A 144179-nucleotide genomic window follows, 5' to 3' on the forward strand; every position below is an offset into this window, starting at 1 on the left:
AGGGGTCAAGATTTAATTTTAATGTGTATGCTACCTGAGTATGCTTCTATATAGATATGACAAATAATGGTTTTGTTGTAACTAAGAAGATTTCTTAGATATCGCCCCGTGGGGATCCGGGTTAGAATAGATCCTCAGTACCCCCTTGCTTGTCGTAAAAGGCGACTAAATGGGGCGGTCCTTCAGATGAGACCGTATAAACTGAGGCCCCATGTCACAGCAGGTGTGGCACGATAAAGATTCCTCCCTGCTCAAAGGCTCTGAGTGCCGAGCATAGGCCTAAATTTGCAGCCCTTCACCGGCAATGGTGACGTCTCCATATCAGTGAAATATTCTGGAGAGGGATGTTAAACAGTATACAATCAATCAATCAATCCTATACATGTGTTTCTTGGCAAAACTTGGCTTGTCCATTGAGGCCCTAACCTACCCCTGGGACTGTGATTTGAACAAACATGAATAACACTAATAAACAATCAAGGCTTTGTTGGTCTTGAGAAGAAAATATTTTCTATATACTCTTAAGTAAAATTTTAATAATCCATTGTGGCCCTACTCTACCCAGGGGGCCATGATTTGAACAAACAGGAATCTACACTACTTGAGGATGCTTCCATATGAACAAGACAGACAGACGCCAGACAAAATGTGATCAGAAAAACTCAACTTCGTCTTTGACTCAGGTTAGCTAATAGTATCAGAAAAATAATTCTAAGGGGGAGCATGTTTTAAATTGTGGAAATGAAATTGAACAATTATATTTTCACATTCATACTGACACACACAAAAAAACAAACAATCAAACAAATTTTTTTCTAAACCTCCATTTTATAACCAGATAAAAGCACATTGGATGTACAATTTGTAGAAAATTGATGATTTTTCACCATGAAAATAAATATATTATTACAGAGAATGTCAGTATCTTGTATATACATATTAAAATACATTCTCAAAATAATGAAATAAAGCTGAATCATACAGAGACCCAAAGGGTTGAACATTTCTACTCTGCAACTGCTGAAATCCTAACATTTAAACTGTAATCTATAAATTTATATAATGATTTGTCAATTCATGTTAAGTAAATAGAACTACATTATGCCAATGTGCATTGCACAGGAAACAACAAATAAGATGAATTACCATTTACAGCAAAACTCGTTTAGTACGAACACGGATATAGTGAATTTACGGTTATAGCGAAGTTATTTTGGATCCCCAGCTATATAAATTTAACGTATTCCTTATAGGATATAACAAATTATGGATATTGCGAAGTAAATTCATAGGTCCCCGTGACTTCGTTATAAATGAGTTTTACTGTACAACCTATTAGAAGCTTTAGATTTGAACTTTTAAGGAATAACAGTTGAAATTTGAACCCTTTGGATTTCCATACATCAGAACTTGCATGAAATACATGTACAGCTTCATCAGTTGTTTCTAGTCCATTCTACTCTATTTACATGTAGCTTATACAATCCATTGTATCATTTCATTCAATTTTGACATTTCATTAAACAAATAATAATTTACATCTAATCATTTTTAACTTTTGATCTGTGAATCATGGCAGAGAAAAATCCATACAGTAACACTAATCCCATCACACAGAAACAGAATCCCACTGGGCCGACCCCCCACCATAGAGTGAGTATCATGTAGAAAAGTCCGAGGTACACTAGAGTCCGGTAGCTGGCCAGCAGTCGGAGGCTGAGTCGGGGTCTCTGTAAAGCTTGTCTCTGTCTGCTGGATATCGGAGAGTTTAATTTACTGTCGAATGGAAGAAGTGGAGCAAAATACACTTGTGCCATCTGTCCTATAAGGTCATTCCTGTCACACAGGTTCTGAATATCCTGGCCGTACTGTAAAATACCACAGAATTAGCAAAATGCTAGATTATAAATTACACAACCCCTTGCATACTCAATAACTAAATAGATTGATACTTTGACACCCCATCCCCAACAAAGTGCAAGGAATGATGTTAAATTCTTTCTTATGAATACATGTATTCCCCCCAAAAAAACAGAAATTGAAAAAGTGGATTTTTTTTCAGGAATTCTGTATAAATACTGTTTTTCTGATATTTTCTGCAATTGTCCAAAGAACTACTGTAAACCAACATTTTTTCGCGACGACTTTATTTCGCGATTTAGCGGGGGTAAATTAGTTCGCGACGATTAATTTTCGCGATAAAGCCTATTAAGGTTTCTTTTTTATAGACACATAGACTTTAAGAACCAGTTCGCGGCAAGAAATATTTGCGATGACGAGGCTCTCGCGAACTTCGCGAAAATTTCTCGCACGCGAATAAAAGTTGGTTTACAGTATATGCGGTATTAACCAACATTTGCCCCCCCAAAATCAAACTTTGATGGAGTAATATTTAATTAAGTCCTTAAACAGGGGAGTATATGCTGACTTCAAAGCACTGAATAATTTCATAAGTAATGACATCATATGTACGTAATGACGTCACAAATATGACGTAAATTTCAGTTTTTTATGAATTTTGCAGAAAAATGTACATATTTCGTCGATATTTTGAATAAAAGTCACCGAGCGCATGTGTGTTCAGGATAAATATTTTGGTATAATGTGTAGAATGATAATATCAATGAAATATGTCAATATTGTTCCTGAACACACATGCGCTCTATAAATTTTAAAGCTTAAATTGTTGAAATTTTGTCCATTTTGTCCTCTTTCTGAAAAAGGATATAAAATCGGACTAGTTTGTGACGTCATAAAAACAGAAATTGTGAATACACTGCTCTGGAACTATAATATTTTCTGTTAACTTATATTTCTCGTACAATTTATTGAATTCAGCACATTTCAGGAAGTTTTCAAAATTTGACTTTTGTGGGGGCAAACATATGCAATATACCGCATATAGTTCTTTTTCAGAATTTTGTGGATAGGACAAAAACAAAACATAGGTAATCAAAGATTACGAAGCTCACCTCGACGAATGTTATCAGTGTAAGTAATGCAAATCTCACATCATATTTTCTTAATGTCTAGTATTTATCCCAACAACAATATTCTTGCAAGTTGTGTTTAACCCCTTACATGGCATATACACATTTCTATGCACGTAGCATGAAAAACATATATAGTGTAAACAAATATTCATAAATTTGTTAATACTGCAGATATCAAGGACTTCAAGTTCATTGGGATTAATCTGTTCCCAAAACTTTAACCTGGTCTCTTGTATGGAAAATATAGGTAAGATTCAGCATCCAAAGCAAGTCTGATAGTGTCCATCCCTAGATGCATCATCCATGCAAGTTTGGTTCAGGTAGGTCTTATAGTTACTTGGGAATGAATATGTAGGTCAGATCCAGCATCCGAAGCAAGTCTTGTAGTGTCCATCCCTAGATGCATCATTCATGCAAGTTTGGTTCGGGTAGGTCTTATAGTTACTTGGGAATGAAAATGTAGGTCACATCCAGCATCCGAAGCAAGTCTTGTAGTGTCCATCCCTAGATGCATCATCCATGCAAGTTTGGTTCGGGTAGGTCTTATAGTTACTTGGGAATGAAAATGTAGGTCACATCTAGCATCCGAAGCAAGTCTGGTAGTGTCCATACCTAGATGCATCATCCATGCAAGTTTGGTTCAGGTAGGGCTTATAGTTACTTGGGAATGAAAATGTAGGTCACATCCAGCATCCGAAGCAAGTCTTGTAGTGTCCATCCCTAGATGCATCATCCATGCAAGTTTGGTCTGAGTAGGGCTTATAGTTCCTTGGGAATGGACGTGCTCCAAAAACTTTAACCTGGTCACTCAAATGGAAAATGTAGGTCACATCAAGCATCCGAAGCAAGTCTAGTAGTGTCCATCCCCAGATGCATCATCATGCAAGTTTGGTCAGGGTAGGGCTTATAGTTCCGTGGGAATGGACCTGCTCCAAAAACTTTAACCTGGTCACTCATCTGGAAAATGTAAGTCCAATCCAGCATCTGAAGCAAGTATGGTAGTGTCCATCCCTAGATGCATCATCCATGCAAGTTTGGTCTGGGTAGAGCTTATAGTTACTTGGGAATGGACGTGCTCCAAAAACTTTAACCTGGTCACTCATCTAGAAAATGTAGGTCAGATCCAGCATCCGAAGCAAGTCTGGTAGTGTACATCCCTAGATGCATCATCCATGCAAGTTTGGTTCAGGTAGGGCTTATAGTTACTTAGGAATGGACTTGCTCCTAAAACTTTAACCTGGGACGCCGACGCCAACGCCGGGGGTATAGCATAAGCTCATCTCGACTTCGTCGAGGTGAGCTAAAAATGCCACAGAAAAGTATTCTTGAGATATTCAGATATTTTGTAAATGCAACACTGCATTTATGTCTGAGACATTTCAAAGGTAAAGAGGATTTGAACATAAAAAGAGAATGTTGAAGAGCATGCTAATTTTGGATATACTGGCCCCTGTTTTCAGTTCCCATAAACTAGTGACTATAAAAATACCTTATAGCCCTATAGCCAGACACAATAAAGCCAACGCCAATACCAAGAGTGGCAAAGACTGATCAGTAGTGACAGAAAAGAAGCTTGGAATTACGTAATCAAGGTTTACATCATGTACAGTCTATCGAATTGGATGACAGAAAATAAATTATCCTGCCTCTGATAAAAATTTTGAATTTTCATTTGTTGAGAAGAATACTACATACTAAACCATATTATGCTGCCTACCGACGTTATATTGTTAATATGTCCCCTCATCATGACCTACTCACCACATATATCAATATCTAATCAATATGACCCTCCATATGCCATACTGTCCAGATCATATTCAATATATTATTTTCATTCAAGTAATCAATGAGCTTAATAACCAATGTCAAATAAACATCAAAGGACCTCACAATTTAAACAATTGTTTCAGAATGATTTTCTGAACTCAGAGAAAATGAATTTTATTTTAAAAATCTTTGAAAATATAAATTCGTTACGTGCACAAGACACTTAGAGAGGTAATTCGGAAATACATGAGATCCTTGAAAAAATGCATATTAGGCTCACCTTACTCCTTGCCCAATACATGTATGCATTTTTTCAAGGACCCCACATATTTCCATATTACCCCTATAAGCGTCTACACTGCTAATAAATATATATTATTATAACAGTAACTTAATCAGAAGAGTCGTATCATGTCTAGTTGACAGGCGCGGATCATCAGACCTAATGAGACACGAAGCATCGAGTTTGATCTGATGATCCGCGCCTGTCAACGAGACGTGATACGGCTCTTCGGATCAAGTTACTGTTATAATGATAAATTTATTATATACCCCCTTATAACTAGCAAAATATATCAAAATAAAACTTTAAAGATCAATTGTATAATATTAATCCATTAAACAAAGCATAATAACAAGGGACTTTTTAACGCGCAAGAAAAATAACGTCATGTTTCTGCGCACTACATCATCAGTTTCAGAGAGTGGTGATATGGATTCGGAAAACCACAGTGTGGTGATCCGGAAAATCGGATCATGACGTCACGTGATAGCGTAAAATTAACAGTAAAACTGAGTGATACACGTTAGGTATATAATAATGCACAATGACAGATGGAAACTCTTATAAAAATAACCACCTGTGTGACTCAGGTGAAACAACCTACCTGAGTATTAATGAAGTTACAGAATTGATGAAACAGACGAACTAATGTGGCATTTTCAAAACTTCTGATTGGCTGTAAATCTGGGTCACCTTGATATACAACATCAAACTTCCTCATCTTGTTCTTCAACTAAACAAAAAGGTTTTGTGAAGTTAAGCAAATTCTTAAATATTCAAAATACTCTTAAATACCATATGTTTTTATTCCTTTAAAAGTTTTAAGACACAATAGTTTTGCTTGAGTCTCATATTTTATTCAAATCTTGACAAGATGAAGGACATTTATAATATTCAATAAAATAACTAAAATCATTTTAAGTTTTAATGATCAATAAAATAGTATTACATTATCATCAATGTATATTACTTAATATCATTTGATGAGGAGTAAATCAGACCTGGTATCTCCCATGTGGTGTCAATGTGAACCCATCCTCTGTTTCTTCACAGTCTGGTATTGTATTCGACAATAAAGAGCTCTCCAAAAAGGAGGACTGCTCAAATTGATTCGGTGAAGACATTTGTTTTGAAGCATAAGGATGAGTTTCAATCTACAAATAACCAAAATGCTTTAATAAAACAAAATTAAATGTAAGTAAGGACTCCTGCATCTAGGGTGAAAAGGATGAGAAAATTTCAGAAATTATTTAGTGCAGTATATAATATATACGAAGAGTAAACTAACAGTATCCAATTTTTTATCATTCTTTGTAAGCAATAATCCATGAGTAAAAAATCCTCCCTACCTCAAATATATAGCATATGTTAGAGGCTGCTGTGTCCAGGTACGACTGCACTTTTTTAACCTCTGACGGGGACATATCCCCCATGCTCTGGTCATCCTGGAACCAAGATGAAACATCCAATATGGCTGCCAGTCCCGATTTTCTGGTTTTCTTGACAGACTCTTCATAAGCTATGAGGGTTTGCTTGGCAACTTCTATGTGTCCTAGAATAGCTTTCATCTGAAAGGAATTTTATAATGTCAACTTCACTCAATTTACCTTTCAGGCCATCTAATGATCAACACAATTTTATATTGAACAACCTTTGATCAGCATGTAAAGAATTCATATTTGTATAATAATGGTACAGAACATTTAAAAGAAAACATATAGAGACTTTGGAGGCACAAAGTCAAAGGACAAGTTAATTCATATGATAATTCATGTGATATGATATCCTAGCATTTGTCTCGTATAGCCAAATTGAGACTTCACTTTATTATATAGATTTGTGGTTGGAGAAAGGCTGAAGGAAGACACACAGATTTATTAGATCCCTTAGAACTACTTAAAACAAATCCAGATTTACATGTATTTTAACATAATGTTTCCTAAAAGAAAGATTTGATATATTTTTAAGATAACACAGAGCTTAGATAGCCAACCTTGGACTACATTCTTTGTATCTTTCCACATCCTTTTTTTTCTGTACAAGTAAAATCTACCACTGACCATATGTATCATTTCTTCGCTGTACATTCTGCAGTACTGGAAGCCAGGTTTCTCCAGCTCTGTGATCTGTGAGTGGAGGGACACGCTGGTCTCCGGGGAGATATAGCTCCCTCCCAGGTCGTGACTCCCAGGACGACCCAGCCTTATAGCACTACACATCTCCCTCTCAGCTAAACATCAAAATAAAGGGTCATTATGAACTGTAGCTGCTTTAAATTTGAATTCACCTGAGACATCAGATTATATGTTCCTACTACTATCAGAGTGTTATAATTACAAATTTTTACAATAACAAGCTCCTTCTAAACAGAACCATACACAATTCAACTTTTAATTGCAAGATTTGAAGAAACTTTATGACAATATTTCAATGTACCTTTTAAAATAAAAATTTAACACAATATTTTCATATTTTTTTCCCTTTTCCTTAAAGTCTGAAATCAGAAACATCCAATGTAAAATTGAATCTAAAAGTTTATACCTCTAAATACCATGTTTGATAAGTTTGGCAGACTATATACCTGTAAAATAACAATTTCTTGTAAATACATGTACATGTAAATTTCAATGTAAGTTACAAAATAGGATGTGAATATAAGGGATCAATCATTTTAATGTTATAGATAAAGTTAACATATCTGGAAATTTTTATCAACATGATAAAACTGTAAATAAATTTCATTTCTTCTATATCTGATTCACTGTATGTGCATTTAAACATGTAATATTTTATATCAAAAGAAAATTTCAGAAATCCAAAAACTGTAGTATGAACAAATTTTCCACTTATATCAGAACATTCTTCAAGGTATTAACGAATTTCAAACATATCGTAAATGTTTATCTCATAAACTGTCTGACAGGTTAACACAAAGTGGTCAAAATGAGGTTAAAACTAATAAAAATATCTCCATCATTTCAATGTATGACACTGAACTTTGAATTAGCTGCATACATGTACATTTAGATTAATGCAAATAAAACTGAATGCAAGTAACTGATTACCCAAGTAAAACGACTACCTCTTTAATGCACTGCAAGAGTTGAAGAGTGATTTAAGTGTAATAAAAGTTATTATTTTGAATTAAGCCCTCCAAATGACAAGAAAAATAATGATATTAAATCAAATTTCTTCAATGCATTTTAAATACCTGCCTTATATGTAAAATTCTTTAATTTATATACAAGTACCTTGTTTGCCCTGTAGAGCATGCAGGCATTGAACTGTGTAGTAAGATCCATCCTGAACACCCTCTGTGTAAACTCCTGATATAGAACTGTATAAAACAACAGATTATCCTCCACAAAGGGAAACCTACAATCATGTACAGAGTAGATAAGTATTTTAAGGATTACTATAATATTGTACATGTACTATTACTTCAGTCACTTACCGGTAAGCATACATGTACTTCTCTGATTCTTAAAAATGTTTTTTTTTCAAAAATTTTCAATATTTCCCTTTAAGGAAAATCTGAATGATTTTCTTCCTTTCCTGGCATTTCAATAGAGTGTTTTGATAAACTGACCACTTTTCCTGCACTGTTTTATTGATTTCTACTGATTGAGTGTTTTGTTATACTGACCATTTTTCCTCCACTGTTTTATGGTCTCCAACATCACTGTCCCTCCGTCCTGTCTGGGACTTACTGTAAATGTACCGCCAGGGCTGAATGTAGGTCAACCATGTCTCTAAAAGCTACAAGAAACAAATTTTAAATGTAAAGTCGAGACATCAATAATAGGAACACTTCCCATCCAGTATAAAATTTTTGAGGCACAGAATTTACATTTCAATCTAACAACTACAAAAGGTCTGTTTTAAAAATACAGACTAATCAATTTAAATTACACGAGGCCTCCTATGTCCATTTCAATAGTCCTCACCCACTGATGTCAAACACAAAGACAGCCGCATGAGATTTACATGCATATTAGGCCTCCTTAGCTCCTGACCTACTTCATTGTGAAATTTACAATACATACCAGTAGAATGATCAAGAAAGCAACTCTACTAACTTTAAAAGAGTTATCACAGAGAAAACAAATAGCAATGGAAATATTAATAAATAACTCTCTTCCATGGTAGCAAATGAGAAGAAAAATATTTATAATTCGAATCCTTAATTGATTTAAACAATCTTCAACTTACAAGTCTGAAGGAACAGTCCAGCGGCCATCTATCAAAGCCATGCCGGAGGAATGTATAGAGTTTCTTCTGTATTATGTACGGTATCAGGGACCTGTGTAAAAATCTTGATTAATGAAAACCTGTATGTATCAGATATACTGTAGACGTACTTTTTTCCACGGGGTCATAATTCCGCAGAATCTCAATTCCTGTTTAATCCGTGGGTAGGAAATTACGCAGATTTCTTAGACTGTCAGTAAATGCCTTACATTTATATAAAGTACATGTGTATGCTTGGACAAATTTCCGCAGAAAATTTGTGACCGCGTACATAGCGTAAATTAAAACCACTCAGAAAAAAGTACTTTTGCAGTATATTAGCCTAGAGGAAATGTGCATCTTTTATCTTTGTAACTGTAATGAAGGATATTTTTTTTTCTTAAGATTTAAAGATTAGAAACCAAGAATTACATGCTGCTGAATTCATTGGAATTTTTTTTTGGTCTTTATATAGACTTTTTTTCAAACTTAACTACAGAAAAGAAATTAAGAATACGTATTTTAAAAACAGAAAACAGTAATTATTGTTGTAGGCTGTACTGACTTTTTGAACTCGTCTAGTGTTGAAGTGATGTGACTTTGATAGGGTGAGGAGACCACCTCAGGTTTAGCGGTGTTGACAAAGTTATGGACGTGTTTCACCAGCATTCTCACCAGGCGTACATGGTTCGTGCTGGGCATGAAATTCTCCTGAAAATTATCTTACACATTAATGAGATTCAAAAATAAAATGTATGTAATGCCATGTACTTCATCTATTAAAACTGAACTGTGAAAAAAAAACACTTTCATTCATGTTATGTAATGTAGTAGTTACACTTACTCTCTTTTTCAGGTGATTTATACGTTGAAAGCTATAAACTCCTGTAACAATGTATTCATGCCAATTTCAGACTCAAACACAATAACATTTGGATTGCCATGCTCAAGGTAATCTATGAAGTTCAACACTGCTTGTATGTTTTGACATTTTTAAATTTGGTTTTTAGTATAATAAGCATTACTGTACTTCCTTTCAAGAAAATAGAAAACATGCAAAATTTTCTCAACAACTATTGCATGCATAGCATGTAAATGGTACATTTGTATACAGACAGGTATACATGAATATTGTCCATCCAATATCATACACCATTAGAACAATTCAAGATATTTTTTCCCTAAGCTAAAACCACATATCTTTCTTTCAAAAATTCTGTTTTAATCAAAACTTAAACTGTATAAATGTACAAGCCAAGCTGGTTTACAGGATAACAAGACTACAGCGAAGTGTACCAAAGTACTCACAAACCAGTATTGGTACGGTCCTCTTTGTAATCTCAGGTCATACGGTGGCTTGTCAGATAAAATACTTATATTTAATTACATGTAATACAGACTTAATAATTCAAAATTTAAAAAAGAAATTATTTGATTGTTTTTGCACACAGTACTAGCTTTAAAAAATCCTAAGAAATTTTCATGTGATAACTGCCAAATGCACTGAAAGGAAGAAAATAATGAACTGTAGTCAAAAGCTTACCGAGGCTGTATGAGAGAATGATTGTCGGTCAATGCTGATGGGATTCTGGTTCAACCAAAACTCAGTAAACACCTACAAGTACAAAAACATTTCTTTTAGGTCTGAATACATATCCACTTACACCACAGGTTAGCACAGGTATTCTATGTTCTAAACACAGGCCTTTCAAAAATTGCCAGTGTCTAGTATTTTTACCAAGATGAAATCATGATTGCATAAGCCACAATTTTTGATGGAGAGAAATTCGGTAAGACGTTAATTAAAATTGCAATACCCCTATCTTTGTACTGCCTGTTTCTAATCTTCCTGAAAGCCCTGAAACCTGATTTGTTGATGCAAACTGTGGATTGTCACCACCCCTACTGGACTGTCACCACCCCTACTGGACTGCCATGCCCCCTACTGGAGTGCCATGTCCCCTACTGGACTGTCATGACCCCTACTGGACTGTCACCACCCCTACTGGACTGCCATGCCCCCTACTGGAGTGCCATGTCCCCTACTGGACTGTCATGACCCCTACTGGAGTGTCATGACCCCTACTAGACTGTCATGACCTCTATTGAGCTGTCAGGACCCCTACTGGACTGTCATGACATCTACTGGACTATCACAACCCTACTGGACTGTCATGACACCTACTGGACTGTCATGACCCCTAATGGACTGCCATGACCACTACTGGACTGTCATGACCCCTACTGGACTGTCAAGACCCCTACTCGACTGACACGCCCCTTACTGGACTGTCACGACCCCTACTGGACTGTCATGACCCCTACTGTACTGTCACGCCCCCTACTGGACTCATGGCCCCTACTGGACTGTCACGCCCCCTACTGGACTGTCACGCCCCCTACTGGACAGTCATGTCCCCTAATGGACTGTCACACCCCCTACCTGTATGAGAGTGTCTGATCGGTAGGTCTCAGTTGTCTCCCCTTGAGTTATCACTGCTGCTGTCTGGGCGTGCTGCTTCTGGGCTGACACAAAGCTCGACTTCAGTAGACTGGGTCGCTGTGGGGAAGGCGGAGAGGAGGGCATGTTAAAGGACTTCCTGTAAAAGGGGGAATAATTAATAACTTTTTGTAAAAAGCATTTTGTCAAATTCTCACATTTTTTAAATATCTCTCCATCTTATTTCCATGGCGTTGCTGACTACATGTAATTACCCTGCCATTGGAGAGTGGACAACTGGACTACGAACAACTGCTTGGACTGTGGGCATCTTAGGGAGACTGTCTTTATTCAATGGCAAGAAATAATTCAGGTAATCATCAATCAGTACAGGGTACAGAGAGTCAGTTATGTTACTCCAGTTACAGTTGTGTCGCTGAACACTCGGATTGACGAGATGGTAGGCAAGGTGAAACATATACAGCTCATAGGCATCTAATAAGGAAGTCAAGGCAAATAATAAATTTATCTAAAAAGGAACTTGTAAATGGTATAGCTATTTCACAATCAACTGAATACATTTTAAATATTGTGCTGAGGTCAAGGATACTAAGTACAATGACTGGTCGGCCAAAATTCAGATACTGAAGTTTGTTGGCATAAAAGATTGGCAAACTACCATCCTCAATCAAATGCTGTGTTGGCATCTGTAAAATTAAAGGTAAATTTTGAAATACAAATTATAAAATTTACATTTGCTGTGTTTTTCTACTAAGCCAACTGTGAAATTGATTTGAATACCATTTTTGTGTATACTCACGCGTAGAAATACATGTATTAACGGAGAAAGGTGTGTTAACGTGACGTCACAATAAAGACTACAACGATGTTAGAAAAAGTATAACCATAAAGGGCAGCAAGAAATTCAAATATTGAGTGTATTTTTGGTGCTTTCAAACTTGTAAAATGTAAATACAAGGAATGTTTTTAACTTTAGTATGAATTGTTGGTGTGTGAATCACACAGACTTGCACGTAGGCATATTTTTCATGAAGTTAAAGCACTAACGCGCTTTATGAAGATGCATAGGTGACAAGTCTGTATGATTCACACACCAATAACTCACACAAAACTTAAAAACATTTCTTAAATGAATGTTTAACTACATTACAGATAGAAAATTTAAAATACAAAATATCTTGTATTTCATTATATTTTTAAACTAGATGCTGTCATGAGACAGTAATACCCGCACTAAGGTGTTTGCCTCTAAATACACGCTCCTACATATTGGGTGGCTTTCCAAGGAAAAAGTCAAAATAATTCTATAATTTACATGTATTCATCAAATTGAGTATGAAATTCTCAGACCCTGTGACCTATAACTCAGAACCTCTTATATTTATTTTACATGCTTAATTCATTATATACCAGTTTGAATTCTATTAATGATGTAAATTAGATTTTGATAAATGTTTTGGTCAAAATAGGACCTTTTTAAATTTACTAATCCCCCCCCCCCCCCCCCGACACTACAATCACACAGCACATACTTTTTGGAATAGGCTAGTTTTGTTAAAACATCGTTTGTTATGAATTAATTTAAAATTTGTTCTTGTACTATACATGTTAACATGTAAATTTCTACATCACATCACGTTGCATCACCCATTATCATATTTTTAGATTAAACACCATTTGGCACATCTCGGCCGATTCCCACTTCATCTGATAAGGTGACGGAATCGGCCGAGGTGTGCCAAATGGAATTAGCACATGGCTGCAGTCTGGTGTGCATTGGATTAATTCATTTTGTGTTATAATTGGATTTATATTTCATGAAGTTGACGAGACCTATGGCAGTCGGTAAGTACAAGTTTAAGTATAGTGGGGGGTAAAATAAACCCGAACGATTAGGTTAAAGTTCAAAAAGGGTCAAAGATCATCGCATGCCACACTAGACGAATTTCATATTGTGAAGTTATCTCCCGTTGTCGATGTGACATTCAGTTACTGCCAATACTGGTGCGGATCCAGAATTTTTTTTCAGGAGTAGGGAGGAGGGTTCACATCTCAGTCAAAAAATTCCAGCCCAGAATTTCCTGACAAGCAGGAGAAAAAAAACTGAAAACAAATAAACAAAATAAAAACAATGATAGTGTGGTCAATGTTTTCTAAGTTAGGGGGAGGATGTCCAAAGTCATTTTTTATTTGCTTCAGTATATAGTCTTGTTTAAATAACAAAGCAAATTCCAGGGGGGGGGGGGATGGGGGGATTCCAATCTCCCTACCCACTCCCTGTCCCTGAAATAACAATCTATTTTGTGATTCCAATTAAATAGTATATTTTTTTCCATTTGACTAATTATACATATTTTGTTTCTTGTGTTTATATTATGTCTGTCTAAATTATAACTTTGCCCATAAGTTTTAAGTGGGATGGGCTATACAAATGGCTTCCACATTTTATAGGTTTATTTCTTGTGACAATTAAGACCTTTTATTTGGGTACCATTAATTTTTACCCCTGATCGCTTGACCTAGGATACACATTTTTACAAGAAAAATACCAAACTTTAAACTTGGCCTAAATTTTGATCAGTAGGTGCTAGGGCTTTAATGCTTAACATGTGTATTCATTGTGAACTGTCAACAGGTATAAATATGTTTGACCTTGACCCTAGAGTTTGAACCACTTAAAAAAAAAATTAACCTTGGCAATTAACTTTTGAACAGGAATTACTAGGGATTTCTTTATTTCACATTTGCATTCCTTGTGACAAGACTTTCTTCTGATACTAACAATTTGAACCCTTTGACCTTGACCTTTGAGTTTGACATATATTTGAGAAACTTCAACCTTCGCCATAGGCTTCCATACAGGGACATTAGTGTTTCACAAACACATCTTGTCTTCATTATTATTTGGTGGTGTCACCATATGTGGGAAAAATTCCCAAGAGAGATGTATTCACAACAAACACAAATTACTAAAGAAAATATAAAACATGAATATGTTGGTCATGCATATCTCTGCATGAAAAAAACAGCTTTTCAAATACTGCAACCATTGTAACCCTTTCAAAACACTCATTTGAGCTTTTCTGGTTTCCTTAGCATATAACGTCTGTCGTGACGTATCGTCCATCTGTTTGTCTGAAAACTTTTTACATTTTTAACTTCTCTAGAACCACTGGGCCAATTTTACCCAATTCATATAGAAATATGTACATTTGTATGTCAGACTGTCCATCTGTCTCAATAAATTTAACCTTGGTCATCACGGTCATATCTACTGAATGAGAAGAGACATTCATATTAAACTTATGTATTAGTATTTACCTGTGAGAATGGCATGGTTTTTTTTTTGTTTTTTTTTTACATGTGACCTAGAAGTTTGACCTACTTGCAAAAAAATTAAATTGTTATAAATTCATCATTTTGAAAAAGAAAAGTTAGGGCATTCATATCATAATGCATGTATATTATTACCTGTGATAAGACTTTTCCAAATAAATCATGACTTTTACTCTGTGACCTTGACCTTAAAGCGGTCAAGCCTAACCTACTTTTCAAAAATGTTGCATTTGCTTATAACTTTTGATTGAGATGAGATATCACTCTCACATTTGACATGTACATTAATTACTCATAAGAATTCAAGATGTTTCCCAGCATGCGATGCTTTTTTACCCCTTGACGTTGATGTTTTACATAATTTTCAAAATATCTAACTCTCCTAAAAGATGATTAGGCTTCTGAGGAACATTAAGGAAGACTTCAGGGAAGACAGGGCTTTTTGCACAAAAAACGTCATTTTTCGACCCACATTTGACCCCCCGGGGCAAAATCTGAATTCCAAAACCTTACTGCACATCTACCTGACACCACCAACCCTCTCCCAAAAGATGATTAGGCTACTGTGTAAAATGTAGGAGAAGTTCAGGGAAGACGGGGCTTTTTGCATAAAAAACGTCATTTTTTGACCCCCATTTAAACCCCTGGGGCAAAATCAAAATTCAGAAACATTACTGCACATCTACCTGACACCACCAACCATCTCCCAAAAGATGATTAGGCTACTGTGTAAAATGTAGGAGGAGTTCAGAGAAGACGGGGCTTTTAGCATAAAAAACATCATTTTTTGACCCCCATTTGATCCCCTGGGGCAAAATCAAAATTCAGAAACCTTACTGCACATCTACATGACCCCACCAACCATCTCCCAAAAGATGATTAGGCTGCTGAGTAAAATGTAAGAGGAGTTGAGGGAAAAGGGGGCTTTTTGTATAAAAAACGTTATTTTTCGACCCCCATTTGACCCCCCGGGGCAAAATCAAAATTCCGAAACCTTACTGCACATCTACCTGACACCACCAACCATCTCTTAAAAGATGATTAAGCTACTGTGTAAAATGTAGGAGGAGTTCAGGGAAGAAAAGTGTGACAGACGAACGGACGGACATGAATAACAACAATATACCCGAACTTTCCTTAGAAAGTGCGGGTATAATAAAATACTTAATATTTCTTGAACCTATTTAAATGCACCTGTATAACCATAAAAGAACTAGATGCTGTCATGAGACAGTAATACCCGCACTATGGTGTTTGCCTCTAAATACACACTCCTTCATATTGGACTTTCCAAGGAAGAAGTCAAAATAATTCTATAATTATCACCGTACATGTATTCGTCAAATTGAACATAAAATTTTCAGGTGACCATATGATCTATGAGCCTCACATATGTATTTTGAATACTTAATTCATTACCAGTCTGAAATAACAGAATTTAATTAATGATTGAAGTAAATTACTTAATTAGATTAAGATAAATTTTTTGCCCATAATTTGGAACTTTTTAAATTTACTTTCTCAACGACATATTATTTTAGTACAAAGCATTTTTGATGAATTTATCAAAATGTGCAAACTGATTTTAGTACTTGGTCGGGAAAAAAACCCATTGAAAATACAACCCGATTAATTTGTCAATGCCTATGTCTCTCTCTCCCCCCCCCCCCCCACACACACACACACACTCTCTCACACTCACATTTTTTAAAAAAAGACCTAGATGGCAAAGTTATGTTAAAACATAGTTTATTATGATAGTTTGAAATTTGTACTTGTACTAAACAGTTTTACGTGTGAACATCTTATTTTCTACATTCACATTGGGTTTGCGTCACCCATTATCATATTTATAGATATCACCTCTCGGCACACCTCGGCCGATTCATACTGGCAACGGAATCAGCAAAGGTTTGTCGAATGAGATTATTTAGCACATGTATGCTGACGATGCAGTGTGGTCAGTTAAAATCATTTGTGTTTTAATTGTATTATATGGATTATATTTCATGAATTCGTTGTCACGACCTATGACATTCGGTAAGTACAAGATTTAGTATAGATTGCATAAAAATAAATAAATGCAAATGGTTAGGTTGAAGTTCAAAAAGGGTCAAAGATCATCGCATGCCACAGTCGACAAATTTCACATTGTCAAGTTATCTCCCGTTGCGGACATTCAGTATATACAGGCGCAGATCCAGAATTTTTTTTTCAGAAAGGGGGGGGGGGTGTCACACCTCAGTCAAAAAAATCAGCCCAAGATTTCCTGAGAAGCAAATAAAAAATAATAATAAAAACAATGATGGTGGAGTCCCTGTTTTCTAAGGGGGAGGATGTCCAAGGTCATTTTTATTCTCTACAGTACATAGTCTTATTTAAATAACTGCTAATTCCAGGGGGGGGTGTGTCTGATCTCCCTAGCCACTGACTCCCTGTACCTGAAATGACAATTGATCTTATGACTCCATAATAGTAGAAATTTTTTTCATTTGACTATATATACATATTTTGTTTCCTATGTTTATGTATGTTTGTCTGTCCACAGAAACTTTAACCTTGCCCATAAGTTTTAAGTGGATTGGGCTATACACATGGCTTCAATATTTCATAGGTAAATTTCTTTTGGCAAAACCTTTTAATGGGTACCACCAATTTTGACCTCTTGATCTCTTGACCTTGGAGTTTGACCCATTTTTACAAGAAAAATACCTTAAACTTGGCCTAAGTTTTGAACAGTTGGTGCTAGGACTTTCATGCTCTAACATGTGTAATCATTGTGAACTTTCAACAGGTATAATTATTTTTGACCTAGACCTTAGAGTTGAACCCAATTTAACTTTAACCTTGGCAATAACTTTTGAACAGTTGAGGAAGTTCTAGGGATTTCTCTCTTTTTTCACATGTTTGTGTATTCCTTGTGACAAGACTTTCCCTTTGATACCAACAATTTTGAGCCTTTGACCTTGACCTTGGAGTTTGACTTACATTTGAGAAACTTCAACCTTTGCCAAAAGCTGCCATAACAGTTGCTGTCACAACAAACAAATAAATTACTAAAAAAACACAATATACATGTACATATTTTATATTCAACAAATATACATCTGGTCATATCTCTAGTTCTCCCTTGAATGAGACATGGTGATATAAATTTTAAAAAATAATTATGATAAGAGTTGAAAAGGTTGTGCATATTAAAATATACTAAGCTCTGCGGATGAATTAGATATACCAGTTTAGATATACCAGTTTTTATTTTGCTACCCAAAGCACCTTGATTAACTATTTATAAGCATACTGTTTTCTGAAATGTACTGATTTCTGTTGTCCATCTGTTTGTCTGCAAACTTTTCACATTAACTTCTTAAGAACCACTGGGCCAATTTCAACCAATTTACATTTAAATATGCAGGGGACTTTTTCCAACATAAATCTTCTTCTCAAGAACAGCAAAGACATTTATTGTCCCCCATTTTCGCTAAAGGTAGGGTACATTAAATCTCATTTGTTTATCAATCTGCCCATCTGTCACAATAAATTTAACCTTGCAACTCATCATGGTCATATATTTTGAATGAGAAGAGACAGGACTTTTATATTAAACATGTGTATTAGTATTAAATGGGACAATACCATTCTAAATACACTATGATTTTTAATACCCATGACCTTGAAGTTTGACCTAATTTCATAAACAAATTAATTGCTTTGAATTAATCATTTTGAAAGATAAATGAAAGGGCATTCATATTACCTGTGATAAGACCTTTCCAAATGTATCATGACTTTTTGACTCTGTGACCTTGACCTTGAAGTTTAACTTAGTTTTCATTAATGTTGTATTTCCTTTTCATTGAGAAGAGATTCGACTTTCACATTTCAAGTGAACATTACCCATAACAAGATGTTTCCCAACATGCTATGATTTTTTACCCCTTGACCTTGATGTTTTAACAAAATTTCAAAAGAGTGAACTCTCCCAAAAGAGGATAAGACCACTGTTTAAAACGAAAAAGGAGTTTAGGGAAGACTGGGCTTTTTCCATAAAAAACATCATTTTTCGACTCTTATTTGACCCCCTGGGGCAAAATCAAAACTCCGAAACTTAACTGCACATCTGCATGACTCGACCAACCATCTCTCAAAAGATGATTAGGCTGCTGAATAAAATGTAAGAGGAGTTCAGGGAAGATGGGGCTTTTAGCATAAAAAACATCATTTTTCGACCCCCATTTGACCCCCCAGGGCAAAATCAAAATTCAGAAACCTTACTACACATCTGCATGACCACACCAACCATCTCCCAAAAGATGATTAGGCTGCTGAGTAAAATGTAAGAGGAGTTCAGGGAAGAAGGGTCTTTTTGCATTAAAAAAGTCATTTTTCGACACCCATTTGACCCCCCAGGGCAAAATCAAAATTCCAAAACCTTACTGCACATCTACATGACCCCACCAACCATCTCCCAAAAGATGATTAGGCTCCTGAGTAAAATGTAAGAGGAGTTCAAGGAAGACGGGGCTTTTTGCATAAAAAACATCATTTTTCGACCCCCATTTGACCCCCCGGGGCAAAATCAAAATTCCAAAACCTTACTGCACATCTACATGACCCCACCAACCATCTTCCAAAAGATGATTAGGCTGCTGAATAAAATGTAAGAGGAGTTCACAAGATAGAGCTTTTTGCTTAAAAAACGTCATTTTTAAAACCCCCATTTGACCCCCTGGGGCAAAATCAAAATTCCGAAAGCTTACTGCACATCTACATGACCCCACCAACCATCTCCCAAAAGCTGGTTAGGCTGCTGAGTAAAATGTAGAAGGAGTTCAGGGAAGACGGGGCTTTTTGCATAAAAAACGTCTTTTTGACCCCCATTTGACCCCCCGGGGCAAAATCAAAATTCCAAAACCTTACTGCACATCTACATGACCCCACCAACCATCTCCCAAAAGATGATTAAGCTACTGTGTAAAATGTAGGAGGAGTTCAGGGAAGAAAAGTGTGACAGACGGACGGACGGACGGACAGACGGACGGACGGACATGAGTAACAACAATATACCCGAACTTTCTTTGGAAAGTGCGGGTATAATTATTATTTTAGTGTTTGAAAATCAACAAAAGGAACACATTTTTATGAAATGCTTACAGGTGAGCCAGAGTATTGCAAGCTACTTAACAATACGAAACATATCATGATATGGCCAAACAATACAACAAATATCATGATACAGCTGTCAACAATTAAATTTACTGATATCTTTACATATTCTTGCTTGCTACTGCTAGCCTCCACAGTTATAGAAAATATAAAAAGAATATCTTGAGAACCCTTATGGGGTGGACTTGTATTCTTAGCATTGTATTTTTTGTTGCTACCATCTTTTCAATCATTTTGTAACGTTAAAATTTCTCAGTTTGCATGTAGAATTTTCAAACAAAACAATGAAAATTAACTTCTACTGTATCATGATACATGTATATACATAGCCATATGATATGCATAACGTGAGACCTTGCAATCAATACAATCGATCTATCACAGTATTGTTACACCTCTACTTACAGGTAGACTGTTTATTGGAAATTCGTAGAATGAATCAGTCATCAGATTGTACACTAGAGACAGGAGGGTCCCCTCGGGGGCCAGCAGTCTTCTGAGGTTATCAAAGTCCTGGGAATTGGAGGATCTGTTGATCAAGTCTAACCCCCAGCCAGGATTTTGTCCATACCCAAATATGTTCTCCAGTAAAAAAGGCAGCACATTCTTTAATTCCTAATGAAAAGAATATCATCAGTTCAGATGTTAATATTATTCAAATACCATTAAACACTGTGTGAGCAGTCGATAAGAAGTGGAAGGCAAACTGGAGGCAAATTTTTGAAAATATCTTGTTCACAGTTGAAATTTTTCACATGTAATCTGGGTAATTCATAATCTTGATAATGGGAGATAGTACCGAGTTTTGTTCCCCTTTATTCCACTGGGTGGCGATACTACATGTATTCCCATTTCAGAGCATTTTGTTTAAATTGGATGTGAGATATAATTTCAGAATGAAATGATTAAAATGGTTTAAATGGTTAAACCATATTTGTTCACTTGCTTGGAAGCATTTAAATATGGAAGAGGTACCTTTGTACTTGTATTCTTCAAAACTTTCTCCAGTTCTAAGCATCTCTGGTATAATGGTTTTACAGAGTTCAAATTCTGAACTTGTGACTGAAAAAATAATATAAATAACAATTAACACTATATTAATACAAGTATACTAATAAGTGACATAGATACCTGTTGCATACTGAGCTCTGTGGACCAAATGTATAATGAACAGAGGACATTTTAGTTCAAATCTACTCACTGCACAAGAAAATTTGTTGAATCCACGTCAAAAATTCTTTAGCAATCAATCCTCTTTGGGCATCACAAAATTAAAATTGAAAGAGTATATACTATATTATACAGAACTTATACTGCCTCGCTAGTGAGCTAGCTTTCTGGTGAGTTTCCATTTCAAGCAAGTTAAGCAACGGCAAGCATGTTTAACCCTTGGAAGTTGACGGACTTCATGTTACAAAACTGATGGCAGCATCATGATTCTGGTGTTTGGTGACCTGCTTCAGGAAGTCTTAGAGCTAGGAATTTATGTCCATTTACAAAGTTTGTGTCTGTGGACGGCAGGGGTTGTTGTGACTGAAGAGGTTCTAGGCCTACTTCAGGAAGCTTTATGGGTAGGATTTTGTGTCTACGTACAGACTTCGTGTCCAGGAACGGCAATGGTTGCTGTTACTGAAGAGGGTCAAACACTCAGTCCGAACTCATGCTAAGCTTTGGGTCAAAGCTTCCCTGAGCGGAAGGAAGTGAAGCAAACAGTATATAGGGAACTTGTACTGCCTCGCTAGCAGCTAACTTTCGAGTGATGCTTATTTCAGGTAAGTTTTAACATACATGTTAACCTATTGTGATGAAAAAGAGGGAGATTCAGACCTCAAAAGCGGTAGTATTGCGCACGTGTTGTTTAACGCTTGGATTATCGATATCTTTCATGTAATATACATGTATATTATAAGCCATTTTGAAATCTTACCTACACTAATTTATCTTAAATATCAACAGCAATAAGAAGACAGAAACACCTTAAGTTTGACATAAATTGTACAAATTCAAATATTTTTCATGCTCATCATTTTGCTTGGATTGGCTGCTTTACTTAGCCTTTTGAAGAGTGATCTTTGCTGAAATAGCCTAGAAGCAATAATTCTGAATGTTCATTCAGTTTTTAAACAAAACAAATGATGGCATGGTTTAATCTAGATCTAAAACAGGTTCGTATCTTTCGTTATATAAATCAGATCGAAAACGAAAGTAGAGACACATGGCTTGGTCAATCGAGTGATTTCTATTGACTTTATTGATAAAGTTGTGAGCTTCTGTGCTTTTGAAGACGATGTCAAATGTTTTCATCTAATTCTTAAAAGCTGTATCTCATTTTTCATGGCAGGGATGTTGATTAATTTATCGTAACCAATGTAATCACTGGTAGTCTTATGTTGTTGTCGTTGTCAAATCCGTGCTTGAAATCTATGCACAAAAAAAGCGTTTGTATGATTGCGAGTCAAATCACGCGATATCTAGCGAGATTTTATGAGAGTGGCTTCAAAAATGGATACCCAAGCGAACCAAAAATACTTTAGACGCAGCTTTTGTAGAAAAGCGGTAGATTTCATTGAATTAAATCGGTAGGCGGGAGATGGAGTAAAAAGCGGTAGACTCCCGCCTAAATCGGGAGAGTTAACATGTATGGTTTTAAGCAACAGCAAGCATGTTCAACCTTTGGATGGATGACTGCTCCACATTACAAATGGTTCAATTTCCACATATGAGTAGTCACACACTTGTGACTTTTCTGTCTATTTCGTTAAAAATATTTGAAAAAAAACTATATTGAAATTCTTTTCAAGCTATTTCAAATAGTAAATCTATTGAACAACATGATAATTGAATAACTTAATAAAGCTTTATTGTTGATTCAAACTATGTAATACTAAATCAAAAGACTGTTTGATATGTAATTGAGAGTTTCTCAGAAGACAAATAAGGGGTCAGCCACCTCCTACAATAATTGACTGCATGAAAGTGTATTTGTAAAAATAATTTGCACACATTCCTACATGATTTCTAGAAATTCAAACGAGAACAAACAATCTCAACACCATTTCTATATTTTCCTTGTTTTCTGTTGAAATTCAAAATAGCAAGACTCTTTTAAAACACTAGAAATCTCTTTCTAAAAAGGATATCTACCAAAATTTGATTTCCAATCATGGAAGCCGCCATTTTTAAATAATTTTAAATTAACTCGAACATCGAATGTTTCATACTTTTTAAATCTCATTTAAGGAGACGCAGACATACATTCCAATATTTGGTCACTTTTGATGGCATTTTTTCTAAATAAAAAGAAATGAATAATATTTGTATGTCTGAAGAGGGTTAAATAATTTAACGTTGGAAATTTAAATCGGAACTCTTCTATATAGAAAACAACATTTGGTGTAATGAGGAATTTCAGAGGTTTTTCGGTCTGTTTTGTGTTGTAGGGAAAAAAAAAGATGAGCAGAACGGGTGCAGAAATACGTGCAAGGTAAACGATTGATTAACCTTTATGTTCGCTTATACTCATTACTTTATGACAATTATGAATGATCATTTATTAAGTCGGATAAGCGGAGGGCTTCTGTTTCATGATTTGACTTGTTTGCAAGTTTGTTTACTCAAGGTATGGGTCCCAGGGACCAGGGCAGTAAACTGAGATAAATACAGTATAAATTAATAAGTTATTTGTTCTTACTTTCAAGACAATTATTTGTTTTATTATAAGATTTGTCATTTCTCATTTATTGAGACAAGAATTGATGTTCCTTGGTTCAGAGTTCCTGACCCAGCCAAGGTTAGAACAAGTTGGTCTTAAAATGGAAATGCATCACATCTTTAATCAGAAGTCAGATTATTTAGCATGTTTAACAGGCAAACTCGTGGCATAATTTTAATGACCAAGTTGATGTCGACTAAGATTGTGAAGTTCTTGTTCCCGAGGTCCACTATATATGTGGGGGTAGGGAGTTGGTTAAACTGAAATTCTTTGTCTGTCAGACAAATACTTATAAGATTGTACTGTACAGTTAGTGTCATAGTAATGGACTTAATATCAGGTGTTTAACACACATATAATGGTATGGGTGTACTTAGAATAATCTAACTCAGTGTCTCAGGAAAAATCAGGTCTCTAAGACATTTATCATTTTAATGATGGAACATTTATCTATAGGGTGTACTAAATAAGCACTTAACAGTAATTTTTAAATTAGAATAAATTTAGGGTGTTTGAAGACTGCTTTCAGAGTATATGGTCTTGTAAAAGTTTACAACAGCAAATAAAATCTTAACTTAAGAAATTCTGTGATATATATGTCAATTAGAGTTTTATATGCTTTTAAGCAAACAAAAACCAAACCAAAGAAGCTGGATTAAACGAATGATGGGTAATGATTCTAAAGGGCAGTCCAGGTATATTGTTATGTTACATTCTTTGTTTATTTTGGCTAGCATAGATTATGTTTGTACTCCAGAGAGGCATGTTATTATTTCTCCTGCTTTTATCACTTGTGCATGTGAATTGTATAGTAAGGACAGCATGTTGCATGAGCATGACAGAGACAATACCTGTACATGTGGGGGAAAGGGGGTACCTTCATTTAGAATTTGGTTGTATACAATATCTGATATTGTAACCATGTTTGATATGCATATACCTAGTATTTAATATTGCTTGCTTGTAAAAAAAAAAATGATTTCAGGGATTATATATTTTTTTATTGCGATATTATAATAATACTTAGTTTTGTAAATGCATTATTTACAGTCCTATTATTATAAGGTAATTTATTTGATAATGTTTTATTTTAGGTAGATATACTAATATCATTAATTACTACCTGTACCAAAATGTTATACCTCAAATATGAAAAATATTAATGTTAACCATTTGAATGCTGCTCCATTAAAAATGATAAACCTAATTTTTAATGCTTTTCCTTTTTACTACCATTAAATGGCTAGAATAGACCTACTGCATGTCTTGATTCATGTAATTTCTTGAAATGTAATTAATTTATCATTTGGATTAAATGTGCAGCTGCTAAACTAAAAATCTGTGTTATTATGTTTGGTGTTGGGTCTCAAATGAAACAAATCTGTTGATGTAAAACAAACACATGAAAAAAAAAATGAAAAGCAGAAGTATTAAATGCTCAAAAACCAAAAATGGCTGATGTAATATGCTATGAAAGAATGAATCATTGACAAATGCTGTAACACATTTCATCTTTAGCCCATTAGAATATACATACATCCTTACCATGCTTACCATTTAAATTATAATGCATGTTATTGATACTCATACAATTGTTGACTGTGACAATACAATGATGAATAACTAGTTCTCATTGCAAGTGATTAAGACAAATCAATGTTGTTTATTTATGTACCATTTACACATGTTTGTGTACCCAGGTGCATGTTTATATTTGAAATATTTATGTCTACTTTTGTCCATGGTATTATTACATGTATTTATTTTGGTAAACTGAAATTATTAACAAACCTCGAATTTATTATTGAAATAATGTATAATGGGAAATTTTAGTGACCTTTCAATTTTAGCTTATATTAGCAATATAGCTACAGAAATGCTGTTCCCTGGTTGAGAAAATTTTGTCAGATAATACTAGTTCATCTGTCCAAATTTTCTCAGTTAGAGAGGGAAATTCCTGGAATGCTTGAAAATGAATGTCTCTAAAAAATTATAGCTCAAATATTGTCGTTTGCTGGTCACTAAAATAACCCATTATATAGTATCTATATTGATATGCCTTCAATTGCTCTTATTATTGTTTAATTATTTTATCCTAATGGTCAACAGATATGAAGTAAATTAATGTTATTATTCTTTTTACCCTTTTAAATTTTGTATTCTCAGTATCATTTAACTAAAAACCTTTCAATATGATAAATCTATATTTTAAAAGGACACGTAAATTATTTTTGCAAAACATGTATCATGTGTATATCAGATTTCTGCCTGAACTTTAATATTTTTTCTGCATCTGATCTTGCAGTGAGAACAAAGTCAAGCTGATACAAGAGCGTATAAACCTTGTGGAGCGACACTTTGGTCAGCTGTGTGATGATGTGGCATCTTACACGCGGAAATGTGCCCGCCTCAGGGATAAAGGTAAAATATAGCAGTGTGTGACGATGTGGCATCTTACACACGGAAATGTGCCCGCCTCAGGGATAAAGGTAAAACAGCATCTCAGTATCATCATTAACATCAGTAATGGTACCTTTCAGGATAAAGGTAAAATAGGTAAAATAACAACTGAAACATCAATGAAGGAAGCTTTTATGATAAAGGGAGAAATATCAGCTGTCTTATCAGTAAAGGCCTTTAGAATAAAGTAATTAATGTAGCAGTGCTATTACATCATAAAGGTAGGCTATTAAAGATAAATAGATTCTGTTCTCTCTCTCAAGAAAGCATTAGGGACAATATAAATCATTAATCGTCATTATTATGTAGGTGAAAGAAGTCTAATATTAGTAATTGTAATTGTCAAGGTTAGACACTCTGTATTCTGTGATTATTAAACACAGAGCAACCAATGTCTCTCCTGCATATGCCCTAAACTTTCTGAATGCTGAATACAAAGTTATAAAAGTAATCAATTTTCTGTATGTCAAGGTAAAGGGAGTATCAAGATCACTTACTATGTCTTATCATCTTGCAAAATAAAAATCATTTACATATTTGAATGTTAGAACAATATGGAAGATAAGAATTCTTGTCTGGACAAGGTGGTAATAGAAAAGCATGAGGATCATTCAGTGTATATTCCTTCAATGGAGACATAATACACTGTATAAAGTAGTCGCAATTAAGATTTCCTAAAAGAGGAATGAATCAATCCTAGCTGTGATCTTCCTCTAGGTTGACAATTGCTTGATACTGCCTTACTGGGTGTCACTTTAGAAGCTCTAGTGTATGTTGCCATAAGATATTGTCCTACATCCATAAAAACTACAATGAACATCATGAACATACAAGTATAATTTTGCTTTGCTGTAGGTGATCAGATAGCGAAGGACCTGGTGGATTATACAGATGCTGAGACCTATAACCCCAGTATGGTCAGGTCACTGTCAGAGTTTGCTTCAAATCTGTCTTCAGTTCAGGACTACAGACAAGCTCAGGTACAGACTTATTAGATGACTGTAAACAAGCTCAGGTACAGATTGGTGACAATGTCTTATTACATGACTGTAAACAAGCTCAGGTACAGATTGACGACAGTGTCTTATTACTTGACTGTAAACAAGATCAGGTACAGATTGCTGACAATGTCTTATTACATGACTGTAAACAAGATCAGGTACAGATTGGTGACAGTGTCTTATTACATGACTGTAAACAAGCTCAGGTACAGATTGGTGACAGTGTCTTATTACTTGACTGTAAACAAGATCAGGTACAGATTGATGACAGTGTCTTATTACATGACTGTAAACAAGCTCAGGTACAGATTGGTGACAGTGTCTTATTATATGACTGTAAACAAGCTCAGGTACAAATTGTTGACATTGTCTTATTACATGACTGTAAACAAGATCAGGTACAGATTGCTGACAATGTCTTATTACATGACTGTAAACAAGATCAGGTACAGATTGGTGACAGTGTCTTATTACATGACTGTAAACAAGATCAGGTACAGGTTGCTGACAAGCTCAGGTACAGATTGGTGACAATGTCTTATTACATGACTATAAACAAGATGAGGTACAGGTTGGTGACAGTGTCTTATTACATGACTGTAAACAAGCTCAGGTACAGATTGGTGACAGTGTCTTATTACATGACTGTAAACAAGCTCAGGTACAGATTGGTGACAGTGTCTTATTACATGACTGTAAACAAGCTCAGGTACAGATTGGTGACAGTGTCTTATTACATGACTGTAAACAAGATCAGGTACAGATTGGAGACATTGTTTTGTTCTGTGACAAGCTCGGGTATGGATGGATGACATCGTCTGGTTACATGATTGCAAACAAGAATAGTTACAGTCAACAGACATTGTCAGATTACAGTTTTATTAACAAGTTCAGGTTCAGATAGGAGACATTGCCTAATTTCAATACTTTAATCAAGCTCAGGTATAAAAAGGTGACATCATGTTTTCCATGACTTTAAACAGCTCAGGTATAGAAAGGTAACTGAACAAGCTTAGTTAATTGTAAAATGACATTATCATATTATGAGATTGCATTGTTAAATGACATTGCCTCACTGCAAGACACATATGGTTTATTGAAGAAATTATATCCACTTTTTATTTTTGAACCAGAATTTATGGGGTTCTTCTTTCTTCTCTGTTAGTCAAGATTTGTCTAGAAAACAAATCTTAGTCCTATAAGGATTGCTTTTGTTAATTTTTTAATACATTTAGATATAAATGATTAATTTCATGACATTAAAAAGTATCATTCTTCAATGTAGGTAACAAGGCTGGAAGCCAAGGTTCTAACACCTCTTGCAAATTATGGACTAAAATGTAAACAAGCTAAAAATGATATCAAGGAGGGAATGAAGACACAAGAACTAGAAGTCACCCAGCGTAAGAAGCTGGAAAAACTGCGACAGAAAGCACCTGCTAACAGAGCCCAGCTGACAATGGCCGAGACAGAGCTACAGAAAGCCAGCGTCAAGGCATCAGCCATCACAAAGAATCTAGAACAGCTGATTGATAAATTTGAGGAGGAGAAATTAAAAGATCTAAAGGTATATTGGATAGGAACAGATGGATATCACACATTTACATAAAGTATTTCCTACTGCAAAATAATGTTAATACACATGTACTTATCGATATAGGGAGATCATTGTGGATAATGTTTAATTTGATTTTATTAAACCAGTATTTCATTATCATTCATTCCTTACAGAAACAAAATGAATAAAGTGTTCCATAATGATAAACAATTGTACATCTGAATATACATATATTTATAGTACATGAAATAGTAATCTTGTGATTTTATGCTCAGAGTTATGAAATAATTTATTTTTGTTTCACTTCAACAGAAAATATTGACAGACTTTGTCAACATTGAGATGATCTACCATGCCAAAGCTTTAGAAATGTACACAGAATGTTTCCAGAATATTAAATCATTTGATTTGGATGAAGACGTAGAGGTATAAACAGTGTAAAATTAATCAGATATGTTTTCTAAAGCCAGTTTGAGACTCAGGTGGGATTCACTTCTGGAAGTTGGTCCATCCATTTTAAATATGTTATATGTATCTGCATATTGAATTAATTAGTAAAATTAATTTGGATATAGATTTCTTAAAGGCCAAGAATTTTTTCAATTTCTTGATTCATATAAAGTTATCATATATTCATTACTAGTACATTGTAACTTTTTAATTCATTAGGAATTTAGGTCCAAAATGCAGCCATCAAATTCTGCCACCAGAATGAACATGGTGAGGTCTTCCTCATACACATCGCTGGAGTCAGCGGAGGACCGCCCCCCACCGTCCAATCTCCGACGACAACAGTCGGCCCCCACCAGCCGTAATGTCACCCCCACCAAGTCAGCCAACACTAGTGCCTCATTACCTCTCAAGTCCACTGTGGATTCCAGGGTACAACCATATGTTTTATGCTCATCTAGGCCTTTCTCGTCAAAATGTGTCTTACTTTTTTAAAACAAAAATTCACAATCTTAAAAATTCCTAAAAGTGTAAATGGAGACAATTTTATTATTCTATTCTATACGTTTTCGTCTGTCGTCGTGCGTCGTGTGTCGTGTGTTAACATTTGAACATTTTCAGCTTCTTCTCTGCATTTACTAAAACCAATTTCAACCAAATTTGGTATACAGCATTAATGGGTGAAGGGGAACAAAAATTGTGAATTTCATGGTCCTTGCCCCCGTGGGTACTCGTGGGTGGGGCCAAAACCACTAAAATTAGTGCAATCAAAAAAATAATCTTCAAGTGGTATTTCTAAAATTACTCCTGGACATCAAAAAGTCAAACTGTTGGCATGAATGAAATGAGCATTGAGTCCTCTACCAAAATTTTGAAATTCATGGCCCCAGGGTCAGGGGTTCTAGTGTTAGGGTGGGGCTATATAGATTATATAGTGAAAATACATTAATTCTTAGAAAATCTTCTTCTCTGCTTCTGGGTATTTAATAAACTAACTAAGTACATAGTTATGGTGAGCAAGAGTGCTTCTTTCAAAGTTATGAAATTCATGGCCCCAGGGTCAGGGGTTCTAGTGCTAGGGCGGGGCTCTATAGATTTTATAGTGAAAAGACATTAATTCTTAGAAAATCTTCTTCTCTGCTTCTGGGTATTAAATAAACTAAACTAAGTACATAGTTATCATGAGTCTCAAGACCACCCTATTTTTTGGCTGGTTCATGGCCCCTGGGTCAGGGGTTTTGTCATTTGGTGTGTGTGTGGGGGGGGGGGGGCTCTAATAATTGATTATATAGTGAAAATATATTAATTCTTAGAAAATCTTTTCCTTTGCTCCTAGGTATTATGCCAATGATCTAAGTATATATATTTATGATGAGGAAAGGTGCATCTAGCATCGAGCAAAATGATTACTTTCATGCCCTGTGGGTCAAGTATTTTGGGGAGGGGGGGGTATTACATAGTCTGAAAATAAATCAATGCTTTGAAATCTGCTCTTTGGTATTAATCAACCATTTATGATGAAATAAAATTTGATAAAATTTCCAAAATTTTGAAATATTTGGCCCAGGGTCAGTGGTTCCTGTGGGGTGGGGTGCACAACTGGTTATAAAGTGGAAGTGCATTTTCTCTTTGTTATTCTGATCTACCTCTGGGTATTAAGTAACTAGAGTAAGCATGCTAAGTGTATAATTATGATAAGCAATGGTGCCTCTTTCAAACTTGTGAATTTAAATCATGGCCCCTGGTTTAAAACGCGAACCAAATTCAATTGTTGGAAAGTTGTTACATGATACTCAGGTGACCTATAAGGCCCGTGGGCCTCTTGTTATATCAAGGGATGTAGAGATTCATATTTTAATTACCTGTATTTTCAAGTTACACTGTAGTTTTCTGTGAAAAACTTGAAATGCATGTAAATAGAGCAAATTGAGCACTTGAGCTTGAAGTCCATGAAAATCACTGTATTATATTACTGGTAATGCATTTAGTACACTATAAATACAATCTGATATTTTAGAATGGTTTGGATGATGAAGAATCGGAGGAAGATGAAGATGATGAAGAGGAATCTGATGACGACGACGATGATGATGATGATGATGATGACGATGAATACACAGAGACGGAGACAGCTCGTACAGAGACAGCTAGATCCACCGCACGGACAGACAAACCATCAGGTCAATCAGAAAAGACTGTCATTAGGCCGCCCTCTAGTCTGATAAAGAAGGTCTCCCAGTGAGGCCTCAGTGACGGAGAGTCTGTAAATCAAGTCTGATGACATCATCAGTGATTAGTTTGGCCCTCATCAACACAGCTCTGTTAACCAAACACAAGGCATGGATTCAGGTGGAAAATTAGGCTATGCAATATTTATGTAAGAAATAAGTTTTAATTCTTGTGCCTACTTGTACTTATGAAATTTAAAGGTTTCCTGCCATCTACTATTGAAATTTGAAGAGAAGAGATTAGAGATTTATACACTTGGAATTCTGTAAAGTACAATAATTATCATGTATATTAATGCATGTGTATAAGTAAAGTATGTCTTAGTTAACTTTTGAGAACACATATATCTTTAATATTTTCAACAAATATTAAGTATTGGTGCTCATGTGATGAACAGAACTGTACTGACAAGTGGTTGTTTTTGAGAGTCTGAATATTTTGTATACAGTGAATTTATGCATTTTCTGTGAATGGTTCACACATCCGTCCAGCATTTATCAATAACCAAGTTGTTATTTAGTATTGTGATATTTTAAAGGTTAACAATGTATTTGGTTGTTGATTTTAAGATTACTTTATTAATTGCCAAGAATAACGTGTTATTTATTATATTTCATTTCCCTCTTTCGAAAAGTGCATTGACATTTTACTTTTTTGGTTATTCCAGTAAGAAGCTTAATTTATATATGATACTTTTATGATATAAACCCATGTTTAAAAAATATTTAATGGCAGTTTATATTTTGTGCCATCATCATAATATGTATATTACATAGGATATTTTAATAGGTTGGAAGGAAAAAATACAAGGGTTTTCTATTAAAAAGCATGAATTTAAAAAAATAATCTCAGGAAATCTATAGATCTTGCATAAATCTATATTTACAACATGAGTACATTTACCAGTACATGTACAAAGCATATGATCTGCCATCAATATTTTTTGTTAACTACCACTCATTAATATATCATTTTAGTGCAATTGTTATTTATTTTTAAAAAAATATGCCCTTTTACAAGAAATTGGTTCACAAATGCAAAATAAATTTTTCAAGAAAATATAATCTAGAGAGCCATTTTGACATGACCAGTTTTGTTGTGTATTTTCAAATATCCTCATAAAATTCAAATTTTAAAAAAAATCATGCTATTTCCATCAAAAATTTATACTGGTATTTGTAATATCTGCCTTGAAAGGAAATTTAACATTCGTCAAAAGGGTAGAAAAAAAGAGTTTTTATATGTTATTAGATTATATGGCATAAAAATCAACAGGTTGTGAGACCAAGAAAACCTGCATTTTAGATAACTTTATAACAGTATTTCTGGGCCAATTCTTTTTCACCTTGCCACAGTACACTGAATTTCACATTTTGTATTTATTATAATATCATTATAGCATGAGTAAATTTACTATTTGTTTCGTAGTATTGTTTTTAATATTTCTTGTTTGCATTTGTGAAAGTTTATACTATAAATATGTAATAGTAACATGTTAGGTATTTTGTCACAAAGATTTGAAATCTGGTTTATTATATAGAACCATGAAAGAATAATTTTGGTTTTCTTGTAATCTAAAGAAAGTATCATTTGGGCCCATGTTATTTGTAGCTAATATATAAATTTAATTTCAATATTTACTTGCCAGCAGAATAAAGAAAACCTGTACTGCTTGACAAAAATGAACTGTGTAATTGATATGCCATATGTATTTTGCACGGTATTACGCACTCCTCTGTTGTTGTTTTTTTTTCAGCCACTCTATTAATATAAAATTGGTAACTTTTTAAATGAATCATTATAATAAAAATTATCACTTGAAACTTTATTATAGACAAACGTACAAATTTATACATGTATGTTTTGAGATTGAAGTTACATAGAATCTCATTCTTACAGAATTTTGTTTCATATATTCTAATGCCTATAGACTCTGATTTGTTTTTATATTATTATTTACAGGTACATACACTTGAAATTTTTCTTTGAATATTAAATTATTATTTGTGTCGAATATCGTTTCTGGCAGTGTATTGAGAAATAACTTTTGCACTACGCTGTTAATGCAATGCACAGTCTGTGATGCAAGGACAGATTCTACACACAAATGTTTGATAAAAAGCAGTTCAATAAAATCATAATTATAGAGAAATATTCTTCTAATTTTTGTAGAGATTAAAGTTACCAATACCAGATTCCTGATGTGTGCAAAAACTTTGGATTCTCCATGACTTGTTGAATTGTGCTTTCATTTGAATTTTGACAGTACACATCTTTAACAAAATTGTTTGGTTTTACTTCAGAATTAGAAACAGAGGCCTATGGGCCACATCACTCACCTGAGTTTTTAAGCTTCAGCTGGAAAAATGAGAAAAGTTTAAAAATAAATTGGTTTTGGGGAGAGGAGGTCATGATTTGAAAAACTGGATTCTACATTACTGAGGATGATTCAACATAAATTTCATTTTTTTTTTATACCAGTATATTAATACTTATAACAAAGTACCAGGGACAGACGATCTTGCTTTGTTGATAAACTTAATTTTTTATATCCGTTAACTTTAAAATATGTTTAAAACCCAGGAGGAATGAAAATCTCTTCGCTATAAGCATAAATTCATTTGTATTTCACATACAGTCAACAAGGAAAACCATCGGATAATTGATCAATAATAAAGTCAGTGCTATGTTCTAAAATTTAATAGCTAAAAATAAATGACTGTACAAAACATGCTACAATACATTGGTTTAAATGAATTACCAGCTAGTAGAATGAATAAAATATTCACTAAAACTTAGGACAATTCGAAAATGTTCAAACAAAATTCAAAATACATGTGCATGTATTCAGACAAACTCCCATGTATTGTGAAGTTTTATTTTCATGGTGATGTTAAATTTCGTTGTGTGAAGATCCAACAAATTCATGTTTGTCCATTGTCGCAAATCACTGCCAAATTTGTGATCCTCTCTCGGAGAGATGAGGACTCCGGATAGTGGCTTGAGACATTGATGTCCACCAAGAAATGTAAATTTTATACATATAACTATACTCATAAATTCAAATCCCTAAGAACAATTTTTTTCATTTGAAATATAGCTTCATAAAAATTTGTCATTTTACAGTATACACAAGTAATTAAGGTGAATATTGCTTGTCATTTCTATTTTACAAAAGAATACAAAATACTGGGTGCTATATATACTATTATATATCTATGATTGATAGTGCAACTGGTCCCTTGATACTTGTCAAGTCTTTTTTATGAAGAAAAACTGAAATTATATAACAACACTAAAATAAACTTCTACAGTCAATGTGCACTTCACACAATATAAAATAATACAGCATGTATCAAATCATGCAATCAAAACATATATATTGGACCACAAAACTTGGCGACTATGTTATAATCATCTTTCTCTTAATTATAGAATATATAAAAATTCACACAATACATATACATCTATTTCAATTTTTTTTCATTTTTAAATGAAGTACATAAAGAAAATCAAGTATTGCTGTAATACGTGGATTCCCTGATTTGCTCATGTCATCTACTGCTGTGGCTTTTAGACCTTGTGTCGTTGTGCATTGTCCGTTGTATGTGTGGATGAGCACCTTTTTTGGAACCATTGAATCAATTTCATTTTCAACTTGTGCATAAGTTAATGGGGAACAAAAATTATGAAGTTCAGGGACTCTGACTCCCTAGGTTTTGAGGGGATATAACCAACATCATAAAAAGTTTAAAATAGGCATTATTTGAGTATTGCATTTGCAATGCTAGTCCTCTATCAACAAGAGTAATCATTTTCCCATTAAAAATTGAAAATGTCATAATTCCATAATTGGGTGGGAAAAAACACCTTTGATTAATCTCTTCAACCAAGTGATAATTATTATAGTTACTTGTCAGCAGTTCACATAGAAAAAAAAATAAAAAATGTACCCTTTAACATGTTTAAGGGTTTTCTTAAAGAGTATAATTATCACATTTTAAAGAACTATTTCATAGCTATGCATGTATATCACATTACAATCTGTTTTACCACTCTTTTTGGTCAATAGCAGAATTTTTCTAAATGTTGCTATGTGAAAACATTGTAAATTTTTACCTAATTATCAATTTAATTTAAGAAGTCATCATAAAAGTACAATGCTGTAGTTAGCAAAAATGCACTGTATGTTTGCTTACTCGGCTTAGCAGTATGGCATTAAATCATACCCCAAAAGCATTTCAGCTATTGGCTCACTCAAAGAAAGAAGCTTGAAGGGTGGGTGCTCACATATCATTTTTGCATGAGGCAGTGAATCTGTGATCCAGAAATTTTCAAATTTGACTTCAGAATCTATAAACTTTCTCCAGGACTCGTTAGGAAACACAGCATGGGTGACATAGGCACTGACTTTTACTGCTCCTTTCTCGTACAATGCTTTGGCACACTCTCGCAGTGTTCCTCCAGATTGAACCAGATCGTCAATGATAAGAACATGTTTTCCAGCAGGGTTTCCGTCTTTGACTTTCACAATCCTACGATTGCCATCCCTGATCTTAACACATGTAATAGGATCGTCACCAGGAAAAAAAGTGTGGAACCTTTTGCATGCTCCATCATCAGGAAATGCAACACTCATGCTGTTAAAATCAGGCAGGGTTTTCATTTCCCTCAGCAATAGAGGAACAGCAGATTCAAGCCTTGGGATGACATTGTCTGAGAAGTAAAATCTTTCTTGAAGTGCATGTATGTCAAATATGACAATCTGAGCTGGCCCTTTCGTTGTCAGTGGTATGCCTGATAATAATGTTGCCATAGTTTTTGCTGTAGCTATCTGCCCCTCTGTGTCAACACGTTCCATGGTTCCAGTTGGAAAATAAGGCATTATGAAGTGAAAGGAACGCGCTAAATATCTTGGGAACATGTACAGAACTGACAGCTGCTCAAAAACAATATCGGGAGAGTGGAAACTCCCAATGAAGATGACATCCTTTCCTGCCATGTATTTGACATCCTCAATGAACAAATTTGGAAACCCATCTGGAAAAGATTTCCACTTAATGGTTTTTCTGAACTGGACTTCTCGGGGTCTAGAGACACTTCCCGAAATTGAGAAAGAACGTACACCACGGAATACTTGCTTCTCCTCCTGCTGTTCTTTCGGACGAGTAGAACATATATTGGCAATATTTTCTGCTAATGCTTCCATTGAAGGATGTGCATAGAGCAGAACTGGGCTGTCATCCCCATTCATGCTGCAACTGCAAAATAACAAAATGACAATCTAATCTACGTCGTTGACTCGTTCTTAGTTTCGATTCGATGTTATGTTTGTTTTGTTTTCGAAGAGTAAATTTTATTGTATTCTCGATCCCGGTCTTAATTTATTCGGAGACCTTGCAGGTGTCGGCAACTTTGTATAATTTTACCAATGACTGTAATTGTTTCTGTGCCAATAAAATATCTGAAATAGAGCACTCTATGCATAAATCAGAAAAAAAACTTCCGCGAATAAACGCGAAAATTCGCACAATATAACGCGTAAATTTCACGTAGTACATGTACTTATAACGCTTTTAAATTTGTGAATTTCATGGTAATCTATTGATTACATTATTCCTTAAAAATCTCTGCTCCTGGGTATTAAACAAACTATAAATTGAGTAGATATATAGTTATCATGAGCAAGGATGCCTCATACAAAATTGTAAATTTCTTGGCCCCAGGGTTGGGGATTCTAGTGGAAGGGGGTTCTATTGATTATTGAATAAAAAATGCATAATAGCTTTGAAATATTCTTTTCTGCTTCTGGTTAGTTATGTACAATGCTTGTTTTAGAATTGTGAGTTTCATGGCCCCTGGGTCAGATGTTCTGGTGTAAGGATGAGGCTCTATTGAAAATACATTAATTCTATTGATTAATCCTCTCTGCTCCTTAGTGTTGAGCAGATAAACAAATTGTGTCGTTATGATGGAAAAGTAGCTTCTAAGAGAATTTTTAAACTTGTGGTCCCAGGGTCAGAGGTTCTTGCATAAGGGGGGAGCTTTTGATAATATAGAGGAAATGTGAATTCTTTGAAGTGCATAGTTATGATGATAAGGGTAACTTTCTTGACCCTGGGTCTTGGGTTCTGGTGTTAGGGTAGGGCTTTTCAGAATCTGTAGTGAAAATGCATTGTACCTGTGAAAAATCTTCTCAGTTTCATCTATCAATTTATTTGATAATCTATGGATCCTCGAAATTGTTGTATTATACTCAGGTGATCGTTAAGGCCCCTAATTATTAGGCCTCTTGTTTTTTATCTTTGAAAACTTTTTTTAGATATGGAAATAAAAACAAACAAACACACAAGAGTCACAAGACACACCCTTGTTAAAAATATAGTTAATCTGATAAATACACGTACATTGTATGTGAAAAGTAAAACTATATAATGGTTAAAAGAAATCTTTATAATGTTCACGCAGAATGTGCGTAATGTTTTTCAAGACAAGCGCTTGGAAAACGGCAGAGTTTTAGACAAATAATGATTGTATGCCAAAATCTGGGTTATAATATGTAAGCTTATGTTTGAGGTCCAAGTTCAAGTTCATTTATTCTCTCAAAACCATTTAAAATACATGGTACATGAGGACAATGAAAAATATTTACAGCATAAATATATTCAGGTCAGAGGTATAAGTTAATGATATACATAATCAGAAAATGGCAATGTGGGAAAAAGATAAAAGAGAAAAAAACACGTATGATACGTGTAAAAATGAAATAAATGAGGAGAAAAAATTATGGAGGACAGACTAAATCATATATTTTTATTATAAACATACAAAGTTTTTTAAGTGACATTGCATCTTGTTTTGTCATCAGTTGGGAAAATTTCAAAATATTTGGTCTAGTAAAGTAATATTCATTAATATACTTTTTCCTAACATTTGACAGTGCATTACATTCAAGTTTAAAATGGAATTCATCAGCAACATGTTTAGCATTACAATGTGTATATAATCTTTCATTTAATGGTATACATGCCCATCTTCCCAGCTCAACTGGTAGACGGTGATTAGTAGTTCGGAATTTGACAAGTATTTTTCTAAATTTTGATGATAAAATATTTAAATAATTTTCACACGCAAAATAATTTGTTTTAAAAGTTTTATACAAAGTGCCTTTAGAAGAACTATTAATATCAGAATGCCATTTTTGTATAGATTGATCTTGTAATCTTTGTTTAACAACAGAAGTAACCCAGTCTTGATTAGGATTACAATAAAATTGTTCATTCCAAATATGAGATAGACCACATGAGTCAAAAATACGATGAGGAAAGTCAATCCAAGGATTCTTACCTATATATTTCAGATTGTGAGTTAGCAATTAAATATTGATATAATATACATGAAATTTTCTTATCTGTGCTATTCATTAACTTACACCAGAATGAGACTATTCTTGAATAAATAAGAACAGATAGTGGGAAACGCCCTGTTTCACCATAAACCATATAATTCGGGGTATTACTTTTCAAGTACAGAATATGTTTCAAAAATTTTAAATGAACACGTTCAATAATATCTAGTTTTTCAAAACCCCAGATTTCACAGCCATAAAGTAACACTGGTAAAACCATTTTATCGAACAAATCAAGTTGACATTCTACAGGGAGGTTAAATTCTCTTATTTTTCTGATAAGATCATACATTGCCTTTTGGGCTTGCTCACAGAAATGTTTCTTGGCTTTAAAAGAAGAGCCAGATCATGAGAAAATGATACCAAGATATTTAAATTCTTTGACAGTTTCGAGACTCTTGTTATTATAGTAAAATACCCTTTTGTTTAAGGGACCTTTTGAAAAAATTAATATTTTAGTTTTCTCAATATTTACTTGTAATTTCCACTCTGAGCAGTAGCTTTCAAATTCATTCAAAGCATTTTGTAAATCATCTGGAGTTTCTGCTAAAATGACAGTATCATCGGCATATAAAAGTATAAGAAGTTTCAAATACACACATAAGTCATTTTCTATAGAAGTAGTAAGACTTTGTAAACCAATTATATTTCTATCAACAAGATAATTCTCTAGGTCATTAATACAATGAAAATAAAAAAGGAGATAAGTTTTCACCCTGTCGGACTCCGACATTACAAAAGAAAAAATCGCTTGTTGTACCGTTCATCTTTATAAGTGATTTAATTCCCTGATACATATTTGTAATATACGTAAAGCATTTGCCTTTAATTCCATAATTTAAAAGTTTACTCCAGAGACCGTTTCTCCAAACAGTGTCAAACGCTTGCATGAAATCTATAAAAGCACAATTTTAACTTGAAAACATCTGATAAGTAAACGAAAGGATAAAGATTTTCATTTAATTCTGAAATTCTGTTTCATTTCATTCGTAAAAGCTTAGCAGAAGTTATGGACAGTGCCATGATCAGTTAGTGAAGAAATCTGTTTGATTCAACTTAATAAATAAATAAGTAAATAAAGCGCATCGGACATCTATACAATAACTTCATTTGCGAAAACATATTGATTTAATTTTCGTATAAAATTGTTCATGTATTTCGCGAAAACCGCGAAACCTTTGCATTATTTAACGCATAACTTTCGAGTTATAAAGCGGAACTTTTGCGATTATAATAAACGTGTTCTAAACATTTGCTGTAAAACCGAGACATTTGCACAAGTTTTTAAATTCTCTTTTTACCCGTTACATTGTGTCTTTCTCAACGCTGTTCAGTCTATGCAAGTTTTTCAAAAGTAAAAAGGTATATTAATTATTATAAATTTCGGGGGAAAGATTAAAAAAAAAGTTTTGAAAAACGTGACAAGCGGAGATCTCCCTGAGAAAGAAATCAGTCTAAAGAATCTCTACGATTCTATAAATGAAAAAAAATATTTAAAGAAATATTCATTTTATCTATTAGTAGGGTTTTGAAAAAAAGTGCAAAATTCTTTATACTAATCTGTTCTATATTCTTGCATATAATTTCTCTTTTACATCATCTGAGCAATGTCAATAATAAATCGATAGAAGTTCCCGTCTACGTTCATGTTTCTCATCTGTCAGTCAATTAATACCCTGGAGCAGAGGAGAAGATTTTTAAAACAAAAATGCATTATCATGATATAATCAATTGAGCCCAGCCCTAACACCAGAACCCTTGGGCCATGAAATTTCACATTTTTGTATAAGGCATCCTTGCTTATCATAACTATGTAGTCAGTTTGTTTAACATCTAGGAGTAGAGAGGAAGATTTTCAAAGAATTGGTGCATTTTCACTATATAATCAATAGAGCCCCATCCTAACACCAGAACCCCTGACCTAGGGGCCATGAAATTGACAATTTTAAAAAGAAGCATCCTTGCTCATCATTAGTATGTAATCAATTACTTTTTTAAATACCAAGGAGCAGAGGAAATGATTTTTAAGGAATAATGCATTATTACTATATAGTCAACAGAGCCCCATCCTAGCACCAGAACCCCTGACCTTGGTGCCATGAATGTCACAATTTAGGTAGAAGGCTCCATGCTTATTACAATCAAGCTAACAGTTTGACTGATTAATGTCCAGATGTAAACAAGATTTTTGCATTAATTTTGATAGTTTTGGCACAACCCCTCAGGCCCAAGGAAGGGTATTCACCTCATACTTCCAAGGCATGGCATAGCACAAAATGCAACCAGAAAGGAGAAAAAACAATGGACTAGACCAGGATTTGAACTCCTGAATTTTCAGTTAATAAGTGCTTTACCAACTAAGGTTCATCTGGCCACCCACAAATAAACTGCCACACTGCTCACTGATTATAGGATTGCTGTTATTCTTACATCTATGATTAAATACAACAATACATGTACACTGTATTACCAACAAACATTCATATTTCAAAACATGAGCCATCTCTTAAAAAGGAGCAACTTCTGAGAACATGAGTTAGCAGGAAAACAATTTTGTTGCCTCCCAGAAGAAAATGATAAAAAGAATTAAAATAAGTCTCATAAAAATTCAGCAAATTTCTTTCATTCATCGCGTAGATATTGTACATATCTGTACTATTAGAATAACGCTAAACAGTCTTAAAATAAAGGCATCATTATACATTACTATTTTTTTATTGAGAAATTTTATAAACATTATCTAATAATATCACAGATAAACAAAACAACTACACATACAATACAATAATAAACAAGAGATGTTTGTAAAACACTTATGCCCCCCTCCCCCCAATTGGAATTTTTTTGCAAGTCCAAGGGGGATTAAACAACAGTTTTGAAAAATGACACGATTGTACCCAAAGCAGAACTTGACCTAGATATTCATCTGATTAATCTGTATTTTAAATTTCATCTGGTATGTGAAAAACGGTTGCAAAAGAAAATGAACGGCATAAATTTCTGCAAATAATTGAAATTTAATAAACTCCAAGGGGCATCACTCATGTTTCAAAAATGGTGTCAATTAATACCCAAAACAGAACTTGACAAAAATATTCATGATGATATATCTGTATACCAAATTTGATTTCACAGTTTTTGCAATGGTTGCAAAGAAAATGTAGTCAGTTTGAAACTGCAAATAATTGAAATTTTTTCAAAGAACTCCAAGGGGCATCACTATATAAAAATGGTGCGATCATACCCAAAACAGAACTTGACCTAGATATTCATGTGATATATCTGTATACCAAATTTGATTTCAGTATTTGCAATGGTTGCAAAGAAAATGATTTTTGGAAACTGCAAATAATTGAAATTTTTTCAAACTCCAAGGGGCATAACTGTGTCAAAAATGGTGCAATTATCCCAAAAACAGAACTTTACCTAAATATTCATGTGATATATCTGTATACCAAATTTGATTTCAGTACTTGCAACGGTTGCATAGCACAAAATGCAAGCAGAAACTGCAAATAATTGAAATTTTTCCAAGTCCAAGGGGCATAACTCTTTCAAAAATGGTGCAATCTGGCCACCCACAAACAAACTTGGCCAGATATTCATGTGATATATCTGTATACCAAATTTGAATTCAGTATGTGCAACGGTTGCAAAGAAAACATTCATATTTCAAAACTGCAAATAATTGAAATTTTTCCAAGTCCAAGGGGCATAACTCTGTCAAAAATGGTGCCTCCCATAGAAAACTTGGCCTAGATATTCATGTGATATATCTGTATACCAAATTTCATTTCAGTATGTGCAACGGTTATGAAGAAAATGAACGTCTTAAACTAAAGGCAATATACATTACTATTTTTTTATTGAGAAATTTTATAAACATTATCAATAATATCAGCAGCAAAGCAAAACCCTACACCTTCTTAAATAATAAATAACATGGTTTATTTGACACAATGAATTTTAAATGATTCTGCAGTATTTTTATGTGGAGTCGTAATTAACAGGTGGTTTCTTATTCCTGTTTTCTATGGCTAGTTTCTGTCGGAGTCGCCTGACTTCGTTAAGCAGAGCGAGCTCCTGTTTATCAAATGTCCGGCTACTCCTCTCTAGTGACACAGAAGACTCCGGATCAGAAGATGTCTGGAGGGTGTTCCAGGCCGAGGACTGAGTCGTGTTGTTGAGGTACGACTGACCAAGTCTTTGTTCTACAAACAAAATATTAAAACATTTAAAGCTTTTTGTAAATTTTTAGAAGCAAATGTATAACCCTCTTAACAGAAGAGCATGGGTCTGTTACAAATCAAACATATGTACATGTATTAGGGGTTATATATGTAAATCAGCTGAAAAGAAGCAATGTTAATGGTCCTAAAAATAATTAAAACTGATATAAATACATTTACAGTTCTCTTAAACCTAACTCTATGCTGGCATGATAAGACCCCTGTTTGTGTGACTTACTTTTGGTGGCGTACAGTACGCCCTGATTGTATGACTTACTTCTGGTGGCGTACAGTACGCCCTGTTTGTATGACTTACTTCTGGTGGCGTACAGTATGCCCTGTTTGTATGACTTACTTCTGGTGGCATACAGTATGTCCTGTTTGTATGACTTACTCCTGGTGGCGTACAGTACGCCGTTTGTATAACTTACTCCTGGTGGCGTACAGTACGTCCTGTTCGTATAACTTACTCCTGGTGGCGTACAGTACGCCCTGATTGTATGACTTACCTCTGGTGGCGTACAGTACGCCCTGTTTGTATGACTTACTTCTGGTGGCGTACAGTACGCCCTGTTCGTATGACTTACTTCTGGTGGCATACAGTATGTCCTGTTTGTATGACTTACTCCTGGTGGCGTACAGTACGTCCTGTTCGTATAACTTACTCCTGGTGGCATACAGTACGCCCTGTTTGTATGACTTACTTCTGGTGGCGTACAGTACGCCCTGTTTGTATGACTTACTTCTGGTGGCGTACAGTACATCCTGTTTGTATGACTTACTTCTGGTGGCGTTCAGTACGTCCTCCGTCATGGACTTGCCGTGTTCCTGAGCGTTCCTGGCCTCGTCCTCTACAAACTCCAGCCGTCGTTTATCTGCCTTGGTGGCCGCCTGCTTCTGTTCCTCCAGCTCCTCTTGCTTATCCTCCACATCTCTCTCCTGTCAGGAGGAAAATGTCATTATTTACATTAATTCATAAACTATTAAAGGAAAAGGAGAATTAAACATTGTACATGCATAGTAAGGATACTGACCCTTTTCTCCTGACACTGCAGCATCAGATCATGGACTTCCCTCTCTAGCTGCCTGTTCTGACTGTTTGTCTTTGAGAGCTGAAATAAAAGAGGTAGTTGTTTTTTCAGTTTCAATTTATTGTCATGAGAAATTTTTACCCCACCATTTTGGCCCTGAAATAGACACAATGGACCAAAACATGTGGATTAATCAATTTTGATGTGACTATGAAACTTGCAGATGCTGTTATGAAGAGAAATTTTTCCTTTCAGGATTAATAAAGCAATTAATACATCACTAATTACCAAGTACTTATGTTTACTTTTCTTTTTACCAGGTATATGTACAAATATAACATGTTTGATACATAATCTAGTTCATAAGGAATATCATAAGGCCATAATAAATAAATTGCTAGATTCTCATCCAAATTTTTTTAAAAATCGAGGCAGGTGGGCAGCTTTTATTTTATATTTTTTATTTTTTCAATTTTACAGATTTTTTATTTACCTAGTCAATCGGTGTAATTTTATCTACAATACCCGAATAAAAGTCATAGTAAAGGTTCAATTATCTTAATATATATGCATGTATTACAGCAATCACCATCTTTTCAGCTGTCAAAATCATGTTGACTTTCGCGGGATTTAAAACGAAAGTAGGATGGTAGATGAATATCGATCCCGATCAGAATTAACACGAAGAAAAACAGAAATAAAAAAATCAAGGCGAGGGTATAAAATTGGGGCGGGCGGGGATGAGAATCTACGAATATTTTTATTATGGCCTAATATTCAAATTTTTATTACATGTCCAAATTAGAGAGGGCAACAAAACAGATACTGATTGAGCCCTTGGACAACAAACTGAACTGTTGCAGTGGTCTTCAGCATTGGTCAACAGGTCAGTTCCTGATTTAACAACTCTCTCCAGACTTGTACAATCCCCGATATCATCCGAAGACTCCTCTGACCTGATGTATAACGTACCTGTACACTCTTAGTCTCTCTCTCTAAGTCCTCCACTCTCCGTCGGTACTCAAATTCATTCTGGGCCCAAGCTTCTATATTCTGCTGTGCTGCCTTAGCCAAGTTTTCTTGTAATTGCTAAAAAAAAATGAGATTACAGATAACAATAAAACAATCAAATGACATTACATAGAATTAGATCAGATGATTACTGATTTTACCTTGCGGATTTCCACCTGTCTCTCCCTCTCTGCGTCTCTCAGTCGCTGCTGGATCCGTTCCTCCAGCTCCGCTTGCTTTCTGTGCATGTCTTGTTCTGTTCTCAGCTGCTGTCCAGCCGTGGCAAAATCCCTGAACAGCTCCTAAACAAAGGAAAAGGAGTGATTATCAATCTGCAACTATAACAGCTTAAACAAGACTGCTCAAAAACATTGTTTTACATTTATAATTTTGCAACTTATTTATCAATGCTGAGGATTCTGACCAAATAAATATATTTCATAATTGTTTACCTGCTCAAACATTTTCTTCTGAAGTTGGAGCTCTAGGTTTCTAATTTCTGCCTCCTCTAATGCAGTTTCAGTTTCTTGGTCTCTTAGTAAAGCCTGAAATATACATAGATTTATAACAACTTGTACAGTACTTGCAGAGCAAAAGAGTTGAGCTGTTTTAAAATGATCATTTTTAATACCTTTCTCTGGACTTCATCATCCAGTCGTTTGAGCTCTGACTCTCGCTGTTGTTTCTGGAAATGGAGAAACTTTCTCCTGGCAGCATCCAACAACTGAAGTTCCTTCAGTTTCACTTCCCTGTTCATCGCATACAGCCTAAAAAATACATTTGTCTGATTAATAGTAAATACTCTGAGGAACTCATATATATAATAAAAAAAAAATCATAGATCTAAAAGATTTTGGGAATACTTTGTGAAAAAATGTAACATGGTTTAGTGAACAAATACATGTACATAATACAAAATGACAGAAGACTGGACAGCAGCATGTTTGACTGACCTCTTCCTCTGGTCCACTAGTTTCTGCTCCTCGGTCTGTATCATGTGCCTCCTCTTCTCCTCGGCCTCCAGGAGGAGCTGCTGCTGTCTGTACCAGGCCTCCTCCTCCTGCTGTCTCTTCACCGTCTCCTTCTGCATCTCCAGGGACACTTGTCTATACATACATGTAATATGTTATTATTAAACATTACAAGTAACTTAAAAAAGTGAATGTAGCAACAATATTGATCCTCTTGTACCCTGCATGTATTACAAGTATCATAAGATTTACATTCTTTAGCAAGAAAGATTTTCAGCAGAACAATACTAGTAACACTCTATCATCCAACATTCATGATGCAGCATAAATATCAAAGACCATATAAGACTTTTCCATGCATAATTTCCATAGAAAAGATGCCAGAAATACATATTTTATCTGGTTAACAGTAGTCTGATAAGTGTACACGAAGCAGACATTTAATTCTCACTGCTGTAATATCTGACCTTTGCCTCATGTAATCCAGTTCCTCCTGCCTGATTCTCTCCCTTTCCTGTACCTGGTAGTCCACAATGAACTTGGGGTACTTGTTAAACACCGGGTACTGTCCGACAGTGAGGGGACGGAATTCCTCTAGGGAGTCCCGGGGGTGTATGTCCCCTGGGGTGGCCTCCATCAGTCTGTAGGCTTCCTTTATCACCCTCCTCACATCCACAGCATTACGATGATGGTAGAAATACTGCACAGTGAAGGAAATATAAAATGAACAGATCATGATCACTTGATTATATATTAATTTTCATACATTTGTATTGTACCATGTGATTGCATCATAAATTGTAATTACATATTTAACTGTGTAACAATTTTTAGTTTAAAATTTCAAGAAATGAACATTAACAACTAGGTATTTTTCTTCAACCTTGGGTTTAAATGAACCATTTTATTTTCAGAATTGTAGACTTACTCTGAAGTCGTCCAGTTCTACACACTGCATCAGTGGTCCCCGGGCAGACATGGCGTAAGCAACCACCACCATCAGTAGAAAGGAGGGGTGGTTAGTGAAGACGTTATCAAACAGCATCAGCCACTCGTCCCGAGTCAGGACCTCGGAGAACAGGGTCTCCAGTAACGGCCATGCATAGATCTGCAGCAGGAAAAAATAACACTGATCACAACAGGATAACTTACAAATTAAAAATACATAAAATAACTGCCCAATCTAATTAAAATCAGACTTCTTAGATCTGCGCGGTGTATTCACACTTACGCAGAGTGAATACGGCACGGATCTAAGAAGTCTGATTTTGATTAGATTGAATAACTGCCAAGCCAGCATTTAGTTCTCTTCAAGTGTTGAGTAATTTATCAGCTATGATCACAAAAGCTGATTCATCAAAATGACTTCCAGCAAATGTTCAAAGATTTAACTTTTTTGTAGATGAAGAAATTATATAGATGAATGCCAATATAGATTTCTATAAATGTGTACAGTTGAATTATGTGTGCAGGCTGATGAATAAATTCAGGCACTACAAAATGTGGTAAAACTACACAGGGAAAGCATTTTACATATTGGTGTACTGATCTTTTCCTGGCATTGGTGATTTCATTCATGATGAGATAATTTTGAATGCATATGTAACAAAAAATTGTAAGAATTCTATTACTATTGGTGTAAATGTCAACAATCAAAAAGGTAAGTTTATAACATTTAGCTGTGTATTTTTTTCAAAATTATTTTCAGAGAGCTGCATCAACTGAATCACGAACGTAGCTGAAGGAGAAACTTGTTAAAAAGTAACTCCTTCCATCATCCAGATACTGTACAGTTGATCCAAAATATGCATGTCCAGTATTTTCATTGTCCATATTTTCAGTACAATTGTACATTGAAATACATGTATATTAACATGATTAAATAAATCACTTTTAATCAGGTCCAGCCCAAAGGCTTTTTCTACCTATATACCTTTTAATAGCTACCTATACATGCTATAGGTATTTACAGTATTTAAACCTACTTGAAGTAGCTTCTTCTGTCTATTTGGCCTTAATTCATATCATGTTTATTGTTATAACAGTGACTGTTTAAAAAAATTTAGTACTCATCACATTGTGCTGTTCCCCACCCCTGCCATAAAATAAAAGTTAAGCAAACATAGGTAAAAATAGCTACTGAAGTAGGTTGACATACCTAAGTAGCTAAAACTAGCCACATAGGTAGAAATAGTCTTTGAAATGGACTTAAGTCCTGCTTATATTTGCTTAAATTCATAATTTTTTTTTAATTTTCCAAATTCACTTTTATAAACCATTAAAAAAAAATTATATCTTAAATATTTACAATTTATTGCATACTGTACATAATTATTAAAACATTTAAATACAAATTATGTACTTACAAAGCACTATACAAAAGCAACATGCACTAAAACATCATTTACAAGAGCTCAAACTGGAATGTCTTGCTTTGATTTTTTTGACATAGTCAATTCAAGCAAAGAAAGTCCACTTCAAATCAGATAATTTCTCAGTAAAAGAAACAAAAGACTATGCACTTCCATTACTTTCCTCACTTGACAAAAGAAAGTCAAATTCTGGTTTCTCAAATCCTTGGTTGAAGGCGGTAGTATTGACAATGTCAGAAAGTTGTTGAATGATCTCCCCATACATTCCAGGCTGTTTGGACGAGCTTCCTGTTAACTCTGAACAAATGCTCAACAACTTTTTCTCCACTTGCATTTTCTGCTTCTTTGGTTTGGTGTTGCTGGTCCGATTTCTCTTATTAGCGAACCAGGCCTTGACTTGTGCCACAGTTATCCCCCCTTCTCGAGCCAGCTGTTCCTTCTGTTCATCAGAAGGGTATGGGTGGTTGATGTTTTTCTCGAACCACTGTGACATGATGGACGTGGCCTTGGAGTTGAGTTGACGAGAGCGTGGTCTCGTGGTTGTGGAACTGTCGGGGAGTTTATCCATGCTGATTTTGAGGAGCTGTAGACTACTATACACTCGGTTAGTGAGGTGAGATCGCTGCTTTTCATGGTAGGCATGTATGCTGGTCATCTCTTTCAGATACTGTGATGGTGTATCAATATGATGAGCCTTTAGTTTAGCTACAGCATCCAGTCTCTGTGTTTCTATGGTGGCTAGCTGGGTGTTGTAAAATGTTTTTAGTTCCTGGACTTTGGGGTTGGAGTTCGCAGAAAATTCCAGGAATTGCTGCTGTAATGTTGTTTCTTGCACCACTGCATAAGAATATTCTGGCGTTGACTTGGATTCACAAGAAGGCACAGTATCCTCAGAGCACAGAGCATAGGGAACAGTCACCTGAAGACAGTCTGACACCAGAGTGGCCTGTAAATCCTCAAACATGGGGTGGGATGACAACCTAGCCAGTCCTTCACATCCTGTCACATTCAGCTTAGAATTCTTAATTATTGATGCCATAATCAAAATGTTCAAATGGCAAAAAAAGTTCTGAATATTCTTCAAAGTCCAACACAGTTGAATTGTAACCTGTCACACACTTTCTCTGAGTAATAAGGAACAAGTTTGCAGGGCTGGAAGTCATTAAGTCTGTGAGCCTGTCCATGTGACCTCTGGTAATTAGTGTGGAGTCTCAAAGTCACCCAGATTTATTTTCCCACAGAACAGTGTTCACTGAGACCCTACCTTGACACATGCATTTCACAGATCATGCCTCTCCTGAACACCTACTCAGACTAACTGACCAATGAATAGCTCCCATTGCATGACAATGGACCAATCAGAATGCTTGGTTTGCCTGTCATGATCCTGTGTATCACAGTTATTATTTTTAATGATACACAATAAAACAAATGATAATTGTGTTATTGTTGTTACAAAATGCAACCAATGAAGTTTGGCTTGGAACAAAACAAGGTGATTGAGAGGCAATCACATACAGTCAATATAGGAATGGATACAGGTAATTTTCCCAGGCTCTCAAGCATTATTATCATTCTCAATCAACACTATAATTTTGACATTACCTTAATTTTTTAAGTTTTAATTTTTTATTTCTCAAATGAGATCCTTTTTTCAATGTCTAATAATAATATAAGTGCAATGTTGTTTTTTTGTTTTAAGTCACTTCAGTTAAAAAAAATTGTATCTTTTGGAATCAGAATAATTTGTCTTCAAATAAAATTATCAAATGGTAACATATATTTATTTTTGCACCTTGAGTCTGAGATAAACGTGAGCTCATGAGTTCTATGGCCCTGGAGCCTGATTTTCTAATGGACTTTTGCAAGGAGCACTGACTATTACAGTTGACAGCTTACTTTTACATTAGAACAATGTATGGAAGCTCTTTTACAAATATAAATAGCCCAATATTTAATTCAACAAAAATAACTGCTTATTTCAATGCACATATCAGTCGACCTTGAAGAAAACAACAACAACCCTACCCTCAACTCCCGTCCTTCATATTTTAGTGTTCCTTATACCATACAATTACACTTCTACTAGTATTGAGAAAAAATTATTGTAAGGTAAACATTTCGTTCAACAACAAATACTATGACTGTCTGATGAAAATGCAAATGTGCATGAATATTTTTAATTCAATTGTAATCATGCAATTTCTTAGGTAGATAAAAGGAGTTGTGGAAAGTCGGTCAATTGGATGAAATCAGAACACAAGAGAAGAAGAGCAATGGTCAAGCAGTGGTTCTAAACTATGAAATTCTACCCAATAAACAAAAACATGTTTTGCCTCAGCAAAACAATATTTTCTTTAACAACAAATAAAGCACAAGACATGATAATTGGAATTTGGAAAGGATATTTTTCATCATTGAATATAAAACAAACCTAGATGACTATATCCAAGGGTAAATAATACATAACACATGTAGACCACACAGATTTAATTTACACCCAATACATTTTTTTGCACAAATAATTTTCTCATCTGAAAGCTTCTCTTGAGATTTTGCTCCCATCATTTTCAGGACAATAATTACTTTTTTCTTTTGTATTCTGACAAAATGCATGGTACCCTGGTATTGCTTTTAAATATGAATGTTTATGCCACTTATAGTTTGAACTTAGCACTTTCTAGGAAGTGCATAGTCTGGTTCATAAAATAACTTTTAAAACAGCCAATACATTCCACATCAAGAATTTTGTTTTAAAGCATTTCATTATGAACTGGAATCTAATAGCTACCCTTTTTTTAATCTCAATGATTTTCTCTAACAAATTACACAAGACCTCTTTCCATGAATTAAATGCTTGCTTACTCATACATATATATTTAAGTAAATAAAATGACAAAACAATAAAAAACATTAGTAGAAAATAATTTGCAGCTATATTAAAAGTAAAATAGGTTCTGAATACTTGAAACATGAAATAACGTTATCGGGTACTTGTTGCTAACACCTGATTAATCACCTGAGATATACGAACTTACCTGTGATGTGACCCCGTACTTAACAAAGTGCTGTAGTAAGTATTTATCATGGTGAGCTAGGACATTTTCAATCATGGCTAGAATGTTGATGGGTGGATTAGGAAAATACTCAAACCAATGCTCTCCCCAGTTTACTGCAAAAGAAAATTGAAATATAATAAAAAAAAATTAAAATTATAAAAAATGGTTGGTAATAGGACAGGATTGTGAAATGGAAAAAGTAACAATGATATCCCTACATCATAGATGCTTTACACTGTTATGTTGATAAGTCCCCCTCCTTAAATTTTTCTAATCATATATTAAAAAAATCATCCTCTCCCTAACAACCACAATACAAGAAACAAGGTAGCTATAGATTTACATAAGTCCCCTTGATCCTGCCATCCTTCAGAAAATTGAGTTTAAAAGATTAAATTAATCTTTCATCCCTATTCTTAAATAATTTTTGATCCTGTGACCTTGAAATTTGACCTACTTTTCAATTTTTTTTTAAAAAAGCTACAGCTTGTTTGCATCTCAAGAGATATAGCTCTCAAAATTTTCATTACGTTTTATGTGCAATACTTTTGACAAGACATTTTAGAATGCATTATGAAAAATACCTACCCATAAATGATGCTAAGATTTCAAAACAAACAAGATGGTTATTCTGGAACAGTTTGACAAATGGGAATGCTAAGACAGGAAGGTACTGGGTTTCTCCAAAGATCGGGGACCAGTGAGCAAGGGCAGATAATATCCTGAAAAATACAATAGTAAGGACATATATTGTACAAAATCTATAGTCTACATGTATACATTATATCTTAATGAATATTAGCATTTACTATGTATGTGTACAAGTCTACACTACAAGATATAAAAACATTCGTTTACATGTATATCTTTTCTGAGCATTTGTAGTCAAAGTAAGGGTATCAACTTGTATAAAAATACATTGCAGCTTTTTAAATTCCGAAAACCAACTTTCAGAAAAAGCTGATTGTAGATTGATGCTTTGCTTACATCAGAAGTGTAATCATTGACAAACATTGTGTATTGAGGTTTAAGTTCAATTAAAAAAAAAAGTTTATGCATACCTCTGCAAGATGCGTAACAGTTTCCTGCTTTTGACAGGGTAGTCTTCGTGAATTTTGGAATATGCTGGATGTGTGCCTTTGTCAACAAGGGCAGCATATGCCGTGTGGTTCTCTGGTAATCGCAGAATAGACCTCCAAATAAACATTCTATATTTAGCTGGGTATTCTCCGTATCCCTTTAATATGGCCTTTAATCTGTCAGCATTTAATGTTTCTGGAAGTTCCTTCTACAACAGACATACATCAAATTATTTTTTTTAATCATCTAACACACAATTTAAACTGTTTTTACAATGATCTCAAATGTAACAAAATCCAAAGTGTGCTAAATATCATTTTCAGAAATTCTTTGTTACACTAAAAAAAATCTTCATATGGAGTACGAAACTTAGATTTAACATAACTAATACGATCAGAGAGAACATGCTGGTTCTTTTAACTTTTTAAAATTAATTCTTCTTTTATGTAGAAAGTAGTTAATGACATTGACCTCTATATCTGAGTCCTCTAGGCGGTTTTCTTTACCCCTGGCTGGAGCTGATAATGACCGGTTTTTCTTGAGTATGGATGACCGCTCAGTGGACATTGTCTCCGACATCTTGTTGTTGGTGACCACTTTGACCAGAGGAGCTGGAGGCTGTAAAGAACTTCTTATCATGAAATGATTGCACATTGCATGATGCTTGATCTAATTAAAACTAGATGTATACATATAAGTCTTGTACATTTCTGATTTGTTTATTACTAATTAGTGCTTGTTTCGAATCTGAATCCACCACTGACCCACAACAGTACATGATGCCATACAAAACAAGGGATCAACAAATTACCTTGCTGAGTTCATCAGACATGGTGTGCAGATTGTAGACATGTAAACTCCCGTCCTCCATGACCGCCACTAGATACCGCCCCCCGGGACTGACCGTCACATTGTTAATTCTGTTCTCCACCCCTCCCACATCAAACAAAAGCTTACAAGTGTTGATATTGATAAACCGAATAATTCCATCCTGGCTTAAAACTCCCAATGTCTGAAATAAAAGAACGATCTGATTTTTCATAATCCAAAAAATTGTTTTATCATAAAGACAAATTGGCTATGTATACACAAATATGTATGTTTTTAAAAAATGTTTGTTTTGAAACCTTGAGATAAAATTACAATTATGTTTAATTAAACAGTTTAGTGTCAAACCTGACTAGCTCCTGCATCAAAGTTATCAGGTAGAAACACAAGTTGTTTGACTGTAGTGACTTTAATTGGTAACTCTATAATCCTTAGCAGTCTATGAGTGTCTAAATCCCAGAGATGAATAAACCGGGATCTTCCTCCAGCTGCCAAAAGTCTTCCATCCCTATGATATGGAAGATGAAAGGAAAACATTAAATCAACATTTCCATCATCAGAACGCATACATACATGTGAATCAATCCAATTTCTTCCATAACATAATAAATGAACAAAATACCTTGTGGGAGCATATGCCTTATAGTGGGGGGATTTGCCAGGAGGAACAGGGAGCTGGTATTTACAGTTGAGGGTGTCAGACTCCCATCCAAATATTGTGTCATCCTTAAAACCGGTGATGATGGTGTTACTCAGGGGCAGGAAAAACACCTGGAATACAACAAAAATATGATGTATATTGTTACTGCAGTCTGTTTACATCTTATATAATATACATGTATATGAAAGGAGAATGATTCCATTCCTAAATTGGCCTGTCTTAAGAACTTTTTAAAGATTTTTCAATTATTATAGAACATCAGTGTAAAGACTTTTTATTACAAAAACAAAATAATGAAATTTTATATTCTGAGATACATGTAGAAACACAACCTTTAAAATGCACTTGCTGTAAGTAAATTCCAATTTAAATGTAAAATGTTTAGAGTAACTATAATATAAATACCTGCACAATGCCTACGTCCTCCTTGATATTTAGTTTTCGTTTGCGCTGGAAGGTGTCTAAATCCCAGAGCTGTGCGACGTCAAAGGAAGTTGTGAGGGCGTACCTCCCCGAGGCATGGACTGATATACTGCTGATGGCAGACTCATGGCCCTTCATCCAGGCTACCATCTCCTTTGTATCTAAAAGATTTTATCATCAAGTTCTTACTTAATTTTAACATTTTATATACACATATAAATAATACTTTATTATAGTAATTGGACAATTATTAAATTTAGCCATAAATATGCTAAATATTTTATACAGCTTACAGTTTTATTGTTAACATTACAACATTCAGGATTAATCTTAATTCACGAAAATGTATATTCATGTACCTGTATCAAAACATTTCAATGAATAGTCTGATAAGCCGACAAGGAATTCTGTTTTTCTGCGCAAGTTGTAGGCTAGTGCTGTACATGGATGGCCACATTTCTGTGTGAGAGCAAACCTATTGGAAAAATCAAAATAATAAAAAAAAAAATAGGCACTCAGAATAGCATTTAACTTATATGCAGCTGTATATTTATTAAATCAAGATGTTACAGAATATGAATCTAAACTTTGCTTCAATGTAGGTCTATAGGGAAATATGCAAAATGATTTTTTTTTTAAAACTGTACCTGTTTTTGTTGAGGTCAAATAAAAATATGTTCCCTTGGTGATCTCCCGCTATGAAGCAATCTCCGGTGTTATCAAATGATGTGTGTAAAAACCTTATACTCCTTCCATTCTGTGATAAAGGTCCAGACTGACTGTTGGTTATTGAAACCATTAACCTACAAAGTCAAAAGAACTAATTCACTTTTTGCCATCTCACTCTAGAAAAAGGAAATTCAATATGCAAGTTTCGTGATTATCTCCCTTGGTGTGCGTTTATGAAGAAATACAGTGAATAGCTTATTATCACTATAAAAGTAGACATATATTGAGCTAAAGATTTCATTAACAAAACATTTTAACAATTCCGGTCCTTGCTAATATTGAAAAAAAATTATCAGTCTTCCAGCTGTTTTTTTTTATAATAATTGTTTCATCTTTCTTGGGGTATATATAGGATTTGAATTTGAGCACTCTTCCAGCAGCCGTTATGTTAAATGTAAATTTACCCATTGTCAGTTGATGGAGTTGGTTTTCTGTGCCAAATTTTTCCTGATGTTCTTTTACAAACATCTAAAGACTGCATCTTCTTTGGTACCCTTCTTCTCTATAAAAAGAAGTAAAATAAAAATATAATTCAGCATAATTATAAGTTGCAGCAGCAGCACAATATCATTTGTTTGTCATTCTATCATGTCTATGGTTATCTATGGTACTTGTAAACTAAAGACATTTAGAAGTAAAATCTGCAGTCAAAGTAAGAGATATAGCAATGAAAAGAATATTTTACAATATTGATTTGCAACCATCAGCATAGGGAAAATTAGCTTCTCTTAGAGCAACACTTTTGTAGAGAGGTAACTAATTTTTCAAAATTTAAATAAATGATGTCAGGGGGTTGTTTAAAATCGTCGTTTCAAAATCAATCATGCTATATTTCAAACTTCAATTTCAAACAAATACAACATTATTTAAAAAATAAAGTACTTACATGCTTTACATGAATTTACTGTACATATGTCAACATCATTTTTACCGTTTTCATTCGAGACCAAACATGTTATTGAATTTGACGCGCTATAAATAACATTTGAAATAGCAAAACGAATATTAAAATTTTGTCTTTAAATTAATTTTTATTTATATGAAAATATTTTAAGATAAATATGCATCTGAAATGCACATAAATAAAATTTATATTAAATTCATAGCAATTATTAAATTTGATTTTTTTTTTCGTTTTAGCAAATATAATTACTAAATTTTACATATGGTACTTCCGGTTTTGAAACCAAGTTTGTTTTGGTTTAGGACACGTCAGATAATTATTTTTTTGTAGATTGTGTGATTTGGTACATTTAAAAAGACGTTGTAGCGTCAGAAATTAACTAAGAAGAAAGATGGCATCAAACGATATAGGGGACTGGTATCGAGGAATTCCTCAGATGACAAAATACTGGTTTACCGGTTCAGTGGTGGTTCCACTGGTAGCAAGATTTGGACTAATTAACCCTAGGAATCTTATTCTTATATTCGAAAGTGTGTTTTATAAATTCCAGGTAAATCAAAAAAGTGATGGCTTTATGGTTTAAGCTCACTAGAACGCATAGAAATATTCCGAGGGAAGTAAATTGTCTTGCAGTAAGAAAAGAGATATACATTTTTAGAAAATATATTGCTCGACCGGGAATCGAACCCGGGATCCCTATATTACTAGTCAGGTGCTCTACCACTGAGCTACCCAGGCCAATATTCATGGTCTTTATAGCCCGAACTACTACAGTCGTAATATTCTAGTTAATGGAAACTGCATATGGAACTACTACGGTCGTACTATTCTAGTTCATGGAAACTGCATGGTTTTGTGTTCCATTACATTCTAGTAATTTCTCTTTTGTGTAAGGTTAACTCACCGAGAGACATAAATTTATGTCTCCAATTTAATAAGTTTATTACATTCTTATTGTATCAAGTCAAGTTAGTCAACTCATATTAATCTGATAGATTCGTAGTCAACTTAAACAAAATCCAATGAAATCAAGCAATGAAGTTTTGATAAAAATATCACTTAGACTAACAAAATAAAAATTTCACATTTTTTGTGGCCGAAATCATGTAAAACCAATCATATTTTGTGATATTGAGTAATTGCATATGATAAAGCATCTACAATAATGACGAGATACATTTGTATATTGAAGGCAACTAAGTAAGCAAGGAATGTTAAGCTTAAATGTTCACAAAGACATGGAATTCCTTATTTTGTTCTATTTTGTTCTATTGCAGATCTGGAGACCTGTGACAGCTGTTTTATTTTACCCAATATCTGGACCCAGTGGATTCCACTATCTGATGAACCTTTATTTCTTATATTCATATTCTACAAGACTTGAAACAGGTTAATGAACTTAAATTTGATTTCAAATTAACGGAGCTTTTCCTAGCGTGTATCAATACACTGTAATAGCTATTTCCACCGTTAACAGTCATAAGAAAAAAATATTCTATTTAATATTCAGTATTTTCCTGGAAAATTCCCATCTATTCTTACAGAGTTAATAATAATACAGTAAAACGTTTAATTTGGCCACCACTGGTTTCAAAGAAATTTGCCGTATAAGACGACAACATATAAAATCACTGAAATTGTTGAAAGGGACTTGACGTTAACATCATATTAGACAAGATTTCAGAATACATAACATCCAGAATAGACAAGTTTAAGTGTACTATATTTTAAATGACAGTGTACTGTCTTTTGTTGATATTCCTGGGTTTTTTTTTTCCACTCATTAAATATGTGTGGTTTCTTTTTAAAAGTTCTCATGCATCTTATTTTCCAGGTATATTTGATGGGAAACCTGCAGAGATGGCATTTCTGCTCATTTTCAACTGGTTGTCTCTTGTTGTATCCTTCAAGAATATTCCTGAAATTATAACAAGTACATTGTACATGTAGTATCATTTTTTTGTTACTGTAGAACAATTCGTTCTATATTACTGTACAATAACCATTTTCCTTATTCCATAAATTTGGTTTTTATGAATTTTATCCTTAACCCTATAAACAGATAATTGGATTTGCTGCAGAAATGTGGGTTAGTACTTTTAATTCATAATATATAAATTAGGCTTGAATTAAAAATTTCTTTGTTTCCCCTAACCTGACCCTAAATTCTCAAGTTGGGTCGGTAGGTAGGTAAACAATTTTATTTTCTGACAGCATCTTTGTGAAATACATTCTAAAATTTAATGGAAAATTACATATTTATAAATAAGAAAAGTACAAAAGAAAGTGATTTGTGAACAAAATGCTAAGTATCATACATATGCCGTTTAAAAGCAAAATTCATGATTAATTAATTCAGAACTGTAATTTAGATGAACTTGTGAAATATCTCACGCTATTACATTTATATAAATCGAATGAAAAAAGACAAGATTCTCAAATACGCAAAGACTGGACATCCGAGTATATTTTTTCAAACCTTCAATCACCCTCCAGTGCTTATAGACAGTCATTGTACTTTTTTGAGGGCCATGAGATTTGCAGCGGTTCTAGAGCATTTTGCTTTAGAGTTAAGACATAAGTGGCTAATTTTAAGTCGCAGGTTTAAATACCAATGAGGAACGTTGAAAACGGTCCTTCAAAAGGGACCATAAAAACTTTTGTCCAGTGTCGCAGAAGATGCTGGCCCAAAAAAGATCCCACTGCTTAATGGCAAAAAAGTGCATAGTACATCCAAATTTGGAGCAATGGGGAAATGTTCAAATGTCCCAACAAATCTCGAAGGGATTAAAAGCAAAGAAACAACCAATCTTCAAGGGCCTGATTAAAGAAAATGACACTGGACGTCTCAGGAAGTTGAATTATGATTTCAAAACTATTTGGAAAGAGTATTTAAACAATATTTAAATGAACCAAACCGAATCTACAAATGATAAAAATGCTATATAAAACAATGTCATAGTCACGAAGTTTAACCCGTAAATGAAGGCATGAAAAAGTACAACTGAATTATATTTATCAGGATGAATATGCAGACATATTTACCAACTCCTATGATGCCATAATGGCATAAAGTTAACATAGGAACATAGATGAATTGTTTATCAGATAAAAACTCAAATTAAATAAAATGCAGTGAAATTGAATGATGTGTTCACTAGGTGGGCCTCTCATCTGCTCATGAGGCTGGCCTTTCCATGTATTACGTACCTGAAATTCAACATACAGATTCGTTTGTTCGTTGTTTACCATCCCTTTCGAAAATTTATTCACTCACATGGAGACACCAAGACACCTCCGAAACTCTTAATTAGTCATTGTAAATTTTATTATCAAATTGTTTCAAGAGTGAAGAATTCTAGTTAGCAAAAGGCATAAGATTGAGACATGGCCGTTGTTTTATGAAGAACTTCTCTGTAATCACATCTGGGCGCTATTTTGTTTCCATCAAATGCTTGAAAATCACAGTAGAACAATGTCGGTTGTTCTGATAAAAACTGATTTTGATGAAATTGTATTTTATAAAACTTGGTTGACAATAAAAAAAATTTTGCATCATCTTATTTAAAAAAAATCTTTTCAGTCGGCGCGTTTTAGTCGGGTCGGTCGCGTTAGGGGAAACAAAGGTATTTTTTATTTTGGCCTTAGAGGAAAATGTCATATAGTTGCAAGTAAATTTGGAAAGATAAAATCAAACCTTATCTTCAATATTAATAAATATATATCCAAAGATCTTTAAACTTGGAAACATGATTTACTGTATATATTTTACATACATATATCTATTTAATGTGCTGTCTTTGTTCTGTAGATTTTAATGGATCCCATGGTGTTAAGTGTACTGTATGTCTGGTGTCAACTTAACAAAGATATGATTGTGTCTTTCTGGTTTGGAACACAATTCAAGGTTTGTTTTTGTTTTGTTTTACCAAAATAAGGCTTTAAATATATTATAAGATAGTCCATTATTATGAACCACAGTGTCCATATATCCTTTACTCAGCCTGTTATTGCTGTAAACAGATTGATATAATATTTCAATGAGGGTAAAGTACAACACATATCTAGAAATGTACAGCTAATAGACAGGGAGTGTGTGGGTAAAGCCTTTACTAAAGGGCATATGGATATTTTGGTACACTGATGAAGGTTACAGTCAGGAACTCAAATTTACAGGTCAAGGTCAAAAAGATAGACTGTTGGTATGTAATAAGTAAAATATTTTATGTGGTAACTTACCTCTATTGTCTCTCCTTATACATGTATTTGCCAAACAGGTGGAGGAGATGGCAAATGGGAGGGTTATGAGAACAAAGGTCAAGGTCATATACATGATTAAGTTCAAAACTCATTGATTGGACCATACTGCATATTTCTGTTTGAGTCTGAAGAGGTGAACAATAGAATCTTGCAAAAATTAATCTTTTACTCTTATGTTATTGTTCTCTGTATTCATCATTCTAAAATATGCTTATTATTTTTCAGGCTATGTATCTCCCATGGGTCCTATTAGCCTTTAATATGATTATTGGACAAGGGTAAGTTTTGCGATTATACTATTAGTTCTCTTTTTCTACTGCAAGTGTGGATATAAATTTTTGACTTACATTAACTTAGCTTAGCTTGATACAGTATATTGAATTATAAATCTAAGTAATTTCCATGGTGGAGAATGATTTTCCATAGTAAAGAAATTCAAATTCTTACAATGCATAATATTTCATATAGTACTCATATTTAAAAAAAATAGCAACAGAGAAATAGTAATAAAATTTTGGAGCTGTCAAAGGCATTTTTATGCCCCCCTTGGAAGAAGGGAGGGCATATTGCTTTGCTGCTGACTGTCGGTCGGTATGTCGGTCCTTTTAGTTTCCGTTCATTTTCTTCACAACCGTTGCACATACTGAAATGAAATTTGGTATACAGATTAACCAGGTAAATTTCTAGGTCAAGTGTATATTTTTGGTACAATCGCACTATTTTTGACAGAGTTATGCCCCTTGGACTTAAAAAAATTCCACTTATTTGCAGTTTCCATTCATTTTCTTCGCAGAGGTTGCACATACTGAAAAGAAATTTATAATATAGATTTATCAACTGAATATCCAGGTCAAGTTTTGTTTTGGGTACATTCGCACCATTTTTGTCAGAGTTGCCCCTTGGACCTAGAAAAATTCCACTTATTTGCAGTTTCCATTCATTTTCTTTGCAGAGGTTACACATATTGAAATTAAATTTATTATAAAGATTTATCAGCTGAATATCTAGGTCAAGTTCTGTTTTGGGTACGATCACGCCATTTTTGTCAGAGTTATGCCCCTTGGACCTAGAAAAATTCCACTTATTTGCAGTTTCCATTCATTTTCTTTGCAGAGGTTACACATATTGAAATAAAATTTATAATATAGATTTATCAGCTGAATATCTGGGTCAGCTTCTGACCTTGGACTTGGAAAAATTTCAATTTTGGAGAGGGGGCATAAGTGTTTTACAAACATCTCTTGTTTTTAAAAAATTTTGATTTCAAGGTAAAAAAGAATTTATTTAGCTTGAAAGGCTCTTTTAGCCATATTTGGATAAAGTTTGTGAGAAATATATCTTTTATTTTACAGAGGACTAACAGAACTTGTTGGCATCATTGTGGGACATCTTTATTTCTTCCTCATGTTTAAATATCCACAAGACTTCGGAGGAGCAAGACTTATTTCAGTACCTAACATACTGTAAGTTAATCATGGACATGTAATGACATATTAACAAGGGGGAATTACTGAAAAAAAAATTTTGACCAAAAAAAAGAATAAATATTTTTTGTAAATATCACCTGATTATGGAATTAATACACTAGCAAGAAAGAAGATACTTGAATTTTAAACTTAAAAAGAATTTTTTCTTGACTGAATGTGTAGCATAATTTTGTAAATATCATGAGAGAGGAAAGAATTTTTTACTCTGTGTTGTACTTATGAATCACTCTTTATGTAAATGACCACTAAAGACTTTTGTTTTAATCACACAATATTAAAAATATGCCTTAGGCCCTAACTTTATAAAAGAATTTGGAAAAATATTGATTTTTGAAGAGGAACACTTAACTGCAGACCAAACAATATCGTGTATACTAAGTAAAACATTTTGGTTTGTTAGAATCTACCAATAAACTAATTTACACCTCTTTTCTTTATCAGGTACAAATATTTTCCAAACAGAAGAGGAGGCGTGTCAGGGTTTGGAATTCCCCCCTCAAGTCGGCGGCAGGCCCCTGATAACAATGGAGATAATCACCGGCACCACTGGGGGAGGGGCCAAAATCTGGGAGGAAACTAACGACTCATTATGTGCTGTCATATCATATGTCTTATCAACAAAATCTGTGTCATTTACGGAAAGAATTTTATGGGTTTTGAATGAATATCGTGAGATTTTTTAAGAAAACTCTTTGATGCCTGCCGTTATGTTCTAATGTAGCTTGTTCACACTGAAGTGTCATTCCTTGATCTATACATGTATTGTGATGGACATTGTACATTGTAAGGTTAGCTGACTGAGATATTTTAAATTATTTGATGATTACTGTGTTCGTGGGTTTCATTTGATGCAGTCATATTGATTGTGAGGATATGTTTGGACATTTTGTACATATACCAATTGTACTTCTGTTCCCAAAATTTAAGTGAGCTTTATTATATTGCCTGTCTGGTAACATTTAAATATTTATTATATTTGATCTACAGTATGGAGAATTCATTTCAGAATTCAGAAAGATTAAGATGCAAGCTAGTATACATGTATGTACATGTTTGTGAATTACATGTAATTATGAAATGATTTAATAAAATTAAACATGTCAGAAAAATTTCCAGTGTTTGAAACAGTTGGATGTCTTTTGATGCCAGATAACACATTTAAAATCCATTTTTTCAAAACATTTAAATAGTTTGGCGATTGTAATTAAAAGATTGACTACATATGTCATTTATACTAGGTAAAAAAAATTGTACATGTATACCTTGGGGGTACATTGTTGCTCTTAAAAGTAGTTTAATATTCATATAGTGATATGTAGTCTTTAAAAAGAGTTAGGCTTAAATATGGATAGTCCAGTGAGATTTTTTTTAAAATGCCTCATTTTATTTAAAATTCCTTTGACCAGACGTGCTAATTCAAATAGTACAATAAATTAAGCATCATATTTACTGAAAGAAAGAAGATGAACATCCCAATCACTATATATATATATTATACCCTCCCACTTTTCAAGCAGGTATAAAAATTTCTTACCTAGTCTCACCTACCTATACGGACCAAATATTTCAGGCCAAGTCAGGAGAGGGAAACAAGCAGTTTTCAAAAGTTGGCCTGAGAAGTGAGGTTCTGATATTTGTATAATGTCGATGGAAATAATTAAATAAACCTTTGGATAAATGTATATATATAATTATATAATCATCCAATTTTATACTTGTGACAGCTTGCAGGCATGATAAACTATAAGTCATTTAAATATAACTTAATGCATACAGTGTTGATTCAAGGTGGTAAAATAATGTTTCTTTGATCAATAGATCTATAGAGTGCGACTCTGGCATGCTAGATCAAAGTATATAATATATACTTTTGACTTGGATGCAGCATACTAGGGAGTTGAACTATAAGGTTTTTGTTTTTAGGAGTGGCCAACAATACGGATTTATTTATAATGATATAGAGAAGGAAATTTATTTAAAAAGGAAAGTTTAAAGATCATAACTGAGTTACGAGTGCCTCAGGTAAGCGTTTTGGCCCATGGACCTCTTATAAAAGGAAAACGTTATTTACTCTAAATTAAAAAAAGGAAGGAAAAAGCATTCAAATTTAATTTAATGTAAAATGCAGGAGTACGGGCCTGGCTCTGGAATGAATTTATGTGCAAGTTAATTTATCTGTGGAAGTCTCCAGAATGTCTACTTTCACTTTCACATCATGAAGGAACTTGGAAAGATTGTTGACGTCAAAGATGTGAATTTGAATGGACCAGTCTCAGAGGAAGTTGTTAACCTAATTAAGAAGGAAGTACATGAACATGTTTTATTGATTTTCAAAAATCAGGGGTTAATTAGCGGTGATCGTCAAGTGGAAATAAGCAAATGGTTCGGGGACTTGGAATCCACATTTTACAAACACCCAAGATCGCCTCATCCTGATGTTTTCCGTGTGTCCAATAATGAGGAGGAGGGGTGCACGAACGTGGGGCGGACGGGATGGCACATAGACGGAAGTTTTATGAGAGAGCCATTCAAAATGTCACTCTATCACATGGTTGCAGTCCCCAAAAGGGGTGATACTGGTTTGTCATTTTACCATGTTTACACTCAGTTTATCTTCTTTTATTTACCATGTTTACACTCAGTTTATCTTCTTTTTGTATAGATATTCACCAGCTGGTCACCCTTTGTGCTAAAATTTTCAAGGCCTGCTATGATTTCCAGAACTATTGAATCTACTAACACATATTAAATGCTTAATTAAGTTTTAAGGTATTGATAATTCTACAAAAATGTAAATGTACCCCTGTTGTACTTATAATTTCTACTGTTTACAGCATTTGTACCACTGACAGACTTGATCGAGAGTCTACAGCCAGAAGTAAGAGACCGGTGGGAGAGGCTTTATATGGTTAGTGACCGACGGTCTAAGTCCACTCATCCTCTGATTTACCCTCACCCTGTCACTAAGAAACCAGTAAGTTACAGCATTGCATGGCAAGGTGTCACCTCTGGCCTATTACATTATTATTGAATTAAAATAAATAAATATTGATTAGTTTCAGTTTCTGTTAGGAGAAGGGATAAATTATTTGGTGCATTTACTTTCTTCTACATATCTAAATGATATATATCATTTATGTAATGCACCGAGAGAGGCTTCCGATATTGTATAATTTTTACTGCAGACGCTGTGTTTTCACCTGGGAATGACCGACGCTTTTATGTGGGATGCTGGAACTGACAAAGAGAGGATGACAGACTGGCCCGAAACTAAACACATTCTGATGGAGATCCACCAAGAAATCGAGAAAGGCAACAGGAACCTGGTTTACTCACATAAGGTAAACTTACAAGGGCACCTAAATGATTAGGTTAGAGAGGTTGTGTATTCCCTCATTTGTCTTTTCGCTCTTAAATTTATGCCTTAAGATCAGAGATCACTACATTCATAATCCCATATCTAGTAATGAAGATAAGTTGATAGCTCAAACTTTTTGACAAAAAGATACCTAATGAGCTGAAGCTCACCAGAGCAGAAAACAAAACTTACCGGTAAATTTGAAGTTACTGAAAACCAGTAAGTTAATATCTATGAATGTTCGCGGGTTTGTAAAGGCAGCACATGGATCAGAATTCGGTGAATTAACACTTTTTTATAATTAAGTAACACTAATAAATCGGAAAAGTCAAAAATAAAACTTTTGCTATAATTATGCATTCTATAGACTTCAATGGGACTTATACTACAGGAAGCACTTCACCACGGGACGTCTATTATTAGAAAATATGCCTTAATAAAAAAGTGAAAAGTTCAACACTAGGATAATTAATTTCAATATGTAATAATAGTTATGTAAAAACATCTCTGTACCATGAAAAGTGCTGCTAGAATCCTACTGTCCTATCACAGGAATTAATCAACACTTTCAGACAAAACCTTCCCAAACTTTTTACATTTTGTTCATAACATCGAAAAAAATGCATCAATTCCCGTAAACCATACGATTCTAGCAGCACTATCCAAAAACAATAGAATAAGAACTGTAGATAGAAACAAAAAATAACTTTCAAGGTATGCGGCGTAGTGTTGAACTTTTGCATCTTTTTTGTTACGAACGACAGAGGAAAGGCTGACCGGCAAGTAAACACCCTCCCTGCTTTAATTTTACGAAGAAATTGTAGAATTATATTACCATACCTTATTCATAAGCTTTATTCCCACATGAATCACACATGATATTCATTCTAAATGCTTTTAAATTCCGATTTCTTGTGCTTGTTTACATGAATTCTCGTTACGTTTCACTTTCACTCTGCTACTGCATGATCAACAGTTATGACGTCACGGAATTGGTATTTAACCCCTATGATAACTACAGAGACCCAGAAACGACAAAATTCCGTTTATATTGTGCCTATGCATATTTCGATTGATTTTTACGACCTGAAATCAATTTTAGATATCGATTTTAAGAAATTGTTATCTCTAAACTTCATGTCATAAAGCTTACTATGACGTCATATCATATAAGCAAGTAGAATATTTGGTTGTAACCTTAACATACCTGCGTTTATTACGATGTTTATAATAAGATGTTTCTTACAGTGGGAACAAGGGGATTTTATCATCTCTGACAACCTGGCTGTGGGACATGAAGCTTCACCGGAGACTCAGTTCCCTGTATCAGAAGTGGGCCTGCGTATTCTACATCGAACCACAGTCAAAGGAACTAACATTCCCACCAAATCTTAAATTTAGTTTTACATACAATGTTTCCTAATTAAGAAAAGTAATATATGCATAATTATATATAATAGCTGTGAAATCTCTTACTACCAGTAGTAAATAGTTTGATTAGTGCCCTAGTTTGAGTGCTTCTCCTTGTGGAATATATCAAAACGTGCTTTCTAGTCAAAGTTTAAAGACCTTGGTTAGTAACCTTGACTTTAAAATACTTCTTCATTCCTTTATATAGCCAGTGATATACAATTCCAAAGATAAACTGCCTCTATAAATGCAAATTCATTATGGTACGGGTATTGATCTACCAGAATCAAGTTTAACAAGTTTTTATGCCTTGCTTTTTATCAGTGGGTATAAAATTAACATGAAAAAATATCATATTGGTAGAAATGATTTAAATGTAATGACACAATTTCTAGAAAGGCAAAAAGGAAGAAGTGTATGTGATAGCAACTCGCAGTATTGAAATTTTTAGTAGTTGGCTTCTTTTTATTCATCCCTGCTTCATAGATAGTGAATGTGGATGCTAGATTATTTGTTAATAATGTATATATGAGAGATGCGTGTTGATTTATTTACATTTTTTTATCATGCCCCATCCATTTTCTGTCCTTTTGTCTGTCCACTCATCGTAATATTGATTAATCACTTGATCTTTGCTGTATTTACATGCAAAAGCAAGGCAAAATTTCATTAAATTTGATTATTGATTTATATATCTTTTATATTAATATAATCTACCGGTACATAAGAATTAATTTTTCTGGAGTAGACAGTCTAACATAATTAAATAGAAATAAAGTTTTTGTGAAGGAAAAATACTTTTAAAGATTTGTTCAACTCTGTTTTCATAGAAACGAGATGTTTTCTCTAAATCCACACACTGATACATATTGGTAAGAGTTATTAAACTGTGTCCAAATTTTTTAACCCTGGCCTCACTAATAATTGTTTTACATAATTCTGTATATGAAAAACAAGAGGCCCAAGGGCCTTGAATTGCTCTTCTGATAAATTGTACAATCGATCACTTCTATTAGAAGCCTCCAACTCTATTAGTATCATAAGACCCAAAATGCATCAGCTGACAAAGTTTGATAATATTTTAGCCAGTTAAGACTGAATGTATTATAGAATAATTATTAAATACCATAAATGGTAGCCCTTGGGCCAAGGATACACTGTGACAAATTTGAAACTGATTGGCCAAGGGGTTCTTGAGTTATGTCCCATATTCTAAAAAGTTTATGCACACCGCACTAAAAACATATAAGGAAAAAAAACTATTTTAACTTTATCATGTTATGCCTCTATTATCTCTGGATGATTATGGTGCATTGACTGCATTCTTTTCCATATTGCAATACAATGAACCTAGGGGCTTCTATGCTTTGGACATACATGTTCTAGTTTTACAAATGCATCATTTTATTCCTTTTTTATGGATTACAGAAATGAAATTTTTGAGGAATTTACAATGGTTTTCTTCACTGTTTGTCCAAGAAGTCTGAATTTGAACCATGCTTTAAGTCAAAGTATCTTTTCAGATACATATATGCATTACTTTGAACTCCTGCATCTTACCTTTAAATCTGTGAAAACATTGTTTTACTTCTATTCTTAAAAAAAATGTTTTTAATAAGATTTTGTTATGGCATACAGGTAAATATATATATGTAAGAAATATTTTTTTTAAATCACTGCATTGTATACATGTATCATGAGCTGCCAGTCAAGTTTGAGCATTGTGAAATTTTAACCATATTGGACTTAGGTTTAATAAAAATTGCTTTTTCAAGTTTCAATTATGTAATTTTATACATGTATCTCTCTTCATCCTCAAAGATTGGAGTTTATTAATAAATTATTAAACCACTAATAAGTGACCTGTTAGAATACTTATATATTTTTTTATTTCTACCGATTCAGTCATATGATGGACATCAGATCTCGCTTTCAAACATGCATCACTGTAGGAATGAAGGTCCCCTATTACAGAAGATGCTGGCACTGAAAAGATCTTTTACTGTTGAAGGTAGTAAGTGCAGAGTAAAGTTCTGAATTTGCAGCCCTCCCCTGGACATGGCATGACTTCTTTCAGTAAACTACACAGATGCATTGTTCCCAGAATAAACAAACCCTTGCAGAATGAATACCATTAAGAATGAACTCATCTAAGAATGTAGATCAGACCAAGCATCCAAAAATGTCGAATAGAGTGCATCCTTAGACGTGTCATCCATGCAAGTTTGGTCAACATTGGTACATAGTGAAGTCAACTTAGTCAAGTTGAGTTTATGCAACACCATCGCCATTCGTATTAAAATTTTAGGAGCATGTCCATTTCCATATGATTATTAGCCCTACCTGGACCAAAACTTGGATGGATGAAGGATGGACACTACCAGACTTGATTCGGATGCTGAATCTGACCTGAATTTTCCAGATGAATGAACAGGTTACAGATTTTGAACAAAATTCATCCAAAAAAAAAACATAAGTCCTACTTCAATCAAATCTGCATAAATATTAATCTCAAGATCCACCCATTCTACATTGGTGTAAGATGTTTTACTCATAGATAACATTCGTCAATTATATGAATGGCAATGATTGTATAAGTAATTAAAGCACATATCCCACTTATGTAAATATTTAATCAAACATCAAACATTAATGAATGCAATGATTTCAGCTCCTTATTCCTTATATTTAGGTGCACCAATCATTCATAAAGGATGATAAATTTAAAGTTTTGTACACAAATATATATATAAGAATTCATATTACAGAATGTAAAATATGTACAATCAAAAAAATACACTTATGCTTTATAAGTTATTCAGTTTCCATCTATAACAACACAGTTGTTGCAATGTTAACTATGTCAACTCTCATAGCTATCTATACCCTTATTTCACCTATACATGATTCCTTGCAGATAAAACAAACATTTACATGAATGCCTCCATAATACAAATGTCATGGTTGAAAGACTGGGTACATTCAGCTACCATGAAAATGATCAAGTTCAGTGAAAGGCAAATTTTCAAATACCAAAATAAATTAATCACTCAATATGAATCCAGATAATGATTGGTGCAGTCTTTGTAGACGGTTAAAGCTGTACATAACGACAAGCACGACCTTAGTCCTATCAAGCGATATGTCTGTCCAGTAACTAATGCATTTCATTTGTCTCGGATTCTCGTAAACCTGAGGAAGCTTGCTGATTCTGTTTTGGTTGCATACAAGATCGAGCCACGGATTCAAACAACCTGAAAAAATATTACGACCATAATTAGTACAAAACTTTTTATAATTAAGTTTCATCCAAGGACATCATGCATTCAAATATGTATCATTTTTTTAGTTTGTTTGCTTGAAACAGCATTTGAAAAACCAAAACTGTATATTACAGATGCTACTTTGTCTTCTCTTTATATCCAACACTTGCTTCTTTAAATCTTCCCAGAATCTCACATTTTTACTGATGAGTAATTGTTATGAAGAGGACAACAACAAAACTATGTGGTACATACTTTTCTATTTCAGGTGCACAATGGACAAACTCATGGTTCCAGAACTTAAACTGGGGATTTTTGATCAGCTCAATAAAGGTGATGAGAAGTCCCCAGGGATGTGGCCGGTTTACAATTAGTCTCTCCAAAAGAACTCTACAATAAAAAGTTTTGCATTAACTACCGAAGCAAAAGACGTTAAAAAAATTTGAACTGTAAAGGTATGTTACACCCTGAATCAATACTGTTGGCAAACCAAGACGCTTGAATAAACATCAACTACAATATCAAACTCTTGAATTATCAAGACGTGCCTTTGAATGAAATGGCTTGAAAAATATACCTAGTTATTTGCTCTTGAATGGCCTCGGTGTTTGCTTCAGCAAACAGGTACAGAAGAGTACAGCTGAAGTAATGGGTGTGACTGTTGGGATACCTCAGCTGGTTAGCAATGGCAGTCAAAAACAGGTAACGACCTACAAAAGTCAACAATAAAATTTACTTTCTTCTGTATTGTCAGTACTTTCTTGCTCACTGAACACTAAATGATGGAAAATTCTTTTCTTGTGACAAAAAAAATTCCATAAATTTAATGAGTATCACAATCATTTTCTCCCAATATGAACACAACAGATTTATGCATTAAATACATGTCCATGAAGGACTTCAAATGACAGGCTGGTTTTACCTTCTGTATCTAAGGCCACAGCGAGGTTCTGGAAGATGTCCATGTGTGCAGAATGGGCAATTGTACTCATACTTGGAGTCAGGCCTTTTCCGTGTATGAACTGTATAGCTTGAGTTCCCACATAGAGCACTAAGGCATTCATTAGTTGAATGTTGTACCGCGTACCTGGCTCACTGGACTGTTGTAAAATATTACAGATAAAAACACAATGGAAGTTACAATGTCTCACGAATTGAAATACATAAACATATACAAACATCAAGAATCAGAATGGACTTTAGTACCTGTAGGTAACTTCTAAGGTCTGATACAAATGTCACAGGTGATCTTGACTTTAAATAAGAGTCTAAATCCTGCAAAGAAAAGTAGACATTTCAAATCTAATGCCAGTTCTTCTGTAGTTCCTATTTCAATTAAGCATCTTTCACAAATTAATGTGGAATCATTTTAAGATGGTGAGCCAAATTTTAACTAGGTCATAGGGATACAAGTTCAAGGGTAGCTCTTACATGCATACTTGCTTACACTATTGTTTTGTGCGGATGTGTCTTTATTGGTAAGGGTAATATTAAGCAAGGTTAGCCATATCTGCTTTCTAAGTTTCAGTATAATATTTGACTTTACCAATGATAAATCATTTGTTAAATAACTACCTATATACTTAACACTTAAAACATAAATTCTTTGAACCCTACCTTCTTAAACTGAGCAGGCTGTATCTTGCTTGCAAAGTTGATGAGAATGCGGGGTGGATTTGAGATGTCTGCCAGCATGTCTACCTTTAGGTGAGGTGTAAACGGGTCAGGAAGCCGCATGTTACGAGGGAAAGCACTCAGAATTAAATTACGCATCTGAACACAGTTTGGTGGAATGACATCACAGAATCCATAATGGTAATCACAGAGGAATTCTGGGAAGTCATGAAGCAAGACCAGTAACACCCGAAGTGTGCCCTAAAACATTCAAAACATTGAAATCATAATTCAAAATGACCTGCAAAAAATTAACACAACTTTCATAAAAGGTACCAATCATATTTACACTAACATGTATGGTGACTTTTTATGCAATGATTTATGTTTGACATAAACTTAGAGATACAAGTTCTTCGATGAAAAATCTTTTGAGGCTAATATCTCAATTAAAAGACAGGGTTTATAAAAGACTCTTGCTTAAACAGGTCCCTGTGAAATTGTTTAAAATATATAAGTGCATATAGCAGAAGTATCCATCTAATACAATAAATTACCTTGTACAACATCTGAGTGGGTTTAGTGAGATCAGCATTTCTCAGAAATGGAGCCAAGAACTTGAACAAATCAATCAACAACTGGGCATACATTCCCCATCCCTACAAAAATATATACAACTCATATTTCAGCAGCCTTACCATCTAAGCCATTTTTGTTACAGTAGAATTCATTTACTTGAATGTAAAATGCATAGAAAATCTGTACGCATTTATGTCAAAGTTTCAGATACTCAGTATGCATTTTATGTCAAAGCATCAAAAACTAACTTTCTGTTGAGGTGTCAGAGCAAGCATTCGACCAATGAAGACACGATGAGAAATAAACTCCAACCATGCGTAGGAAAATCCAGGGGATTTGGCAGGTCTTAACACGTGGAAAGTATTGCTACAAAGAAAAGTTCATCTTTATATATCATTTAAGACACATATATATAAACTTACATATAAATTAAATAAACAATGTAATCCAGTAAAATGAACTGGCCAGTGACCACTGTCTTTGACAATCCTTGGATGTTCTTACCAGAATGCGGTGAGGACCTGATAGTTAATGTTTTCTAGGATATGTTCTGGTGCGTTCAGCTCAATGAAGAGCATGATGAAGATCCTGTGATAAGGAAGTTGTTGGAATTCAGACATCCTCACGATGTGATCCTGTAGTAGAACTCCGGCCACAATCCCTAGTACCTACAGTAGCAATGCAATGGTTTAACATTAAATTACATGTAGCTTCTCTATACCAAACATTATCAATATAAATGTACATGTACTTTGGTTCTAGGAGGTCTAAGAGAGTTGTTCTACAATATACATTTTTTAAATCTCTCTTTATTATTTTAAGAAATAAACATGTTAATGAATTTTTAACAATTTCTCTCTATAATTAGCATTACAAACCAAGATTTCAGCCCGTAGCCATACCTTGTTGAGGAGATTTATTTTTGTTACGGTGTTGGCATTGTCTCCTGAGTGTTTAATCAACAAGGCAATGAGGCGGACAAAGGCATCCAGCGTGTAGAAACACTTGGCTCTGATTAAGGCCTGGTTTGTGGAGGGTGTAGCTTCACCCATGGCTCTGTAGCACAGGTCTACACACATCTCAGAGCAGAGACGGAAGAATCGCGTTATCACATCATCATTCTTCAGTATACCCTGCTGGTGCATCTAAAACACAAGAAAAGAAAGCCTTCAGTCAAGTAAAAAATAGCCATTTAAACACCAACCAGATGTCTCCTATGTGACTGTACTTGAAAAAATACTTGCTCCTTGACTTGAAATAGAATTTGTCTAATCTAGACACCACTGGTAAAATAGAAATAAGCCAGATTGGACAAAATTCTGAATTACAAAATTTTAAACCTGGATGTACTGAGAGGGACTTAAGTTTAAATCATATAAGGAAAGGTTTCAGAGAATATCACATAAAGATTTAACAAGTTGTACTAACTTTTCTTTCATAAAACATACCATTTCTTAATACATTATATGAATAATGAATATCCACAAAATGTTCTTTAAAATGCACCTATATATAAAAAAAACTTGATTACCTGTTGTACAAATGCAGTGAATGCTTTAGTACTGTCCCTCCCAGCAGCAGGGGAGTGGTACATATTGACCCACTCCCTGAGGAGGTACTCGGCTTTCTCGTGAAGCCCCGGGGGATCCCCATCTATGTCCCTGGCCTGTATGATCCCCGTGTGCATCATTCCCGAGGCAGCTTTAAAAGCCGCAGTCTGGTCCATTAGGTTGAAGTCCGAGCTAGGAGCGGTCCCACTGCCACTGTTACTGCTTCCTCCCCCACTCGTGGAGCGCAGGTTGTCCAGCAGGGTCTGTAATCTGTTGATGAAAAATATACATGTAGTTATACAATCATTTCATACATGTATAGGTAAACAAACAAACACTTGTTTTTAATCAGTATTTTAACAGAAAACTTCAATATAAATAAATATTTTAATTAATTGAAATAGAATTTCAAAGGTGTCAAGTATAAAATATCAACAATATTTTTTTTAGTATAAATGCATATAAAGATAGATCTCATCTACATATTTCAATCTAAATATATATATTTGTCTTACCCTTCCGGTGGGTTAATGGACCGGGTTGAGAGGGCACTCAAAACCTCTATTGTATTTACAAAGTCAGCCTGCAAATAAAAAAATCATACAATTTACACAAATCAATTTGCTGTTTATATGATAGAAATGACAAATTTACACAAATCAGATTGCTGTTTAGATGATAGAAATGACAAAGTCAAACACAGCGTAATAATAACCCACCTCAGTAAGTCCAGCATTATTTTTATCACCAATGCAGTATCTCTGAATTAACTGCATAGCGAAAGCCACGGCCATGTAATTCATTCCGTTTTCCATCAGTTGTACTATGTACATGTCATACTGGGACAGAACCACCAGCTGGCTACGAATGAGACAATCCAGAGCTTCCAAGTTATACTTGGGTTCATCCGTACGCTCAACGAGAGCTCGAGTCACCTGCTTCTTAAGCCAAGCCTGGCCGTACGCCCGGGATTCTCTTAAGCATTTTAGAACCAGAAGGTGGCAGTCACGGAAGTGACTCATCAGCTCCTGTTCCGTGGTATTGTTGGTGTAGAATTCCAGGAATCCACTCACCGTCTTCTGCACCAGAGTCTCTATGGAAGCCATTTCTCTACTACTTCGTGAAAACATTACTGCATCTAGTAATTTTCGCAACTGGTTTCCTAGAGGATTCGATGGGGGGATCATCATTGTTTGAAGCACTTGTTCAATTTCCATTCCTATCTTCTCCAACATTTGAGAAATTTCATCTGGCTGGACCTAAAACAAACATTCAGACATGCATCTACAAATTCAGAAATACTCTACATGCATTGACATTATTGCAGTGATTTAAAAAATTTAGTATGAAAGTTGACCTGGACTTTCCAGTACACATATTGGTAGACTTCTATGTCAAAGCTTAGCCCACTAGAGACTGTGCAACAATTTGGATCTTGCTTAGGAACACAAACAGAAAATGTATGATAAGGAACTCCTTAGTGTACTTCAAAATCTATTTGACTTACAGGTGTGGGTTTGGCCACAACAGCCTGCGGCGTCTCACTGGTTGGGAGAAATCCAGGAATATTGTGAGCAAACTCCTCATAAACTGATATTTGAGCTTGAGTTACACCTCCAACCTGTTGATCAAGAAAATAAACATATTTTTCATGATTATTAAGCTACACATCTTTATCTATTTTCAAAAATAGAAATATTTTGTCACTGCACCTTTCAGCATCATCAGCTGGATAAGTTCAGCTACCTTTCTGAGATTACCTTTAGTCTGATCTGCTCTGGCATTCTTTCAGCTTGGTACGTCAGAACCCCAGGATCACAGTAACGTCTGCCTTCATTACGGGCATGTTTACGAAGTTCATATTCCTAGAAAGAAGAATAAAACCCATACAGATGTGCACCAGAACTTCTGTATACATGTACATATATAACAATAGAGAATGTTCTCATATACTAATTATTTAATAATCATTGTATTGCAGTTTGGAACCACACACATGTATAAATTCATGTGTACATTTATAATGCAGCTTTAGTAGCTTAGAATGGGAAAAAAAATTGTAACAAAAATGATTGAACTTTGGTTCATTTTCAGTTTTCCTAGCTATTTAGACAGAGGACTCTGTTAATAAGCGCAGTATCCATGATTTTCTTTCAATACAGGAGCTTAAAAATAGAGACGAGTATCTTACTGTAGCAAGCCTCTTGTCCATTTCTGGGATAGCCCTCTCTACAGCTGTTTTCTGTATGAAGACACAGGCTAACTCAGCATTGTCAGTGGCCAGGACAGTAGCTGCTTGTTCTATGGCATCCTTCTCCTGAGTACTTGCTAACTGTATATCAATGATTTAAGATTTAGGATATAATATAATGAAATATGGCTGATATATTGCCAAATCGGCATAAAACATTAGCAATCAGTCAATCAATCCATCATAAAAACAACAATTTTAGTGGGGATTAATTGTCCTTGTTTTCCCGGTTTGCAGACCCTACACCTGTCCTCCATGAAATATTAAATGTCAAACTACACTATCGCATCTCTTATCACAAAACAAAATCTCCATTGTTTAACCACAAAATAAAATCTCCATGAACCAATACTTTTTTCCTCAAATCTTAAGACCCCACAAAAATATGTGTTTTTAAAATATGCAATTAATGAGATTTCCATAATTATAATAATTATGAAGAGTAGTATTTCAGTTGGACTGCATTGCATAAGGAAATAAACACAAGACTGTTAATTTCAGTGGTTACTTTAAATAAATAGCATGTTAAATAAAAAAATCATAAATGTTGTGAAGATACAGGTAAATTTAGGAATGCATTTCATTTATGAATTTTTATAAGGATATGACTAGACACTTTCATCCAAACATTTTTTCCATGAATTACAAATGCACATATGAAATATTTCTGGGTGAATATCTGGTCATACATTTATACAAAATGAACAGATATGTCATCAGACTTCATCTTGATATTACCTCTGCTGTGAGTCTGAGTGCACTCATAAATGCGGTTCTGAGATTTGAGGCAATGCTGTGGTACAGAGGTTCCCTGGAGGTGATGAGAGCGAGGGCAGAGGTCATGTTCCTTATCATGATGTGAGCTGCTGCCCGCATTCTGGTTTCCTCAGGGTCCAATGCAAAATCCTGTAAGGTCACATTTCAAAATTCAATCAAAATAACCTTTTTATTTCAAAAAGAACTTTATTTCTCAGTCAGAGTGATGATGAAAGAAACAAAATTGCACCTTTTTGATGATTTGTTCACATGTGGTGAGTGTGATTTTGTTTGTCCGTTCTACCACTGGTGGCATCAGTTCTTGTACAGACTTCTCAACTGCCATCTTCACCAGCTGCTTCAGTTGTGGATGATTTTGCAACAATCCAAGCTACAAGACAGAAACATCAATATTCAATGTTTCTTATTGATCATTTAGCATATTGTATTGTATAGACATCAATTATATGTTTTCAACAAAGAATACAAGATTTGCTTATCAGGGTATAAACTCTATTACTTACACTTTTCAGCTTATCCTGTAATTGTTAATTACATGTATTTCAAATTCACTATTTTGCTCCTAATCTTTTCTTCCATCAAGTAAAATCTTGTTTCACCTACCTGCCCACTTATGTGAATCTGGTAAGCCAAAGTAGCAAAGTTGTTGGTGTTGATCTCCTCGTAGGCAAACTGGGGCCTGGGTGGCAGATTGGGGGTCCCAGTGGAGGGGGCAGGGGCCGGGGCCGCTGTCGTCGTGGTGACAGTGGTGGTGGTGCTGACAGTCGGGGTGGAGGCTGTCAGGATCAGGGACGGTTCAGGCTGGGGGGTCACCACTGTAGGTGGCAGCGTGGGTTTCACCGATGCAGACAATTGAGGTTCATGGGTCTGTAGTCTCAGGGTGTCTTTCAAGTAGTTTCCTGGTTTCAGCTCCTTTAACAATAAAGACGGATTTTTAAACAGTTTTTCCCAAATAATGAACTTGAGATAATTGTATAAAAGCAGCAAAATGAAGTGAATGTAATGATTAATTTTTTTTTAATACCAACACTCACCGATAAGTCTATATTCAGAGTCTTACATAGCACTTCTATTTCAAATTTCAGGTTCAGTTTGAGATCTGGCTCTTGATGAAGTTCTGCCAGTGCATTCATGATGGCCATGGTCCAGGGATTTGGGGGTTTAAAAACCTGTAAATGATTATCATTGAGAACATAATGTAGAGAAATTCTTTGAATGAGCATATCCACCTGGATTCCATGGTGTAAATACTTGAAACGAAAAGTACATACCTTGCTTTTAGCACACGACTCCAGAACTTTGGCAGTAAAAGGTACAACATACAACAATTCTCGAAAGCTTTTATGGTAGGCCTCGTACAGTAGACCTTTCAGATCTATGTCCTGCAATAAAGTCACAGGTAAGTTAAGTTCTATGACTGGCCGTATACAATCATGTAGTATTTAGAAAATTCACTACCGAGACATTGTTGACTTACTATTTGCAGGATTGGCTTATTTTTAGCTAAGGTTAACATCCCCAGCCAATGACCTAAATTTTTCAGCAGTGTTCTGTCTGAGAAATTGGCATCTCCTTTGTCACTCCTCAATAAAACCTGGGGGATAATAACATACATACAACTCATGACAAAACTGTTAGGAAATATAACTTTACAGAATGAGTATTGATTAACTTTACGTAGGTATTATCATAGTATAGCAATTAAGATTATGAATGGTACATTTAAGCTTTTTCATGTTTTCTTTGTTCACCGGCAAGTTCCCTGAAGAACTAAATACTACATTCATTCAAACACTTACCCTGATATTTCTGAAGGTCTCTCTAGTCACCATTGTTGAAAGCTTTGGGATGTTCAAGGCATCCACAAAGTTGGCATATAAGGTGTGGAAGTTAGGCTCTATACTGGCCCTCTTCATCACCAGATACTGGGCTGCCCAGGGTAGGTAGTCCTCTGTTACCTCTTTCTTAAACTCCTCTGCCTGTTATCAAAACAATATCAATGAAATATGAATCCAAAATGCATTTGACAACATAACTTCAATAACAGAATAAAGTGCCCCGCCACAGCATGATACGCCCGTCAAATATATTGTTCAATAATCATAAATTGGTAAAGGTGCAAAAAAATCAAATAACCTTGATTAACAGATTGACACAGATTTCAATGATCTAATTTCAATTTCTTATCATGTTTAAAATATTGTACATATATACATCTCTAAGAGACTTACAGTGTAGGGATTAATTATAACAAATAATACATCATATAATTCTAAACTGGCTGTGTTAGAACTTAACAAATATCCATCTGCAGCTTTAAATTGTTAATTGCATAATTTTCTGGAATAATGGAAATGCTACAGTCTAACAAAAAAATCAAAAATACATTATTCTTTAGACTATAAAATTCTAAGTGAGACATGACTGCAATTTGTTGCAAATATATAAAAATTGAAATGTAATTTTTTTTCAATGAACACATGTATAATTAGTTTTAATTATATTATACAATACTAATTTAGTTTTAATCATACACTAAAACATCAATTTGTTTTAATTACATTACACTAATTGAAAGATCTTTATCTCGGCTATTGCCATCAAGAACTCTTAATTAACACAAGCAACTATGAGGCCATTTCTTTTTGCCCAACTCCCAAGAGATAACAGCTGAATTAACAGAGATGCTCTTAGACAACCAGTTAACTCCTGACAATAAACTCATTAATTTCTCTCTAATTTGACATGCAATTTCTGCTATCAAAATTTTTCTTAACCAGTGCTTGATAATTATTCCCATGGGACAAACTGAATTCCTCTCAAAACATTAACATTTGCTACAGTTTGCTGTAAAAGTACATTATAATGATGAAAAAAATAAGTTTTTACTTAATTTAACATTTTTTAATAAGGCTTAGTTTTAATTATATTATGCAATATTAATTTAGTTTTTATTATACACTGTATTTTAAAGCATCAATTTGTTTCAATTACATTACACCAATTGAAAGATCTTTTTCTGAACTAGCCATCAAGAACTCTTAATTAACACAAGCAACTATGAGGCCATTTCTTTTTGCCCAACTCCCAAGAGATTAAAGATAAAGATAACAGCTGCATTATAAGAGATCTGCACTACCAGTCCAGCTCCTGACAATAAACTCATTAATTCTCTCTAATTTGACATGCGAATTTCTGCTATCAAAATTCTTCTTGACCAGTGTTTGATAATTATGCCCATGGGACAAACTGAATTCCTCTCAAAACATTAACATTTGTTACAGATTGCTGTAAAGTATATAATGAAAAAATAAGTTTTTACTTGATTTAACATTTTTAAATAAGGATACAACTATATTTTTACATTTTTTAGGATTATGAAATTTAAAATTTTAAAGACTTAGTTTTTTTAAAAAAATTCACTTAAAATTAAGGTCACAGTGACCTTGAAATAGGCCGCGACACACCTTCTACCTTAGATGTATAATTTTGCCAAGTTTGAAAGCTCTAGGTCTAATAGTTTTCTAGTTATGAGCCGGACAGGATTTTTCCATATTTGGCCATAGCATCTTTATTAAAGGTCACAGCGACCTACTTTTCGTGCATAACACACCGTCTACCCAAGAAGTATCAACTCTCAAAGTTTGATAATCCTAGGTCTAATAGTATTCAAGTTATGAGCCGGACACGAATGGACAGACGGACAGACGGACGGACGGACATGAAGCCTATAACATAATACGTCCCGTCTTAAGACGGGCGTATAAAAACGTTTATGCATAAAAACTTATTTTGTAGAACTACACTTTTATTTGACACTTTCAATTTTTCCTCCATACCTTCTGTGACATGTTGGCCAGTGAGAGATTGTTGAAGATAAAGAAGACTTTGTCCTGAACTGCCTCCGGGGGAACAGAAAACTCTTCCTTCCCTTGACCAGCCAGCAGGGTATCAATATTTGTAGCACTTGCAATGGAGGGCTGTGGAAATTCAGTGACCTTTGTTAAATCTTATAGTATGAAGACAGAAATATTAATATTCTGTTTTTACGTTAAAAAAAAAAGAAGCTCTCAATTTCAAAACTGTTTATCATGAGTACCTTTACATTTTTTATTTTTTACCTACAAGAATACAAACTGATTTTCAAAACAAAAAGAAAGAACCAGTAAACCTACCAGACCTACACAAAGCCTGATATTACCTTTGGTAGGGGTTTGGCTGCTGGTGTTGAGGAGGGGATAGGTGTGGACACGGTGGTGGTGGGAACTCCCTCCTGACTAGATCCTGCCACACTGGGTGTGGGGGGCCCAGCCTGCTGCATCAAACCCAGAGGTCCGGTCTGCAGGCTGGTGAGACCCAGCCCCCCGACTGTGGGGGTAATACTGCGGGTTGCTGGAGGCTGCTGAGGGGGCTCCTGGGACTGGGCTCCATACTTCACATACTAAAATAAACAAAACCACCATTAAAAGTGTACAGATACTGATGCTAAAGATGAATGATTATTGGTATTACTGAACATGAAGCAAGTAAGTCAATTTATTCCTGTGAAATCATAAATTTTTGTAGGGGTATAATTTTCATTGTTTTTAAGATATGAAGAAACCCATGAATTCATGTCCACCACAAAATGTCAAGTGTAATAAATACAGAACTTCTCAACAATTATTACATTCCCAATGACCAAGAGTTTTTTTGTCAAACCTCGGAAAATTGGACTCCACCAAAATATGTGATTTTAGAGTCTATTTCTGATCAGATAGAGAAGATAATGTTTAATTGCAGATATCACATTTTTACCTCAATAAGATGCTGTGGAAATTGGAGAAAATGTGGAATAGCTGCCAGATGTTGACAATACTGAGGGTAATCTTTTAATCTGAAAAGCAGAGCACTCATGAAGTCTCTTATATCTAAATTAAGAATATACTGTAGAAACAAAGAATTTATATTCTGCATGCTTCCTTCCTAACACACCTTGTTTTAAATCTGTCTAATGCCGCAATTCCAAAGAAATACATCTTAGAATTGTGCTGCTTCTTCAATGCCTCCAATACATATCTCAGAGCGATTCCCAATGCCATGTACCTAGTAAATATCAATTTGTTTAGCTTAGGTATTTCAAGATTAAGTATCAAAAGAAATTATTAAATACATAAATTTATGCAAAGTACTTGTACATATTAACATGCAGACATAATCTATCAAATGTATATACATGTATCATCACCATATCTTTTGCTTCGAAAGAGTGGCAAAAAAAAGAACAGGAAAGAATTTTTTCCCCTGCAATTCACCTAAAGTAACTGCGAGACACAGTGATAACATTTTAAATCTTGCCTCTATAAGAAGGAAATATTATTAATTCTCTAACCTCTGTAGTCAAGAAACAATGTATCTTACGTTGCTAATCCCTTTTCAATGATCCCTCCAAACAGCACTGCTGTTGTGTGTAGCTCTCTCTCCGGGTACTGAGGGAAAAATCTGTACTCCTCAAACAGGTTCCTTAGCATACACTCGTACACATCCTACAAATAACAATAAAAATCTGTACTCCTCAAACAGGTTCCTTAGCATACACTCGTACACATCCTACAAATAGCAAGCACTGTAGAGAAACTCTATATATTCTGGATTTTCTTTTCAAAATGCTTTCTTCATTTATTTACATGTAACATAATTATAACTTCAATTTTAATTTATTTTGATATCCTTAATTACCCACTGTTGAACCATTAACTTTTATCGACAGTCTAGTGAGTCTACATTTAGTGCTGATAACCTATCCATTTACACATGTAGCTATTACTGACAGCAAAAACCTAAACTATAATAAATTAAACAAAACTGACCTTTTCTTTTTTGTCTGGAGAATCTTTGAATCTCTTCAACATGTCTAGCACTTCATCAATTGACATTGTAGGTGTTGGGGGTTGGTTATAAATCCTCTGAAAGTAAGAGTTTGCTTCATCCTCCACCTCTTTGGAAAACTGCTGCTGAATATCTGGGAATATACTGGATATGTCTCCCGTTGTCTGTCCTACTATACAATTGAAAGAAAATTAACATATTAGTATCACTTTAAAATCATTGTAGTATAAATGAAAACAAAAATTTAGGATCAATGGGTTTTTTTTTTTTTGCAATGTTTAAAATTTTATGAGACAATAAACTAATTCAAAAGACATATAATTTATTTTTATACAGAAATTCTGAAGATCATTTTAAGGATAAAAACTTCTGTATTAAATTTTTAAAAACATTTTTACTTCAAGTAAAAGCAAATTCCAAACTATACATGTAGACCAATGCTATTCTACTTAATCAAAACTAATGACTATTGATAATAAATGTAAGTAATGACTGTACCAGAGAACTGACCGGGTCTGGCCACAGTCTGGGGCCCCAGGGGCTGTTGTTGGCCCAGGGTGGGGGGTGTGGGCTGCTGAGGGGGTGCTCCCTGTGGGGGTGTGGGCTTTAGCATGGTCTGTCCCACTAGTGTGTTGATTCCTGGATTTCTTGGGGGTGCCAGAGGATTTGGAATGGAAAGAGCTGCAAAGAATTGGCCAATCTCAAATTATTTGATATGAATAACAGATTATCAATGCATAAGAACTGTAGGGCAATTAAAATCAGGATCACAGTTTTCACTAGAGCTTACACTGAAGCTGTGATGTTATGCCCTGCAGTCCTGTGACAGATGTGGGCTGTGAGATCTGCTGGAATCCCGGCTTGGCTGGGGACCCTGGGGTCGTGGTGGAGGTCAGGGGAGCGGCTAGTCCCTGGGGAAACCCCGAATTCCCCACAGCACTCATGCTCCAGGACTTGGGAATTCCTAGAGGATTGCTCATATTGCTCTCACCGATATCCAACTAAAAATACACAAAGAATAGCTAATTGACATTTCTTTTAAAATGCAGTAAATATACACTGTACTTGATTATGAAAATTGTCCTTAATTTGAAGTTTTTGATAAATTTTAACATTTTATGACACTTGGCATTTATAGTTTTAATCAAACAATTAACCTCTTCCTTCTGGATACCTACTTACTAAAGTATTGAATATTATTAAAACTATTCCAAGTTCAACAAAATGAGACTTACAGGATTACTGGGAGGTGGGGGCATGGTTTTGGGTCCCGGTCCAACAACTCCTGGAGGGGCCTGTCTGGCTTTGTTTATAATCATTGCGGCATTAGTTACCATGGTTACAATGGCTTCTGACAGTTCCTGGGATACTTGACTGTAAAATACAAGGGCACATATGACAGGTAACGTGGGTAAAACTATTATAATCAGTTTCTGTTAATCATCTTTTACTATCACAATAAATTTCTCTTTTTATATTAAACAATCTGGGTATTTGCCATGCAGGGAAAAGAAGCAGTCTTGGCCATATACATATAATTGTAAAATGTGTGTCAACCAAATGAGCAAATATTTCAGGTTTTAATTATGAAGCTTCTTCAGTCACTTTCACTTTTCCCATTAACCCCCGAAATGAAAAATCTACTACCTTCTAAGACTACTGATCCTGAAACAAGATTAAATATGTATGAGGTATGACTATTTGTTACTGGTATAATGGTTACAGACTCTTTTTACCAGTGAAGTTCTATCTTTAGTACCTAGCACACTGCTGGAGACAGGATAACATGGTGGCTATAGTTTCTGTTGGTAACATCTGACTCTTTATCTGAGGCTGGTTCTCGTCTTTACTGAGTCCCCCCACCAGCTGAGGACATCTACGCTTCAGGAAATTCACACAAGTCTGGATAAAGGGCTCCTGAAAACATCAAATGCAGCAATCAACAAAATAACTTACTTTATTACTAGAAAAACATGATTCAGCAGCCTATCCCCAAAGCTGAATTGTTGGAAAATAATATACCGGTACATGATAGAAGGAACACAGTAACAGATTTTACAGCTATAGCACTTACCCCATGTTCTCTGATCTTGTCAGAGAGCCACTTGTCCAGTTTGAGGTATTCTCGTCTGGAGGCCAAACATGCAAGGTCAATCACAAAGGCAAAGGGAGTGGCATTCAGCAGCATCGATAACGCCTACAGAAAAAAAAACTCAAATGTAATGGATATCAAATCTTATATTCTAAGTAACTTTATTATGATTCCTACTATTCTTTTAGATTTGCTTGTATTTGTACATTTCAGTTAATCATTGTGTGACAAGCTTTAAAACATTATTGTGTGCCTAGCTTTAAATCATTATTGTGTGGCTACCTTTAAATCCTGTGCGACGTCCAGTATTCTTGAGAGCCTGGCCTGGTCATGCTGTTCACCCCTCATGTACCACTCTGCCATGGAGTGCATGATAAGGGTACGGATTGTACTGGAGTGTCCCTGACAGTGCCAGGCATAGTGTAACACCACCGCAGAATTGGAATGATTACCAAGAAAGATGGGCATCAAAGTGGATATTAACTCCTGCTTCAGAGTGTTCCATGAGGGCTGAAAAGTATCAAAAGAAGTACTGTTGACAAATAGTTAAGAAATGGTAAGAAATGCATTGATAGATACCCATAGTTTTGATAGCAAACATAGCACTACTCTTAAAAGGAATGTAATAACCTTATTAAACAACCTTTAATCACTTACAGTGATCTGCAGTAGTGCCAATACCAGCATATCTGGACAATTCTGTATGGGAATTTTAAACAGTTCAGAAACAGTCTGGTAGTGGCCAGAATCTGACAGTCTTAACAAGGTCTCCACCAAGTCAAGGGATTTCCTAAAAAGGAGTCAACTTGTTCAACTTTCTTAGTCTTTGAAAAGCAAGTGCAGAAAATGATATAAAAGTACTACTACTGATGTATTGAAAACTTCAAAGCAATTCCATTTTTTCATTCTGAAGTGTTTTTCATTTTTTATGAGTGTTGCTGTAAGTGAACAAGAACTTTTTTTGCTCACTGTGCAAGCTCAAACATTTCAAACATAAATTAAAATATAAGAAATTAGGTGAAAATAGGAGGAAAAAAACTGGAAGGAAACCCTAGCAAATTTTGAAAGTGACATTTCAAAAGGCTGAGGAAAATGAAACCCCTGATCAGTGCCTAAACCTACCATGTGACGATTTCTCTGTTGTCATCATCTGGGGCAGATTTCAGTATATCAATCACCACAGTATGACAAGGGTAGTCAGCAAAACAGAAAACATCAGGGTTCCTCAATGACTGGACAATGAAAGACAACTGAAAAAACAATACACATTTCTATAAGCTACACTATCACAATCAAAATATGTATTTACTTCAGAATAATGTATTCTGAAGTGACAAATTTTGAGCATTATCCCCTCACACTAACCTGTCCCTCTGTGTTTTTCCATGGTCTGTAGATATGTTCTATGGGGAACATGTCCTGAAGGCCACGATTCAGACCCTGGATTAGGAGTCTTAGACCTCTCTTGTTCACAACAAAGAATGTTGGATGGTCCAGCTCTGCTACAACATCTCGCCAGTTCAAATGTGGGGCCTGAAAAGTGACATTCCGCAAATATTTACAAGTCAATTTAAAAAATAACTGTCTACTTTTATGGTTTCATTGATGTGATTGAAATTATGATGTATAAATGCGCATGAACCTGCTCTTCAAACCTGAAAAAGTTTTACTTTAAAACAAAAATTTAAACTGCTGAGAGGAAAAATAGCAATCAATAATATACCAGGTCTTGTGTGACTGTGACGAAGACTTCTACATTCCACGTATTGAATCCTGGTTTATCTCCCTTGTCCCCCATATCTCCCCAGCCTGACCCTGGGGCCATGCTTGTCTGCAATAGAAAATAAATTTAGTTCTCTAGATGCAATGTCACCCTAGCATACATAAGTTAGACAAAAATGTGTTATCACCCTAGCATAAATATACTGTAAATCACTTTTTATTCACGAGAACTTTATTTTCGCATAATTACGCGAGACAGTATGCTCGCGTATAATATCATTCCTTAAGATTATAAAGAGCAATGACCACAATTCGTGAAAATTTTGTCTCGCTTATAAAGAATCAATGACTATCTCACGAAAATTTAGTGATTTACAGTAGGTAAGTTAGAAAGTACCTGTTGAATATTTTGTCCATCCAGACCTGACGGTGTTCTGGCCATCATGCCCAGGACTTTTGCCACAGAAGATGGGGTGATCTCCCTTACTCCAAACTGCATCAAATTTGCCCGACATTCTTCCACACTGAAAAAAAATACTTCCCAATAAGTTTTTCTGAAAGAAATACTACTTAAAAATTTATAAATTGTGGACAACTTTTTTAAAAGAAAGGTTTGTACAAATAAAGATTAAATAGTGTTTGTTGATATAAATATTCTTACCTTGATGTACAACTGTAACCTGCCTCCAATATCATTTCAGCCAGAGAAGCATTTAGCTAAAAGACAAATCTCAAAGTCATAACATTTATTTTTAAACAGAAAAAAAATCAAATAATATTGTACTTCTTTGATACTATACTTACAGCAGATTTGGGCATTGCGGAAGTGTCTGCTAACTTCTCAACAGATAAATCTTCTGCGTCGGGGTATAACAATGGTCCAAGTATCACAGGGACCCTCTCAAAAGGAAAATCTGCAAGCATTCCAACTTAAAATTAACTCATAATTCATCATTATCAGGATTATATTTCAATATTCATATCAAGTTAAGCAGATGTTTCAACAAATTTTTGAAATATTCCTTTTACCTTTCTTTAATGTTCTAATGAAAACGTCTTTCTGCTCTGTTCCTATCCCAAAACTGTCTTTACATTTAAACAGGCTTGTTAACAAAAGATGAACAACTTCAATGGGGACGTCCTGTAAACCTCCCTCCTGTCTTAAACTACTGTCTGTAAATCAAAATCTCAACCATTAATTCAAAAGATTGGGATTAAAAACTAATTTTCATCAAAGCAGTTTAAATTCCTTTAAGTGCTGTATCACATTGTCAGTTTTAGTTCCAGGACAGTTTTATTAATATGTTCTCTGTCGCAACTTAGTTCTGAATGTTTTTATCTAGACTGATGTCAAAATTAACCCCAATTGAATTAGGAAGATCAAGGCTCCGCTCCAATAACCCTTCCCTGCTTCCCTTCATTAAAATTGTACCTATTTTATTAGGTTTCAAGAGCAGATGCGTGTAAAAAAGTTTTAGATCAATTCATACATTCAAATTCTTTTCAATTCATTAAATTCATAAAGTTCATTCATGCATGCTTAGAAAAAAAGGAGCCATTACTTGTCAGTAAAACATTTACATTCAATTTTGCCTGCATATACTTGAATATGTATTGTAGTATTTAGCAAACAAGATCAACATAAAGATGAACAATCAACATGCTTGAAAAAGATGATCAAATTTTGCAACTCATGATACAAACCTGCATCAACATAGGACTTGATGAGATCAGGCAACTTTTGTTTGACAAACTGGGTAGAATAGCTCCTGGTTTCAGAGTTGGAGGAACTAAGGAGAGCTAATCCAAACACGACCTCTTGAACTCGTGTTAGCTTCAAGACACGACTGACTTGAGTAAAGAGCTGTGATGATGGTTTCAAACTCTACAACAGGCAAAGTCAGAGAATGTACAACACAGACCTCCATCAAGATCAATCAATCCAGCAATTAATTCAGGCTTTCTGAGACCCAAAGCTGCATTCATGCAACAAAGAGCAAAATGCGCAAGAGTAGTGAGACTGTCATGCATCAAGGCTCATGTCAATACTTTAGCTATTGTAACAATGACGATTTTAGTAAAATGTCTTTACTCCCTAAAATGCTACCCTTTAAATTGTTATGTAGTACTTCTGTATTAAAAAGATAAATAGTATTTATCTCTGCTTGAATCACATACTCTCTATTCATATCATGTCACAAAAATCAGTTTAATTGGAAATACAGTAAAATTTGTCTAATCCGGACTCTGAGTACTCCGGACTTTTGTCCATTCCGTCTATAAATTTTAGTCCCATGCACTTCTTTAACAAATTCATTTAAAAAAATTCTGTATAGTCCGGATACTGTCTATTCTGTATTCCGAACGGCCTTACTGGTCCCAACTGCTCATAATTAACGGTAATTATTCCCTCTAATCCGGCCACACCTGAGTTACTTCAAAGCAATTAACACCTTTCGAGGTGGATGTGATAATCTGTGTTTACATTAGCATAGTGCCATGAAATGCGGCGATGACACAGTCCACTTGAAAAATATATCATATGAGTTTTAACTCCTTTTACCATATTATAACATAAACACAAAAATATATGTACGCGATTTACAAATCAAAATATAAATGTCAAAATGCCATAACATGATAACACTGTTGGGGAAGACGTATTTTTTTTTTACATATAAATTAAAAGTTCAATCTAATATTTAGCACCTCGTAAATAATTGTGCATTACTGTTAATACCCCGGTACATTGAATGAGGTCTTTGACAAGCGAAACCCGGTCCGCTTGATACATAGTAGGCCTGTATTATGCGTGCCTGTATATTTTGATTGAGGTAACATTTCACCCGACTTGCAAACTTCGTGAACAAATAAGAAAGTACAGTAAGTCATGTGAGACTATTATATAATTTCTAGACTCCAAAATATTGATTGATTTCATCATTTAATTTTATTTATAATTTGTGTATGATGTACTTGTAAATAAACAACGAAAATTTTCGAAATTGATATTTTCCTGCATTTTTCCTGCACTCCGGATTCTGTCTAAACCGGCCAAATTTTATGGAACCGGTGGTAGCCGGTTTGGACAAATTATACTGTACTACTTGTGTGTCTACTCATGTGTGTCTCTGTGCACATTATAAATCATACTGATGTGCACATTATCAAGCATACTGCATATGAAAATAGTTTTACAAGAAATCGTGATGCAGATAGAATGGGAAAAATCACGTATTGATGTCAGACTGATTCCCAAGAAATATTTTTTTTACAAAAGAAAGCATAACTTAATGCTTATTTCCTACATGATTAGTTTGTTTTCAGGTACAAGTCTGTGTTCCTTCATGACATTAGAATTATACAGATGATACAGATAAAATACTGTTTTACAAAGCAATGTTGAAAGTGTACTGATAGTACATTGCACAAAAAAATTAGTCTTTCAAGCAAAATTATGAAAAGCATAAATAAATACCATTTTAAAAACTTCCATGTCTGTCAATTTTTTTTTATCCAAAAAGGTAAATAAGTTTTAAGGTTTCTTCAGATTAATATGAATATTAGAAATTTACCTTTTGATGATGAAGAGGGTTGTCAATCGCGTAACAGAGAGTCGATACAAAATTTGGTTTTCCCAGAAGATTTCCAAATTCTTGTATCAAAAACTGAGTCTGAAAAATGAAGAAACATGTACTTTCTTTTTAAATACACTAAATATCTAGTGACAAGGAAAAAACATATTCCATTTAAATCTGTTTAAGCACAATAGTCAAACCAATAGGATATGTAACAAACCTGATGGAAATCTTTTCCACTGCTTCTACCATCACCACTGAAGTCTACATGAGAAAAAAGACAGCGAAACAAGTGTCTATCTGCCTCTGCACCGTGTTGACTTACAAGCTGAAAGTAGAGAGTTTAGCTATAAGTTGTCTATAATGAGACATTTGGCTTAATAATAATAATCAGTACATATATATTTTTTCAATCAGTTATCATTACGTACACTTGTCGAAATTTTTAAATCACTATCAGACATCTGATCTGACAAAGTCAAATGATCTGTTGGATTGGACCAAGTTTTGTCAGACCAGATATACACTTTGATGCAGAGAGAATATGAATAAAAGCACCAAAAAGACCTTTATTCAGCATTTCCCTAAGAACCAGCTACCGGCCAAATTGACCGCTTCAATTGACAAAAACGCCGCTTTTAAATAAAAATTTGTTACAAGGTCCACAGAGATTCTGTTCATAAGCCTGTTACAACTGAGGCCAAAAATAAAATTAGCTTTGTATGGCGTTGCCGGCCGACTCAGGTAAATGGCTGCGGTCCGAAGAATTTTTTTCAACTGATACGGATCGTAATTTTTTTTTTCGTTCTATATGTCCGGATTTAGGTGTCTGTACGTTTGAGTAATATATAAAATAGGAAAAAAATCGTAAACCCTTGATTGATCGAACAGTTTTCATCTGAAAGTGTCTATGTGATGTTGAATATGCGTATCACAAAGCCAAGCATGGCTGTCAAACGCGGTAAACTCTGCATAACAGAAGTTGATGCATATGGCATGATTCTCCGCGGTAATGCATGTTATGGGGAAAATATATTGACGAATCAGTTATACCAGTCTGAATTAGAAATTTCAGGTACAATGTTATGTCCGATTTGCTACATTGTAAATGAATCTAGCGGCCATGCTTGGATTCGTGCATAAGAAAACAACTTTATGCCAATCTTCAAAAACTGTGATTTTTTATGCCATGTATATTAAAGCTTTAAAACTAATAGGTTTTGAAAATAAATAACAACTGGAAATCAATTCCGATTGCAGTTGTTGTTAAACAATCAGAAACCCATGACGCCCGGAAACTAACAACATTTCTGAAATTGAAAAAAAAAAAATTCTCCTACCTACCGACCCAAAGGCATTAAGGCTGGGTCGGCAACGCCAAACCAACAATATTTGAACTGTGGCCTGATCTCTAACCTTTTGCTTTAAAATAAAGGGAAAAGTCAAAACACTGACTATATTATTTCAACAGCCTTCAATCTTACATATTTCCTTTCTTGGGATAGAGAAATATATAAATGACATGTTTTATGACTTTGCTATAATAAATTAAATTGACCATCATCAACACACCATCTTTTTTGTGTTTGTGGCCTTCAGCTGCACATCTTGATCCCGACTTTATTAAATCTGCATCATGCTTCATTTTTTAAAACAGTCATCTGGACCGACATTTTCTTTAAGGTTATTGGTCCAGACAATTTTTACTGGCTTTTCTAACAGCACCAATGGATTTCGACAAGTCTGAATTGGTTGTATTTTTCATGTTTTTTTTTTTTGTCTAACAACGCTTAAAATATTTCTAATCAGGTCAGGAGACCATCATTATCTGGAGGAATGTTGCAAATTTAGATCAGTACTCGACAAATTGTGCTGAGCAGGACTTTTTCAAGCCAGGACCTTCTGCAACACCATCATGGGACCTTAGTTTAAACAATTTTGTAAGTATCAGGCAGTCATTCATTTCTGGCAGTCAAGTACTAACCCACTCCTTACTTTGAAATTCTAGAGTAAATCACTTTAACCAATGTGTGGCATTAATTGCTAGTGCAAGCACTTAAGACCATCATCAGAAATTTCAAGTTTTAAGTCAAAGGAGGAATTCCTGACTAAGGTAAGTCCAAGCACAATAATTGACTGATTATTATAGTCTGGCATTCAAGCAAGAGATTTGGTTGGTCCTCAGAAACCATCCAAAGATGGATTTATCCTTATCTTACCCAAACCATCAAGGCAACAGCAACAGCAGAACTCTTCAATGTTATAAAATGTTATCTAGTGTCATAAGTATTGTATTACAATGAAATTCATTTGATAGAGAATGAACAACTCCATGTCATGACGTCTTAAATATTGTGTCAAAAAATTGTACCCTTCTATAGAATTTAGCAGTATGTGAACCTCTTAGACCTCTTGAATTCAATACATCAGTCCTCAAATAATGTCCTTGGTGATATGGGACGGATTTATTATGACCGACCATTCCTTTGTTCGTCAAATGTGTATAACTTAAACAATCCAACCTCCAAATAAACAATCAAAGAGAGGTTTTATAAGGAAAATACTTACATGACTTATTTCAGCGACGCTAGACTTAAAATTTTTCTTCGTTAGATTGGCCACTGAATAACTTATTTCAGCCAAAGCAAATGATAAAGAGTCTAGATTCATATTAATCCATTAACATAAAATCGAAAGCCCCAAATATCTTTGAAGCCTTCTTTTCACAAAATACAGTCTGCAAATTACTAAAATATGTACAAAATCTAGAAAAGGGGGCCGAGTGTGGCCTTTCATATGGACAATTTCCAATTTTACATCGTCATTTTCTTTCTGGACATGGCGTCAGAGCAGCCATGTTTTTCCGCACCGGAAATTGGCGGATAATACCGATCGAAATACCACGTTTATTAACATGAATGAAGCTTGCCAAAAATGGCAAAACATTTGGTTGACTCTTAAGATCTATTTAGTTAATATTTTTCAGTAAATTGCTGTGATTAAAAAATTTACAAAAATGGATTGTTTTTCAATGTTCGCATAAAATTGGAAAATTTGTTTAATGGCGGGAAAATTAAATTCCTGTCTTTTTAGCTCGCGTTTCTTTTTCTTCTATTTTCATCATACGTTAAATACTTGGCTGACTCTCACTTTTACTAATCTTTTTGTTCCACTTTCTCTTCCTTCTCTATATTCTTAACTATGTTCTTTCGGAGTAAATAAAGGATAAAACTGTATTTGTGATGAAAACTGTGTGTCGCCTCATATAAACGTAAACTTTGTTTGACAAGCTTGGATTTAAACAAAAAAAAAAAAAAAAAAAAAAAAAAAAAAAACAAATAAATAAATAAAAAAAATTCTAAGATCCACAACCTTTTGGTTTTATATAAATTATTTTACACATACATATGAGGAATTTACTTTGGAGCGGGGGGGGGGGGGTACTTAAAAGCAAGTAAAGTATACTATATAAAATGTTAATATTACAGAGAGTACTATATTAATAGCTATATAAGGCTATGACTGTTTTGTCTTCGGACAAGTTTATGATATATACGTCATACGGCTATATATAGTCCTCTGGACGTCACTGGTCATGTAACATAAAAAGATCAACCGACGAAGAAAGTACGATTTTTTACCCTATGTTTATTTACTTTATTGAATTATTTTTTGTCTAGTAAAATTTTGCGGTATAATTTTCAAAGGACACATTAAGCTACATGTATCTCTCTAGTTTTATTTACAGAATTACGAGAGAGAGAGAGAGAGAGAGAGAGAGAGAGAGAGAGAGAGGTACATGCGTGGTTGGATTTTCCCAACGATTGACATAGATGCAGTAAAATATATTATTTATACTCAAGATGTTTTTTTTTTCACCACTCTCCACTAAAAAGATCACACAATAATTCCGGAAATCTTGATATCTATTATTTTTTTGCATGACTGTTGGCTTGTTTTGTTTTTTTTAAATAAAATCTCAATACGATAAAGATTGGACCATGTCACCATGACCATTTAAAGATTTTTGTTGACAACACATCTTGCATGTTTGACCATGATTAGAAAATCGTAAACACATGCAAAAGAAAGTCAGAAGAGGACATTTTATGATTGATAATGTAAAATTTGTGGAAATTATCAGGAAGCTAATTTGCATAATAGGGCTGGGTATTGGCCCGAGATTTCGTATTGCGATATATTGCGATATTTGAAACTGTATTGCGATATGTATTGCAATATTTTTTATGTAATTTAAATGGCATTTTCTTGCTAAATTTACTTTTAATTTACATGCAGAATGTACATAACTATGATAAGTAACCAACACTGGCAAAAAAATTGTTGATTTCATTAAAGTTATGCTCTGAAATGTTTCCACAAAACAACTTCTGTCGTACTGTTTGGCTTAATAACAAACTTTCATAAGTCCATTCTTATATTTATTAATAAAATTCCTTAATCTAAGCATATTGCCAATATATCGATATTACAAAATCGTATTGCGATACGATATTTTTTGTCATTGTATTGCAATATATTGAAATATCGATATTATTGCCCAGCCCTATTGCATAATTCAAGTTTACTTTTGACCAGTGTATAATAGCAGGTAATCACGTTGTCACCCCTGTCCCATCATCAAAGGCGTAACTACTCAAAGAAACTTTTATTTTACCGATTACAGTGTACTTTTTGTCACAGGATTCATCTTTCGCCAAGTTAAAGAGACATTGAAAGCAACAATGAATCGTGCATTACAGAATTTTTTTATTTTCTTCTTTTACACAAGTTGTTCATATTAATACTTTACATAGTGTGGTTTTATAATTCGCAATTATAAATAATGAATTAACACTAGTCACGAGAGCATGTGCATGAAAAATGATTTTTTTTTCCATTGAAAGAAAATGCCCATTGGCCACAACGCTCACTTATGCTATGAACAAATCTCAATCTAGATTACATGAGGATGGTATCATAAATATGACTAATCATGGCTTTGTAAAAATTTGCCCAGTGGTTCTTGAGAAGAAGTCTAAACTTTATGATGGTCAGACAAATGAGGTATGGTCAGACATATGAGGCACGGTCAGACATGAGGAACGGTCAGACGTACATGTATGAGGCATGGTCAGACGTATGAGGCACGGCCAGACATATGAGGCAGACGTACATGTATGAGGCACGGCCAGACATATGAGGCACGTCAGACAAATGAGGTATGGTCAGACAAATGAGGGACGATCAGACATATGAGGCACGATCAGACGTATATGTATGAGGCACGGCCAGACATATGAGGCACGGTCAGACGTACATGTATGAGGCATGGTCAGACGTATGAGGCACGGCCAGACATATGAGGCACGGTCAGACAAATGAGACACGGTCAGACGTATGAGACACGGTCAGACGTATGAGGCACGGTCAAACATTTGAGGCAGACGTACATGTATGAGGCACGGCCAGACATATGAGGCACGGTCAGACGTACATGCATGAGGCATGGTCAGACGTATGAGGCACGGCCAGACATATGAGGCACGGTCAGACGTACATGTATGAGGCACGGCCATACATATGAGGCACGGTCAGACGTACATGTATGAGGCACGGCCAGACATATGAGGCACGGTCAGACAAATGAGACACGGTCAGACATATGAGGCACGGTCAGACAAATGAGGCACGTCAGACATATGAGGCACGGTCAGACGTATGAGGCACGGTCAGACGTATGAGACACGGTCAGACGTATGAGGCACGGTCAAATATTTGAGGCATGGGCTGCATTTCATTCGAATTTTTCGTAATTATCAACTTTTCATTTCCGACATTTTTTATTTTTCATTTCCGACATTTTTTTGCTTTCATTTCCGACAATTTTCAAATTTATATGTAGTACTTTTAGTAAGAGATCTGAAGACTTTTCTTATGAAAAATATAACGAAAAAAAATCATAAATAAATGATTGAAATCCAATATCTGAGTTTTGTAAATCTATCAATGACTTAGACATAAGTGTGGTGCTGTCACTGACATTAAATTTGGTGCACATCAGATTTGGTGAAAAAGTTTATGCTCATTGAACTCTTTTATCTAGAGCTACATATATGCATATATGTGTAAATGTTTTTTATCAATATTTTGTAATAAATACTTTTAAAATTCCATTTTTACTTACTAAAATAACATTGAATTGCCGCACAGGTAAGTTCCGGAAATGAAAACAAAAAATGTCGGAAATGAAATAAAAAAATATGTCGGAAATGCTATGCATATTTCCGGAAATGAAATGCAGCGGAAGCATGGTCAGACATATGAGGCAGTGTCAGACAATTGAGACACGGTCAGACAAATGAGGCATGGTCAGACAAATGAAGCGCCGTTTTGGCATTTATTGCCATTAAGAGATATCACTTATTTAAATATGTGATATTTCCTTTTCGAATAGGTGATATCACTCATTCAAACTGAATAGGTATATCAACTATTCCACTATTAAATATTTGGAACAGATGATATCACTTAAAAGCTGTAAATACCAAATCAGCCTCTCATACAGACAGCTAGACGGACGCTGGATAAATTTAATGATAAACAAGCAAATTCAAAGAATTGTGGTCCCCCGCTTTCTGTGTCTTTGTGGGTGAGATGTCATTTTTTATGATATATTGTGTCTAATATGAACACCCCATCATATGTCATTTATTTAGAAATTATCACTGAAGTTGATTTTTTTTTAAAATAAGGTCAATTGTGAAGGTCAAGGTCAAGGGGTACGAAATCAAAGCATGCTTGGAATATCTTGTCACAGGTAATGCACATGTCAAATATGAAAGCCATTTCTCAATATAAGGAACAAGATGTGTTTGTGAAACACTAATGACCCCGTAAGGCAACATAACGAAGATTAAACTTAATTTGATTAAATTAAATCCAAATGAAATATATTATTACCCAAAGTAGAGTTTTCTCACAAGAAATACGATTGTGAAATACAAAATTCCTAGCACCACCTGTTCAAAAGTTATGGTCAAGGATAAATTTTTGAAAGGTATGTCAAACTTCAAGATGAAAGGGTCTGAGTTGTTGATTTCTTACGAAAGGTCACAAGTAATACATATGTGAAGGGTAAAAACCCTAACCTTAACCGTTAAATAGTTATGGCCAAGGTAAAAGTTTTTGAAAAGTAGGTCAAACTCCAAGGTCAAGGTCAAAGTCAAAGTTCTTGGTATCCAATGAAAGGTCTTCTCACAAGAATTACATACGTGAAGTATTAAAGCCCTAGCCCTTACCATTCAAAAGTATGATCAAAGTTAAAGTTTTTCATAAGTATTGAAATCTCCAAGGTCAAGGTCAAAAGGTCAAAGCTGTTGGTATGCAATGAAAGGTCTTGCCACAATGAATACATTTGTGAAAAAAATATGAAAGTCCTAATATCTACCGTTCAAAAGTTGTGACCAAGGTCAAAGTTTCTGAAAAGTAGGTATTACTCCAAGGTCAAGGTCAAAGGGTCAAAGTTCATGGTATCCAATGAAAGGTCTTCTTACAAGGAAGTTTGAAAGCCCTAGCCCTTACAATTCAAAAGTTATGGTCAAGGTAAAAGTTTTTTCATAAGTACGTAAATCTCCAAGGTCAAGGTCAAAAGGTCAAAGTTGTTGGTATCCAATGAAAGGTCTTGCCACTAGAAATACACATGTGAAATATGAAAGTCATAGCTCCACTAAATCAAAAGATATGGGCAAGGTTAAAGTTTTTGTGACGGACTGACAGACTGACGGACAGAAGAATGAGATTTAATGTCCCCTCGCTTCCGCGATAGCGGGGGACAAAAAGCTCAATTCGACACGTGTGCAGTCGGATCTGGTGAGGTAAAAATCAATCTTTTTATTCGGTACACGTCTTTTTAAAAATTCGGTAAAAATAGTCTGAGGTTTAAGTGCCAATTTTCTATAATTAATTAATGTCAATTATAAATTGTTGTTGATTTAATTAAAACTACTTAATGCTCATATGACAGCCTGAATTGTCAGTTTGTATTGGTTTTATCTAGATCTCTCTGGCTAAGATGCCCCCGTTTTTCTAAACTTCCTCGAGAGATTTACATGTTTATTACCATAATTATTTCGCGTGCATTGTTGATGACTTACTGTGAGAGTCATATGACACGAGAGACCCGTGAAGGACGTTAAGTGGCATGCCAAATAAATTGATGAAAACAATAAGTGTCCATGAGGCGAGGATGCCACACCCTGTACAAAATCTACCAATTTGTCTTTCACTAAAATATGAAAAATCGATCTAAGAATCTATGAAAAACGTACGTGTTGGGTTTTTTTTCCTGATTTTTCAATTTTCAATTTGTATTTGCAATTCTAAGGAATATAACTTGGGAGATATTTCTACGCCTTTACAGCGCTTACTATTCTAAAAAAAAAACGCATGTGGAAAATCTAAATTTTATGAAACAAAAGCCACTCTATTGATTCAGTTATCGCAACAGATAGTCTTACTAAGCTTTTTTTTTCATGGAATATTTCCATTTCTGTTTGTTTTCTCTGTGTTAATTCTTGAAAGTTAGTGGAATTGATTTATTGATAATTATACCGGAATGTAACTTAAGCAAATCGATAGGTCAGGAGCTGAGGCCTAATACGCATGTAAATCTCGTGCGCATCTGTCTTTGTATATCTGACGCTAAGGAGGCAAAATATGCATGTAAATCTCGTGCTACTGTCTTTGTTTTTGACGTTAGTGGGCGATCGAGGAATATTGAAATTAATTAGTCTACATTTTTAAAATCTAAATCTACAATTTTATTTCACAATTAAATGAAAACATAAGGGATCACTGTCTAGCTAGTATAATTATAATATGCCATAAGTATACATGCAACATTATTTTTAAAATACTCTCTAGTTCAGGGTATTCGCCCGTTATGCAAATTATCCCACGTTTCCCACTATCGTGGATGCCGTGGCATTTAAGCTATATATGGTGTATCTGAGCTAAAAAATAAAAATATGAAATTAAGTGTAGATTTACATATTTGTTATTTACGTTGAAATTAAAATTTTCACCGATTGTGACCTTAAATATCCCCACGTTTCTATGGTTAAATTGACTTTAAATTGTATCTAGATCTGATATTTAACACAGGCACCTGAAGTATGGATAATACCCCCCCCCCCCCTTTTTATGAAAAAAAAAATGTAAGAGTGTAAGATATCTCAAAAATATAAAATTTCCCCGACAAACACATCCATATGTCGTTATATGCAAGCAGATTGTACTTTTTCTCACGTTTAAAGAATGGCCCTATTCGGTGTAATAAAAACACGTGTATTTTTATTGTACCTTTTTTTTCCCAAAGATAGACTTAGTATAGACATTGAACATTGCTGCGTAGGTTTAGCCCCCTCCCCCCACTTTTCACAGACACGTTGCAGTATAGATTCAAAATTGGGAAAGTGGTGCTGTTTGGAAAAAAACTTTGGTACTGAAGTTCGAACCTATACAACCCCCCCCCCCCACACACACACACACACGAAATAGGCTTTTCGTGTTTGGACAATGGACACTTCCTTTTATTTTTTTGCTTGTCAGGTTTTTTTTGAGGTCTAAAAAAAATTTTCTTACACTTAGCCCCCCCCCCCAACTTTTAATTTATCAAAATTACGCCATATATGACTTAAAAGGAAACTGTTCATATTGTTGTTTCATCATCTTGTTTGTAAATTTCTTGCCTCGATCGTTTTAGAAAATTTATGTACGTAGAGTATGCTCTAATGTCTTGAATCAACTGAGTGACATAACCCCATATGCAGGTGATAAGGGTACATTGCTACAAGAGAAAGGAAAGTTGACGATTAAGAAGTAATTGAAGTCATCACGTAAAGCTTTGTTGTAAGGTTACTATAAATCTATTTTCTAGTAAGATATACAAATATAAAACAAAAGTGCCAGACTCTGTGATATCTTTTTTTTTCAAGCTCCCTTGAATATATATGTCGATACATGATTGGAAACTACTGTTGCTAATCGATAATACATGTACGTCGTTGATATAGCTCAATGTCGAGTCGAAGGTTACTCTTCTCATGTATAAGATTTTGAATAAATTTAGCTTCACATGAGTACAAAAATAGGTCTGTAATAGCTGAGCACAATTGGTACCCATTGGAATTCTGACAGATTCATGTTGGAAGACCTGAACTCTAAAAACCATGCATCGTATGGGGAAAAACTGGTCGCAGGTGAAGCACTCGTGAAAGTATGGAACCATGTTTCGTCAGGTGTAAAAGTTACAAATGGAGTTAAAAAAAAAATGAAAAGTACCGGTAACTGTTCTCTTGTGTACAGTATGTATATGTTTTTTTTGGGGGGGGGGGGGAGGGGGTGGTGTGGTGTGGTGGTAGCACCCTACTCCCAGGAGTATGAAATTAGCATACTCTTCAAAATCAAATATGTGGAAATTGGGATTATATTAAAATATAATAAATATTCAAATTTCATGTGAAAGGTTAATATTTTATTGACTGAAGTGTAGCGTCAACGTCGGGAAATCTTACTCAGCTATCTGGCTTGTAATCTGTGAAAAATCAAAACAATGACACAGAGACATCAAATGTTTGTCTCGCCTTGGAATGCTGTCACATGCGGGCATGCGAGGTCTTTCGATAATAAAATCACTCATAACTCTGTTTATAAATGTGCCAATGCAGGATAAAAACATGCACTTAAAATTGTTTATACTGATGAGTAACTATCATGTGAAAACGTATTTGAAAATACAAATTTAATCTTATTTTTAAGCTAACGTTGTCAAAAATAGTAAAAATTGCAGAATCTTTTTTAATTTCATGATGAGTTAAAAGATATTCTACAATAAATTTTACGGTACGGTAGAAGGTTAACTTGACTCATCATTTTGAGTTAACAATGCTATAAAACTAGTCTTTTTTTTGAAAAAGTAGCAAACTTGAGAATCTAAGCATTGAAAATTCAACGACACGAACAAAACATGATAAATCGTACTTATTTTCTGCACATAATTAATATATTCTATAATCTACCTATACAATGCCTGTAAGTATATCATTTCTTAACACAAAAATCATGAAAAGTTTTCAAAATTGTCAAAAAATGCGCTCTTGATGCATGTACAAAGAAATAAATCTTTTAAGCAATCACCGCGACATACGTAACAAAGATTTATTATCAAAACCTGAATTTTGATAATTTGATTTTTTGGCTTTGTTTTGTTAAAGTTCTCAATAAGTTCAAGCAATTTGCTGACAAGAATGCCGATAAATATTCTTTCATGTTTGCAATAAATATCAATAGGTCAACTGAAACAAGGATAAACTAGTGCTAATTGTAACGGGAACCGTTACAGATGTTCCCCAAACGCTCCCCAACTCCCTTATGGTGCCATTTTCCCTGAAAGCCTTATTAAATAAGACAACCTCTGTGCATTTTTGACTTTAACAACGTTTTCCGAGAAGGATAAGAATCATATTCAAATTTTAGCAGTGCACGCATGCGCACATGAATGCACGTGCGTAATTATCATATTACCTTGTCTACACTATCTATATATTTAAATATACTATATAAATTAAAGCATGGAGTCCAAAAGTATTAAAAATTACTCATTAAAGTGTATTTTTAATTCACTCATTCCAAATGCACGCACGTGCGTGCACGTGCATTATGACCATACCATCTTGTAGGAAGCCCTTATATCTATCTATGTTCTAAATCCCATCCTGTTTCGTTGAAAACCAAGGGAGTTACAGCTATTTCAAGTTTCAGCCAATCAGATTGCAGCATACGTGCATTCGCGTGATTTCATGATTTTTTTTCTATATGATATTGTAGGATATCCCAATGCATGACAATGTTTTAAATTTCAAAGCATTTCGTCAAAAAACAAAGGAGATATAGACATTTAAAGTTTCAGCCAATCAGATTGCAGCACACGTGCATGCGCGTAATTTCTTGAATTTTTTTGTATATCACATTGCAGGCTATCCTAATGCATGACTATGTTTTAAATTTCAAAGCATTTCGTCAAAAAACAAAGGCGATATAGCCATTTAAAGTTTCAGCCAATCAGATTGCAGTACACTTGCATGCGCGTAATTTCTTGAAAGTTTTTGTATATCACATTGCAGGCTATCCTAATGCATGACTATGTTTTAAATTTCAAAGCATTTCGTCAAAAAACAAAGGCGACATAGCCATTTAAAGTTTCAGCCAATCAGATTGCAGCGCACGATTATGCGCGTGATTTCATGAAATGTTTCCATATCATATTGTAGGATGTTTTAATTCAAGATAAATTTTTAAATTTCAAAGCATTTCCTTAAGAAACAAAAGAGATATTGAGATTTTTGTTTCAGCCAATCAGAGCAAGGCGCACGTGCATGCGCGTGAGTTCGTGCTAATTTGACAGTGTCATATTATTAACACTATTAATATATCCTTATGTAATGAGTTTCAAAGCATTTCATTAAAAAATGAAAAAGTTATGGCCATATTAAGTATATCGGTCATTTCACTCATTTCACGCGCACGCACGTGCATGCGTATGCGCGCAAAATGACCTTCGTTCCGCACACCTACACAACACACCTATTAACCCTGAAAAGGTTTTAACTTAGTTGGGTGAACAGTTTCTGAGAACACTTCCGGACAAAAAAGTACCGGAGAACAAATAAGAAAAAAAAGAATAATAATAATAATAATAATAATAATAAGAAACCGAGTAAAAACAATATGTTCCCAAACTCCGTTTGGGGAACATAAATATAAACTTATGGGCGTTTTTCAATAAGATGAATATGAAAAGTGTACTAAAACGTACGTAGAAGTACTGGAAGCTGTTATTCATAACTTAATTACGGTAATGAACTGCTTCTAGTAAATAAGAACTAATTAAAACATTGGTCACGAGTCTTTAAAAACTGATTATTTATGAAATATGTATGCCATTTCGTCATGTGATATACAGCGTGTTTATAAAACGTGTCTTTAGACCGACAAGAATTATGAAATAAAATTTTTGCCATATTTTTCTTTTAGCTTCATCAGTAGCTTCAACTGTTATTCTTTGCAAATTGTACGGATATTGATGCTTAAGGCCACTCAGCCTGTCATGCGATACTAGAAGTACTTTAAGTGCAAGTATAGCATTTTAATACAAAAACACCCCAAAAAACTTACTATTATTATCAAATCGAAAAAAATTCCATAACAACTATTTTGCTTTTATTCTTGTTGTTTAGCGGAATTTGCGCTTCTTCTTGGGTACTGATCTAAATACCTACTTCGGTTTGATTTTTTTAAAACCACAATCTTTAAGAAATCACGCAAAAAATGAACAACAGAGCATATCGGCGCTTGATTAGTAGGATCAGAACACGCCCATGATGTTAATGAAACGTATTAACACACTAGGCCTGAAAATAAACCAATAAATTTAAATTTTCGTCATAGTATATAAATGAGCTTCTTTTATCCAATGATGTATAACTGGCGCGCATTTCACTGTTTCACTGTTCATCGGAAGTCCGAAGATGTCTTTGAGGCCCTTTCTGCTTCTCGCGGTAACTTTGGTGACAACAAATGCCCAAACACAACCGGACCCCAAAGTGATAGAAATGCTAGAACAGAGGAGTTGGAGAAAATACAAACAAGAAGTTGGGGTAAATACACGTACTTGTATCCATGTTCCTTTTTCTTTCAAAAAAGTGAGGAATTTATTGGAATCCTCCTCAAGAAAAAAATATTTATAAATATTAATTCATGCTAAAAATAGAATAAAACAATTCTGATAGTCTTTTGTGCAATTATTATGATAAAATTAATGCAGAAGAAAGAAGTAAAGTGTTGTTTTTATTTGCTGGGGATAAATTGTTCCTTCGGAAAAGCAAAGCACTCCTTCGAATCTTGTACATATTTATATACTAGAACCTTGACATTGCTATAGTCTCGTAAAAACCAAATTTCACGTATCAGGATTGGTCAACAAATTCACTTATGTCCGTTTATTGGCCAATATCATTGTTTCAGCCAAAAAAAATGTAAAAGAGGATCAGGAATTACCCGTATTTGTCTTCCGCAATGTATATCTCAAATTAGAAACATCTATTTAAATGAAATATTGAAAAAAAAATCTGCCTTACAACAAGAAAGCGAAAGCAGACAATGAATTTTCTAAGTTTTTGTCTTTATCGGGGTAGTATAACTCTGGACAGATTTCTTTCACATGTAGTATTAGCTGTATTACATCTTTTTTATTTTATATCTTTTAAGCTTGTTGCTTTTAAATGGACTACAGACGTATCAGGACAACTCGTAAATGAGACAGCGTGGTTGTCTGAGAGAAACAACATCGTCGCAATGAAATCACGTGACAGAGACGTCAGGAAGAAGGGGTTCGAGAGAGTTGACACTATGATCGACCTTGCAACGGTGAGAAGCATTCACCTCATATATCAATGTCCAAAACACAATGATATATTCTTACAAGGTTAATTTTAGTCCTCTGATTTTGCCATCAAAAAACAAAACAAGCAAAAAAAAAACAAAACAAAACAAAACAAAAAACAACAATAAAAAAACAAACAAACAAAAACAAAACAAAAACAAACAAACAAAAAATACTAAAGGACAAATTAAAAAAAACATTAAGACCAGAAATTTATAAAAACAAAAATCAAATGATAACTTTTTTTCTTTGAGCCTTTTCAATGAAATTGATTAACATAACTTCTTAGCTTCTAAGAAAGACCACTATTACAGTAATATAAAGGTCAAATTCAGAAGTCCATTCATTCTGTCCTTTGTCAAACTTTCGTTTCTGGAAAATAGCATCAAAAGCCTAAATGCAATTTTGCAATGGAAATGTATAAAATAGCTTTCTATTGCCCGACAAAGAATCCTATTGATTGTAAATTCCAAAAAAAAAAAAAAAAAAAAAAAAAATTCCAGATGATAACTTCATTTTTTGAGCTTTTCAATAAAATCTTACACTAGTATCATAATGTCCACTGGCATGAAAAAAACCTTTTGATGTTTAGGCCAAAATGTTAAGGAAGAAAACTAATCCAACATAAATCAATTTTTATTTGAGATTTTTCCATGAAATTTTTATACCCTAAATTGTTGCTAGCGCTCTCGACTACGTTAGTCCAAATTGCTTGATTATGTATGCTCGACTTCACGGTCGTACACTCTGGGAAAACAACTATAGATAGACCGTACGATAACAATTTCGTTGTATCATGTTGCAGCATTAAATAACTATGCTTATATATTGTGTTGCTTACACTTTAAAGATAACTACATATTTGTAATACTTAAAATTTCCCGGGTTTTTTCTTAACGGAAAAGCCCGAGTCATCATCTGATTGTTCTAAACAAGGGAGGTTTTTTTTATACGTCTAAGCACAACCAAAGATAGACTCCAATTTCTGATTGGTTAATTCAGCCAATCTTACAAATTCCAGAAACAAGAATTTACACTAAAAATAACGAATAAAACCATTATTTATATAAAATAAAATTCTGATGTTTATGGCTTTTAATCTAACATGACCCAACGGACCAATCTACTTCACATCTTCACATTCAGAACTCTGTGGATTTCTTTATACAACATACACTTTGAGTTATTTTATATATTCCTTTTAACTCCCCTGTATTTTCTTTCCTACTCTGCCAAGAAATTCTATTCTTAAACCAGCTCATACAATGCCTCAATCGGAATCTTCTCCATATTATAAAGAGTCTCCTCTCTCCAGTAAAGGTCATAAATGTTCCGTTGCACCAAAACTCCAATAGGTCAACACCCCCTACCCCGTTTCTTTACCTATGTGTCTATAAAATACAGTTCACAAAACAATTATAACTTTATTGATCACTCTCCAGCCTCGATTAAAATTAAAACCAGCAAAATAAATCACGTGACCACGGATACTCCTTTCTGTGTTTAAAAATTGCTACGGCGCTAGATCACATATCTTTTTTTTAAAAGATAAACTTGTTGACTAAAAAGATCCCTGTTGATTTTTAGTCAAAATGCAAAGACCAGGCCAGATATTATATATTGTTTGTACAGTCAATTTGTCTGGATATGTGAAGTGTCCGGATATCTGAAATACCAGTTAAACAAGACAAAATAACGTTAACAAATTCTGTTCCGATGAAAAATCATCCGGATACTGATGCATCCGGATATCTGGCATCCGGATATCTGAAGGTCTACTGTACGAGTATATAGTTTGCAGGCGATAACTTATAAGGTCGTGAATTTCTTGAACTGAAGAAAGGAAAGAAAGCAAGTAGTCAAAATGTTCGGAGTGATAATATTCCTCTTGTTAAATAAGATTCTTATTAATTCCTGTTATTTTTATATAAACCATGTTTTATTGCCTGTCATTTGTATCTACTTCAAACAAGTCACATGCGAGATTTTGTCTATTTCGAATTCTGAAAAAGTTGCTTCACGCATAAAAGGGGCGGTTTTTTTTTTTACAGATACAATTGAAGCATTTGACACAGAAGATAATAATTTTGGTTTACAAAAATAGAAATGAATGTATTTTTGTCTTAATTGGCGCTGCAATAATATCACATGATTTCTTTGCTTGTAACAATTATTAAAAAATTAGATTTGCATCTGTTTATGATTTTTACGATATTTTTTTTTCAACACATTATATACACTTTACTAATTTATATTCACGAATTACACAATTTTTTTTTATTATAATCTAATACCATTTTTATTCAGGTCAAAAATTTTACAGAGATAAAACATGTACAATGTACCTTTAAATGCTAGAAATATAATTATTTATTTGATAATAAAAGGATTGTGAAATCTTGCCTTATAATAAATAGAAATACCCCTTGTCCCACTTGATTTACTTTAATTTTCTCCTCAGAAATATTAACGAAATATATAGAAGAACTACATGCAGTTCATTTTCTTAATTCACATATATACAGCTTATTCAAATGGAAAATACATGTAATACCAAATTCTTAATCTCTTTTGAGACAAAAAAAAAAACTACGAATATGCTGATCTTGAATTGATCTTTGTAAAAGTATAGACCGAATTCGTATGATTTTTTTCATGCGTAAACAAACAATATAATCTTATTGGAGTTTTAATATTAGGATATCGTTGTAACAGAGGTATCATGACATACTAAATATATGGTTATTTTTGTTCTACCAAACCTTAGCATTTTGCCAATTTTAAATGCACCCAGACACAGTTAAGTGCTAATGTTCTACCAAACCTTAGCATTTTGCCAATTTTAAATGCACCCAGACACAGTTAAGTGCTAATTTAAGCAGATGAAGCGGTCTTCTTTAAATTCGCCATTTTAATTTTCCCACTTTCATTGAGAGCACAAAAAGCAAAAATAAAACTGGGACAACAATTTTCCCGTAAAAAATATTTACAACAAGACTCCACTTTCAATGTTGTTATTTTTATTGATTCAGGGAGAAATGGCAATTCGACTCAAGGTTCCTACCTCAGTTACTGCCCTCCCAGCTTCAATGGTTGACCCACAGATGACAAGACGTGAAAAGAGACAGAAACTCAGAGATTTAGTTAAAGGCAGAGATCGTATGTGCTTCATCCATACAGATCCAAGACTCAATCTGGCAGCTGTCAAGGGGGAGCTACAAAAACGTGTTGCTGTATGTTTTTTTTCTCAAAAAAATATCTTTTATTTGTAGAATTCAAAAACTTAATCCCATCAATCACGAGATGTGCCGCAAATTACTATTTCTTGATTTCATTTTCTTTTTCTTACCTCAGGGCGGTTCAGTTCAAATGGGTTTACCTCAAAACTTTATTGTAAAAGAGCAAAACCGCATCTTAACACAAAATCTGAAAAGTCCGCTGGTCACGAGTTTCTGTTTAAAGTCTGCTGAACACAATAACAACTTCAGGCTTGAGAAAGGTGAGACTATAGCATCTTTTGAATAATTTACCCCATCCAACCTTAAACCCCTTTCTCTTTCTTTTCATGCATTTACACTTGCATCCTATTCATTTCCAGGTGCTCCCGCGGCAACTCTAGCCTCAGCTTACAAGGAGATCAAATTGATGGGCCAGATAGACACAGCACAAGCCGGGACGTCAATTCCATATAACGTACACATTGAACAAAAAATAATGGACGGAGTCACGTCCGAACCGGTGTAAATTACAGAAAAATATATATACATTCATACAAATGCTTAAAAAAACATATGACTGTGTCATCGAAAATATTACGCCAATATTTATCCTGTATTTTACGAAGTTGAGATTGTATTCTATTAGCCAACCAAAAGCAAATGCATGTGTAGAATAATGTTCTTACATGTTCAGTTGACAACATAAAGTTGCAAGTAAGGTATCTTACATTACTACTAGTAAATGATGTTATGCAATGTAATTTTTTTAAAAAGAAATTATTGGCGAGATAAAAGTTGTCACTATGTGACCGAGAGAATGCAAACCATTACTGGCGAATCGAACAGTCTACTTTTTAAGAGGTCCATTATGGTTCGTGCGATTGATCGCTAATTTTAATTTTTTTCATGTCACAGATTGTTGCAGACATGCAGTTTAAAAATGATATGTTAAACTGTACTGATCTTAATAAAAAAAAATAAAATATATGTGAATATTTTTTATTCATCTTTTAAAATTTATGTGAATGAACTACCAAGTATTTTCCCCCTAAAGCATACGCTTTTGTCCTGGACTAAGATCCACCTTTAAGATCAGCCAATGCATGAGCAGGACATTTGGGCGGAGCTAACAGAGATTTACCTTCGCTTCAGTTGGCAAAAAATAAACACCGGTTGTCCAAGGTAAATGTCAAATGTCAACCATTTATGTTATGAAACTTCCATAACCTTGATCCAACGTAATACTTACGAACACGTAAAACGTATAATACTTACAAATGTATTTGTAGTTAATTAAGCCATGTATAAAGATAACGAACAATAACTAAGCTTAAAAGTTCATAGCAACCACACAGACTGGGAGCAGAGCTAAACTTCAGGAGCTGGAATCAGTTGCTATTGAGTTTTTTTTTTTTTTTTTTTTTTTTTTTTTTTTTTTTAAATAAATTTATTAATCATTATGCAAACCCGTTTACAATTTCTAACTAACCCGGGCCAGGATAGTTAGTATAACAAAACTAACAGAGTAACATATAATAATTAAAGCATTTCTACAAATGTCACCATCTGAGGGTTAATCATCTCATATCCACAGTAAAAATATGGAAATTCAGAGTAAAAATAGTTGCTAATTATTTGTAATTCATTAATGATAGCGACGTAATGATAGATTGTATTTGTTGACATGATGATTCTGTCCAACACAGAATTGGCAAAACAGTGACTTTAAATAACAGGACTATCAAATTGATATCCATCTATCATCAGGTGACTTGTCAAGAGTTTTCCTCTTATAGAAATTGAGATTATGTAGATTATAGTCTTCATTGCATACACATTTATAAAGCAGCTGGGAAATAAGCTTTAACTTCATGTATATGAATTGATATTTATTATGCACACAGGAAGTTATTATGAATTATCTAAAAAAGACTACCTATCCAAGATTTCTTCCTTATTTTTGTTTAAATATGGGCAATTTTTTGTTTATGTAGACATGATGATAAATATGTCGCAAGGAATTGTCAATGCAATAAGGCCGACACCCTTATATAAATACATAATTATACGATCAGCCTACACCATTCAATAAACTGAAACCTGGGTCTCTGGGAATATTAAATTGCAGTGCTCTGCTTTTCAGTTATCTTTCAGAGGACTTTGAGTCACCTTTCACTTAATAGAATGGCATACTAGTATATCCACTATGTAATATTTCCACATCCATTCACATTTCATAGATCTATGTTTTCCGTACATTCCGACAACAGAAACCTTAACAAGACAACCTTTATAAGGAAGAAGTTTCATACGAAGGACAGCGAGTGTTTAAAATTAATAAGAAAAGAACTAGACACATGTATCTGAAATGGTATTACTTTAACAAAATTATTACAGAACATTTTTAGTTGTTAGTGCTCCAAAGGAATGTCTTAAAATTCAACATTGAGACATGAACAACTTTGAACAGTAGCTCTTACCATGGGAATTAAATAAAAATTCGGTGTACTTGGTATGTCAACAGGTACGCAAAACTGCATTAATCTGTCTGTCTGATTGTCTGTTGTTACACCCAGCAGAAACCAAACAGAAATATCAGGAACTAGGTTATAAGGGAAGTGCTTCTCAGAACAATGAAAAAAACTTTGAAAAAGGTTATAAGTAGAAATGCAAATGGTTTTATTCGTTTCATTGATTGATTGATTGTATATTATTTAACTCCCTCTCGAGAATTTTTCACTCATAAGGAGACGCCACCACTTGCCGGTGGAGAGCTGCAAATTTTGTCCCATACTCGGCACTCAGGGCCATGAGCAGGGAGGGATCTTTTTCATGCCAGCTTCTACTGCGACACGGGACCTCGGTTTATATGGTCTCATTCGAAGGACCGGTCTCCACGTCCCACAGTGGGATTCGAACCCGCGACGTAAGGATTGACTCCTTACTTCGCTACTCTAGAGCAGACGCTCTAACCACTGCGCCACGCGGGCGACTTCATTCGTTTGAAGGAGGAATGTTGTGACTTTTCTTTATTTAATAAATCTTTATGCAGTCCCTTTTATCTTAACAATACAGATCGGAAGCAGAGCAAACACGGACCTCTTAAACATCAAAGGTGGGAACTAGGGCTGTGTATTGAGCCAAAAATTTCGATATGATACGATACAATATTTTTTAAAGCAATATGCGATATACTGGATTCTAAAACAAGTCCATCAGAAAAGGCTTCTAAATCATTTTCATGCATGAATTGCATAACAATTATGTGTTTTATTTCCCATTTAAAAGTTCTTGTCTCATTGTCATTACTAATAACACTTCAAATTAAAACTTTTAATGACAGTAAAACTTACATGTTCAAATAAAATTCTCTTTGAATTTTGTAATAATTATAAAAACTGTGTTATTTCCTTACAAATTATATAATCTAGAACTGTTTTAATTCAAAAAAGTGAAATATAATCTTTGATGATTGAAATTCCCATTTTTTAACAGAATTAGAAAAAAAAACTGTCTGTTCGATACGTATTGGAAGTTATTTTTCGATACGACATTATTCTTGAATATCGATACGTATCGATATATTGATATATATTGATACAGCCCTAGTTGGAACTGGTGTCATGGAGTAGTAACTATCCCCTTTTCATCGGCCACAAAATGGCTTGTACTCCTTGTCATGATCGGGAAAAAGGGTAGTTGACAGAAAAGCAGTTAACAACTGGCTGTATGCAGCCGAGTGTAATGTAGTCGGAAAATAATTTTTAATTTTAAAAGCTTTTAATGACCGGGTATTCATCGCCAGAGTAACGGCACTACCCCATGCATACCCGTGGTTGTTTCATCATATACAAGTAATGTCGTTATCTGGATAATTACACTTATTCCTAGGTGTGATGTGATGATATATGCCACATAAATGGTTTTAATACATTTTCAACTGTAAAATATTGAAATTTATTGATGGAATAAAAGTAATATTCTTTCACTCTTTGATAAAAAGATATCAAAATTATATTCTTTCACATTTTGAAAAATACCAAAATAAACGTGCTCTGCACTCTAAAAATAAAAATCCTGTCCCACTCATGAAATTAATTCAATATCAAACTACATGTATAAAACATTGAAAGCCTGTATTTATTGTATTCAACAACCCAGAAGTGAAAAAAAAAATTAGGTAGATTACATGATTAGTATGTACTGGTCCCTGCTGACAAAGCAGCTTACAACATTGGCATCGTGTGTAAAGCTCATTATATAAATAGTATTTTAGAAGAACTTGGATTCAACTTATACTCATAGTTCCCTTTCTAAGAAATTCTTCAGAATCATATGTCAGTTTTGAATATTTTTAAGATCCCAAAGAACCAAATCGAATTTTAACTTTCGTATCTATATTGGATTCTGAAACTTCATAAAAATCCTTACAAACAAAGATACATATATGGTTCCAGTAAATGTTCAACAAATCCTCTTTCTTTACTCCTCACTAAGATATTAACGGTAGTGAAGGAGAAACTTCAAGAGTACTGTGCAACAATATATTTAAGAAGTGGTGTAAATCAGATGTGGATATTTAAAAATTCCAAGGAACTTTTGGACAATTTGAAATCACAAGATTTTACCAAAATCAACAGTTTAAAAACTTATGACTTTTCAACTTTATACACAACCATTCCTTACAATAAATTAAAGTCCATGTTTTTTGATATCATTGACAGATGCTTTTTATATAGAAATGAAACTCGTAAATTTACTTACCTAGTCATAGGTCATTTGCAAAATTATTTTGTTAAAAATCATTCTGATTGTACACACAAGTACTCTGAAGTTGACATCAGAAAAATGCTCGAGTTTCTGATTGACAATATATATATATGTTGTTTTTGGAGACCACGACTTCCAGCAATCTATTGGAATTCCCATTGGTACCAATTCTACTTGTAATCCATCTTATACTCATAGTTCCCGTTCTAAGAAAGAAATTCTTCAGAATCATATGTCAGTTTTAAATATTTTTTATATTCCAAAGAACCAAAATGAATTTAAACTACCATATGTATATATATTGGATTACGAAATTTCATAAGAATCCTTACAAAGATACATATGGTTCCAGTAAATGTTCAACAAATCCTCTTTCTTTACTCCTCACTAAGATATTAACGGTAGTGAAGGAGAAACTTCAAGAGTACTGTGCCACAATATATTCAAGAAGCGGTGCAAATCAGATGTGGATACTTAAAAATTCCAAAGAACTGTTGGACAATTTGAAATCACGGGATTTTACCAAAATCAACAGCTTAAAAACTTACGATTTTTCAACATTATACTCAACCATACCCCACGATAAGGTCGTCTGCGTGGCGCAGTGGTTAGAGCGTCTGCTTGGAAATTAGAGCGTCTGCTCTAGAGTCGCGAAGTAAGGAATTGATCCTTACGTCGCGGGTTCGAATCCCACTGTGGGTCGTAGAGACCGTTCCTTCGGATGAGACCATACAAACCGAGGTCCCGTGTCGCAGTAGGTGCTGGTACGAAAAAAATTCTTTCTGCTCTATGGCCCTGAGTGCAGAGTATTGGACAAAATTTGCAGCTCTCTACCGGCAAGTGGTGGCATCTCCATATGAGTGAAAAATTCTCGAGAGGGACATTAAACAATACACGATCAATCAATCCCCATGATAAATTAAAGTCCATGCTTTTTGATATCATTGACAGATGCTTTTTATATAGAAATGAAACTCGTAAATATACTCACCTTGTCATAGGTCATTTGCAAAATTATTTTGTTAAAACCATTCTGGTTGTACAAACAAGTAGTCTGGAGTCGACATCAAAAAGATGCTTGTGTTTCTGATTGACAATATCTATGTTGTTTTTGGAGACCAGGTCTTCCAACAATGTATTGGAATTCCCATTGGTACCAATTGCGCCCCGTTATTAGCAGACCTATTTTTGTATTCATATGAAGCAGAATTTGTCCAAAATCTTATACGTGAAAAGAAGAAAACACTTTCTGTGGCCTTCAACTCGACATTTAGATATATCGACGACGTATTATCAATTAACAATGGTCGACATTCTTATGTCGATACGATATACGTGTATCCCGGTGAGCTTGAGAGAAAAGATACCACAGAGTCTGACACATTTGCTTTATATTTGGATATTTTACTTGAAAAAAGAAGCTAATGGTAATTTAACAACCAAGCTGTATGATAAACGTGATGACTTTAACTTTACAATCGTACTTACTTGTATGTAGCAATATACCTTCATCACCTGTATACGAAGGGCATGCTATGAACAATTTCTAAAACGAGGTAAATTATTGACAACTAACAAGTTAATGAAAAAAGAATAGCAGTTTCGTTTAAAGTCATCATTCGCAAGTTCTATGGTCGATACAATGACCTGTCAGCAAATACAATTTATCATTGAGGCAAATACTGACTGGTGTTTTTCATACTAATTGTCAGTCCATTATTTATACACTGAATTGGCGACGGATTTTTCTGTGATTTTCGGATCCTGACAAGGAGAGCACGGCGGGTGTGATCGATCGGCAGGGTATGCTCACTCCTCCATGGCACCTGATCCCACATCTGATGTTTTTGAGGTCCGTGTTTGCTCTTCTGCTATTTTGTATTGTTTTATGATTTTGACTTTTGATCTTGAATACAGTTCGTTATATCTCCACATGTTTCGCAGTAAGACTCAAAGATATACATTTAACAATGTAGTAAGTATTAATCAGTAATTGCATAAACTGCAAATGGATATTGAAAAGTATCGACAAATCATGCCTTAAAATTGTTGATAATTAAGATTTAGACATACCTGCTAAAAAAATTTGTTGTAAGAAGTTTTTAGGTTTTGCCTATACAATTAAATTTCATACATAAAAATGAAAAAAAAAGTTGAATATTACAAACAGTGATCGATGATAAAGAGTAAAGAAACAGTATAATTTATAAAAAGGGATTATTTAAATTTGTCAAGTGTTATCATTTTTTCATATGTATCACTCAACACAACATAATGTTTGATATTTCTTTCTTTTAATTTGACTCTAAAAGTATTTTCAAACTACGTAGAAGTGTTTATTCTGTAATTTATTACTAAAGTACGCCGACATATTTCTGGCAGTTGGGGAAAAAACAAGATTTAAAAACAAAAGTCACATAATTCAAAATGATTTATTTTTTCATGTCATTAGTCATGTGATTTTGTATATAAAATGTTTTTACGATCAACAAAAAAAGAAGTGATAATAATACCATGGTCATAGATTTTTCAAAATATGCTTCACTAAAACGGTCCTTTTTTAAATATGAAATAATTTGTATTAACCTTTTGAGAAACAGACTTTAAAAAAAAATATCATTAAAAAAAAAGTCTAATTAATGAGAAAGCACGATAACTATGTGTATGTTGGTTTTTTTTCTCTTTTGGAGTTAAATATATTTCTGAAGCATGATCTAAAAATTTACTTTGGATTGAGCTTCACTGATATATTGTCATTGAAATTAAGCAAGAAAAATGATGATTCAAGACAGCATCTTGGTCATTAATTAGTTAAAATGTAATTAGAAAGTGTCCCGTGTTATCACTGAAACACATCACATGTCCTTGAAATAAATTTAAATTTTCGTCATGCTATATATAAGTTGACACCCTTTTATCTCATGATGCATACAAAGTGAGCCTCACACATTTCACTTTATCGGAAGTTCAGTCCGAGCAAGATGTCTTTGAGGCCCTTTCTGCTGCTCGCGGTAACTTTGGTGACAACAAATGCCCAAACACAACGAGATCCCAAAGCCATAGATATGCTAAAAGAGAGGAACTGGAAACAATTTACACAAGATGTTGGGGTAAATATACCTACTTGTGTCCATGTACTCTTTCTCTGATTATTTCGTGCTCTTAAAAGTTCATATTTTTGTTAACGAAAGTTTTGAATTAATGTACTGAAAAGCGTTAAATTTTGGAAAATTTTAAAATATATCAGGTATTTTTTTTAACTTCTTATGCTTTCCTCTTTTGTCTAATCATTTTGAAAGAAAGGGGTGAAACATATCTTTGAATTTGTTTTAAGTAAATTATTACTTCACTAAAACCAAATCGGCAGATTTCTACTTTTAAATGTTTGTACGTGTGGGGAAATGGACCTATGTGAAAAATTTACCAGTATTCATATTTGGCATTTGCACTAAAAATATTTTTTTTATTAGTACATTATAATTATAATTTTATATTGTTTTCAATATAATAATTGATCATTATTTTTATATGTATATTACAACTTTCAGCTCGTGGCTTACACGTGGACTGCTAACGTGACTGGACAACTCTATAACGAGTCAGCGTGGTTGTCAGAGAGAAACAACATTGTCGCAATGAAATCTCGTGACAGAGATATCAGGAAAAAAGGTTACGAGATAGTGGATTCTGTGATCGACCTTTTGACGGTGAGACTTACTTACTATCACCAAAAAAAAAATGTTCAGAAAACACTGTTAATCTCTGAATGATGAAACCATAATCCTCCATAATGTTTGAAACAGTACGCAGTCGTCATTGCTTGACGACAAGTGACATTCCAAAGAATGGCGGCGTAAAACGTAGGCGCACATGGTTCACTGTTGTATGAAAATGAACAAAACTTTCAGTTAAATTTAATCATTATTGCATTAGTTGAGGGTAAGGTTTAATTCAAACTTCACCCCATCATTTTCATTTTCTTGTTGACCAAATAATATATTCCCGAAGAGGTGAAGACAATGGTCTTCACAATATGAAAGAAAAAACCCTATGTTACGTAGTCTACGTTATCCTTATTTTTTAACTCTTTTGTCGCTTCAGGGAGAAATGGCAGTCCGCATCAGGGTTCCTACCTCAATTACCGTGCTCCCAGCTTCAATGGTTGACCCACAGATGACAAGACGTGAAAAGAGAAAAAAACTCAGAGACCTGGTCAAAGACAGAGACAGGATGTGTTTCATCCATACAGATCCAAGACTCAATCGGGCAGCTGTCAAGGGCGAGCTACAAAAACGCGTTACTGTAAGTTTTTTTCTTAAAATCTTCAAAGGTCTAATACTTTGGGATTCCATTGAATACTAATATTTCTTTAACAAAATATTACAGAACTAAACAATTTGTCCCTAAACAATGAGCCCTTCAATAAACAGAGACTTATACAGCTTAGAAGTACATAAATTACACTGTAGGATGTTCCTTATAAAGCCATGTTTAGTGGACGGAGGGCTACAAGAAAGGAAAACACGAATCGTGTTATTATTACGACCTGGACATACATTTATAAAGCGTATAATGTGTATGAAAGGTCTTGATATAACGGTTTCTACCTTTATTTATGATTTTTGCTTTTGATGACTTCCGTTTTTGTCTTAGATTTGTACCTATTCCTCTTTTTGAATTACACCTTTTCTTCGTGGTTACACAATTCTAAATGCTTTATCACCAATTTTGATTATTTGTAGACAATACCACATTTTTAAATTTTGTACTATTTGTCCTACAGGGCGGTTCGGTTCAAATGGGTTTACCTCAAAACTTTATTGCAAAAGAGCAAAACCGCATCTTAACACAAAATCTGAAAAGTCCTCTAGTCACTAGCTTCTGTACAAGATCTGCTGAACACAATAACAACTTCAGACTTGAAAAAGGTGAGACTTATTTTCGTTTAATGAGTAGATTGCAGAGCAAGCGCAATAATTTGCCATATACACAAGTCCTAGTACAGTGTATAGATCTACTACTGTGCTCTCTAATGCGTTTTATAACTTTTTGTATCACTTCCCAGGTGCTCCTGTCACAACTCCAACTTCAACTTACCAGGAAGTGAAATTCATGGGTCAGATAGACACAGCGCAGGCTCGCGCATCAGTTCCGTATACAATACACATTGAACAAACAGTTATGGACAAAGTCACGTCTGAGCCAGTGTGAATTAGAAAACTTCATATAAACAATCATAGAAGTGTTAAAAAAGAATGAACATGTGACTTATTTTTTTTCTGAAATAAATCTCTATAATATGCATACAATATATTGTTTGATAATGAATTCTGGATACTGCATGTATTTAACAAAGACGAGATTGTGCTTGGTATCAGCAGTTTTATTACATATAGCATGGTTTCCTTAAAATTTTTTTTAAAAAAGTTGCAATTAAGCTGTTGCATACAAGTATAATCATGTCGTATAATCTTATATTTTTAAAGAAAAGTTTTATGTTTCAATGACTGTGAGCTTGCTATAGTAAGTGTACTTAGTATTATTTGCAGAACAAAATCTCATTATATTAATTCAAAAATTAATTGACTGGTTAGTCGACAGGGTATGCTTTCTTCTCCTTGACATCTGATTCCATTATGCTCTATTATCACAGGTCCATATTGGCTCTTCTCACTATCTGTAGTGTTTAAATGGAAATCCGAGTATAATCACAGATTGATATCTTCACATTTCATTTAGTTGATTGCTGTACAGATATTTTATGTCACAGACCGTTGCATAAATTTCAAGTTTAAATCTCAAGGGCCAGTAACATACTAAATTTGATTTTTACGTAATGACTATATATACAAAAAGAGATATCTTTTTGTATATATAGTCATTACGTAAAATCAAATTTAGTATGTTACTGGCCCCTGTGGTTTAAATGGTATTACCTGAATTTTTTTATTGTGAATTATAGAATCGATTCTTTAATATTGCCTAATCTTTTTAATACATTTTAATTAACTGCTCTCTAGAAAAGAAAAAAACAGGTGTTATTATCACGGTCTAAGATAGACTTTAAGATCAGTAAATGATCGGGATTCTGCTACATGCCAGATATGAAGCAAACTTTTTCAGCCTCATCTCTGTTTTTTTTAAAGCTTCAATATCTAGTTCCTTATTTGATATACTATAGAGCTACTGTCTGCACCCGCTTGAATCAACCAATAATTTGCGACTCGATGACTTAAAACGAGACTGTTGATATCCTTGTTTTATCAACTTGTTTGTCAATAGCTTGCCTCTTTTAAGAAATTGTTCATACGTAGAGATTGCTTTTCCGTATCGAATCAACTGAGAGACGTAAATCCAATAAGCAGGTAACAAGGGTATTTTGCTACATCAGTTCAGGAAGTTGACAAATGAAAAGTTGAACACGTCATGTTTATCATAAAAGTTCGTTGTTAGCTTACCATTAACGCCTTTCTAATAAAATATCCAAATATAAAACAGAAGTGTCAGACACTGTAGTATCTATTATTTCAAGCTCACTGAGGTCTATTGAGTCGACATATGAATGGAAGTAATTATTATTAATTCATAGTACGTCGTCGCAGTTCTAAATGTCGAGATGAAGGCAATAGCAAATGTCTTCTTAGGTAGAAGTTTTTGAATAAATTCTACTTCAGACGAATACAAAAATAAATATGCTAACAATGGGGCGCAATTGATACCCATGAGAATTTCAACAGACTGTTGGAAGATCTGATCTCCAAAAACTATATATATATATATGTAGAATTTTCAATCGAAACTTAAGCATCTTTTCTTCAATATCAACTGCAGACTACTCGTGTGTACAATCAGAATGTTTTTTTAACAAAATAATTTTCAATTAACAAGGTCAATATATGAACAAGTTTCATTTTTTATTTTAAAAAAAAATAGCTGTCCATGATCTCGAAAAGCCTGTGCTTTAATTTATCGTGGGGAATAGTTGTAAAGTGTTGAAAGGTCCTTCGTTTTGAAGTTATTTATTTGGTAAAATTTTGTGATAACAACTTTTCTAAAAAGAGTAAAAAGTTCTTAGACTTTCAAAGCATCCACATCTGATTAACATAACTTTTCGAATAGAGTATATTGTTGTACAGTACTCTGGAAGTCTTTTCTTCGCCACTGTGAATATAAAAGTGAAGAGTGAAAAAAAACAGGCTTCGGAGAACATTTACTAGAACCCGCTTGATATGTATCCTTGTGAGGATTTTTTTATGGAGTTTTTGAAATCCAGTATCGTTATGGTAATTCAAATTCATTTTGATTGTTGGGAATATTTAAAACTGATATGATTTTACTGAAATGTATAGAAGTAACGAACAGTATTCAAGCACAACAGGAACAGAGCAAACACGGACCTCCAAAACATCAGAGGTGGGATCAGGTGCCATGGAGGAGTGAGCATACCCTGCCCACCGGTCACATCCACCATGTGCTCCTTGTCGGAAGAATAAAAATGTCCGTCGTTAATTCAATGTGTAAATAATGGACTAACAATAAATATGAAAAACATCAGTCAGCATTTGACTCATTGATAAATTTTATTTGCTGACATTGTCATTGAATCGACCATAGAACTTACGAAATGATGACTTTAAACGAGACTGCTGATATTCTTGTTTCATCAACTTGTTTGTCAATAATTTACCTCGTTATAAAAATTGTACATATGTAGAGCATGCTCTTGTGTATCGAATCATCTGAAAGATATCAACTCCGTATGCAGCTGATGAAGTAATTGCTGCATAAGTAAGGGAAGTTGACGATTGAAAAAATAAAGTCATCATGTTTATCAAAGAGCTTGGTTGTTAGATTACCTTTAACGTCTTAATCAAGTAAAATATCCAAATATGAAACAAATGTGTCAGACTCTGTGGTATCTTTTATCTCAAAGTAACCGGGATATATCGTATCGACATCAGAATGAAAATATCCATTTTTAATTGACAACACGTCGTAAATATTTCTGAACGTCGAGTTGAAGGCCACAGCAAGTATTTACTTCTTTTCATGTACAAGATTTTGGACAAATTCTGCTTCATATGAATACAAAAAATAGCAATTTCGCTATAGCCAAAGATTTGTGATCATCTGTTTTTCTCACAATTAAAACCGTGTAGTACCGGTATATCATTTAAGATAACGTGAGATAAACAATGAATTTCGACTTACCTGGTATGATAGCGTCATGGTCTGTGAGGAAAAAACGGATAAGAATCCCTTGGCTAGTGAAAATGGGCTACAAGTCTTTTTGTCTGATTTTGGTGGGTAAAAATATATGATTTAAGATTTTTCGGTACAAATAGATTTACTCGAAAAATGTTCACCTTCCATAAAACTGTATCCTCATTTGGATTTCTTTTAAAAGATGTCAATATCTTTTTTTAAAGTATTTTTGCTGGGTCACACATACATACATACACAAGAATTAAATGAGAATACGACGCTTGCACATGTTCAACGGCATTTGGTCCGTGTAACGCTTAACAATTCAGTTTTCTAAAATTATTTCGAGTTTTTATATTTTAAAAAATAGGATGAAATTTCTTTATTTCTAAAACTCAAAATTATTTCCTATTTTATTGAATACCGGTATTTCAGTTTAAAAATCTAAATTTTCAAATTTCTAACCACCTTTAAAATATTTCATTTTTAGAAATTTATCCTATATACCGGTATTCAATTCCCTGAACTTATGATTTTTTTTAATCTTTCGTTTGTTCAGAAAGTTCAGTATTATTTTACGTCTTTTGTTATTTCAGAATGTACTACAAACCTATAAATTTCAACTCTCAAATCCTTTTAGATTATTAGAAATAAAGGACTTTGATTCAAAATTCAAATTTAGAATAACCAAGCACTGAGTTTTTAGAATTTCACTTTTGTTATCCAAAATATTAAATTACCAAACCCTAGCTGAATGTTCAAACAATGACTTTAGCTGCTACGCCACTGTATATATATATATATATATATATATATATATATATATATATATATATATATATATATATATATATATATATATATATGAATTCTATATTCTAAATATCTAAAAGTTCAATTGCTTGACCAAAAGTGTTTTCACTCAAAAGTTCAAAACTGTTTTTGGAACTTTGAATTTTCAATATTTAAGATACCGGTAAAAATCTTAAGTATTCGAAATTTTAAAACCTGTTTTTGTTGAAATTTTGGGGTTTGGACTAAAATGCTAAAGTTCAATATATAAAATCAGTTTGAGTTTTTTTTTTAAATCTAAAAATTTGAAGTAATGTTTTAAAAAGCTCAAACTTTAAATCATTTTAGAAATTTGAATTGTTAATCGCGTGTTGTCATTTGCAATATAAACGTGTTCCACATTTTTTCAAGCGAAATAGGGTCTGGGAAAAATATAAAGGTGAATGTAAAGGTTGAACACGAATATAAGGTGTTTGACTAGACGGTGTTGTCAACAAAAACATTCTATATCTACATGTATGGTCAATATTTGTTGGTCCCCTATTAATGGCTAACTGACAATGAAAATACATCATAATGAAACGTATGCGCACCTTAGTGTAAATGGACATGGGAGGAACTCGCTGCCAACTTGTATTTAACCTGCATGACCGAGGACAAATGATATGACGATTATTAATCTTATATGGTGTTGGTGAGTTCTGCCTGCCTCCCGTTGGAGTCGATTCCAATGCAAGCCAAACATGAAGGGCAACCAATAAAAAAGAATCAAAATATTCTTCTTGTACACTATCTTGTAATTCATTATGCTCCACCCTTTTTTTTTGTTTCTAATTTCACGTCAGAGGGGGTCATCGTTTTTCGGTCACATTTTTATTTAGATCAGGTGATCACAGGTATGACCACTTTTGGTGCCCAAAGTGACGTCAAAGAAGGCCCCGGGGCTTTCTTTGGACGTATCATATAACCTTGAGTTGAAACAGCCATGCAATTAATTGTTCGTGGCAGGTTAAAATTTCCTCGTACTGTATATAAACCCCCTTCCCAGAAAGGATGCACAATCCAGTTCACGGCTAACTTCGGTAAAGATGTCTCTCCGATTCCTCCTACCGCTTGCAGTTTTTGTCGTGACAACGAATGCCCAGGCAGAGCCCGGAGAACCCACTCTGCTACAGAAGCTGTATGAAGCCAGGAGCTTCCGAAGAAACTGGCAAGAGGTCTCCGAAGCGTTCGGGGTAAGTGATCGTTAACGTTTTATTTTCTCTTTTCGAATCAACAAATTACTTTTAATAAAAAAAAAATACATATACATAAATCAGAGTATTTTTAATTACTTTTTGAAAAAAAAAGTTTAACATTACAGTAAAATAAATGACAGCATCTTCTTCTTAAAAATATACTAACAGTGGGGGAGGAGGACTATAAAAGAGGAAATAATTTGTTTTTTAATTTGAAGTTTTTTGAACTTATAAATAGCAAACCAATATTTTATTTTAAAGATTTAATATCATCTGTTTAAATTTTTAAATTAGTGTTATTTATTTATTGTAGTTGACGCCTTACAAATGGGTCACTACCTTGCCCACGAACACAATGGTGAATGAGACAGCGTATCTTGCCGGGAGTAAAAATATTCTTCTGATGAAATCCCGAGACAGGGACCTTAAGAACGAAGGCTTCGACAAATCCACGACTCTGATCGACTTCGAAACGGTAGGTCTCGACTTTTTCTCGTTATGTGGTGAACACCTAATTATCTCAAAATGTCTTTAAAATATATAACGTAAAATAATATTTTAATGGTCATTCAAGAGATTTCCAATAAATTTTGCACAAATACCTGGTAACTAAGGTACCGAATTTAGGTGAGGAAACTTGTAAGTGTATCAAGACTTCTATGAGAAGTTCTTAGAGAAAAATATATGAGGTGTGTACATTGCAACCCTCATTTTTTTTTTAAGGATGAAAGTTGTAAATGTATCAATACTCCTGAGAAAGTCTTAAAAAATTATGATAATATTGAGGTTATATATTATTGAGGACTGAGGAGCGTGTCGTCTGACATTAAGAATATGATTTTTGAATTCTCTTTTTCACAAACGAATTCATTACAATTCTAAGGTCAAACATTTTTTTCTTTTACTGATATACATGTACATGTATATAGGTAGCTCCGTAGTTAAAACTATCAGTAAACTACCTCCTTGGTACAGTCACACTGTATATACTAGTACATATATATAAAACAAAATTTTATTAAGTTTGTGTGTAGCGTAAATGACACACGCCTCGTGTACTTTTAGTGGCGATGTGGGTGATTTATTTGATGGATATTTGACCACAAGTCATGCTCGGCGATATAAAAATGGCATTTGGCCGGCCACTGACCAAGCATAAATTTCCTATTTTTGTTGTCCTTCTAGCCTGTTTGTCAACATAATTCAAGAATGCATGTCAAACACTCGAGGTAACTTAATCGATCATACAGTATATTCCGTGTGTTTTTACAGGGGATGGTTGCTTTCCGAACCAAGTTTCCCACCACTGGCGAGCTCCCTGCTTCGATACAGGGGGCAGGGGAGCAAGCTGAGATGACTAGAAGGGAGAGGAGAAGAAAACTCAGACAATTTTTCGCTGGTAGAGATAAGGCCTGCTTCATTACAAATACCGGCGTCACTCTCGCAGATGCCAAGATGGAGCTTCAAAATCGTGTCTTAGTATGTATTTGATGAAGTTTATAAGATATTATTATCACAAATATGTTTGAAGTGCAAATTTCACAATTCTTCCTGCACAAATGTACATAATTTTATTTTATAGAACTCACCAGTTTCCACAGGCACGCCCAAACGATTTGTCGCAGACGAGATGAATCGTATTTCCACTGCGGAACTGGCCAAATTAAACCATAAAATAGCTAAATTTTGTACAAAAGCCGGGCAGCACAGTAATAACTTCAGGCTTGTAGCAGGTGGGCTTATTTTTTCGTTGTGGTCTATTCATTGTTTATTTTCTTTGTCGATTGATTGATTGTTTACTGTTTAACGTCCCTCTCGAGAATTTTTCACTCATATGGAGACGCTTGCCAGTGGAGAGCTGCAAATTTTGTCCTATACTCGGCACTTGGGGCCATTGAGCAGAGAGTGATCTTTTTCGTTCCAGCACCTTCTGCGACACCGGACCTCGGTTTATACGGTCTCATCTCCACGTCCCATAGTGGGATTCGAACCCGCGATGTAAGGATCGACGCCTTACTTCGCGACTCTAGAGCAGACGCTCTAACCACTGCGCCACGCGGGCGACTTTTCCTTTAACCAGAACTAAAAAATGAGTCTGTTTGTTGTAGAAAGATTCTTTTTTTTCGTTTTAGTCTATTTAAACTATAAATAGTCTTTGTCCGAGATAAAATTACAAATAGTAAATGCACTTTATTTCTTCGTAAATCTACTGGCTTATCGATAGGCGCGTGCGTGGCGAGACAGAGACAGCAGCGGGGCTTCTAGCACGTGGATTTGCGGAATCAAGAGCATGTAAATGTAAGGAATAACTGTCAGATTTTTTTTTTGATTTCATGACGATGATCAATCGTTGGCTTGCGTGACAATTTTATGCACACACCTTCGGCGTTTATGCAAATTATCACGCAAGCCACTCGATTGATCATGAAAACAAAAAATTAGACAGTTATTCCTTAAATACTGCAAAAATAGGATTCATGATGGACTTAGATAAATGCAGTCTTCATATTTTCTTCTATTTATAGATTCAACAGCAACAACACACAAAGACAGTTTAGTTGTCATGGGTCAATTTGACAACACCCAGAGGACAATGTCTGTACCATATGAAATCCACATAGAACAGTCCATTATCAACGGAATTCAAACACCCCTAACAACAGTGGAACCGTAGATGGAGGATTCTATGTTTAGAATTCTAATAATGAACTATATGTGACATTATGCATGACGGAATCTCATCTTCATAACAACAAATCGTTTTAAAGTTGCTGAGGTACTGTAGTACCTTGGTTTTCTTTAATATCAATGTCGCTTTGCATGATAAAATATACCGTTCCTTACATCAGCTCGACACAGTACGGAACTGACAATAATTTTATGTCATTGTAGTACAAATAGCCCTGCATTCAGAAGTACATACGCATTCATTGTCATAGCTTTCTCTCTTGTTGACTTCACATGCCCATATTAAAGTCAGCAAATAAATCAATTCCTAACCAAAGATTATATAGTTTGTTGTATTTCTCAAAGATCATCACCCACTGACACCCAGGGATGATTAGACTGAGTCTGACAAAAATTTGTCAAACTTTGCGCCATTCATTATATACCAGCTACTCTGTGTATATCTGTGTTGATTATGAAACAAATGAATTAGCTGAAATTTTAGGTCTTTGTTAATAAAAAAAAATGGTAACAATTGTTAAATGTCTTTAATACAATATCACTAACCCAGTCGTCTACAATAAATAAATAAATGGATAAAATCAAACAAAAACAAATAAAAATATGTTACAAAAACCAACTACAATATGCAATACTGCAAACTTCATGTTAAAATCCCCCCAAAATAGTATTTTTGATTTAAAATCTCTTGAATAAAACATGATTAGATAAGTGGCTTGATGTTCAGGAAAAAAATATAACATGACAAATGGTTGTAAAAATTTCAGTGTTTGGTCTTTAAAATAGTTCCCTTATACTGGTTCCCTTGAATATTAGTTCAATGGGGTACTGGTACCTTGGTATATTGAGAATGTATTTTGTTCTGGAATGCTTTAAAGTCTTCAAATGATTTAAGAAATGGAGTTCCTGACTTGATTGAACCGGACAGGCTTGGCCCTGAAAAATAGTAAATATGAGATCAGTATACAATACATTAAAAGTTTTATAGTTGATTTGATGATTATTACAAATCTTGTTAAATACTGACAGAAAACCTGATAAAAAATAGCTATTTATAGTATGTATTGAATAACATTTTTTTCTCTTATTAATAAAAGAAATCAATTGATACAATTTAATGTTTACTAGAGTATAGCCACATCAAGCAAATCAATTCAAGCCAAAGGGTTAAAGCAAAAAATCAAGTGCAGAAAAACAAATCTAATTGAAACGGAGTATAATTCATCATATTTCTGTGCAAAAAAAACAACAACCAAAAATCGGTGTGAGGAGAATTGTATTTTCCACTAAAGGCAAGCATGTGCAAATTGTACACAGTAATTTACAGCGGCCTTCACCTGGGTCCAGTGCTTTTTTGCTGTTGTTTATTTTTCAAATTAAACATTGAATTTTTTTTTATTTAAATCATGTATAAAAAAAAATCTTGTGAGAATTTTTTAAAGAATACTGCTCTAAGTCTAATAAAATCCCTTTAATGAAGGTAAACAAGGGTACAAAGTTAAAAATATTAAGAAATGCAAAGAGTATAAGTAAAAAAAAAACCACACTGATTAATATCTACATGTATTGATTAAACAAACATAAATCAGTCTAGTAAAACACTAGATAAAACCCAGCCCCTTTTTTCAAAACTAAAAATAAAGGACAATGTCACTGCGAAGTTGAAACTACTAATTCTTGGAAGTGAACTTAACTGATTAAAACAGACCGAATGAAAACATTTTGTTGTTTTTGCATGGACACCTAGAGGTACATTTTGCTTCTGTTTTTTTTTTTTTACATACATGTACAGCCAATCATGTTATATCTCACAAAAACAGATATATCCGATGGTTTAAGATATTGAGGCTGAAATACAAGAAAAATTGGCTGGGACTTTCAAATCACTTTGACATACCAGGTATCAATGGTATTTGATATAAAAGACTTAGAGTTCAAGATACTGAAGTTCGTCTGTACTGAATAGCAAATATGATGACCTTACCATACCACTGTTTCTTAGAATTACCTTGATATGTAACCTTCAGCCTACACATTTAAACCATTTACTATATCATACAATCAAAATAAACACCTGAAATGAAGTGTCATACTCAGTTTGACAAGCATATTTTTCTGGCTTTCTCTAGCATTGCAAAGGTTACAGAAAAGTTCATCCCACATATAAACATGCTTTTTATGCTTTATGAGTGTGTGCACTGATGTATGGGAATGTCCTCAACAACACAGGAGTGAAAACAATAAACAGTGAAAGGTAAAGGTCAGAAGGTAGAACAGAGAGTCCCATGCATAGTTTAGGATTATACAGGAAAAACAGAGGCATGCATTGGATTGACATCAAACCTGCACACTGATGTTAGCTCATAAATGTCCTCTCTCTTCGAAGGGGGGCCCCACGACCTCTGATTATTAATAGTAACGTTTTTAATGAATGAAATCCTTTACTCAGTTTTTTTTCTCAAATTCAAGCTATTTTTCAAAAAAAATTATTGTCATATTTTAAAACAAATTCTAAATGTGTATCTAAAATTCTCTAAGGTGAGCATGCTTTACAATCATTTCATTGTGAAAAATGTACCAACACCCAATGACAGAAGCTTTTTAACACATCTAATATCAGCACTTCAAATCATCTTCAAATGCAGTTCACAATGCACATACATATAAATGTAATCAAAACTTCTTAATGCCCTGATAATGAACAACAAGCCTCAGTCCCTACCTGAAGGAGTTCATTGTCTGTTGTTTGGATTGTTGTTGGAGATTGTTAATCTTCCATTGGGCCTCTAGCCTGCTGAAGGCACCGCCAGCAAACTGGAAAGTTCAGTTTTGTTTTATTAATATTTGCGTTTTATATCAATCTCAGTCTTAACCACTATCAATAGAACCTTTTGTTAAAAGTTTTATCCATAATTTATATGATAGTTGAACCTTAATGTATCAAACATGCAAGGTTGTTTAGGACCTTTGAGATATTTATGTGATCAAGACTGACAAGAGTATGAAATTTATTATCATGAGTTATTTGACATATCTCTGCATGGTACTGCCACCAAAAATTTCTAGTATTTGACACATTCCTGATCTTGGTCATAGTCCTTATGTTTGACAATAATTACATGTATCACTGGTATTTGTTATAATCCTGGCATCCCTGGTATTTGATATATACCTTATATTTGACATTTTCTGGATTCAACATATCATTTGTACATACATGAAGTAAGTGTATCTGACAAAATCCGGGAAATTGAAATATCATAAATATTTGACATATCCCTAGATTTAAAAAAAAAGCCTGGAATTTGACATCTTATGGTGTTTGATTTATCTTTAGTATTTGACATCAAAGCCTTCTCTTTTTTCAACATAAACCTGGTGTTTGATAGATGGTTTGTGATGTTTCCCTTATTTTGGTATTTGAAATACCCCTAGCATTTAATTTATCCCTTCTATCTGACATATTCTGGCATTCAACATATTCATAGCATTTGCCATATCATTAGCATTTGACAGATCCCTTTAAATTTGACATATCCCTGGAACATGTATTTACTATATCCCTGGTATATGTTATAGCCATGGTTATTGTCTAACTCCAAGAATATAAATTTGATATATCCCTTGCATTGACATATCCCTAGAATTAAACATATATCCCTTGTATTGAACATATAAGTTTGAGATATCCACTTTAATAAATTGTTGATCTACAGTTTTTAACTGGCTTAAATCTCACCTCTTTCTTTGGTTTGTCTATCTTGTCTGGATTGAGTCTCAGTCTTGTCAAATAATGTCTTATATCTTTCATTCTTCTGTGATCTAGGACAAGAAATGTCAAGATTTCATAACAATTTTGAACACCTTGCCTAAGCCAAATTTTATCAGGGGATGAGCGCAAGTGAGTTAAGGCTAAATATGAAAATTTCTATGCAAATGAGCTAATAAAAAATTAATAATTTGTATATTTTATGAACAGAGAAAGATCAAATTGATTTTCTAATACATACTAAGTACCCACAGTTTATTAATGCAAGTGCACATTATGACGTCGTATCATGACGTCATTTTTCTCTCCCATTCAAGGTAATAAATTACATCAACAAAATCACGTCGGCGCAAGGGCATAACCTATCTAATTCAAAATAAACAATGTACCGGTATAATATTAAGGAGAATAATGTTGAAATTAATAAAATTGCTGCACAAATCCTATGAACTTTCTTAATCGATAAATATATTAGGAAACTTACACTGGACTGTGAATTTTTACCCTGTTTAAACTTAAAACTGCACGAGTAGTAACTAAACAATTGCAGTGCCGACATTTGTGCAGACATTTTCTACCTTGTTTCTGTAAAACCAAATTTTAGAAACTTGTAGTAGAGGTCGATGACGTCATAATATGACGTCATAATGGCTATTCTGTATTATAAAACAAGTCTTAACATTTTCTGTGCGTTAGGTAGAGCAATTATGGAATTTAATTAGATATTTTGCATAGAAACCTCCATATGTAGCCTTAACTCACTTGCGAGTATAATTTCTCTTTCTTTAGATAAATGTACATGTATTTTTAATTACAGTGCAATTGGGACCCACTAACCTTCCTGTCTCTGTGCGTCCTGGTTGTACCTCATCGATCGACCTGTGTCCCATGTTGACTTCTTGGTTTGACTGAAGAGAGAAAATAATACACCATGCAAGAAACACATAGAAAAGTTTCATGTACATTTCATCTCAGCAACATTCTCACATATTCCTTGGTTAATCATGCAAAAATAAGATACATCTCTGTTACTTTTTCAATTGCCCATTAATAATTTGTTTCATGTCATTTTCAAATATTCACCGAGGAATTCGAAACCTGTATATTTATTTGAATACATCAGATTCAAAATTCAGAACATATATCTGGTTCTTACTCAAAGTCTGGGGCATCCAGTAGGATTGCTTGTGGGTCTATTGTCACTCTGGACTTCCTGAAACCTTTTGCCTTCCGACCTACAAAAATGATTGGACCTAAAAACACTAGTACTACTTTGACACAGAGATGTTAAATTTCAGTTTATCTTTAGTGAAAAGACTACTGGTAGATCAACAAAGGATAGGAAATAAAACAATGATATGAAATGTGGGCATTCAAATAAACCTATTTAATCGAACTTTATGAAATGAACAGTCTTACCTGTCCCCTTTGGAACCTCATCATGAAATGGATAGTCTTACCTGTCCCCTGTGGGACCTCATCATGAAATGGATAGTCTTACCTGTCCCCTGTGGGACCTCATCATGAAATGGATAGTCTTACCTGTCCCCTGTAGAACCTCATCATGAAATGAACAGTCTTAACCTGTCCCCTTTGGGACCTCATCATGAAATGTCCCCTGTGGGACCTCATCATAAAATGGACAGTCTTACCTGTCCCCTGTGGGACCTCATCATGAAATGGATAGACTTACCTGTCCCCTTTGGAACCTCATCATCTCCCAGTTCATCATCACTCTCTCCCATCCCAATGTCATGGTATTCAAATGACAACTCTTTTTCTACTGTCAGGGCCTGAAGTCGGGGCACCGGTCTCACAAACTGAAAATAAGAATTAGGCTAAATTAATAATTGATTGTAACAAAAAAAAAACTACAACTGTTTTTAAATGACCATGAATGATTGTAATGTTTCTCATAACAAGAGGCCCAGGGGCCACAGCGCTCACCTGAGCACATCGACTTGGAAAAAGCACAAATCAGATCAGAACTGAAAGTTTACTGAGGTTGGGAGGGGTGGGGCTTGAATTTTACCCCCCCCCCCAGGGGATCATGATTTGAATGAACTAGAATCTACACTACTATTATGATTCCATATAAATATTACTAATCATGGCTTTGAAATACTTGAAAAGAAGATTTTAAAAGGTTTCCCTATATATTCCTATGTAAAACTTCGGTCTGCCATTTTAGCCCCACCCTATTCCCGGGGGTCATGATTTGAACAAACTTGAATGTACACTACCTGAGGATGATTCAACATGAGTCTCATCTTTCCTGGCCCAGTGGTTCTTGAGAAGAAGATTTTTAAAGATTTTTCCTATATATTCCTATGTAAAACTTTGATTGGCCATTTTGGCCTCACCCTACCCCCGGGGGTCATGATTTGAACAAACTTGAATCTACACTACCTGAGGATGATTCAACATGAGTTTCATCTTTCCTGACCCAAAGTTTTTTGAGAAGAAGATTTTTAAAGATTTTTTCCTATATACTCCTAGGTAAAACTTTGATCGGCCATTTTGGCCCCACACTAACTCCGGGGGTCATGATTTGAACAAACTTGAATCTACACTACCTGAGGATGATTCCACATGAGTTTCATCTTTCCTGGCCCAGTTGTTCTTCAGAGGAAGATTTTTAATGACTTTATCTATACATTTCTATGTAAAACTTTGGTCGGCCATTGTGGCCCCGCCCTACCCCCAGGGGTTATGATTTGAACAAATTTGAATCTACACTACCTGAAGATGATTCCACATAAGTTTCATCTTTCATGGCCCAGTAGTTCTTGAGAAGAAGATTTTTTTAAAATGGCATTAATTTTTCACTAATTCATAAGTATCTCCCCTTTGAAGAGGGCTTGGCCCTTCATTTGAACAAACTTGAATTCCCTTCCTCCAAGGATACTTTGTGACAAGTTTGGTTGAAATTGGCCCAGTGGTTCTTGAGAAGAAGATGATAATGTGAAAAGTTTACGACAACGACAACAACGACGACAGACGACGGACAAATTTTGATCAGAATAGATCACTTGAGCCTTCGGCTCAGGTGAGCTAAAAACAGAAAACTCATGTTCTTTAATAAACCAAAAATTTTGACTTTGAGAAAGAAAGCTTTTCTCCTCTGAATTGTCATGCTGTGTAAAATATGTTCAGGCCAAGCTTAAAAAATTCTTGGTTTGCAGTTGCCGACCTATAATTTTAAGTCTGGGTAGGTAGGTAAGCATTCTTTTTTTTTTCTTTGAAAAAAAAAAATATTTTCAGATTTTTGTAAGATAACATAAAATAGAGTTCTTCATAGGCCTACAATACATGAATATGCTCCACTCTTGGTATAAACTACTGATTGATAAAGAAAAAAATTGAAAATGAAACAGTTTCAGTATCCTGAAAAATTTGGGAAAAAAAATAATGTTACAAAATGGCAAAAAAAAGAGTTAGGGTCGGGTGCATTTTCAATGGGTTGGTAGGTAACTGCAAACAAACAATATTCTATTTTAGGCCTCACCTTTAGAACATCAAAATGTTAAAACCCATTGCAAAAAGAATTGATAAACTGTTTTTAATAATGTTTTCTGATCATGTGATTTGAACTTCCAAAGTTAACAAGACACTAAATATACAACGTGTTAATAATGAAGGAAAGGATTAATTGTTGACACAACTCATTAAAATTCAAAGTTCCTCAGAAAACAAATTACTTTTGACTGTTTCTGCTTTGTAAAGCAGAGGAATGTGAATGGCAAATTTGGTTATTATTGGTATATATACAGCTACTTTTCTTTTGGGAAAATGACTATTCCAAATATTGACACATTCAATTTTAAAGTATTAGATATTTGGAAAGTAAAAATATGGTCTGAACAAATACTTATTAAGTGACCTGTTTTGACACTGATCTAAAAGTTGCTGCACATCTTTTACTCACAAAAACTCATTCGGTGAAGTATGAGCCAGAAAAAATAGAAAACATGCTCCTACAAGTAATAGTGGATGTACAGTGACTCATTTCTTAGGACACACACAGACCAGGCCCACCCTATAAAGCTAATTAGTAAATTACACAACTGTATTACTGATCAGAGAACATACCTCCCCCAGTTTCTTGTCATCATCAACTGCGGACATCAAAGATGGATGTATGGCAATACCATGGTCCTTCTTTGTCCTCGTGGTAAACTCCTCATTCTCAAACACATTTAAGTCCATCTCACTATACACGACAAAAGGTATAGGATATAGTGATATAAATATTTACTGCAATTCTTGAGCTTCTGAAATGCCCATTTAGAAATGGTCAATTTTATGAATTAGTTAAATACATGTATATGATCTATATGAAAGATTTACCAATTCTACATCTATTTAGAATCTATATGTAGCAACTGGAAGGAAAAAAGCTAAAATTGTTAATTCATAATGAACTATAAAATAAATCCATCACATACTAATCATAAAGGCAAAGCAAGAGATGTCACACAAATGAGATAAATGACTCGCTGTACAGAAGAATTAGTCTGTGTTCATACAAAGACTACAGTAACTCAGGTCTAAGTAATACTAACTAAATAGACTTGATCCAATCTCTGTATTATGTGTATTAATAAATAGACATGCTACAAAATTATTAGTTTAATTTCTGAAATTCTGATGATACATAAAGTTTTAGATTTTTGCATGCATGTTACATCCTGGGTGTGCATGCAGTTAAGTGTGAAATAGGTACATTACTAACATTAAAATTTTACCCTGAATACAGTTCAGAAATTGTTTTATTTAAAATGATAAATTCTTTAAATTCTTTACATGCCAAACTTACATAAGGTTATCAACGTGCAAATTTTCTAACCTAAAAAACAATTTATCTGCAAGAACTTAATTTGACGAGTTGTGAATCAAAACAATTTTTGCAGCATGGTTTTATAAATACACTATACAACTTCAAATCTAATAGGCTAGTAAATCTGCATTATATCATCTACAAGTATTAATTTTTTGTCTTACTCTGTGTGTTATAAATACCGGTAAATAAAACTAGTTACTACTAGTACTACTGTCATCAGAGATATACACCTCTTATAACTAATGTAAAATATCTACATAGAGAAGAAGAGATAAAAAGATAAAATATGTTTAAAAAAAATGTAGTTTCTACAGTACACTTCCTTCTGAGTTCTATAATTGGATTATTTTGAGAGAAAAAGTAAAAGCAGCAAAGAGATGAAACAAGCAGCACACCAAAACCATCACTCATCAAATTTTGTGTATTCTGGATTATAATTTATTTTAAAAACTGTGACAAATCATACATCATCTTCCTATATCTTTTAAAGCAACACTATCAGGGCATAGCTAATGACTGACTCTGTATAAATATGCCTAGTATGCAATCCTCATTAAATATTTGTACATAATCATGTTAAAATTCTCACACCACTAACCTTCCTGATCCAGATCTATATCAAATGTATTTATTTCATTGTAAAATATATACATCAAGATTTTATTATTTCCATAATCCTTAGTTATTGTTCTCTTCAGATTATTTTCAATTTCACTCCATGCAAATTTTTTCTATCATATTAACAAATTTTCCTTTCCATATCTATGATTACAAAACTGTTTTCTTTGCTCTCATAGTTTTTTTTCTATATCAAAATTAAATAAAATTACTTGCAGCATTGAATCAATTAAGAATTTAGAGGAAAAAAATCATAAATACTTAGGGGTTATTATTATTAGCATGAGCAGATTAACTTTACGACTAATTATTAGAATTAAGAGATAAAAAAGAAGAGTCCCATCTCCTAATTATTAATGTAAAACTCTACTGAACAAAATTTACAACCATTAAAAGAAACTGCACAAGTATCAGGAAAAGGTTTAATAATATTTAAAATTATTTTTTAAGGATACAAAAGAACAATCACATTTGTTAGATAGATAATTTAAGTCAGTAACTCCTGACCCTGACCTTACACCCAAGACGCAAAACAGGCACCTGTCCCTGACCAGACACCCTAAAACATTAGTGAGACACACAGACAGTACCTGGCATCTGTTAGTCTTTGATATGGCACACAAACTATGTCCCTATGTGACAGTAAGTCATCGTATACATGGTTCTGACATGTCTTACTCAGATCTAGTTCACCTGAGCCGTTCACCTCTGTCATCGTCGTCACAATGTGATCTCGCACTCGGCAGCCCTGGTACAGCAAGCAAGATCAGAATTAAAATATTAATCTGTTAAATCTTTATCTCAAAACCTATTAACTATAGGCCTGTGACTTTACTGATTTATCAATAAATAAATACTACTGTGAGAAATATTGTCACTTTGATAATGACTTTCAAATAAAAATGATGATAAAATAATTCAAAGTTCTTTTTAAATTTTGGATTTTAAATAAAACATTCAATAATCTTCCTTGATAACTTTAAAAGTAATTTGAACTGGTAACCATACCTTGTTCTGCTGTGTTGGATCAAATCGTAAGGTTTTAAGATGGCAACAAGGATATGTCCCGATACATGAATACATCCCTGTTTCGTTGTCAAACCGTGTGGGTTCGGCGTGATATTTACAGTGTCCAAACTCACTGCAGGGAAACACCTCCTTACACCTGCTACAGGTGAGGTAATTAATCAGGCCCCAGATCCTCCAGTACACGTCACGCCACGACTTCAGCTGGCCCTTCAGCTCCAATAGATAATCATTCACATCAAAGTTCTGGTCCCTCATGTGACAAAAAGTCAATCTACCACGCTTTTCTACCGTCATTCTGAAAAAAGGAGGATTCATTAGAATGAAATGGATGATTTCAAGGAAAATGACAGACTGAAAATTCATAAATTCTTCCTTCTCTTTTTAAATCATGTTGCAATCATCACAACAGTATGATTGAATATTTTGAATATGTTAACATTAGTACAGTGTACACAGAACAGTTCTACATATTGTCTTTCTGTGGAAATCATTCATTACATAATCCACACATGCCATACTTACCTGCTAGGCATGCATTTGATTTTCTTTTCTAGGTTCTGTGTCATGATCTTTTTACAAATAGAACATCTGTAAAACAGAAATCAAGATTATTAAGAAGGCTGGGTGATCGACAAATTTACCAAGATTCACCTTAAAAAATGAAGTTCAATCTGCAAGTGTGAATTTATAATAAAATGGAATTAAGCTCACTTGAATAGGGTGGATGCATTTTCTGGAGAATCTGGATTTGTCAAATCTGGATCAAATAACTTTTCCAACTTCTTGGCAAAAAGTTTGCTGTTCAAGGACAAATAGTTTAGATGTATAAAAGATGCACATATTTTTATACAAAAATGTACAATCAGAATCTTTCTCACATAATTATTTACTATGCCATCAAAAAGATATCATTTGTCAGAATATCAAGTACATGAATACTTTTTAAAATTTCATTTGAGGAAAGCCTTTATTACCTTTTGAATTTATCTTTTCGGTCTTTGATTTCATCTGCCTCATTGTGTGTAAACAAATCAGCTATCCTGGTGTAAAGGAAAGATGAATATTCAAAACACTTGAGTAATTAAAACATACACTACTGTAAATTAATGTTTCAATTTAGAGCACATTCCATTGAATGTCATACCTTCCTACAAGTTTATCATTGATACAGTTCATGTTGCAAGGGGTTGCTACTATTGCAGTCATATTTTCATGGCAATATTCGATGCATTCCTGAACCTTTAAGAAAAAAAGAATTTATTAAATATATATACATGTGTAACACATAAAACTTCACGGTGCAAAAAATCTTTTAAAGAAGAAACATAATAAGCTGTTGAGAGAGAGAGAGCAAGGGGAGGGAGATGCTTACCAAAGTATCCATTTTCAGAAAGTCTGATGAAATCAGAATTGATATGACATTATTTGCCTCTAAAAGAAATAAAAAAAAGTTGATTATCAATTCTTCGTTTTTGCACAGATCAAATGTATCTTACAATGGATCAATAAACTACTGTGATAGGTTCCCCAAAAGCAGACCAAGACTAGATTAATTAACACACCAAGTTTGGGTTTATCTGGCAGATCCTTGGAGCTCCTCTTGACATACTTCATTAACCAGTCAAATATCTGTACATCACAATGTACAGAAATGTCCACTTCCTCCCACCTCTGAGCATCAGTAGACAGATATTCAGCAAAATACTTCATCTCCTGTACCAGCAGGTCTCGAGGGCAGTGGAAATCCTGCTTCACTAAATAAACAATTCTAAAAGTCAGCACACTTGCTAATAATTTACTTTGAGTGAATTAACATATGAAATCTATGAATATGAATCTATAGAAAAGGCTGTTTTAAAAAACAGAGCAATTGAAATAAAAATGTTTTCTGACCAGTGCATCAGATCTACTATACTATACTTTCCCATTTCTGATTCATAACACCCTTTGCAGATGATTAGAGGGAAATATGTTAATGATTCTTGTGAGAAAAGAGGGGTTTTGCTTTTTTGTGTAATTATTGAGATTGGAAGGAAATTCTTATAAAATGTGATTGCTTAGAATGGCAAATGTGGTCACATCAAACTGCATGTGTAGAGGTCCTATTCAACAAAAGAACCTATTGTGAACCTCCAGTAACAGAGTGCAAATTACCAAATGCAGGAAAATGAAGTTTGAACATATATATATCATATGAAATGGTAAAGGCAACACTCTCCCAAGATTAAAACAGGTTCTTCAGTGAATACCTGCAAGTTGTGTCTTGCCTTGTTTAGGATCAGAAGCTTAATTTCAAAGTTGAGAAAAAAAAAATTATAAAGAAAGCATGCATCACAATAGCAGAAAACAACAACTTAAAAAAGATGTTCCTAACTAAAGTAACTGCTCAGCATGTACAATGTTTACATTAAAATATAAGATTCAAAATTGCAGAATAAATAATAAAAAAATAATTAAAGATATGTTAAACTTACAGTTCTTTGCTTCATCACAGACATGGATTGTCATTATTGGCCTAAAAAAAAAAGAAGAAAGAAAACATTAAAAGTAATATGCATATGCCATTCAATTTTATCTCTATTTTCATGCATTTTGTACACTGATGTGTCCTCACCCCTGGTCATTGGCTTTCCGTCCTCCCTGCTTACTCCTGCTATCTGTGTTATCTTTGTCATCTTTGTCCCCTAAAACAATGTAATTCAATAAATATACATCTCAGTTAATCACAAATATTTTAATTTAACCATTCAGAGTACATTTACATTTATCACTTAAACAGATGTATATTTTAAAGGACAAATCTGCATCATAGCATTAAATCCCATCAAAAAAACTACAGCAAGTAAAACTTTGTGATTAAATTGTACTTGGGAGGCGATCATCTTTAAAATTCAAAAGTGACTCCAAATGAAATAAATACATGTAAATTGCTATATAGAATTTTTTTTTTTTTAACTCTACTAATAAGAAACATATACTACATAAATAACAATGTACTCTAGAAAAAACCTGTATATTAGAGATGACATTTACTTTTGACTGTAAGGGTCTTTACCTTTCTGTTTATCTGAGCCTTGGCCACCACTGCCCCCGGTCTTACTGCTAACATCAGACTCCGACAAACTCATCTGGAGGGAGCTGCCTGGGTTTGTAAAGTTTTTCTCAAGTTGGTTTATAGCATAAACATCTCCAGACAATAAAAGTTCTTCATACCGCCTTGCAATCTAAAATAATCATAGTCGATTATGAATTCCCATGTAAGCCACCATTTTCAAAATGTTGTTCAACTTTTACTACTGTAATCAGTTTGATTACTGATTCTGAGAAATAGACAGCAGTAGTAAGAATGTTACTTCATACCTGTCCTGGGGTTGAGCCTGGTATAAGCCTTGCTATGGCATCCCAGTTTTTGGTTTGTAGATTGGCAAAATCTTGAGATGCTATGAGTGTTTTGAGAATTAAATCCAGGGCAACACCCAAACTAGAAGAGGGTTCCATACTGTGTTGATCTGTTCTTACTGGCATTCAGAAATTTCTTTTACTGCCACAACTACAGAACTATAGTTTCTATCCTCAAATCTAAAAATAAACAGCAATAACCATTAAGATACAGCAATCAATATTAAGAGAATTTTTTTGGCTGGTGTTTCCTCATCATCTCAAGCCACGGTTTTAGTCCATTTACAATGGATAATCTTGAGAGTTTCAAATGTCAGCATGGCATACTAATTTAAAACAAGTAAAAACATTGAGAAAAAGGGCTCTTTTCTTACATTATAAATATTAAATGTTTGCTTAAAAGGTATCCACAATCTCAAAAAAGTTTTGTTATGTTTAATTTGATATTTTTTTTTTAATGCTTATTCATTTATTTCTCCAGAATTGTTTCAGAGCTATTCTACAACCTTCTGCCACATTGTGGGTATACAAGAGTCAATCTTACTGTGGTAAGGGTCTGTCCCAAGACACAGTTAAAATATTCTAACTTTTACACCATAGTTCAGCTGTGGGGTAACACTATAGCTGCAATAAGGAAGCTCTCTTGGATTTTTTGTTTTGGTATCATCAGATTAAAAATATCAGAGAATGTTACATTATTGCAATATGGTAATACATGCACAAGTGACCCCTGGAATTCAATCTGAAAATTTTTTTCAGTTTTCTTTGATTAACTGTACTTTGAATCAACAGATGGAATAATTCTATAAAACTGTACAGTTCAGTATCACTATAACCCTACAGGATAGAAAGAAAACAAATTGATAAATCTTCTTCTATAAGGTGGTTGAGGGACTGGTACTAGCCCTGACAAGTCATGTACTACTTTAAAAATTCCTATTAATAAAAATAAACAGAAGATCAGTTTGGGCTCATTCAAGGAGCAGAGAGAAAATTCGGACTTTGCACTTGGATCCAAACAATTTTTTTTTCCACAGTTGCTTTGGACCCACGTTGTATTGCTTGTTCAATCTATGTTCTTGCGAGAATAACGACAAAATTTCAACAAAAAGTTTACTCAACTTGATTTAATGGATATATATTGAAGATAAATAGCAAACAAAATATTCTTCATTAACTTTCATCACTGTTCAGGCTTCTTTTTGTTAGTTCACTTGTAAAAAGGATCAATTCAGACATTCATTTGTTTTTAAAGAACTGTGTTAGAATTTGGCTTTATTTAACAAGCTTTATTTAGTTATTTCAATGTAACTTTTCAAATATTTATTTTTTATTTGTGCAATTAAGAGACTATTGATATTCATACTCTCAATCCAAAGCTGATAGTTTAAACATTGCTGCGTTAGACATTTATCAAAACATGTAAATCCATTGTTTGATTACTGTCTTCTCTCTCATGCGTGCGGTGAGGCATGACTGAGTATGTTTACTTCACATTGTGTTGAATGGTTACTGACCTATCATCGTGTTAACCGGAACTGGACTTCTTTGTCATTTCATTCAAGGAGTAACTGTTCTAACTGTCATACATAGCCCCAAAACTTTCAGAACTTTGATTGCAATTAGTAAAAGACATTTCTTCAAGAATGATTTTTTTCTTTGTTTTATCAAAGTTAAAAAAATGATCTTAAAGCTAAAAAAAAAAGCAAATTCTCTAAATGTATTAGGTAAAAATGTGTGTGTGTGGGCTCTCTAAAATACCCATAAAACATTATGCGAACGTTTCGAAAATACAATTCGTCTTTTTTTCTGTTGCGGTTAGACTCTTGCAGTAAAAAAATTATAGTTTTACAAAAAAATTCCAATCACTTCATGTTTCCTCCTATATGACAAACGACAATGAGTTTGTTTAATTTCGGTTTTAGCTGTGACTAACAGCACATTCTAATTTCTCCATAACTTATTGTAACAGATGGTTTATTCAGTAGTAAAAATTTGTAAAAGTTATTGTAATGTACCAGTAATCTAACGAAATGATTTCTGCCTTATTGTGTTAAAATACTCCCGTGACAGTTTATGGAGGAAAAATAAAACATATATATTAATGCATATAGTCTTTAAAGAGTGAATTCGGAAAAATGTTGCAACAAAATGAAAAAAATTATAACAACTTAACATAATGCAAATTTAAAATTTAATGATGTAAAATAGGTAAATATGAACTCTGAAATTCGTCACTTCTTCCTCGGAAACTTGCCTAAAATTTACTCGATTCAAATGATTTCCTTATTGACTTGACCATTCTTTGACAAAAAAAATTTTGAACCCCTGATTTATGCCGGAAGGCCCTGGTACGTAATTATCAAGATCCAGGCAATAAGTTTTACAAAAAAATTGCTAGCAATCACTTTATGATCATCTTCATGTCTCTGCATTTGCAGTTAACGAAGCAACCATATCATTTCTAAAAATCAGTTTACCATAAAGTCATATCAGATTCAAAAGAAATAAATCTACTAAACTGTAAATTATTAACTGTCTCGCACCTGGAATAAAATAATTGGAAAGATGATAAATCATTGCCGTAACCAAGAAAATGCAGCCATTTTTTAACAACAATCGTAAAAATGATTTTCTTATGACGAAAAATGGATTGGTTTAAAATACTCCATTCAAAATTCCTTATATCATTTTGAACATAAATATTATGATATGAATGCTTTGAATGTCTTTAAATTATATCTTAAAATGTTTATTTATTTGATATTTTATTTTTCGTTTTGTTTAATTTGGGCTTTTTGGAAATTGACCTGATCACAATTGTTTCGTACGCCGAGAAAATACATTATTTATCTCTAATTATACTTTTAGATCCTTTCAAGATATTTTTATGTGTCCAAACATTGTTAATTTTTAGAAATTTCCTTTATTTTATCACAATTATATGTATGCCGATATTGGACAACTTAATGCGCACCTGTTGCACCGTTTCCGGTTTTAACTTTCAAACCATGTCCAAACGAAAGCCAGACGTAGAAAGTAGTATAAGTGATATTTATGAAACAAGCGACGAAAAGCAAAGTCGCTTCAAAGAAAAACATTCTCTAGATAGCGATGAAGAGGATGAGGGGGGTCAAGATTATGAAATTCTTCCAGAGGATGACATCGAAGGTAAACAGGTCGAGAACAATCACTGAGCGTACTACTAGTACTAAACAGAGAACCCTAGAGAACCTTAAAGAACCCTAACGATTTCTAGTTATTTATTGTCTGTAAATGAAATATTTATAACTAAATAACCAATGTGTCTTGCCAAAACAAAATTAAAATTAAAAAATATATTTTGACAAGGTTTTTTGCTTAATATTAACAAATTACTATAATTTTTTAAGACTTCATCATACCTTTTGCGATAAAGCAAATAAGAAATTAATAAATATGATTTAGATTAGAGTAAATTAAATGGTAAAGAATTATACATGACACTGAAATGAAATAAAAAATATTGTGAAAAATAATATTGTAAAATAACGCAGTAAAATGATTATTTCGATAAACAATGTTTTCCAAATTCAGTCGGGATCTGCATTTCATAAAATATTTCACCATTTATTTTGATACATTTTTCTGGTGAAAACTTCCATAAAATAACTTTCTAATTGACTTTATATGTAAAATATGATTAATGTAGTAAAAATAACCCCAATTATGCATAAAAAGTATCAAAATTCCCCATATAAACTTTAAGTTCTCTTAGGTTCTCTAAGAGTTCTCTAGGGTTCTCTGTTTAGTAGGACCGATCACTGAGCTACGTAGCATGAATAACTCTGAATTACCTATGAAGCTTCAAGTATCTTTGCTTTCCTTAATAATCATAGCTATTTCTTAAATGCATGTCCAAAGCAAAAGTTGAAGCAGACAGCTAATTCATTTCAGCCTGCATTAATCAAAACAAGCAGTGGAGGTCCAGACAATTCCGAATGAGAATATGTGACACTGTCCTGAGATACACATAGGCACCAGGCCCAAATTTTTAGTGGGTAGACTCTACCGGTTCCCAGATCCGCAAGATCCTCACACTTATTGGAGTATGACGTAACATTTATGTCACTCAACTGAGAAGGGTTAGTCTTGCACACTTTTTGAATGATTAGGGTTAATCTTGCATCCATCTGAGGGATTAGGGTTAGTCCTCATACATTATTTGACTGATTAGGGTTAGTATAGCATCTGCCTGTGAGATTTCGTCTAAATGTTTTACTCTTAGTCCTTCCATACCATCCAAGAGATTAGGGTTAGTGACTCGTTCTTTTAGATAAATGAAGAAATTCAATTGCTTCTGTAACTTTTGCAAGATCAAAATTCAGCTTCAATGGCATTTTGTTGGTTTGTTTACATGGAAGAATGGCTAAGTCCCAAAGAAATGACACTAAGCATGCGCCGCACGTGCTTCCTTGACAATTATTTCTTGTGGATTTTTTTCAATGTATAAACAATATATTATTTTTCCAGAGAACAAGGTTAAAAAGTTCCTTTAAAAACGATGTTTTAAACTAAACTTTTAACTGTAGAATTCAATTTTGGTCTCAAATGGCCAAAAAACGTTTTTTTTTTTAACCACTCACATGATCTCATATATTCCGAAGTCGCCTTCCGCAACACTACATTTTTAAATTAGCGCATTTTTCTGGGGACCAGTAAAGTAAAGTCGTTTCTTTTTAGTCTATATAGAGCTTGCTGAAATGAGTGTTTTTTAAATCTCTACAGATCTTGCTAAGATTATTAAAACACTGATCCAAGCTGGATTCGTAGAGACTAAAAATTTTGGTTTGGTGTCTCTATAAATCTCAGACCAGTGTCAGACAAAGTGATTAGGAAAATCTTGCCCTGACTTCGACCTCTTGTTTCAATCAATACAATTAGCCGCCTGCTTCAATTTTTCC

General features: G+C 34.1%; 12 protein-coding genes across 22 annotated transcripts in view; 7 read left to right on the forward strand and 5 right to left on the reverse strand.

Annotated features, from left to right (window-relative positions):
* Positions 1-892: 892 nt before the first annotated feature.
* LOC134251431 (sphingomyelin phosphodiesterase 4-like) lies at positions 893-23456 on the reverse strand. Of its 2 annotated transcripts, XM_062733837.1 has the most exons (18): positions 23384-23456; positions 21215-21301; positions 20645-20854; positions 12327-12423; positions 11992-12211; positions 11720-11876; positions 10820-10891; positions 10585-10632; positions 9842-9987; positions 9259-9349; positions 8693-8805; positions 8298-8421; positions 7588-7627; positions 7107-7276; positions 6396-6614; positions 6048-6200; positions 5651-5779; positions 893-1868 (listed from the first exon to the last, which is right to left on the reverse strand). In XM_062733837.1, the coding sequence occupies exons 1-18, from the start codon at positions 23414-23416 to the stop codon at positions 1542-1544; spliced, it is 2436 nt and encodes an 811-aa protein (XP_062589821.1). In that variant the 5' UTR covers positions 23417-23456; the 3' UTR covers positions 893-1541. The 2 variants fall into 2 exon arrangements, with proteins under 2 accessions (XP_062589821.1, XP_062589822.1); XM_062733838.1 differs by lacking the exon at positions 10585-10632.
* Positions 23457-23632: 176 nt separating this feature from the next.
* On the forward strand, positions 23633-33801 carry LOC134251450 (CBY1-interacting BAR domain-containing protein 1-like). The gene is made up of 8 exons (XM_062733873.1): positions 23633-23723; positions 24578-24646; positions 26257-26372; positions 27267-27391; positions 28698-28979; positions 29283-29396; positions 29640-29852; positions 31438-33801. The coding sequence occupies exons 1-8, from the start codon at positions 23692-23694 to the stop codon at positions 31660-31662; spliced, it is 1176 nt and encodes a 391-aa protein (XP_062589857.1). The 5' UTR covers positions 23633-23691; the 3' UTR covers positions 31663-33801.
* A 901-nt stretch (positions 33802-34702) lies between these two features.
* Positions 34703-36970, reverse strand: LOC134251453 (uncharacterized). The gene has a single exon (XM_062733876.1). The coding sequence runs from the start codon at positions 36901-36903 to the stop codon at positions 35854-35856; it is 1050 nt and encodes a 349-aa protein (XP_062589860.1). The 5' UTR covers positions 36904-36970; the 3' UTR covers positions 34703-35853.
* A 6025-nt stretch (positions 36971-42995) lies between these two features.
* On the reverse strand, positions 42996-56420 carry LOC134251400 (TBC1 domain family member 31-like). Its single transcript, XM_062733802.1, has 22 exons — positions 56338-56420; positions 55856-55953; positions 55370-55525; positions 55082-55197; positions 54705-54883; positions 54261-54409; positions 53987-54146; positions 53622-53822; positions 53282-53428; positions 52792-53018; positions 52319-52452; positions 51710-51843; positions 47228-47407; positions 46767-46999; positions 46282-46434; positions 45960-46095; positions 45781-45873; positions 45490-45630; positions 45290-45406; positions 44321-44398; positions 44069-44225; positions 42996-43268 (listed from the first exon to the last, which is right to left on the reverse strand). Exons 2-22 carry the CDS (start codon positions 55930-55932, stop codon positions 43045-43047), a joined length of 3192 nt encoding a protein of 1063 aa, XP_062589786.1. The 5' UTR covers positions 55933-55953; positions 56338-56420; the 3' UTR covers positions 42996-43044.
* A 204-nt stretch (positions 56421-56624) lies between these two features.
* LOC134251408 (derlin-1-like) lies at positions 56625-63211 on the forward strand. The gene is made up of 8 exons (XM_062733817.1): positions 56625-56905; positions 57633-57744; positions 58190-58254; positions 58418-58444; positions 60167-60262; positions 60841-60893; positions 61968-62078; positions 62544-63211. Exons 1-8 carry the CDS (start codon positions 56747-56749, stop codon positions 62680-62682), a joined length of 762 nt encoding a protein of 253 aa, XP_062589801.1. The 5' UTR covers positions 56625-56746; the 3' UTR covers positions 62683-63211.
* Positions 63212-64272: 1061 nt separating this feature from the next.
* On the forward strand, positions 64273-67433 carry LOC134251421 (alpha-ketoglutarate-dependent 2,4-dichlorophenoxyacetate dioxygenase-like; the record flags this gene model as incomplete). Its single annotated transcript, XM_062733830.1, has 4 exons — positions 64273-64681; positions 64937-65076; positions 65288-65443; positions 66709-67433. Coding segments are annotated over 4 exons (852 nt in total), but the record flags the coding sequence as incomplete, so codon positions are not given.
* A 2050-nt stretch (positions 67434-69483) lies between these two features.
* LOC134251401 (CCR4-NOT transcription complex subunit 1-like) lies at positions 69484-93023 on the reverse strand. Of its 7 annotated transcripts, none has more exons than XM_062733807.1 (48): positions 92733-93023; positions 90385-90492; positions 90162-90260; positions 88291-88471; positions 87616-87759; positions 87391-87500; positions 87248-87303; positions 86984-87110; positions 86588-86695; positions 86230-86397; positions 85987-86114; positions 85522-85654; positions 85147-85374; positions 84847-84969; positions 84532-84689; positions 84420-84437; positions 84008-84146; positions 83563-83773; positions 83283-83453; positions 82754-82941; positions 82305-82429; positions 81879-81989; positions 81702-81780; positions 81106-81345; positions 80744-80884; positions 78704-78883; positions 78382-78498; positions 78176-78286; positions 77939-78073; positions 77508-77816; positions 77134-77274; positions 76866-77033; positions 76068-76208; positions 75637-75741; positions 75384-75497; positions 74596-75135; positions 74392-74459; positions 73858-74146; positions 73229-73471; positions 72831-72994; positions 72575-72692; positions 72305-72406; positions 71751-72008; positions 71340-71408; positions 71056-71233; positions 70711-70843; positions 70389-70523; positions 69484-70124 (listed from the first exon to the last, which is right to left on the reverse strand). In XM_062733807.1, the coding sequence occupies exons 1-48, from the start codon at positions 92832-92834 to the stop codon at positions 70028-70030; spliced, it is 7311 nt and encodes a 2436-aa protein (XP_062589791.1). In that variant the 5' UTR covers positions 92835-93023; the 3' UTR covers positions 69484-70027. The 7 variants fall into 7 exon arrangements, with proteins under 7 accessions (XP_062589791.1, XP_062589790.1, XP_062589788.1 ...); XM_062733806.1 differs by having other exon boundaries at positions 82754-82944; XM_062733804.1 differs by having other exon boundaries at positions 83271-83453.
* Positions 93024-103725: 10702 nt separating this feature from the next.
* LOC134251409 (uncharacterized) lies at positions 103726-108885 on the forward strand. Its single transcript, XM_062733818.1, has 5 exons — positions 103726-103882; positions 104493-104651; positions 107700-107900; positions 108022-108166; positions 108266-108885. The coding sequence occupies exons 1-5, from the start codon at positions 103754-103756 to the stop codon at positions 108409-108411; spliced, it is 780 nt and encodes a 259-aa protein (XP_062589802.1). The 5' UTR covers positions 103726-103753; the 3' UTR covers positions 108412-108885.
* Positions 108886-115610: 6725 nt separating this feature from the next.
* Positions 115611-117964, forward strand: LOC134251424 (uncharacterized). Its single transcript, XM_062733831.1, has 5 exons — positions 115611-115765; positions 116204-116362; positions 116757-116957; positions 117439-117583; positions 117721-117964. The coding sequence occupies exons 1-5, from the start codon at positions 115637-115639 to the stop codon at positions 117864-117866; spliced, it is 780 nt and encodes a 259-aa protein (XP_062589815.1). The 5' UTR covers positions 115611-115636; the 3' UTR covers positions 117867-117964.
* Positions 117965-122736: 4772 nt separating this feature from the next.
* Positions 122737-125883, forward strand: LOC134251437 (uncharacterized). The gene is made up of 5 exons (XM_062733856.1): positions 122737-122887; positions 123204-123365; positions 124163-124369; positions 124473-124623; positions 125416-125883. Exons 1-5 carry the CDS (start codon positions 122741-122743, stop codon positions 125562-125564), a joined length of 816 nt encoding a protein of 271 aa, XP_062589840.1. The 5' UTR covers positions 122737-122740; the 3' UTR covers positions 125565-125883.
* Positions 125884-126079: 196 nt separating this feature from the next.
* Positions 126080-141837, reverse strand: LOC134251455 (SANT and BTB domain regulator of class switch recombination-like). Of its 4 annotated transcripts, XM_062733878.1 has the most exons (23): positions 141759-141837; positions 139198-139416; positions 138893-139061; positions 138452-138521; positions 138312-138352; positions 137400-137591; positions 137210-137268; positions 136982-137076; positions 136812-136877; positions 136549-136635; positions 136360-136425; positions 135817-136132; positions 135399-135556; positions 134789-134803; positions 133440-133560; positions 131057-131167; positions 130932-130947; positions 130504-130582; positions 130185-130255; positions 129318-129400; positions 128301-128392; positions 127922-127980; positions 126080-126514 (listed from the first exon to the last, which is right to left on the reverse strand). In XM_062733878.1, the coding sequence occupies exons 2-22, from the start codon at positions 139360-139362 to the stop codon at positions 127935-127937; spliced, it is 2118 nt and encodes a 705-aa protein (XP_062589862.1). In that variant the 5' UTR covers positions 139363-139416; positions 141759-141837; the 3' UTR covers positions 126080-126514; positions 127922-127934. The 4 variants fall into 4 exon arrangements, with proteins under 4 accessions (XP_062589862.1, XP_062589861.1, XP_062589863.1 ...); XM_062733877.1 differs by lacking the exon at positions 130932-130947 and having other exon boundaries at positions 131041-131167; XM_062733879.1 differs by lacking the exon at positions 127922-127980 and having other exon boundaries at positions 126081-126514.
* A 364-nt stretch (positions 141838-142201) lies between these two features.
* The window catches only part of LOC134251404 (CD2 antigen cytoplasmic tail-binding protein 2 homolog), a 5859-nt gene continuing 3881 nt past the window's right edge, over positions 142202-144179 (forward strand). The window contains exon 1 of the mRNA XM_062733816.1: positions 142202-142407. Coding sequence (XP_062589800.1) covers positions 142206-142407 — 202 coding nt within the window. The 5' untranslated portion in view covers positions 142202-142205. The remainder of the gene's footprint in view (positions 142408-144179) is intronic.

Source organism: Saccostrea cucullata, unplaced genomic scaffold (genome assembly GCF_032062105.1).
Source record: "Saccostrea cucullata isolate Sc308-1 unplaced genomic scaffold, CSIRO_AGI_Scuc_v1 ctg65, whole genome shotgun sequence".
In the NCBI taxonomy this organism is placed as follows: Eukaryota; Metazoa; Mollusca; class Bivalvia; order Ostreida; family Ostreidae; genus Saccostrea; species Saccostrea cuccullata.

Excerpts from the sequence above, each read along its gene's own strand:
- LOC134251431 (XM_062733837.1), bottom strand. The coding sequence starts at position 23,416 with ATGGCGGCTTCCATGATTGGAAATCAAATTTTG. Across the intron at positions 21,302-23,383 it reads TGATTGGAAATCAAATTTTG|TCACAAGTTCAGAATTTGAA; the intron begins GTAGATATCCTT and ends TTATTTTTTCAG. Across the intron at positions 9,350-9,841 it reads ACACTAGACGAGTTCAAAAA|GTCCCTGATACCGTACATAA; the intron begins GTCAGTACAGCC and ends ATTTTTACACAG.
- LOC134251450 (XM_062733873.1), top strand. The coding sequence starts at position 23,692 with ATGAGCAGAACGGGTGCAGAAATACGTGCAAG. Across the intron at positions 26,373-27,266 it reads TGCCCGCCTCAGGGATAAAG|GTGATCAGATAGCGAAGGAC; the intron begins GTAAAATATAGC and ends GCTTTGCTGTAG. Across the intron at positions 28,980-29,282 it reads AGAAATTAAAAGATCTAAAG|AAAATATTGACAGACTTTGT; the intron begins GTATATTGGATA and ends TCACTTCAACAG.
- LOC134251453 (XM_062733876.1), bottom strand. The coding sequence starts at position 36,903 with ATGAATGGGGATGACAGCCCAGTTCTGCTCTATGCACATCCTTCAATG.
- LOC134251400 (XM_062733802.1), bottom strand. The coding sequence starts at position 55,932 with ATGCAGTCTTTAGATGTTTGTAAAAGAACATCAGGAAAAATTTGGCAC. Across the intron at positions 55,198-55,369 it reads TTTGACCTCAACAAAAACAG|GTTTGCTCTCACACAGAAAT; the intron begins GTACAGTTTTAA and ends TTTTTCCAATAG. Across the intron at positions 53,429-53,621 it reads TGTCTGATGAACTCAGCAAG|CCTCCAGCTCCTCTGGTCAA; the intron begins GTAATTTGTTGA and ends AGTTCTTTACAG.
- LOC134251408 (XM_062733817.1), top strand. The coding sequence starts at position 56,747 with ATGGCATCAAACGATATAGGGGACTGGTATCGAGGAATTCCTCAGATG. Across the intron at positions 58,445-60,166 it reads GATTTGCTGCAGAAATGTGG|ATTTTAATGGATCCCATGGT; the intron begins GTTAGTACTTTT and ends TTTGTTCTGTAG. Across the intron at positions 60,894-61,967 it reads AATATGATTATTGGACAAGG|AGGACTAACAGAACTTGTTG; the intron begins GTAAGTTTTGCG and ends TTTATTTTACAG.
- LOC134251401 (XM_062733803.1), bottom strand. The coding sequence starts at position 92,834 with ATGAATCTAGACTCTTTATCATTTGCTTTGGCTGAAATAAGTTATTCA. Across the intron at positions 84,690-84,846 it reads ACAAGATCAGAGAACATGGG|GAGCCCTTTATCCAGACTTG; the intron begins GTAAGTGCTATA and ends TGATGTTTTCAG. Across the intron at positions 77,034-77,133 it reads GTGAACAAATCATCAAAAAG|GATTTTGCATTGGACCCTGA; the intron begins GTGCAATTTTGT and ends GTGACCTTACAG.
- LOC134251409 (XM_062733818.1), top strand. The coding sequence starts at position 103,754 with ATGTCTTTGAGGCCCTTTCTGCTTCTCGCGGTAACTTTGGTGACAACA. Across the intron at positions 104,652-107,699 it reads CTATGATCGACCTTGCAACG|GGAGAAATGGCAATTCGACT; the intron begins GTGAGAAGCATT and ends TTATTGATTCAG. Across the intron at positions 108,167-108,265 it reads CAACTTCAGGCTTGAGAAAG|GTGCTCCCGCGGCAACTCTA; the intron begins GTGAGACTATAG and ends ATTCATTTCCAG.
- LOC134251424 (XM_062733831.1), top strand. The coding sequence starts at position 115,637 with ATGTCTTTGAGGCCCTTTCTGCTGCTCGCGGTAACTTTGGTGACAACA. Across the intron at positions 116,363-116,756 it reads CTGTGATCGACCTTTTGACG|GGAGAAATGGCAGTCCGCAT; the intron begins GTGAGACTTACT and ends TTGTCGCTTCAG. Across the intron at positions 117,584-117,720 it reads CAACTTCAGACTTGAAAAAG|GTGCTCCTGTCACAACTCCA; the intron begins GTGAGACTTATT and ends ATCACTTCCCAG.
- LOC134251437 (XM_062733856.1), top strand. The coding sequence starts at position 122,741 with ATGTCTCTCCGATTCCTCCTACCGCTTGCAGTTTTTGTCGTGACAACG. Across the intron at positions 123,366-124,162 it reads CTCTGATCGACTTCGAAACG|GGGATGGTTGCTTTCCGAAC; the intron begins GTAGGTCTCGAC and ends GTGTTTTTACAG. Across the intron at positions 124,624-125,415 it reads TAACTTCAGGCTTGTAGCAG|ATTCAACAGCAACAACACAC; the intron begins GTGGGCTTATTT and ends TTCTATTTATAG.
- LOC134251455 (XM_062733878.1), bottom strand. The coding sequence starts at position 139,362 with ATGCCAGTAAGAACAGATCAACACAGTATGGAACCCTCTTCTAGTTTG. Across the intron at positions 138,522-138,892 it reads AGGCTCAGATAAACAGAAAG|GGGACAAAGATGACAAAGAT; the intron begins GTAAAGACCCTT and ends ACATTGTTTTAG. Across the intron at positions 135,557-135,816 it reads ATCCAACACAGCAGAACAAG|GGCTGCCGAGTGCGAGATCA; the intron begins GTATGGTTACCA and ends TTGCTGTACCAG.